Below are 144,179 nucleotides of genomic sequence, written 5' to 3' on the forward strand. Positions count from 1 at the left end.
AGGAAAACTTTAGAAGTACTGTACAACATATCTGAGAAGTGGTGTTCATCAGATGTGTATACTAAAAACTCTAGGAAACTTTTAGATTACGCATATTTTTTTCTGATTTAAGTTATATAAATTTAAATGATATATTTTTCCAATTAGTAGGGAAGCAAATGCAATTCCAATAATAACATATGTAAAAAATTATCCCGGATTTCGTTCGTGCGCCGACAGATTATACCGACCTTCTTGTAAATCGTCATGATATTATTAATATGAGAGATATTTATCTAAGAATACACTGTTTAAAGGAACATTTAATAGATGATAGTCATACCAAATTTTGTTTGTATTCATTGAAGGTTTACAAGGATATAAATATTGTCTTCGACTTTTTGTGGGTCGGGTGGGGTGGAGTGGGAACAATGGATTCAGTGTGAAAATAATGGTTTAATAATTTGTGTGAAAGACGTCAATATTCGACTGACAGACTGTATTTGAAAACAAGGTCATTGTATCGTCCATAAATTAGTGAAACCTTGACTTTAAACGAGATTATTGATATCCTTGTACCAGCAACTTATTTGTCAGTAGCCTGCATCGTTTTGGAAATTGTTCGTACGTAGAACAAAGTCGACTTAATTTTATTTAGCATTGCGATTATCTCGTGGTTATTATATCTACCTTATTGTCGCTCTTTTGCGGGAAAGTCGAGGAAGCTCTAATGCTATCAAGACTTAGTTTGCCGAAAGTACAATATATTGCCAAATGTTGCACTCTAGATAGTAGGTCTTCTAATTCGGAATGTTAAGAGATTTTATTAACTCCAAAAGAAAGAAATAGTTGAATTTAAATAGAAGAGTCGGCTAAGCAGAAATTATCAACAAAATATATATAACATAAGAGAAGTAGCTCCTCTGTTAGCGTGGTTCACGAATGTTTGGCAAGATACATGTTTTCTCATCAGCTCTTCTTTCTTATATATGCTTAAAGACTCTAAAGTGATAGATCTCGCGGTGTTTTCAACCGTGAGCATATTGTCCCCTGCTAACGAACTTTTCCTACTTCCACGGCAAAAGAGTTATTAATTGGCTTGACTGAAAAGATTGAAGTATTTTTGTAAAAAAAAATTCCATGTGATCAGTGTACAAATGTGTATTCCTTAAGTGGCTCAAGAACCAGGAAATATTTTACTTCGGTCTTTTTATTTAATGATAAAGTCAGCTTTGTCAACCTTGAGAATGTGTATAAGAGCTATTTCCGTCACTACCCAATTACAGAATACGACGGAAACACGTGGCATTCTTCTCAGATGTGAAAGAGTTTAAAGGAATGTCAACATTGACGATAATATTTATAATATTATTATAATATGTTATAATTTTAAATTGCATTCTACCCTGCAATCAGTAGTCTCCCACAGAGGTTGTGAAGAAATCATCAAACCAGCGAATAATCCTTTACTATCTTCCTATGCTTATCCATTTCACATTTAAAATGAATTAAAAACTTCAAAATGGGATATATAGTGGTGGATTTTCCATGTATAGTGATGGAGGTTTCCATTCATATGCTACGCTTGCGGGGCCGGTACTTATCTCTTATCCGAAACTCCTCCTATACCACAGAATAAAATTTAGTTAGTCTTTCACAGAATCTTTATTACATGGTGCCATTGTGCTCTTCCTATTTTCTGTTCCGATTCGACAGATATTTGAGGTTTCCCAAAGCAAAATATGGAATTTGCCATTATGTATACTCATACGGGAGCAGGGGTATCGTTTTGTGAGCTCAGTGCTCACGGTATACCTTTGGTTTTTCTTTTGAAATACACATTTTTAAGTTAAAACATCCGACATTTTGTTCAAAATCTGAAAAGATAATGAAATTCTATCGAAACTACATAACCTTGAACGCCTTCTGCTTGGTTGGTTTACGGACTTTAACAAATGCTTTAAAAGCGTATATAACTGGCTCCAGGATCATATGAAACAGACTTAAGTCAATTTGTTTTCAATCATCTGCAAGATGTTAATTCATTGTCAACTTGATCTGTAAATTTGCAGAGTTTTTTTTTTTTTTTTTTTATAATTTTTTTCTATGGGCTGTTTGATTTCTACAACATTTCGGCACAACATAAAGATGGTTCATAGTCCCTGGGCCTGGACCCAAAACTAAATTCACTTCGAAACTTCTTTTCAAAACATCCATGCGTGTGTATTTGTAATGGAAGTACTGAACGCCTATCATTACTAAATAAACTCATTTCCCCATACAAATTAACTAAGTGAGATCGACCAATTTTTACACTGTTCGAGTTTAAATAATCTTTATATCTTAGCACTTTGGGTACTTATTATTTTTTTCAAAATCTCTATCAAATTTTGCTTCGCAAGATATGTTTGAATTGTTAGCATTTCAACTATAATTTAGATTTATTTTGGAAAGTCATTATCATTAAAGCAAAACAATATATGAGTGAATAGATACATGGAGAAATATCCAACATTAATGACAATTTTGTGACTTCATGATAATTTTCCCCAAGATATCAAATATTTCGTATACAAATGTATATCTGTTAGAAGGTTAACCAATTTCTATTGATTCATTTCAACTCCATAAAGAAATTTAAGAACATGTTTTTAATATTTACTTCAAGAATAAAAGTAAAAACTCCCATTTCTTGTTTGGGGCAATTTTGAATTAAAGTCGGTCCGAGAGAGAGAGAGAGAGAGAGAGAGAGAGAGAGAGAGAGAAATGTTCATGGTAAGAGTATCAACTCTCATTACATTAAAGAATTTTTGTTATCTCCCTTGTGATGCTCCACGGCCTTTTGATCGGATAATATAAATCAGGAATTGTACGTTCTCGGAGATACAGAAAATAATTCAAAAACAGTAAGTAACAAATTAAAGATAAAACTTTTGTAGACGACAGCATTGTAAAGTTCTAAAATTCATTGTACCAAATAAAAAAAACCTAACCTCTATACTCTGGGAAAATGTACCAACTTATTTCAAACATTCTTTCGACTTTAACAGCCAAAGATGTATCAAAAACAAAACCAAAAAAAAACAAACAAACACCCCCCCCCCCAAAAAAAAAAACCCAAACAAACAAACAAACAAACAAAACAAAACAACAACATAAAAAAAGAACAAAAAACAAAAACACAACAAAACAAAAAATATCAAAAACCTGATAGGCTTATTTTCGAGAAGTAAATTTTTAAAATTCATTTTAATTATTGTCTCGATGTAACAAGGTCAATGTCTCGTTATACCTCCGGTATCTACTGAGGTTAGTGTAACTAGTTGGTATCTCTAAAGATTTATAGTGTCTCGTTAACACGATTCATTATCTCGTTATAATGAGTATAAGTATCTCGTTATAAAAAGTTAATAATCTTGTTAAAGGAAGTTACTTATCCCATTAAGGAGTTATTTATCTCGCTTTATGAGTTAGTATTTCGTTATAATGAGTAAGTATCTCATTATAATGAGCTTTATAGAAAGTTTAAAATCACAATTTTTTCCAAAGTCAGTAACATCAAAACGTATGACTTTTCTACACTTTATACCACTATTTCACATGATAAGTTAAAAACTATGCTTTTGATATCATATATACATTATACAACTGCTTCTTCAATAAAATTGGAACTCGGAAATTTTCATATTTTGTGATTGGTCTTCTGCAAAATTACTTTGTTAAAATTTAAATCACTCTGATTCTATCATTTTAAGCGTAATTACTAGATGAGGTTGATATTAAAAGGACTCCGGAGTTCCTAATTGACAACATCTATGTCATCTTTAGAGACCAGGTCTTCCAACAAACTGTTTGGATGAGGGAGCGAATTAGGCCCCTTTTTTAGCAGAACTGTTTTTATATTTCCAGTGGTGTATATTCCTTACTGCTGATGTGTTATGATATGAAGACCACTTAACAGAATTGAGAACTTTTAACTATTTTTACTCTGCTTAGAAAATATGGAAACTTCCTTCTGAATAATCGAAATACGATCAATACGTTTACATGTAACTTCCTACTAACCAAAATATATTTCCAGTTATCAATTTCACTACCTGCTCTAATCCTGTTGCTGTCGATGGTTTTGAAATTGTCTGATAAGACTTAATATAACACTTGAATTACGGCTTAAAAAGCAAAACTGTACATTTTTACATGGGATAGGTATAAAAGTGCGGATTGCTAAGAATGCTTTTTTCGGCATTTGCAACAAAATAATATTAATAGGCAGATTTATTATCAACTCCCCTTTCCCATTTTTTAAACTAAATTTTTATCCTTGACAAAATGATGTGTAGGCTACAGCCTTTTTGCCTAGTATATGGAATATACGCCACTGATTTCTATGAAGCAGAATTCATTTAAAAAAAAAATCTACACGAGAAGGAAAAAGAAAAACACTTGCTGTGGCCTTCAGTTCAGCATTTAGATATATCGACGACGTTTTATCAATTAACAATAATTACTTCCATATATATGTCGACTCTATATATCCCAGTGAACTCGAAATAAAAGACACTGGTCATAAAGTCTGCCACATCTGTTTCAAATTTGGATGTTTTACTGACTATAGACAATAAGGGCCAACTAACAACTATCAACTAAACTGTATGACAAACGAGATGACTTCAGCTTTTCCATCGTCAAATTTCCTATTTATATTGTAATAACCTGCATATGGTGTTTCTGTCTCCCAGCTTTTTCGATACTTAAGAGCATGTGCTGAGTACCGATCAATTTTTACACTGAGCAGGTTGGCGACAATAAGTTGGTGGTACAGGGATTTCAACAACCTCGTTTAAAGTCAACATTTCGTCAATTCTAGGGTAATAATCTTTATTCAGGAATAGGCATTATACAATGTACATGAACACTGAGGTGTGAGTATTATATTACACATTTAAAACTTTTAAATAGACATGATTTAAGAAATGAATTTTAAAACAAATTAAATAACAAATCTTATTTGCATATAAATCAAATAAATATATTATATATATGCCTAAACCCAAGGATAGCCCATGAAAGCCAGTATGGCTTATTTCCAATGGGGTCCTTTTACATGTAACAAAATTGCTGGCGTATGACACATATAATAACTTAATATAAACAATAAATAATATACTTACTATTAACAAGATGGCTTAAAAATTCCAATCATACTTAATATGCAAAAGCATTTTAAACACAAGTTCTTAATTGTATAAGAAGAAAGAACAGTTGGGTTATAAATCTAATAGTAAAAAAAGTCCTCTTTAGACATTTTCTTTAGTTTTTTTTTGACCTCTTTTATGAATTTTGATTTATTGGTAACTTTTTTTTTAATCTGATCAGGTAGAGAATTCCAATCTTTAATTCCACTGTAAAAAAAAGTTTCACTTTCCAATTTTTTAACCCTTGGCACAAAAAAATTAAATTTCTTGGCCTTGTACAATTTTTAGAAAAATTTCGTTTAAAATTGCTGTACATATAATTTGGACCTTTATTATGAAATATTAATATGTTAAAGACATGGTTGAGGCGTAACGTTAACTGACAAACTCTACTTCTGATATTCAAAAAAACCCCAATTTTTCAAATTCATTAACACTGACTCTTGATCTAGGTGAAACATCAAGAATAATTCTAGCTTCTGTGCAACCTGAAGTCTATTTCTTAATTTTTCAGACAGTCCTTCATACCAACAAGTGATAGCATAATCAATGTGACATTGAATTAAAGCAGTACACAAAGATTTTCTTGATTGCATTGACAAACATGATTTTTGCCGATATAAAAATTTGAGTCGTTGGTTTGTTTTACTGATAATAGTTTCTACAATTTTTTCACCAGATAGTAAGTTATCTAAAAAAAAAACTCCTAAATATTTAACACAATTTTTACATTCAATTTTTATTCCATCACATACTACTGAAAAGGTGTATGGTCTTTATAATGACCTTCTTAGCAAATATAACCTATCATTGGGTCGTATTTTTCCAGATATATTTCATACCAATTGTTAGGCCTTTGTTTGACTAAATATGACTACGGAATACGCTGTCTACTTGATCAATACATAAAGCTCGCGACGGATGTGACCTATCGACAGGGGATGCTTACTCCTCCTAGGCACCTGATCCCACCTCTGGAATTTCCAGAGGTTCGTGTTTTACACCCTGTTCACAGATTTGTACAGCTGTTCTATTGTTTATTTTTTTTTGTTTTTGAAATCGGTTACTGTTCGTTATCTTCAGCTATTTCATTGATAATCTCGTTAAAACAAGTTATTTATCCCATTAAAGCATTTTTTTTTATTCCTTTATAACGAGGTTAGTATTTCTTTATAACGAATAAATATCTCCTTATAACGATTTATCGTCTCTTTAAAATCAGTTTCTCTGTTAAAGCAAGTTATTTATCTCGTTTATAAGTAGTTCTCTCATTTATTTTAAAGATTCGTTATAACGATTTTATTGCTTTATTTGAGCAATTCCGTTATAAGAAAATACAAACGTACATGTAGTTATTTCGTTATAAAGGGTTAAATATCTCTTATAAAGAGTTAATTATCTCCTTATATCTCATTATATAAACATTCTAACGAGTTACTTAAAAATGAGCCTTTCCGATTTCTGCGAAGAAAATTCACTGTGACAGTGCATATTGTCGTCGGTGACAATATGCAGCTACATGTAACCTCACTGCACATTTTGTCGTCCATCGGCACATATTATCGCCGGCTGAAAAATTAATAAAAGATGAACATATTATTGACGGCGACAATATGTGCCTACCCTCACTGTACATATTGTCGCCCCAAAGATAGGGTTGCTAAATTTAAGGATTCTTTTTCATAGCTTTGTGAATGTAATCGGTGTGTGAATCACACAGACTTGGCTTGCAAGTATATTTCAGCAATAGGCTTGATTTTCACTTTGTACGTATATTGATATGCGTCAGTTTACACAAAAATGGGAATAAATTATATTTTCAGTTTTACCAGAGATTGTATGTTCATAAGGAAAAATTAATGCAATAAGATGTTAAAATACAAGTTGTTCAGTGAAGAAACTGAATAATGCAATTCTTTAAAAATACCAAGAATCTCTTTCATTCGACCCCAGTATAAAAACAATCTTCAAACAGCACTGGACAAAAAGAAGCAAATGTTTGCAGCATACATCGTCGCCGACCACAATATGTGCCAATGTAAGGTATATTTTGTCGCCCATTCTGCAGGGAGAAACTAGAGGTACTGTGAGCACTTAGCCCATAAAATGATATCCCCGCTCCTATATGAAGTGTCCATATTTTTGTAAGGGAAACCCCAAACACCCCTCCGAGCAGAACATAAGATAGGAGGTGCATAAAAGCACTGTACATGCAATATTCTGTGAAAATCTCATTTTATTCAGTAAATATGGGCGGAGTTGCGGATGGTGATGTTCATGCATGTTTTGCTATTCCAAAAGCCAAATAACGAAAAATAAGAGGTGCATAATTAATGGCACTATGTACATGTAATATAGATTCTGTGAAAGTATCATGAAATGGTATACAGTTGTATAGGAGGAGTTTCGGAAAAGAGAGGGATATCCCAACGTTAAAGAAAGAATTGGGGTGTCCAGGTTTTGCTATGGGAAACCCAAAATATCTCTCCGATCGAAAGTAATACTGGGGGTGCACAGTGACAAAATGTAACAAAGATTCTGTGAAAGTCTCATTAAATTTTATTCAGTAGGATAGGAGGAGTTGCGGATAAGAGATACATGGGTACCCCCAATGTTATAGAAAGAATGACAGTGTCGATGTTAAATGCTATTCAAAATCTCAAATATATGTCTAATCGAAACGTGAAATAGGAGATGCATAATAAGACTATGTTATAAAGATTCTATGAAAGCTTCAGTAAATTTTTATTCTGTGGTATAGGAGGAGTTTCCGATAAGAGATGGTACTCTGAAGTGTTACGGAGTACGGAAGGTGTCACCATATATCTCCCGCTTTTCAAGCCGAGATATAAAAAGGACTCATCTCGGCACATATTGTCACCGGTCTCAATATGTGCCGATGGACGACCATACGCGCAGTGAGGATAGGTACTGGACAATATGTACTGAGCGTCAAAATATACCGTCATAATCCAAAATTAGTGAACACGTGCATGTACCATAAGACAAGCTTGTTATAACTTAATTTGTTAGATAACACACATATATAGAAAATTTAACACGGTCCTGGTATTGATAAGTACATCTTTTTTTCCGAACAAAAATCAATTGTAAAGAATTTCAAACGGGTATTTAAATGGGCAGATGACACGTCGACCGGTAAATGATTTAAATATAACAATGGATTATCGCGCGTCCGAGGACATTGTCGTCTTTACATCTGTAAATAACATGTATAACCAGTTGAGATTCTTGATCTATGACCACCGTCCTAAATTAACCCCGTTTAGTGCACTGTCTTAAAATTACTTCATTAAACTAAGGACAGAGTAACTAATTACAGGTAAAAATATTGCGTCAAGTTATCTGTGAGTCATTGCATGTATAGTTCATGTTTTAAACCAATGTGAATTCACGGCACGTGCGTGTAATGCTTGCTTTTCGCTGGAGGTTGTGTGTAAACTGAAACAAATTACTTTTAGCGAAAAACAGAGATGTCTACAAGCTTCAGGAACTTATGATAACAACTACTGGCTCCTGGAGAGGGGGAATGCAGCATTTTATTTACTTCTGATCAAACTGTGGAGGAAATGTGGGTTAGTTTGGAATGGTCTCGTGTTGTAGCGTCATCATGTGTTTGACATGGTTCATTTCAGAGATACAGGTAAATGCATGCCTCGTTCGTGATATTCAAATATGCTTCTTCATTAAAAATCATAATGGGTCACTAATTTTGTAACGTGTGTACTTTCACTTTTGATTCAATTGCCATTGTTGATTTAATACATACAATACACCTGTACTATTTATGACAAACATTGAAGGAGGAAGTATGTAATATAGGAAATACTAGCACGTTTATAAAGCATTGTTTTGCAGGTAGAAATGTAAAAATGCACACCTGTTAGGCAGTTTTTCGATATTTCTGATGCGGTAGCTTTATCGGATTATTAGGTGGTATGACTACAAATTATATCTTAGTTGGTTAAGATCTGACACGATCCATAAAATTTTACCGAGGAACTATTAAGAAAGAACCGTCACAGGATGTGAACATTTACACTGCCATTAGAAATCAAATAATAAATACTCAAAAAAGCGATAAAAGTACACGGGATGGGCTATAAAAGGCGGGGAATGCCTGGTCTCCATTAGACACATGGTCTCGAGCTATTGAGTCAATTAGAATGAAAAAAAAAATATTATGTATATTTATTTCTCTAAAGGTCCATTAAGAATATATTCGTATATTTATATAAAATACTTCAGTCCAGGCGAAGAAAGTCACACAATCATTAGCACTTACTGTAAGGATTTATCCCAAATATTTTACTTAAATCTGATAATAAAATTACATTTTCTGAGTCATTTCATGAACTGAATCTATGGCAAACAAATTTCTATACACTGCTATCCGATCTGTTTTTCTTTGCTTGAATCAAATTCTAAATATAACCCTGAAGGTACTATCAAATCCAGGAGGCAGGCAGGATTAGACCTAATCTATAAACACCAATATTATTTTAAGAAACGGAAAACATTTTCCTTTAATCCATTTAATGGAGTCTTAAAAGACAGGCGTAGGATTTCAGCCAAGCTGTATTGGCAGCAATTGGTGGGAAACTCCCATCGTATGGAGTGCATATAAATTGGATGTCGACCTAAGTCGTTAATTAACTGAATTCGTGTTCTTACAATCATTAAGCTAATTACCCCCCAGATATATGGTTCAAAGATGAAGTTTTTTTTTTTTTTTTTTTTTTTTTTTTTCGTTTTATTACCACCTTGATCGCTCCAGATGTTACAGTACTGTTGCAGTGTTTGCACGATGTTGCAGTATTGTTTATTTCATGTTTGTTTTATAGATATTATGTAATCATCATCTGTTATTTAACAGGTGTTATATACATGTTTCTATATCCTTAGCTGCATTATACATGTTATACACACAAGCGATGTCAGGATTTTGGGGGGTAACACGTCCATGAATTTCATCAGAGTTACAGTGACATATATATGAAAGCTTTTATTGCAATCCTGTACGTACGTGTAGCAACTTCTGCCGATTGAAGAAGTTTTGATGTTATATGCAGACTATTTTTAGTTTCTACGAGATGTGTATATGACAGCAGGAGATAGAATACGGGCACCTGTTCCTGTAAAATACACTTCAGCGTAAGAAACAGGGGATTAGACATTGATTTTTGATATGATTGGGTAACCCAAAAGTTCGTTTAGAAGGTAGACTACGCATATATAAATGTAACTGTGGGGTTTCTGCTTGATTAATAACAAATTAAATACACATAGAATGGATGCATCTTACGATAACAACACAGAAAACCATCTCTGATGAAAAAAATCTGGCATCCTTGATGTCTATTTATTCGTGAGGAATTCTCATAAGAACGTTTGTTTTACGCACTTTTTGTCATTTATTTTATAGAAAAGTGGCTTTGCATATCAGAGTTGGAAGCAAGTCAATAAATTAGCTTATCAGTGGTAAATCTCATTCTTTCAAAGAATGTTATTTACTTTTTGTGATTTAAAAAAAACAAGCAAATTCAAAGAATTGTAGTCCCCCGCTTTCGGTATCTTAGTGGATGGGATGCCATTATTTATGGCATATTGTGTGAAATATGTATACCCTATCATACGTTATTCCAAAGTAATCAACAAAGTTAAAATTTTTTGAAAATTACATGTAGGTCAAACATGAAGGAAATTATAGCAAGCTCGGAGACATCTTGTTACAGGCAATGCACATGTCAAATATGAAAGCCCTATCTCTTCTCTATCAAAAGTTATAGGGAAAGATATAAAAGTAGGTCAAGATCACGGGGTCAAAAATCATAGTGTACACATGTGAAATATGAAAGTCCTATCTCTTTTCATTCAAAAGTTATGACCAAGGTTAAAGTTTTTGAAAAGTAGGTCAAAACATGAAGGTCAAGGTCACAGGGTCAAAAATCAGTATATTTAAAAAGGTCTTGTCACAGGTAATAATATGAAAGTCATATCTCTTCTCATTCAAAAAGCTATGACCAAAGTTTTAAAGTTTTTGAAAAGTAGGTCAAACTTCAAGGTCACGGGGTTAAAAATCATAGTGTATTTAGAAAGGTCAAGGTCACGGGGTCAAAAATCATAGTGTATTTAGAAAGGTCTTGTCACAGGTAATACACATGTGTAACATGAAAGCCCTACCTTTTCTCTTTCAATAGTTGTGGCTAATTTAAAGTAATATTAAAATTTGTGAAAAGTAAGTCAAACTTCAAGGTCAAGGTCACGGGGTCAAAAATCATTGTATATTTGAAAAGGTCTTGTCACAAGTAATGCACATGTGAAATATGAACGTCCTATCTCTTCGCATTCAAAAGTTATGACCAAGGTGAAAGTTTTGTGACAGACTGACAGACGAATGAGATTTAATGTCCCCTCGCTTTCGCGAAAGCGGGGGACAAAAATCATATACTTTGTTTTTAGGTCTATTATTATTATTATTTAATTATTATTATTCTGATTATTTTCACCATTATTAATTTACTGTTTAAGTGGCATCTGTGGTCACATAATTATGCATTTATACTTGTCTAATAGGGTTTTTCAGTGCTGAACATTTATTGAGGTGATTCATAAAGCTGAACACGATTCGTAAATGGTAGAAAATTATCTCATTCCGCCATATTAGTCTTTTTAAGACTGTCCTTCTTCAGCCCTTATATTCTTCCTATATCTTCGAAGCGACGTCCATCACCTTTCTATCTCTTTTATCTTGGAAATTATTTTGTGTTTTATTACCAAAGATGAAGTCATTTTAATTTCTCTATTTTTCAGGTAACCAAATTGGTAAACCTAAGACAGAAAGTCGAGTATTATGAATATTCCTGCACAACGGGACAGTACAGTCCGAAAGAATTTCTTGATCTCGCACCCTGTCCCCCTCCTGGAAAGACCCATCTAATATGTGATATACCGGCAAATATCACGTGCCAAGAAAGGACGCATATATTACAAAACTGTATAATATATTTAACAGAAGCTGCAATAACCCGAACATTTATCACGTGCAATCAATCTTCAAAAGTGCAATGTGTAGAATTCGTAAATTTATGCAAGAACGTTTCGAAGTTCAACTGTGGAACTCCTCAGTCCATAAAACCGTCAACTACCACCGTCCCTCCTCATATCGTTACGTCCCCTGTAGGATCAATCAATAGATCTGACACTTCTATGAATAAATCTGATATCACTGTTAATGGTGGAAGACCGGAAGTTCCAGTTGTCATTGCCGGAAGTAGAAACTGGTGGCCTTTGCTAGCTTTACTAGTGATACCCATTGTAGTTATTTTGGTATGCTTCGTCTACTGCCGTAGAAAAAGGTAATTTTGATTTCAGAAGAGTGTAATTTTATTTGTTCCACAATTAAGTTATCGTGCTTATGAAGTTTTCGAGGGTTAAATATAAAAATGAAGCTAATCTATATTTTTATCACAATGATTCAAATACAGTAGTTATCTCTCAATTCTGAATACATGTATTAAGAAATCTAATAAAAGTATAAAAATTGAGAAAAAAGAGGAAACTTTTGCTTCCTGTATTTTACTGCATGCTCATGATATGCAAATGCAAAAATATTCATCCTAGGAATTGATTCTTCTACTAAAGTGGACTAAAATTGTAGTACGATTCTCGTAATATAAAATATAAAGTGGGTTCACTTGAGCCCAGCATATTACGTATAAAGAAATCTCTGTAATGTTTCTAAAGATTTAAAAAGGATTTATCAACAAAGTAATATCGAAATATTGTATTAGATATAATTATCGACAGTAAATCACTCTTGTAGCTTAGTTTTTGGTGTCAATAGATGGTTTTTCCATCGAGGTGATTTAAGCAGGAGTTATTTCCCCATGGCGGCCATATTGTAGGTCAACATCCCCAGATCCCTTCATTATTCAACCTATTCAACATTTGTTATATTGGGCACTGAGTTGAAGATAACACTGTTTTTCTTATGAATATACGTTTGTTATAGCTTCCTCTAATTCAAAATTTCAATACTGTAAATATTTTCTGGCATGCATGTTTAAAATTGGTTGTTCAATGAGGAAAATTCACTACTTTGACCTACAAGATGATGGCCAAGGGGAATAACTCCGAGGCAAAATACGTCATAGGAAAACTATCCATAGAGAGTTTAATGCATTTTCGAACAACATGACTTATGTGAGCATTTTGGCCAATAGACATCATCCGTCTCTAATCATATATGTTGATGAATCCTGCCCACAACTGCTTACAAAATAATATTTTGTTTTTCTTTTTTTTCAATCTGTGTAGATCTCAGAAAGATAGTCCTGTCCATTATCAACAGGTACCGAAAAGATCACCGGAGGTAAATATTTTAAAAGACAATAGGGTTAAAAAGAGGGATTCTTTCATCGGTCAAGGAGACAAGTTTAAAAAGGTTCCATACATTGACGGGGTTGTCAATGGGTCAGACGGTGACTCATCTACAAAAGACGATTCCGGCCAAGAAATCATCGAAATGATCACAGACGTCTCAGAAATTGCATAAAAGTATTATATTTAAATTTTATTTTATTTTCACACTAGGCATATATAGAGGCAGCAAACAAATGTATAGTTTTTAAAATATTGTATATATGTATGAAGTAGTTTGGAGGAAAGGTTGGGTGCTTTACATTGAAAATGACCAAACCAAAATACGCATTTTTAAGTGTTGATATATTTTTAGATTGAATTCAACTCTCGACCTCACTGTCAATGTTTGTGATTTTAATATCATTGAAATAGTCAGAAATACGCAAGGATATGATGAAAGTTAAAACACATCGTTTTTTTTCTTAATAAAGAAATTTTTGTTAATTTTCTAGTTTTTTTGTTTTTACCTTCTTATTATTTTTTTCAGTTAAAAAAAGTCACTGCGTAGAAAGTGAAAAAACCCACAACTTTTCATCCCCTTTAGATCTCCCTTTTTGCTTTTCGTCTATGCATTATATACTTATGACCATGTGCAACATATTCATGCATGCAATTCTTCCTTCTGTATAGTTTTCAAAGAATCACTGTCATATACCTTTTGGATAGACCCCTCCTGTCTTAAATAGCATATGAACTTCATAGAAAACTTTCCTGGATGTGTGCCTGTAGTACCAATTCCATATGAATTAACTTAGAGCATTATCACATTTCTGATCATCCTCGCCAGCCAGGGGTCCTGAGTCAACACGTTGCCGTTGGACCAACGGCAACGTGTTGACTCAGGACCCCTGGCTGGCGAGGATGATTTCTGATGTGATCTTCTTTTTGTGTAAATGTAAATAACAAATGAATGTTCCTCTTAATATCCGTGTGTATTCAGAAGCATACTTTTCCTGTTTACAAACACTAATTTGTATGGCCTATCTATGTGTAAAATATTGTATTATCTCAAACGAAATGCTTATATTTTTTTTTATTTTTTATTTATTTATTTATTTTTTTTTTTTTGCATGGGTGTCTTGAATGTTTATGTGTGAAAAAAGGAGCAGTGTGTCTAGTTGATTATACAGTTTTTATAATTTAAGACAATGAAACACCGTGAACCATAAAGCACCTGACCTCCTCCTTCACGTTTTTTTTTTATTGAACTATATATACATGTATAACGTTAAAGTTTAAAAAATAAATTCTTGCCTTTTGTTTGATCATTTATTTATTATGGAATTAGTTTCAAACCAGGCCGTGGGAAGCATCTGATCTTTGGTTGGAGGCATCCACAACCGAACAGAAATTCCTTGACAAATAAAAAAAATTCGTCACATAATAGTAACAATATTGACGGGACGCAACCGCATTTTTTTTTTGTCATGTTCTAAATTTTGAATTTACCGGGTGGTAGTAAATACAAAATTTAGAACAACGCGTCATGTTCTAAATTTTGTATTTACTCCCACCCGGTAAATTAATTCAAAATTCAGAACATCACATTTCTATTGATATCATTTAGTGTAAATTGGTATTAATTTTCTTTTGTGTTGTATAATTATTGGGATACGCCCCCTTTTTTTCATTAGAAGAAATTAAAGTGGTGTTTTACCAAAAACATATAAGTCACGATTGTACATTTACAGGATTCTAAAAGTAAATCGACATGACGTGCATATTTTGATTGCTATAATATGTTTATTGTTCTATTGGGACAGAGCGAAGAAATCCTTTTATGTTGCACATCTTGCAATGTTAGTTTGATATTCTTTGAAAATCCGTCCGATTGCTGGATCTCTGCAGGATCTGATAATGGTTAATACAGTCATATTTTTTACTTACATGTAACCTCCCCCCCCCCCCTCTGGTTGTGTCACTTTATCACAAGAATTTAGTGCAGGGTACGTGAAACAGATGAAACTTTCTTTCAAATGTCACCTCACCATAAGTCCAGTTATACGTGTAACGTGTTTTGTAAGCTGAAAACCATACAAAAAAAAATTAAAATAAAATAAAATAAATAAATAAATAATAAAATTTAAAAAATGGATCAAAGTAATTGGTTCCTCTCATTATAGTATTATACACGATCACTACACAAGCAGCATGGTCAAAACATATAAATTTCATGTAGTTCACATATTTTATTTATCACTTTTACTATAATCTACTTAAATATAATTTGAATGAATGCTTGATCTACCTGTGGTCTTGGAACAATTTTCTTTCCTTTACTAAACCTTTTATAAATAAAAAGAAGTACATATTGATAAATTTTCCATTGAGAGGTGTGCAGAGTTGATATATTTCACCCGAAAATGCGTGATTACTTCATACTTCATGAGATCTACTGTGATGAAATTGACTTTAACAGTATAAGTTATAGTTAGAGTACGAGTTTCCTACTGTATCGGAGATACAGGGCGGGGCTTAAGGCGAGAGCGATAGCTCGAGCCGGGCCCCGCCCTGTATCTCCGATACAGTAGGAAACGATCTAAATGACTTATGACATGACCTTTCTTATGACCTCGCTAATTTACATGTGTTTTTGGGTATATATCTCTCAACCAATCAGATGATTTTGCAGAAAGTTGATTTAGAACCCAATTTATAGCAATCGCAACTGAAATGCCGAGTGAGGTGGACGTGCAGGTATCTATCAATTTAAATAATTATAATTATGAGATGCATTATATAACATTTTTTCCCAAAATTTAATTTATATTTGATTCCTTTCTATTTAGATCTTGCTGACTTTTTTTTAAATGTAAGCTACGAATTTAGTGCAAAACATTTTGATACATAAGAATCATAAATGGGAATTATTTGAAGCAAAAATGTTTCTGGGAGCACTGTCGGGGAGGTTGTATTCTTAGAGAAATGTCCGACAATGTCATCGACCGGTCCATACATGCTCCAAATTGAAATAAACAAATGTAAGAAAGGGGGCATATTACCTTCATGTTTGAAAAAAGAATGTAGAGGAACCAAACTGAAAGGTAGATCCAGCACTCACTCACGCGCGTCGGTATCCCCCCCTTTCGAATTTTTTCTTTTTATTTTTTTGGCTTTCGTAAATTACGTTTGCTAAACTTGTATACACTTTTAATTTATCAACACGAAACGATCACGCACATATAGTGTCAGGCCTGATTATGAATCTACCCCCCCCCCCCACGAAATCCCCGATTTTCCAGTTAGGACATTTTTTTTCCGAAGAAAACCATTTGTGTACTGCCCCCACTCTCTCCTTTCTAAAATCTTTGAATCCGCCACTGGTAACTTTACGTTGTAAAATTCTATTCTTAATTCATCTCAAATTTTGAATAAGTACTAACAGCGCTATCTTACGATTTGATTGATTCTTATGTCTATATCATTTAAGATACGGATTCAGTTTTCCGTCATCGCTAAAAATAAATCATACTGTATCGTTGATATTTTGCAGATACAGTACAGATTCTGCTCATTTGCATAAGAAACGCCTACTAAAAGTGTTCTGTATCGCAGTTATTGTACGGCTGACTTCAAAGGAAAACTCGCCGGGTCATGTCACAATGTGAAGATAAAAGATACTCATTGCTCGAGGCTACATATGTACCTGGTTACGATAAATGAACCCATATTTCCGTCAGTAATCATACATGTACATTGTACTGAGGTTAGCATTATATAAAAAGACCATGTGACGTATCTTATTTGTTTATCTTGTGCAAGCTGTACACGTACTAAAATGCTGACTCGAACATTCTGTGTCAGTGTGTATAACGGAGTTGCCTGTCCATTAAAAACCCCACACTTTTAATGAATGAAAAAATATATAAATTAATTAATAGGTATATACATAAATATATATTCATATACAGGAAAATAATTTTGGAAATAACACCTATGTATTTCGAAAAACACTTGCATAACAACAGTCAACACCTTGTGGATGTCATAACGGAACAACGTGTGGTAGTTTATTTTAAGACATGACAGATCATGTGCTAGAAAATTCTACACCAATAAAACCACGAATTGAGATCACATGATCATTCCCTATAAATAAAGAATGTCCCGGATGTCAGACAGAACATAACGAAGGGCGAATAGAGAACAGAGTAAACTCGTGACAATATATATGTACATTTTATCTAACAAAGGTAAGAGGAACTTTTGTTTTAATATTTAGTAAAGGTTTTTGGTATTGGGCTATTGAAAGGTTGTTCTTGTGCTAATTTTACTGAAAAGAATGGTGAGGTTGAAACATTAATTTCCTGATTTGTTCGTAGCCGCCATTTTGAAATCACAAAGGATTTTACAAACAAAATGTTTTTTTCTTGTTTATTAATAATTTGGGATAGTTTTATCTTTTAATAGGAATTTAGACCGAATTGATTTGAGAAAAATAATATATAAAAATCATGTTGAATCCTCAAGTGAAATGTTTATCGATGATGAGTGACGTAAGACTAACCAAAATAAAATATGTATGTGATAAAATTTCATAAAAACGAACAAAAATCTTCTATATACAGTAAATGTAAAATGACCTTTATTCGTCGTTGTTTTTATACGGGACGTATGACTTGGTCAAGTTGGGGGGGGGGGGGTACTGAAAAGTTAAATTGCTTCAAACTTTGTCACTTGATTACGTGTTATAATATAGCCATTCATTACACTTTCAGAAACATGCAGATCTTTGTGAAAACCTTAACTGGGAAAACCATTACTCTTGAGGTGGAGCCATCAGATACAATTGAAAATGTCAAGGCCAAAATTCAGGACAAAGAAGGAATCCCCCCAGACCAGCAGAGATTGATCTTCGCTGGAAAACAGCTGGAAGATGGCCGCACACTGTCTGACTACAATATTCAGAAAGAGTCGACTCTCCACTTGGTTCTGCGTCTTAGAGGAGGTATGCAAATCTTTGTCAAGACCCTCACTGGGAAAACCATCACTCTAGAGGTTGAACCATCAGACACTATTGAAAATGTCAAGGCCAAAATTCAGGACAAAGAAGGAATCCCCCCAGACCAGCAGAGATTGATCTTCGCTGGAAAACAGCTGGAAGATGGCCGCACACTGTCCGACTACAATATTCAGAAAGAGTCGACTCTTCACTTGGTACTACGTCTTAGAGGAGGTATGCAAATCTTTGTCAAGACCCTCACAGGAAAAACCATCACATTGGAGGTAGAACCATCAGACACTATTGAAAATGTCAAGGCCAAAATTCAGGACAAAGAAGGAATCCCCCCAGACCAGCAGAGATTGATCTTCGCTGGAAAACAGCTGGAAGATGGCCGCACACTGTCCGACTACAATATTCAGAAAGAGTCGACTCTTCACTTGGTACTACGTCTTAGAGGAGGTATGCAAATCTTTGTCAAGACCCTCACAGGAAAAACCATCACATTGGAGGTAGAACCATCAGACACTATTGAAAATGTCAAGGCCAAAATTCAGGACAAAGAAGGAATCCCCCCAGACCAGCAGAGATTGATCTTCGCTGGAAAACAGCTGGAAGATGGTCGCACACTGTCCGACTACAATATTCAGAAAGAGTCGACTCTTCACTTGGTTCTGCGTCTTAGAGGAGGTATGCAAATCTTTGTCAAGACCCTCACAGGAAAAACCATCACATTGGAGGTAGAACCATCAGACACTATTGAAAATGTCAAGGCCAAAATTCAGGACAAAGAAGGAATCCCCCCAGACCAGCAGAGATTGATCTTCGCTGGAAAACAGCTGGAAGATGGCCGCACACTGTCCGACTACAATATTCAGAAAGAGTCGACTCTTCACTTGGTACTACGTCTTAGAGGAGGTATGCAAATCTTTGTCAAGACCCTCACAGGAAAAACCATCACATTGGAGGTAGAACCATCAGACACTATTGAAAATGTCAAGGCCAAAATTCAGGACAAAGAAGGAATCCCCCCAGACCAGCAGAGATTGATCTTCGCTGGAAAACAGCTGGAAGATGGCCGCACACTGTCCGACTACAATATTCAGAAAGAGTCGACTCTTCACTTGGTACTACGTCTTAGAGGAGGTATGCAAATCTTTGTCAAGACCCTCACAGGAAAAACCATCACATTGGAGGTAGAACCATCAGACACTATTGAAAATGTCAAGGCCAAAATTCAGGACAAAGAAGGAATCCCCCCAGACCAGCAGAGATTGATCTTCGCTGGAAAACAGCTGGAAGATGGCCGCACACTGTCCGACTACAATATTCAGAAAGAGTCGACTCTTCACTTGGTACTACGTCTTAGAGGAGGTATGCAAATCTTTGTCAAGACCCTCACAGGAAAAACCATCACATTGGAGGTAGAACCATCAGACACTATTGAAAATGTCAAGGCCAAAATTCAGGATAAAGAAGGAATCCCCCCAGACCAGCAGAGATTGATCTTCGCTGGAAAACAGCTGGAAGATGGCCGCACACTGTCCGACTACAATATTCAGAAAGAGTCCACTCTTCACCTGGTTTTGCGTTTGAGAGGTGGATTTTGAACTTTGAGTATTTAAACGTAAAATTATTGTTGTATTTTGCGGAACATTTTAAGAAAAAAGATTGAGAAGATTGAGAACTATTTTTACCAATATTTAATGCAATCTCAAAATTTTTACAGGTATTAAAATTTTTCAACATAAATTTGAGTTTTAATTATAATGGCAAATAAAGGTTTATGCAAAGAATATTTATTTTTAACAGAGAATTTCAACTCGAAAGAAAACTGAATTTACAAGGAAGTTTGAATAAGTAGACTGCTAATTATCTGATGTCAAGAAATCGGAGAAAAAAAATTGTGAAACTCGGATGCAATGGGTTCTGCTTTTGTAATCTCAAGTTGTAAAGAAAATGCATGTGTATTGTCAAGTGATGTCCTGATTAGGCTAATCTATTGAATCAATAACCTAATCAAAATTACCCAGGATTATAGATTGAGTATAATTTTCATGGTCGATTACTGCCGTAATAAAAATGTTACAATCATGTAGTTTAGTTAAAAGCAAATTATTCCTCTATGATGTCTTTATTCATTCTATTTTGAATGTAACTAAATCCTTACTAATAATAGCTCAACTGGTCAGAGACCAGGAGTTTGTGCAATAGTAAGGTGCCCATCTGCCTGTTTGTCTGTAAACAATATTTAGTTCACCTGAGGCTAAAAGATCTAATAAAAAAAAGAGCAATCAAAGTTTTACATAGAAACACTTACGCAAAATCTTCTTTCACAGGAACAGTTAAGTCATGGTTAATAATCATATGGAAGCATCTTCATGTAGTAGAAATTCAAGTTTGTTCAAATCGTGACCCTAAGGGGTAGGGTATTGGGAGGGTCCACAATGGGCAATAGGAATACATATGAAAAATACTTTAAAAATCTTTTTAAGAACAGGAAAACCTTAATTAGTTATATCTATATGGAAGCATCCTCAGGTAGTGTAGATTCAAGTTTATTCAAATCATGACCCCCACGAGTAGGGTAAGGCTACAATCGGTAATCAAAGTTTTACAAATGAATGTATGCGATGGGAAGAAGAATCTGCTGAAGGACAAGAAGGACCATATTTACCCAGGTGAGCGTTGTGGCCCATGGGCCTCTTGTTCAAAATGCTTCTCCCCCTACAGTTTTAGTCCAGTTTCAATATAACTTGGTACATAAGTAGACTACACTGAGATACACAATTCTATCGGTTTTTGATTTCAATGATGTTGCCATGGATACTAAAATGATTTTCTGTGAAATCCTTTCAAAATGCTACTACTCCCACAGTTTTGGTCCGATTTCAATATAACTTGGTACACCCAAAAAGCAAGAGGACATTGGCCCAACAATGTTGGTTATGTTGGGTCAATGTTGGCAATTTACGTTGGCCCAATGTCCTTTTTCTCATCGGCGCGCCGTTGGCCCAACATGTTTGTTGGTACAACAATGTTTGTTTGTATGTCAACGTTGGTACAACGTTATTCCAACATGCATATCAATGCCAACTCAATATTTTGTAACGTTGGTCCAACGTTGGACCTCAGTTCAAAATGTAATTTCGTTGGTCCAACGATGGTCCAACACTGTTTGTTGAAATGTTAACGTTGGTAAAACGTTATCCCAACATACCAATGCCAACTCAATATTTTGTATCGTTGGCCCAACGCTGGACTTCAGTTCAAAACATAATTTTTACGTTGGTTCAGTGTTGGTACAACGCAGTTTGTTGAAATGTCAACGTTGGCACAATTATTCCTGAATACCAATGTCTTACAAAATCAAATCCTGTGACTTTTTTATTTCCAAGATTATACGACACAATTAATTTCACCAAGTTTAGCCAAATAAATTTTTCCTGCTAAACATGTATCACAATATATATTCTTTGTCACTTTCATTAATAAAGTATCCCGTGGAATGTAACTAACAGTAGGAAGAGGTAGAAAGTTCAGTGCATGAGTCCTCAAGTTCAAAATTGTAGATTTTTGGACGGTCACATTTGAATTATTCATTCCTCTTTTCTGTCGTTTCTCTGTTCATAGAATCCATGTCTCACACACTTATTAATCAGTCCTTTACATATGAAGATTTTGTCACATCAATGGTATCAAGACATAGAAGGTTTTTCCATTCCGCCAATTCCTATAAAAGTTCAGTACGTCATCAAGAAGAAGGTTCGGTTTTAGCTTTATTGTGCCCTAAAAATTCAATGTTTTCAAAAAGTTTTGAAACTGGCTTAAGTATTAGTTGAATATATGACAGTGATAAATCAGGAAAGAATATGGCATGAAGGAGTACCATTCTGGAAATATGACGACATTAATTTGATGCATTTCTCTATTTTAAACATAAAAAGCCTCAAAATGACCCATTTCAAGGGTTATTTTCCTTAAGAAAATAGTGTCCGCAGCCGTCGCCCACTTTAATTTTCGGATATGTTGTGTAAAATTATTTGAAAAATCACATATCTCAAAATATTTGTGGGCGATGCCTGTGGACAATATTATCTGAAGGAAAATTCCATTGAAAATTGGTGTCTTCTGCAACTTTTTAAGAAAATACGGGAAAATGCACAAGTTTATGACGTCACAATTAGCATTTAGAAGGTCATATAAGAAAAATGATTTGTATGATCTTTCTGCATGGAATCTGAATGATGCAGAACGCATGAGTTTTAATTTTTTATCTCACTTTCATTTTTATGAAAAACACAGGGCAAGATCTGTATTGAAACCGTACCTTGTTCTTTAAATATATTTTTCAAATGTTTAATCATTACTGATTATATCAAAGCTTGCAGGTTATTATAATTTTGAAACACATAATTATATGCACACGTAGACTACACTAAGATACATATACATAATATTTTGAATATCATTTTGTGATTTCAAGGAACGGTATTGTCATGGTTACTTAAATAGAAACTTAAATTCGTTCAAAATGCTACTCCTAATAGCCTAGAGTTTTTGTCCAGTGGCAATTAGAATTGACTCAGAAAGAGACTAAACTAAGGATCACTATAATTTTATTTATTGCTGTTGCCATAGTTTCGAGTTCTAGTTTTACCTTTCTCTACCCTTGTTAATTAAAGCTATATACACATGCATATGGCTTATCTGAGCTAAAAAAAAATAATAAAAATACGAAATTAAGTGTAGATAAACATGATATATGTTATTTACATTCAAATTAAAATTTTCTTAAATAACTTCATGTTTCCATAGTTAGATTGACGTTAAATTGTGTCTATTATTTAAATGCGGAGTCGGTAAATAAATCGGTTATTGTTTTAAATTTCTAATATCTTTGAAACGCAATTGATTTAAATTGTGTAATTTACAGGAAAGTCCTATCTTTATATAAAATAATAAAACAAATAGAAAGATCTTTTTAATTTTAATTAGTCTGAACTTATAAAAAATACGCCATATATGACTTTAAGTAAAAACCATTAGAACTACAGTTTTCATCAGAGACTTCTAGTTTAAAAGATGAAATCAATGTACAAAATACTAGTACATCAAGATTGAATTTTAAAAAAAGTTTCAATTGCCCATCACTATTATGTCCACCACACACAATTGTGTGCGTAAGGGGGGGGGGGGTATTGCCTACCACACAATTGTTTTTTTTTTTTTTTGGTTGTTGAGGGGTTGGTTGGGGTTGGTTGGGGTGGTGTTTATTGTCTACCTCTAACCACACATAATTGCGGGGGATTTGGTTATAAGTGCTCATGTCATCATCAATAGAACTATTCAGTAATTTCTGATTTAAACCGTTGCATACATTTTAGTCATTTCATATTGATTTGATATAATTCAAGCGGTTTCATTCTAAAGCAGTGTAAAGGATTGTGATATGTGAAATTTTCTATTGTTTATAAATGAAAAGTGTAGAAACACTTCGCACGAAGTGTGCATGATATGAGTTTACTGATGTGCTCAAATTTTGAAACCAATTAATATCATTTAAACAAGATTACACGGTCAGAGTTGGATGTCTATATATAATACAGCTGCTTTTAAATGGAGAAAGTTTGATGAAGTCTATTCTTCGTTCTAAGGTTGCTTTGGATTTGACATGACATACATGTACTGGAAAAAAACCCAACAAAAAACAAAAACGTGGGTCATAGGTTCGAGCGAACTTTTCTGATCAGAGTGCAGTATGGCATTCATTCGTCTCTTGTCATTTGTGTTGTGTTTTCTGTGAATTCTTTTAACTATTTACATTTTCAATGTCTTTTCTAGAATCAATTTGCCAATTTCAACAAAACTTGTCAAAAAGTATCCTCGGGCAAAGGGGACTATTCACATATAGGACCATGCTCTCTTTCAAGAAAATATATGATAAATTTAGAAATAGTGTACATGTGTTAATTAAATTTTTCAAAAGACCTCTGTATACAAGAAATGTGAATGCTTCTGTATATATAAAGTGTAGATTAAATTTAATCATTGAAATGAAGGATGGGGTCACAGAAGGGATCAAAGTTTTACATTTTTAATATATTTTAATCATATATAGGAGGCATGATTGATGGTTATATGATAACTTCATCAGGTAGCCCAGATTCAAATTTGTTCGAATTGTGGTGAGACGGCGCCCCAATAAAAGATCAAAGTGTTACATGGATAAACATGTATGTAGGGAAAGAAAAATCAAGAACTGACCATTGATGAGTAATATTAATTAATTTCCAATCAACCTCAGATTCAATTTTGATCACATAATGAATCATGACCCTGAGGGGTAGGATGGGGACGCAGTACGAGATCCATTAGGGTAATGTGGGAAACATTATATGGAATCACGGTTTTTCATCAAAATATGTAGGAAAAATCTTTTCGAAAACAATTAAGCAAAAATCTCAAGATAGAGCTAATTCAATTGCACAAGGTTAAAGTTTGGTCACAGTTAAAGGATCACCGATTTACAGGTTACATATTGGGAGAAAACTCTTTTGAATTCCTTTTTTCAAAAAGAGCAATTTAGTTATGAAACATACTTAAAAATATGCCATCAATCACATTGTATTCAGTGCAGATTCGAAATCATTCAATTTATGGCCCCTAGGGCTACAATATTCAAAATTTTACATAAGAGTATCAGGATGACCCTAGATCATATTGATGTGCAAACAATCTCACATCCAAAGTCGGGCACATAGCATTTTTCTCGGGGGGGGGGGGGGGGCAAAAAAATAATTGAAAACTTACATGAAAAATCTTTGACAAGCCAAAAAAAAAAATCATTTCGCAAAATACGAGAATCCTATTTCGTGGTGTTGCTGGTGGGAGGGTGGGTGACTGTGTCGGTTCTATATACTTTTTCCTTTTTTTCTATCAAAAAAAAATTACCAGAGGAGAATTTCACCATGCTACTACTGAAATGGAGGAGGGGCAACTAATCTCTTAATGAACATTTCATATTTAATCAACAGTAAAAAAAATATGGTTAAAACAATGTGGCGGGCCCTTCCCCCCGATACTACGTGCCTGCAAGTTTGTTCAAATTACGGACACTTGCGTTACGTAGGGTTCGACTTAACTGAATTGGGGATCGAATTAAAAGAACAGAGGGAAAAATTTTTAATTAAAAAATCTTCTCCAGAATATTTAAGCCACACATACATGTATAGTCACATTAATATTCCGAATCCCTGTCGGGGACGTAGCATTATTTCTCAAAGTTCTGGTGTTGAAAGGGGAAAAAGGGGGTTGGGTTGAGAAAAATAAAGAACAAAAACCACCCTATATACCTGGACAAGCAAGAAAGAAAGCGAAAACTGACCAGTCCAAAGTTGATAAACCTATTATTTGTATTTGTATGTGTATTTTTTTTGGGGGGGGGGTGTCTTCTTTCTTGATTTTCGAAAATTTAAAAAAACACACACACACACACAAACACACACACATACAAAATACGGAATTCCATATACGACAGCCAGCTACTTACTGCCAACTGCTAACTGCTTACTGCTAACTACTTACTGCCAACTGCTCACTGCTTACCGCCAACTGCCTCATATATATTTTAATGAATTTTCATATTTATGTAGATATTTATGTGAATTTTCAAGAATTTTCAAAGAACATTACTTATTTGGGGAAACAAAGATATGTAAGTTTTTAATTTGGTAAAACTTATGTATTTTTTTTTACGGGGGGGGGGGGGTGTTTAAAGACTAAAAACAGGAAAATAGTCATTTTATTACCAATTTCAAATGAAAGGAGATAACACATTAAAAATATATGTACTTTATCAATGTGATATGTTGAATTTTACATAAGTTAAACATACGGAGAGATTTAAGTGGCATTTATCCATTTCCATGAGTATTTGAAAATTCAATAATGTTTTCAGCCTGATTTCAATTGATAAATGTTTCTAACCCCTTGTTGTAAATAAAAGGAGTTGTAAATAAGAGCAATTAACTTTTAGACACTGTTTTTTTTTTTAAATTATCAATCCATTACTAATAAACTTTTCTTTTCATTCAAAAAAGTTTTAATGGCCAAATTACCAATTATATTGAATTAAATAGATGTAAAATGTAGGCGGGAATCGAGAATTAGCGTGCGTAGTTCTTACAATAATAACAAAAAAATGGCGGATTTAGGAATTTTTAAACTATAAAGGCGATGAAGGAGTAAATCGGAAAAAGGGGTTTTTCCTTTTAAAAACAAAACATCTAATTACCTCATTTCCTTGCAGGCAATTAATTCGATACCTTTTTTTGACGCGGGGAGTGGGGGGGGGGGGTTCTTACGTGGGGGAGGGGTGTCACATACGACAAAAGAACAAACTTTTAGTAGAGTCTTTAGTAAATTTGTTGGTATATATATTTATTCTAGAAATACATGTATAACTGAAAATTATGATAACTTTTGCCCAGTGTAAAATATCTTGGAATATCTTTCAGTATTTCTTTTTACCCAATGAAAAGTACCTGTATTTGGGAATTTTTATGTGTGCCTTATTTAAATCGTTTTAATGGCTAATGTTAGATCTGTTGAAACATTCGTGGTGGTGAAGGTGGGTGGATGGGGAGGGCGTCCCGAATAATTTTTCAATATTTATTATACAGTAGTGCTACCTCAATAAGGACGCCTATGACCTTTTTGAATTCCTCGTCAAAGCATTTAGGTTGTGTTGTGCCCCCCCCCCCCCCCCTCCGGCAATGAATGAAAATGCTTCATCGCCTAAGATAAACTCTTTTCAAATAAGGTAAAATGCCTTGTATTATGACTTTTTATTAGTATTTCTCATGTAAATGCATATACCAACAAATATTACCGAAGACCCTACTAAAAGTTTACCACCTCACATTTTTTTCTGACGTATATAAGCCCTGTTTTCTTATTAAAGACTGAATATCTCCCCCGTCAAAAAAACTATTGAATTATTTGCCTGCAAGGAAATGTGGGAATTGGATGTTATGTATTTAAGAAGAACTGTTCTTTCCTCCTATTTATTCCTTCTTTGCCTTCTCCGTTTAAAAATTCCTGAATCCACAAATTTTTGTTATTATTGTCATCTATCATAGGGTTTATTCAATTACACATGCGTATTATAAAAATATTAAAGATAACAAAACAGGCAGTATCATCTATGAGCAGTGGCAGTTGGGAGTAAGCAGTGACAGTTGGCAGTGAGCAGTTGGCAATAACTTAGCAGTGAGCACTTTGACAGTTGGCAGTAAGCTGTGAGCAGTTGGCAGTAAGTAGTTGGCTGTCGTATATGGAATTCCATACGCAAAACCAAAACCAAAAAATAATTAAAATAAGAATAAAAAATAAAAATACCCCCCCCCCCCCAAAACCCAACAAAAAACCTATGGAATTCCATATATGACAGCCAACTGCTCACTGGTTACTGCCAACTGTTCACTGCTTACTGCCAACTGCTCACTGCTTGCTACCAGCTAGGTTTGTGAAACCTCTTAATTGGAAAACTTGGAAAGTCAAACATTTTTTGACAACTTCATAACTAATGTTTGCAGGGGTGTAACTAATAGTAGGGACATCAACAGAATTTAGCCACTGTTAAATACAAAAATCTGCTTTAGTTAAGGAGATTCAAATTTGGAGGGATGAACAAACCTGCTGATTTTTATTGCACAAGTAATAACATCTGTGCAAGAACGAATAAATTCTCTTGATCGAAGATGTTCCCTTGTAGGGGAAAAATCGTACAAAAATTAATGAATAAATTTAATGAAATGTTGCCTTTGTATTCCACCGTAGAATTTGATCTAAATTATTATTGTAGTGAATTACATAAATTTGAACAGAATTATAAAACTTTTATTTAAAAAAAATTAACTAGTATGCAAAAACACATCACTGACACTGACATAATACACAGATTCATGAGTCTGAATATCTATTGATATGCCGGAAGTGTGCACGTATTAACGTGCAAGGTGAATACTAGGCCTAGACAATCCATGAATGAACTTTAATAGGAAAGTGGGGCACTTCTGAATGATAAGAATAAAGACAAAGTACAGGTAAAATATATCTGTAGATGTACTATGTTCTTTTTGTTTTATGTTTAATCATATACTAGTATATACCTCGCATACAATATATTTTAGAAATTTTCATGGCATTGTATGGAGACCTAGCCGACACAGACAATGTTTTAAAGTGACAACATGTCCCAGGTAAAAATAACCGTGGACCCAAAGGAAGCTCTAGTTGATGAAAGAGTTCACATTCAGGTGGAAGGTCTACCTCCAAATAAACCCGTTACTATCAAAGCCACGTTTCAGGAGGAAGGCCTGAGATTCTGTTCCTATGGATGCTTTATCTCAACAGAGGGAGGTCACGTGATGGTGGAGAGGCAGGCTCCGGTACAAGGAACGTACACAGGTTCGTAACACTATAATACGGGATGCTTCTATGTTGTCTATGATTTAAAATTTGAATGATGATAGAAAAGAATCTGTATATACTTCCCTGTAGGTTTCTGATTAAGCAGTTTTTTAAAAAATAAATTTTAATCCATAAAATACACATTGAAAAAGTGCACTACGACGTCAAAATGTGCTAATTAAGACTCTTTAATAAAAACATCTTTGAATTTGATCCGCTTTACAATTTAGATTTTAAATATAAACCATTACAACATGCATTATATTGCATATTTTCATAGGTGTAGAGCCAATGGGCTTATTTTGGAGTATGAAGCCCGAACCTTCCCAGAGACAACAAATAAGATTCCAAAAGGGAAATGTCACAACACCCATAATTGTGACACTTGCTGTGTTTGAAGGAAACCTGTGCTGGGATGAGCTCTTTGATCCGCCCAATAAACCCTTAGCCATATCGAAAGTTTACAGATGGTACAAACACAAGACTGTTCGAAGAGAAAAAGTGAGGGAAGGAAATATAAGGGGTGTGCTTTTCACTCCTTCAGGTATCTAATGTGATTTATTAGGATTTTTAAAAAATTAAATACACACATGCATACACTGAAACACATGTATTTTTCCCCCTCTGTACCACGCCCCGTTGATCCAATAATACCAATTCTTCCTATGAATAATAATCTGAAAATTTTTAGAATTCGCTTAAAGAAGAAAAACTGGAATGAGTTTGCATTAATCATTACAGGGCCCGGACCGTTTCCCGGTGTAATTGACCTGTTCGGTAACGGAGGAAGTCTTTTTGAACACAGAGCAGCTCTGCTGGCTTCTAGGGGATTCTGTGTTCTTTCCTTGGCCTTTTTTGCTTATGAAGATTTACCTAAGTTCCTGACCGATGTCACATTAGATTATTTCATAGTAAGCTATACAACTGAAAGTATTACACATTTTTGAGAATGCTTTGAAGGGGCATTAGTTGTAAAAGTGATGGCAACCAATTTTTCTCAAAATCTCCCAATTGCTTAGGAATATTATTAATGACCAATGAAAATACCTAGTTTGAACAAAAACAAGAGAAACCGTATTGTAATACTTTGTAATACTACGTTAAATAACCGCTTTTAGTGTAACTAAAAATACAAAGAACAATTATTTACTTGAAAGACAATAATCAATCAAACAACCAAAAATAACAAATATGAGGTTTAAAAGTTTTTGAAATCATTAAATACTATTGTCATTAAAGAAATATATAAGCTGGAGCAATTTTCTAATAATTAAATTGTTGAGAAAATTTATATAAAAATCATAATTATATTATTTTTCAAAGAGAGTAATTCAAAATCTTTTATTATATTCCTGGTAAATTTAGGAGAGCGCTGAATGGTTCAGTAGATTACCGGAAGTGATATCATCAGGTGTAGGGGTCATATCACTGTCAAAAAGCGGAGAATATGCTCTAGAAATGGCTCGTCATTCCTCTAAGGTACTGAAATGTTACTGCAGGGAAAAGAATGATGTCTAAAACTATCATTAATTCTGCTTATTCATTACATTTTCTTTGATATGAAAATTTATCTGGTAAAGTTACAGATTAAAAATATTTTTTATCTTATAGGTGAAAGCAGTAGTTCTTGTAAACGCTGTTTCCTTTTACTCAGACGTGCCTCTGAAATACAGCAAGGGCGACATACAATGTAGCGAGTATGCGGATTTTAGTTTTCTCATGCAGTTTTCTAAAAAGTTCACGCTTAAAATTTGATACATATATGAACTATATTAATGTAGGATAAAAATGTTCTTTTTTTCCAGATTTTTATTCAATGAAATTAAAAGAACACCCAATGGAATAGATACAATAGGATGTAATCAGCCTTCTGACGATTTCTACATCAAGGTAAGATCAATGGCTGAAGTCATGATTTGGGCCTTGCCGTACAAATACTAGTATTTTCTGGCTCTAACTTCACCCATAGAGTGCTTTTGGGTAGAGTGTGTAGTGACCGTGAGAACCAATTTTCTTGATCAAAATTCAATGTAAAAAATCTCTGTGTAAAATCTTTGGAGCATATATTCTCTTCCCTTGTTCCTATATGGCTCATATTTCACCCATAGCGTGCCTTTTGGTTGGGGTTTGCAGTGACGTTGAACCAAGATTCCAAGTTAGAAGTTAAGGTCAAAGCAAATATCTGTGTGAAATCCTTGTTATGAACATGCATGTTTATATTTTCTTTCACTTTTGCCCGTACTTCACCTATTGCGTGCTTGTTGGTAGAAGGTATGCAGTGACTTTTTACCAATGTTTTTGTATCAAGGTCAAGGTAAAATAGTACCATTGTGTAAAATCCTTGCCTAGAGATCTGCATTTTCTCTTGGCTCTGTCTGATTCATACTTTACTCATAGGTACTTGTGAGTTAAAGTAAAGCAGTATCCTTGTACAAGTTTCTAGGTCATAATAAATCTCAGAGTGAAATCCTTGTCATTAATGTATTTTCTCTCCTTTTGTTCCCATCTAGCTCATACCTCATCCAAAGAGTGCCCATGGGTGTATATGGGAGTAAAACTTCAACCTTTACAAGTCTTTTCAATAGGACTGATGTTCTTTACTAAAAATGGAACCCTTTGAGATGGTCACCATCTCAATGATATCTAATTAGTATTATGTTTTCCTGTACAAATGAAGATTTAATCAGATTCTAGATATTTCATTTATCACCACAGGTATGGACCAGTCCTGCCTCTGTGCTTTGCATTGTGGGAGAAGATGATCATATTCTAAATCCAAAACTTACTGAGAGATTTATTGAACTTGTACCAAAAGAACACAAACATCGATTCCAGATGATTAAGTATCCTGGGGCGGGGCACCTGATAGAACCGCCTTATGTACCACACTGTAGATCCTCCCGACATAATATATTTGGTAAGATGACGTCACAAAGAATCAGCAAAGATTTTAACTATTAATAATGTAAAAGATTAAACTAGTACTATATTTATCTTAGCTGTAAATATAAATGGTCAATGTATGATACGATGTAGTTTTTTTTTCGAATGCAAGTGCATGAATGTTTCTTTTATAAGTTATTACAAGATTTCAGTGCGGATAAACAATTGTTTGCTTAAATTGAACATAAAAATGATTTATGTCATAAATCTTTGAATAAATTAGCAAATTTTGGAGTTTACAGGATATAACGGGATGAAGGATAAAATCTAATTAAAAAGGACGCATTTTAAAAATTCTTTTTTTAAAATTAATTCTTCATTATCTATAGTCTGTTGTGAAGTTGTCTTCTCTCACGAAATGAAGGAACTAGAATCGAAAGAATTGGTGGATATTGTTCCTATTTTGAAAAATGCCTTTCTTAAAAAAAATACATTATCTAATTTTCTCTGCCCAATAATGTCATAATAATTTCATTATGGTACATTTAAAATCAGTTTTGGATTGACTTTTATGTTCGAAATCTTTTTATGAATTTTAAAAGTAATTTGGATTCTCCAATACATACATGAACATATGCTTGTAGATTCATGCATGTGTATGAATCATTTTCTGTTATCTACAGATAAGTTTTTTAACCGAGTATCTTAACAAATGAATTGCAACATAAATTCTATGGTTACAAAAGTAGTGTCAAAACTGCTATAAAATCTTTTAAAAAATGGAAAGTTTTCAACAAGATTTTATGTACTTATACCTTTATCTTTTTTTAATCCTTTCCTATAATTTCATTCAGATATATGCAAAACTTTTTAAAATATTAAACACTTCTCTTCTATCACCAAAGTGCAAGAATGCTACCGAGGTGGTTTTGACTTTACCTTTCGGAATTCATTTTCAGGTCATCCAGAAATCTTGTAAATGGTTTTTACGCAATGTCAAGAATTGCTACTAACAAAAAATGATACTTTTAATTCGCTTTCAGCTTACACTTCTAGTAGAGTTCTGATGATAAACATGTAGTGTTATATATGAAAATAAATGGTTTTTACTCACCAATAATGTTGTAACAGAAATAAATATTATTCCAAAGCTATTCATACATTGACCGGCCATTATATTCGGGAATATCATTGATTTCTGCCTTGTCCCGTTGTAGCAGAAAAATACCTTCTACAAAGATTTTTCTCGAAAAAAAAATTGTAAAAATCTTCCCACAGCTCTTCGAAATTTCACAGGATCGTTCTATTACATCACATTTAGACGTAACATTTTTGTTGTCAACCTCTGTTTAGAGAATGAATACGGATATCCATTGAAATAAGGGTCTTATAAGGTGTCCGAATTAATGAAATTTTAGTTTACGGCAATTTCAATAGAAAAAAAATTGAAAATTTTATCAGTGAATTAAAAGATTTGATTTGTCATACACTGAGTACTTTTAAACAACTACTTGTAGCCGAAAGATAATGAAAATTTTCCAAATTTTAAGTTTCTAATTAACCATCTTCCGTGTCCTGCAGACGTGTCCCGATATGTAAATGGCGTCATGTCAAATATATATATTTTAGTTAATAGCTTATTAATTTATTTCGAATTCAAGAGGAAAATTTTTTTAAAATTCATATCAGTGCAAAGTACTTAAAAATTACTTTCCGTACATGTAGCTTTCAACCAATCTTGAAGTGAATAAGAAAATTAATTACAAAAAAATCAAAATGTGTTGCTTGCTAAAATGACGTCTGACGTTCTTACAATGCACGGCTCAAGGTTGTACGTCAGTGTGTATTTCCTATTAATTTATTTACATATATTTGTACCCTTCAAACTTAGCATGTTATTTTGGATCAATATTGATTAATACGCCTGAGCCTCTCTTTCCTTACACTGCATTTTCTGTTGATTTTTTAAAAAAATGATCATTATGAAAAAATTATATTATACAAATAAAGTTATATATTTTTTTTTTTTACATCTATGCAAATGTAGGGTTTTCATAGCGTGACCTCACATGGAATAGAAAACACAATGAAGGAAAAATTAGAAACAATTCGTCTCAATGAACTGCTTTTCTGAAAAAAGGTATATTTACCCAAGGTTCTATCTCCACAAATTATCATTTCTTTAACAAGATTAATTATTCTCTAAATACATATCTTAGACATCGAGAATCAAAAACTCTGACGTTACAACGTTGAGTAGCAATTCCTGACGTTGCATCTTTATTTTACGACACTCCCAACTTTGCTCGAGCGTCTAGTTTTGAGCTATTTAAAAATATTTTAACTTATTATCATTCATTTAGATATAGCGTAGAGGCGGATTCAAGAGGAAGTGGAGTGAAAAGCTCATCGTCCAAGCAATTTCAAGATCTAGTAAATGGAAGGTGCCTACAGATTTCTCAAATTTGAGTAATGAATTCCCTTAATGATGCTTTATAACTTTAGCTTGGTCAGATAAGGTGTTTCGGGGCATAATTTGTAGGTAAGCAAGAAGAAAAATCATATTTTAAACTGTCATTTTCAATGAAAAACTAAGAAAAACAGTCATGAATACAAGAGTTTTTCCATATCAGACAAAAGAAATGTATCCAGATTGCCTACAGTCTCTCAGAAAACGGTAATTTGTATGTTCTTGGCCTCTTCTTTAATATGATATTAAATTGAATATAGTATCGGGATTACTTTTCACATGATTTCAAACTGAATTCCATGAAAATACTTGATTTTGTACATAAATCTATTAGAGCCGTAAAGTACGGGAAAAAGAAAGTTGAAATTGATTATGACGTCATAATGGATCTAGCACCAAAAAGTAGTCTAAAGCATTTACTAGATCTTGACCTTAAGGTCAAGATCTAGTAAATGAGTTTAGACATTATTTTTGGTGCTAGATTCATTATGACGTCATAATTGATTTAAACTTAATTTTTCCCGTACTTTACGGCTTCAATAGAATTATGTAGAAAATAAAGCACTTTCATGGAATTCAATTTGAAATCATGTCAAATGTAACCCCGATACCCTTATTCCGTTTAATATCATTTTAAAGTAGAGACCAAGAAGATATGAAAAACGTTTTCTGAGAGACTGTAGGCAATACTGATACATTTCCTTTGTCTGAGATGGGAAAAACTCCGATATTCATACCAGACTTTCTTCATTTTTCATTGAAAATGGACAGTTTATAACATGTTTTTCCGATGAGTTTACCCCAAAATTATGTCCGGATACACATTATTTTGCCAAGCTATTTTCGTAAAGGATCATTAAAAGAATGTGTATCTCAAATTTAAGAAATCTGTGGGCACCTTTCATTCACTAGATCTTGACCTTAAGAAGGTTAATTATTTCCCTTCTTGTCAGTGTTTTGAACGTCAAGTCTGCCGTTAAGTCGGGTTATCAACCTTTTCAATATTTCAACCGATCGAGGAAGAAGAAGTGGACGATTAGTCAACCCTTAATGCACATACTCTTGAATCTGAATTTACCTAAGATCTCCGTTAAAGGAATAAGTATAGAAATAAAATTTGGATAAGGTTGAAAAAAATTAATGCTTCAACTCATAGCAAGACACTTTTTAGCAAAATGGTAGTCAAGATTATCTAATAGAGGCATGTGAAAAGAAATTAAGTGCTGAAAAGTGACGCCATATTGACGTTGTTAACATTTTTGCCGTGAGGCGAAAGACAAAAGCTAACTTTGTATTCATCTTAATATTTTTAAAAGTACTATTCATAACTGATTCATAAGTGAAAACTCATTTTAAGCAAAAGTCGAAATAGAAAGGGGTATTAGTATGTAAAATGGTGTTGATAACATTCGATTATTAAAGATTTTAAAGCATAACTGATTCATAAGTGAAAACTCATTTTAAGCAAAAGTCAAAATAGAAATGGGTATTAGTATGTAAAATGGTGATGATAACATTCGATTATTTAAGATTTTAAAGCATAACTGATTCATAAGTGAAAACTCATTTTAAGCAAAAGTCAAAATAGAAATGGGTGTTAGTATGTAAAATGGTGTTGATAACATTCAATTATTAAAGATTTTACAAGCATGCGCAGTTACTGTAGTGACATTTTTTTGGATCAAGGGATCTCGTATATGCTTTGTGTGACTGTGTAAATAATTCAGTGTGCTGTTTCTGAAATTCATTGACTTTTCACCTCACCTCGATGAAGTCGAGATGAGCTTATGCGACAACCTGGTGTTGGCGTCCCGGTTAGAGTATTAAGGAGGCTGGGGGGTCAACAAATTAACCATCAGATATAACTTATTAGTCCCCTACCGGTGAAACCGGAGGGGACTATAGGTTTCCTCTGAGTCTGTCCGTCTGTCTGTCCCTCCGTCTGTCTGTCTGTCAGTCTGTCCCACTTGGTTTTCCGCACTTTTTTCCTAAACGCTTGCAGATATTGAGCTGATTTTTGGTATGTGAGTGTATCTTGATGAGTTACAGATCAAGTTTGCATTTCGTTCCGCTTCATTGATTTTTGACGGAATTACGGCCTTTTCAATTTTTACGGGTTTTCCGCAATTTTCTTCTAAACGCTTGTAGATATTGAGCTGATTTTTAGCATGTGGCCTAACCTTGATTAGTTATAGATCAAGTTTGCATTTCGTCCCGCTTCATTAATTTTTGACGGAATTATGGCATTTTCAATTATTAACGGGAACCAGATTACACTTGCCGGTAGGGGACTAGTATTGCTAATGCAATACTCTCAGAATGCTTGTTAGTCCCCTACCGGTGAAACCGGAGGGGACTATAGGTTTTTTTTTAGATATGATATCTTAAGCTGTCAACTATCATTTGGCAAAGAAAAAATTCATACATTTTAGTTTTAAAATTTGATCATTTTTGTATATCTTTATATGGAGCTCTTCTTCTAAAGGAGATCAATATAGTCTAAAAATGGCCACGACCACCCAGCCCTCTTAAGAGCAGGTCTCATTCCCAAGTGATATTAAGCCTTACCTGGACCAAACGTGCATTGATCATGCATCATGTGATGTACATGTGCACTGTCTGACTCGCTTCAGATGCAGGATCTGACCTTCATTTCCCGTATGAGAGACCAAATGAACTTTTTTAGCAAGTTAGTGTTTAAGAAGCAGATTTCATTCTTAGTAATTATAAGACCCATGGTGACTAAATTTACGTACATGGGTGATACATCAGACTGGCTTTGAATGCTGGATCAGACGTATATATTCCAGATGAGTGAACAGGTTAAGGCCAATGGATCATGTTCATTCCCAAGTAACTGTAACCCCGTCTAGACTAAACTTGCATGGATGATGCATCCATGGATGTTCTCTTCCAGACAGACCGGATACCTGATCCGACCATATATGTTCTTGATGAGTAACCAGGTTAGAGTATATGGAACAGGTTTATCTATCCTCAAGTAACGATAAACCCTATGGCGACCAAACTCACATTGATGATGCATCTAGGGATGAAATGTATCAGACTGGCTTCGCATGCTTGATTTAACATACATTTTCCAGATGAGTGAACAGGTTTATTTTTTTTAGCATCATCTTTCTCAAAGAAATGTTAGCCCTACCTGGACCAAAGTAGCATGGTTGATGCACCTATTGATGAACTCTTCCAAACTTGCTTGAGATTCTGGATCGAACTTACTTATTACGTATGATGAACGGGTCCTACTTGGACCAAAACTTCCATGATGCATCAAGGGATGCGCATTAACAAACTTGGTTTGGATGCGGAATCAGACCTAATTTTATGGATGAGTAAACATATTAATGATTTTGGAGCAGTTTCTTTATCAAATAACTGTAAGCCCTACCTAGACCAAACATGCACACTAATTATTGATGCACACTTCAGACTGCGTTGGACCCTGGATCTAACCTTTATTTTCCAGGTGAATGAACAGGTTAAAGTTTTTGAGCTGGTCCATTCCTAATTAAGAATAAGTCCTATGGTGACTAAACATGCATTGATGATGCTTGTTACTAGGGATGCACACTACATTATTGCTTTGGAAGTTGGATCTGATCTACATTTACAGGGTGTTTAAACAGTTAAATTTTTGGAGAAGGTTCATTTGCAATGACTATAGATCTGACATGGAATAAACCTGTATAGATGTTGTACTGGTATCTAGGGATGCACACTATCAGAACATTTGTTTGATGTGATACTTTGCCTTACTTATAGATGGCATTCGTCGACATGGAATTTTTAATCTATGATCATCTATCTTTTTTTCCTCCAGATGAGTACTTATGGTGGGGCGGGGAAACAAAAAGTCATAGCTACGCACAAGAAGATTCGTGGTGGCAGATCTTGCAGTTCTTCTCTACTCAACTTAAGGGGAAGAAGGACCTTTAGCTGAAAAATTACTTGTCATTCAATTTTTTTAATATTTTGTATATTTCTTATTAAGTATGTCCCACATATCTTAAAGCAGTTATATCATTAGGTTTCTTACCTTATTTTAGAGATATTGATTGACAAATATTAAGCCCTACAGCATCTAAGTGGAGTTTTAATCCTCCATGTTTCCGGGCTCATTACTCTGTCCATAATTGGATTTTTAAAGCATATATAAAAAATAAGTAAGTGAACATGTATCTTTTAAAATATTTCAGAGTATGAATTGGGTTTAAAATTCGAAAAGGCAAGTTTCATCTATCACACTGCATCTGGATAGGGAAAATAACGAACTTTTTAAGACAACTTAAACAACAAAAAACGTAATTTACAAAAAATCCTATCATTCAATATTTTTAAATTTACGTTGAAATGCAAGTCCTTCAAATTATTGATTAACTGTAAAAATTTCGAATGGTGAAGCTGACCTCAATATTTCACAGGACATCGTTAAAGACGACATAAGCAGGACAAAAACTTGTCATGTTTACATTTCTCGAGTACGGGAAAAACCAACTATGACGTCACACGTAAGCTAAATAAGCGAAATAAGATATACCTACATAAGATTTCCGTCATCAGCCATGCAAAAATAATTTTTGTGTTCCCCGTTTCTCAAAATACTTCATCATATACTGATTATGACCTGTTTTTACATAATAATACTGCCCTTGTATTCACCGAGTATGATCTTGCCAGATCGTGTATGACGTCACCGACTTGTTGGACGCGCAGTTTAAAGAAACAGAGGAGTGGATCAATCTTTTTTCTTAATTTGTTAATGTTTACAAGAATGTTAAACTTTATATTTTTTTAATATAAGATGGTAATTAAAGAAAAAAAAATGTCAAAAATTTATACAAGAACTGATGCTTTATAAGTTTTGCACTTATATAAATGGAGACTATGACGTAGTTTAACAAAGTCATGTGACCATGTGTCCTTCATCCCCTTAAATCCGAAACCGACGATCAATATACATGTAGTAGTAAATTATAATTAATGCTCTATGATGTTTTCTTTTGTATTTTGGTATGACATTTTTAGGTCACCTGAGTCACTCAGGTGACCTATTGCTATCCGTTTTCGTCCGTCGGCGTGCGTCGTGCGTCGTCCGTTAACTTTTGAACATTTTTAACTTCTCCTCCAGAACCGCTTAACCAATTTCAACCAAATTTGGTATATAGCATCTATGGGTGAAGGGGAACAAAAATTGTGAATTTCATGGTCCCTGCCCCCCTGGGGCCTGAGGAGTGGGGCTAAAACCACGAAAATTAATGCAATCTTTAAAAAAATTCTTCTTTACTCCTGGACATCAAGAAGTCAAACTGTTGGCATGATTGTAATAAGCATTGAACCCTCTACCAAAATTGTGAAATTCGTGGCCCCAGGGTCAGGGGTTCTGGTGCTAGGGTGGGGCTATATAGATCATATAGTGAAAGTGCATTATTTCTTTGAAAATCTTCTCTGCTCCTGGGTATCAAATAAACAAATTAAGTACATAGGTATGAAGGGCAAGAGTGCCTCTTCCAAAATTGTGAATTTCATGGCCCCAGGGTCAGGTGTTCTGGTGTTAGGGCGGTGCTCTATTGATTGTATAGTGAAAATGCATTAATTCTTTGAAAATCTTCTTCTCTGCTCCTGGGTATTAAATAAACTAACCAAGTATATAGTTATGATGAGCAAGAGTGCCTCTTCCAAAATTGTGAATTTCATGGCCCCAGGGTCAGGAGTTCTGGTGTTAGGGTGGGGCTCTATTGATTATATAGTGAAAATACATTAATTCTTTGAAAATCTTCTTTTCTGCTTCTGGGTATTAAATAAACTAACTAAGAACATAGATATGATTAGCATGGCTGCCTTTTCAGAAATTGTGAATTTCATGGCCCCAGGGTCAGGGGTTCAGGTGTTAGAGTGGGGCTCTATTGATTATTTGCATTAATTCTTTGAAAATCTTCTTCTCTGTTCCTGGGTATTAAATAAACTAACTTAGTGCATAGTTATGATGAGCATGGTTGCCTCTTCCAAAATTGTGAATTTCATGGCCCCTGGGTCGGGGTGTTGGTGTCAGGGTGGGGCTCAATTGATATATATAGTGAAAATGCATTATTTCTTGGAAAATCTTCTCTCTCCTGGATATTAAATAAACTAAGTACATAGTTATGATGAGCATGGCTGCCTCCTCAGAAATTGTGAATTTCGTGGCCCCTGGGTGAAGGGTTCTGCTGTTAGGGCGGGGCTCTATTGATTATATAGGGAAAATGCATAAATTCTTTCAAAATCTTCTTCTCTGCTCCTGGGTATTATTCAAATAAAGAAAGTGCATGGTTATGATAAGGAAGAATGCCTCTTCCAAAATTGTGAAAATCATGGCCTCTGGGTCAGGGTTCTGGTGAAAGGGGGGGGGGCTCTATTGATTTTATAGTGAAAATGCATAATTTCTTTCAAAATATTTTTTCTACTACTGGTAATAAAGCAAAGTTCTTCTTCCAGAATTGTGAGTTCATGGCTCCTGGGTAAGATGTTCTGGTGTAAGGGGGGGGGGGGCTTTATTTATTTAATTATATAGTGAACATGCATTTCTTTGAAAATATTCTATGCTTCTGGGCATATTCGAGGCAAACAGAGTAAAAGTTTTAGTATGCAAGGGTATTTTTATCAGAGACTAATGTGAGAAGTAGTAATTTAGGATTAAAAATAGACATTTTGTTAATAGTCTGCATGGTAATAGTGTTAAATGGGGGACAGATAGATGCTATACCAATTATTCTGTTGATGCTTATCATACTATTTTTCTTACTTTTGGGCAACATTTAAAGCTTCATTTATCAGTTTATGGATCCTCTAAATTGTTGTATTGTACTCGGGTGACCATCAAGGCCATTGGGCCTCTTGTTTAATTTCTTAAAATGAAAGTACTTAGAAAAACAACGCAATTATACTGATCATGAAAATATAAAGGAAATGTCGACAAAATATGAAGACATTCTGTTATAAATATTTTAATCTTTGGTCTTTTTGTGCATTTAATAATAATTTTAACTGACAAATATTGTTAGACAGCTTATAAGCATTATTCCGTGTAAGTACAGTCAAACCTCGTTATCTCGAACTCAATGGAACCGAGAAAAATCTTTAACCTGACGATTCGAGATATCCAGGGTAAAATATTTAAAGAAGGGATTTGGGACTTCCAAACCAATTCGATATATCCATGGTATTCGAGATATCAATGTTCGAGATACCGACTGTGTATTGTTTTAGTGCATGTTCATTGCTTTAAAATTTTTCATCGGAAAACATTTTACCGTACCCCTACCTCTGCATTATAGAAATTAAAAATAACATTATAAATATTAATAATAATAATTTGAAAAAGTTGAATTATCCTAACAGAGTAATGGAAGATAAATTGATAGCCATTCTGAATTGATAAAAAAACTAGAAATATGTCCATAGGACATGAATGCCCCGCCGAGGGTATATTAGTAATGCAACATTTTAACACAAATTGAGAAAAGTGAGGTCAAGGTCAAAGGAAAGGTCAAGGTGAAAATATTGATGCAGTTGAATAGCTTACATTAGTATGTATCAGCATATGAATTTTGACACAAATTTAAGAAAAGTGAGGTCAAGGTCAAATGAAAGGTCAAGGTAAAAAAAATTGTTTATGCAGTTGAAAGGTTACATCGGTATGTATTAGCACATGAAGTTTGATAAAAATATTATGAATGGTTTTAAAACTAAGCTAAACACTAATTAAAGAAAAGTGAGGTCAAGGTCAAAGGAAAGGTCAAAGTCAAAAAATATTGATGCAGTTGAATAGCTTTTATCAGTATGTATCAGCATATAAAGTTTGACACTAAAGTTTAACACTAAAGTGAGGTCAAGGTCAAAGGAAAGGTCAAGCTCAAAAAATGTTGATGCAGTTGAATAGCTCTCATCAGTATGTATCAGCATATGAAGTTTGATAACACTATCTTGAATGGTATCTTTAAAACTGAGCTAAAAACTTATTTAAGAAAAGTGAGGTCAAGGTCAAAGGAAAAGTCAAGGTAAAAAATATTGATGCAGTTGAATAGCTCTCATCAGTATGTAACAGCATATGAAGTTTGTAAAAAATATCTTGAATGGTTTCATTAAAACTGAGGTAAACACTAATTTAAGAAAAGTGAGGTCAAGGTCAAAAAAGGTCAAGGTCAAAAAATGTTGATGTAGTTGAATAGCTCTCATCAGTATGTATCAGCATATGAAGTTTGATAACACTATCTTGAATGGTATCTTTAAAACTGAGCTAAAAACTTATTTAAGAAAAATGAGGTCAAGGTCAAAGGAAAGGTCAAGGTCAAAAAATGTTGATGCAGTTGCATAGCTCTCATCAATATCTATCAGCATATGAAGTTTGATAAAAATATCTTGGATAGTTTCTTTGAAACTGAGCTTTGAACAGAGCTAAACGCAAAGTGTGACGGAAGGACAGAAGGACGGAAGACGGACATGACAAACACTATATGCCCCGGCTATATTCATGGCGGGGCATAAAATTAATCCTGGCATATTGAATATGCCGGTATACAATAGGAACCCCCCCCCCCCCCCGCCGGTAAAAAATGGATATAAGTATGAATATGCAGGAGGATTTTAAAATCAGAAAATATTCAGCACAATATATTTCAATTTTGTTGATGATAGAAGAACACTGTTTCAAAACTGTTCACTGTTCAAAATGTGCATATCTTAGAATACATTCAATTACATTTTTATGATAAACCTACCCCCCCCCCCCCGAGAGAGAGAGAGAGAGAGAGAGAGAGAGAGAGAGAGAGAGAGAGAGAGAGAGAGAGAGAGAATAAAAAAGGCGAACGGAAACAAAACCATTTAATGTTTTCCAGAAAGTACAGAACCTTCGGTATCCGGGAAAAGGGTGGATCCATCCTTCTTTCGAACAGGAAAAAAGAACAACAACAACAAAAACAAAAAACAAACAAACAAACAAAAACAACCCACACTTATAGCAGATAATCAAAATGGTTTTTAAGCATATCACTGAAAAGGGAGTCATAAAACTATCTCTTGATCTCTTTAAGATATTATAATTAAGAAATCAATTTTTTGAGAATTCATGAGGACATGAACTATGACGGTTCAAGTCGGCATATTTCATGAAGCGCGTTAGCAGGTGTGAAGCGTTGTACTTCATGTACCTCATGAATTCTCAAAAATTAAATTCATATCTTATATTTACATTATTTTTCTGATGACTTGCCAGATTTTTTGTCATTCAACTATCATTTTTGAAAAAAAAGTTTGCACTTCTTTTTGACTTCAATCACATCACAATAGAAATATTTTAACTCATCCCACGGTAGTTCATGAGAACATGAACTTCTAATTTGGAAAGAATCTAAAGGAAAAAAATATTTGGAAATGTAAATAAATACTAATAAAAGGGTGTAAATGGGATGGCATTGGGGATATGAACTGCCTAAACAATTATCTGATGGACCCCTCCCTACCCTCAGTGGAGAATGCGGGATTTTTGAAAAGGGGCGCCCGACCAGTTGTGGGTTGGGATGCGAGCTCAGGGGCCACACCAAAATCAAAGTACTAAAAGTATTCATGAGAGTTGAAAATTGTATACAAGGAGTAGGGGTCTAGTGACGAAATGTTTTCATGCTTTTAAATACAAATCAATTAGAGATTTGATAGAGATACAACATCAAACATAAGAAATAATTTCAAAAGCATTTGAATCACGAGGCCCATGGGTCAAAATGCTCACCTGAGTAACTTATATCTTTAACTCTGCTGTTTTTATTCAGATTTTCCAAAAAAAAAAAAAAAAAAAAAAAAAAAAAAAAAAAAAAAACACCTCTTGATATTCCCATGAAAAAATGTGTCAGCATGAATTAATAAGGCAATATTTTAACTCCGAGGGGTCTTTAAATCCACAAAACATGGATATGCTTTAATATCAATATGATTAACAATGCCTTGTAGTTATGAAGAGTTTTTTTTCCAGTTCACATGCATTCAACTTTAATCTAAGCTGTAGCCAATTCTAACCTAGGATTCCTAATTTAAAAAAAAAAACCAAGCTGAATCCTCAAAACTTCGAAATGTCTGGGTTCTACTGCAGTAAGTTTTCTAAAAACAAAAGTAAATTAGGAAATCATTTTGAAAGGATATATGAATGGGTACAACATTCACTAACATGCTGATACAGCTTATCCTCATTTCTTTAAAATAAAATCTATATCAGCTGGGCTTCATTCTTTTTTCACTTCCCTTACATTGACATACTTGCATTTGAAACACACTAACTTCCTCTTCTCCCTTCTGAAAATGTAAAATTGATGCAAAAAATGTAATTGTTTGTAGAATTTTTTTTACTTAATATTCCATTGAACATATCTTTTTTTAATCTCCCTAACTCACTGGGTGTTTTTTATCCCACATTTTATCCTACATTTTATCTCAAGAAATTAAGTATAAATGGATGCACAGCTCCAGTTTTTTCCAAGCACGAACGAATAAACTCTCTTGTTCGCAGAAATTCCCATACTAAAATATTAACTGTAATGAAGGGGAAACTTCAGGGTACTGTACAACAGTATATTCGAGAAGTGGTGTAAATCAGATGTGGATATTAAAAAATTTCAAGAAATTAATTTTTAGAAAATTTGAAAATTACAAAATTTTACTAAAATCAATAACATCAAAACGTACGTCTTTTCAACACTTTATACAACCATTTCCCACGATAAATTTAAGTCCAGTCATCTTGATATCATAGAAAGGTGCTTTTTCAATAAAAAATGGAACTCGTAAATATACTTACCTTGTTATTGGTCACTGCAAAATTATTTTGTTCAAAAACATTCTCATTGTACACACAAGGACTCTGATGTTGATATTATAAAGATGCTTGAGTTTCTGATTGACAATATCTATCTGTAATTCCAATCTTAATTTTATCTATTGATTCCCTGTGTTTTGATTGGACGAGAACAAATTCAAGAAAAAGTTTACACATCGATAAATTCTCAATCAGAACTACTTTATTGACCTAGCTTTTATTGTAAAAAAAAAAATCAAACAAATTGTTAGGCCTACTTCTATTCTGTGTTTTAGCTAAACAATTACAGACACTTGAAATTAAAACAAAACTAACGACATACAGGACTGACAGACGGGAATATTATGTTTATGTTACCGTCAGATCACGATTGTGAAGTCATATTGTCGACGTTCATAATAGGCCTACAAAACAAATCAGATCAGTTCTCGGTAGCGCTGTGATAGGAAAGAGAAACGTACCTTAGACTCTTGCCTTATTAGCATCAAATTCATTTTTCTACATCCTATATTCTGTCCCGTCTTTGAACAAACCAGAGCAAATCAGGGTTGTCGTCGGTCTGCTACTTTCGTTTTAGAGCGTCTGTCGTTATATTGTCAACATGGCCTATATGCATGGTCAAGGACGAATTCTTTTGAAGTCTACTCGTATTTACGATATTTGTTGACTTAAACAATATTCTAAGAGTTTTTATAAGCTTATTTTATTAAATGTTTTGACAATTAAAGTTGAATTTATCGACGTTCATCTCGATTGCGACATAAAGTATTCCTACGCTGTACATAACAGATTGTATGGAGGCTTCAAAGAGAAATAATTTTAAAACTTCGTAATTGGAATTATAAGAATTAAACGTTCTTTTTTTCAGAATTTATCGATGTGTAAACTCATGCCTTTGTACTCACAAACTTCACATAAAAGTGCTGCTTCGCACTTTTATTCAGTTTGTGAGTACAAAGGCATGAGTTTACACATCGATAAATTCTGAAAAAAGAACGTTTAATCCTATAATGTAGTCTTTGGAAAGCAGGTCGTCAACAATTTGTTGGAATTTCCATGGGTACCAATTACACCCCGTTATTAGTAGGCCTATTTTTGTATTCATATGAAGCAGAGTAAAATCTTAAGGAGGCTTTTTATACCCATTTCATATTTCATGACAGCATCACTTATTCCATTTATTTCAAATATTCCATGCAAATAGATATTTCTTTTTTCTGATGTTGTTTAATGTTCTATTTCAAGATTATTTTATCAATAGATCAGTCCAGTGATGGATATCTTCTTCCGGCATGTAAAGAAAATGACAACACTTCATAACTAATATTCAATATCATCTTTATAAAATTAATTTCCTCCAAACAACAAGCAATATACACTTTTCCCTGCATTTGGGTGTTTATGTCTCCCTGTTGATTCGATACCAAGAGCATACTCTAGGTGCGATCAAGTTTTAAAACGAGGCAAGCTATTTACCAACAAATTGATGAAACAGGGATATCAAAAGCCTCTTTTGAAGTCATCATTTCAAGTTCTATGGTCGATACAATGACCTTATCAGCAGATACAATCTATTATTAGGTCAAATGCTGAGTGACGTTTTTCATACTAATTGTTAGGCTATTATTTAAACACTGCAATTTCTTCGGATTTTTCCGCTTACCCGATCCTGACAAGGAGCATACGGCGGTCATGATCGGTCGACAGGGGATGCTTTCTCCTCCATCGCACCTGATCCTCCCTCTGATGTTCTTAGAGGTCCGTGTTTGCTCTACTCCCGATTTGTATTCTTTAAATGGACTCTGAGCTTGGATACTGTTCGTTATCTCCATATTTCATCTAGATTATTGTTGTAGTTAATTACATAGATTTGAAAGGAATTTTCAAACTTTTATTTAAAATTACATGCAATTATAGACCGCTAAAAACAGATTCATGATATCTATTGATACGCCGGAAGTGTGCATGTAAATGCACGGAGAGTACATGTTTAAGACAATCAATGAATAAACTTAAATTGAAAAGTGGGGCAATTTTTTTATGATAAGAATAAAGACAAAGTACAGATTAAATATATCTGTAGATGTACGTGTATTATCGTAATATTGTTTAATTATATACTTGTATAACGCATCCTGTATAATATACATGTATCTTCTTTTGGAATTTTCCTAGCCTTGTGTACGGAGACCTAGCCGTTACAGACAAAGGTTTAAAGTAACAACATGTCTGGAGTAAAAATAATTGTGGACCCAATGGAAGCTCTAGTTGATGAGAGAGTTCATATTGAAGTGGAGGGTCTACCCCAAAATAAACCCGTTACTATTAAAGCCTCATTTCAGGAGGAAGGCCAGAGATTCTGTTCCTATGGATGCTTGACCTCAACAGAGGGAGGTCACGTGATGGTGGAGAAGCGGGCTCCGGTACAAGGAACGTACACAGGTTCGTAGCACTTTAATACGGAATGTTCCAATGATGATACCATAAGGAATGTAGATAATTTAAAAGTTGAATGCTAATAGAAAATAATATGCATATACTTTTTGACAAGTTTTTGATTACGCATTTTTAAAAAAAAAAAAAAATTAATCCATAATATACGTATTGAAAATGTATTAGAGGTATACTACGATCTCAAAATTAAGACTTTTTGATAAAAGCGTCTTAGACTTTGATCCGCTTTTCAATTATATTTTTTATTTATTAAACCACTGCAATAGGACTGCATTTATATAGGTGTAGAGCCTATGGGGTTATTTTGGAGTATGAAGCCGGAACCTTCCCAGAGACAACAAATAAGATTCCTGAAGAGAAATGTCACAACACCCATAATTGTGACACTTGTTGTACTTGAAGGACACCTGTGCTGGGATGAGCTCTTTGATCCGCCCACTAAAAACCTTTAGCCATATCGAAAGTTTACAGATGGTACAAACACAAGAGTGTTCGAAGAGAAAGAGTGAGGGAAGGAAATATAAGGGGTGTGCTTTTCACTCCTTCAGGTATCTCATGTGATTTATTATGTTTTTTTACACACATTCATAAACTGAAACCATGTATTTTTTCTGTACCATGATCAATTGATGCAATAATATCAAGTCGTCCTCTTAATGAAAACTTGAAAAATTCCAGAGTTCGTTTAAAGAAGAAAAACTGAAATGATATTTCTTTAATCATAACAGGGTCTGGACCGTTTCCCGGTGTAATTGACCTGTTCAGTAGCGGAGGAAGTCTGTTTGAACACAGAGGAGCTCTGCTGGCTTCTAGGGGATTCTGTGTTCTCTCTTTGGCATTCTTCGCTTACGATGATTTACCTAAATTCCTGACCGATGTCACTTTAGATTATTTCATAGTAAGCTATACAGCTGAAAGTATTATTAATTTTTGGGAATGCTTTGAAGGGGCATCAGTTGTAATAGTGATGGCAACCAAGTTTCTCTCATTTGCGTAGGAATATTATGATAATACTCCTTTCAAATAATGACCAATGAAAATATTTAGTTCGTACAAAAACAAGAGAAACCGTATTGTAATGCATTTTAACACTTTGTTAAATAATCGCTTTAAGTGTAAAATAAAATACAAGGAGCATTTATTTACTTGCAAGCCAATAATCATCCAAACAACAAAAAGAAGAAAGTTGAGGCTAAAAGGTGTTTGAAGTCATTAAATACTGTTTACATTAAAGAAATATATAAGCTGGAACAACTTTCAAAGAATCAAATTGTTGAAAAAAGACAGGCAATGCCGTATGATTATTATTTAGAGACAGTGATTTATATTCCTTTTAAATTTAGGAGAGTGCAGAATGGTTCAGTAGATTACCGGTAGTGATGTCATTAGGTGTAGGGGTCCTATCACTGTCAAAAGCGGAGAATACGCTCTAGAAAATAATGGTTCGACATTCCTCTAAGGTACTGAAATGTTACTGCGGGATTACATGTTGGGAAAATAAAAAATGTCTAAAACTGTTCGATTTCAATAGAATTCATGAAACTTTTAGATGTGGTGCATTGGTTATCATTAATCCTGCTGAGTATTTTCATTAGATTTTCTTTGAAAGGTAAATTGTAAATGGTAAAGTTATAGATATGAATATTTTTCATCGTACAGGTGAAAGCAGTAGTCCTTGTGAACGCTGTTCCCTTCTGCTCAGACGTGCCTCTGAAATACAGCAAAGGCGACATACAATGCACCGAGTATGCAGATTTCTGCTTAAACTTATCTCAAGGATTTCCTCATGCAGTTTTCTAAAAAATTTCCTTCGTTACAAATTTGATACATTTATGAACTATATTAAGGCAAGATAAAAATTTTTTTCTTCAGATTTTTATTAAAGGAAGTTAAGTTCACACCCTATGGAATGGATACAACAGGATGTCTGAAGCCTTCTGACGATATCTACAGCAAGGTAAGATCAATGACTAGGTTCATGATTTGGGACTCACTCTGTAGTGCCCTTAATATAGTGATAAGTGTGTCATTGGTGTAGCTGTCCGTCCGTTTTCACTTGTTAGGATTATACCCCCCACCCCCACCCCCGGTTGCCATTCAAGGTCATAATAAATCTCTGTATAAAATCCTTGACCAGGTCAATTTCTCTCTCCTTGGTCCTATGTGACTCTTCCATAGAGTGTCCTTTGGATAAGAATGTACACTGACCTTGAACCAAGATTCTAGATCAAAGGTCAAGATCAAATCAGATTTCTTCGGAGTTCCTTGGTCCAGTCTGGCTCTTAGTTCAGTTATATATTGCTTATAAGTAGAGAGTGTACAGTGACTTTGATCCAATTTTCTTGTCTGGAACAAATATTCTTTTCACTTGTTCCTATCTGGCTTATACCTCAGTCATACAGTGCCTTTGATCTCTGAGTGAAAAAAAAAATTCTCTCCATTTGGTCCCATCTGGCTCATACCTCACCAAAAGAGTGCCCTTAAGTGTATGAGAAAGTAAAAGGTAAACTATTTTGCGAGTCCTTTTCATTAGACCTAAAGTTCTTTACTTAAAATGGGACCCTTTGAGATGGTCACCATCTCAGTAATATCTAGGTAGTATTATTTTTACCTGTATAACTAAAGATGAAATCAGATTCTAGATATATGATTTATCACCACAGGTATGGACCACACCTGCCTCCGTGCTGTGCATTGTGGGAGAAGATGACCGTGCTCTAAATCCAAAACTTACTGAGAGATTTATGGAACTTGTACCAAAAGAACACAAACATCGATTCCAGATGATTAAGTATCCTGGGGTAGGGCACCTAATAGAACCTCCTCACATACCACACTGTGGATCCTCCCGACACAATCTCTTTGGTAAGATGACATCACAGAGACTCAACAAATAACATTATACATTTATTGCATGATCGTGAGGGAAATATGAATATTTATTCAGCCCGAGGGGAATATGATATTTCTTGGCTGAATAAATCATGTTTCCCGAACATTCATGCAATAAATTGTTTATTATATCGAAACAAGCAAAAACTTTAAAAATAAACATAAACTTTCACATTCGGCACCGCTCTCAATTCGCTCTCAATTTAAATTTAATATATTACTGAAAGAATTTAGAGAAGTTGTGACGTGAACCAGGCTACTACTCTCTGGAGTTTTCGTTCAACAAACGATAACTATTGCGGAAAAATGCACTAGGTCTCCGAAGAGGTTGAATATGATGAAAAGCATGACGACGACAGGGAAATATGAAGTTATATGGCCCTGTCACGTGATAATCTAGAACCAATCAGATAACGCTTTGTATAGAATAATTATAATTAGGTATAATAATCACTATTAAAAATGTAAAAGATTAAACAATATATTTATCTTAGCATATTTTCTAAACATATATGTTCACTGTGTGAAACAATGTATTTTTTTTCGAATGCAAGTGCATTGACATTCGTTTTTGTAATTTATCACAAGATTTCAGTGCATCAGTGCAGATTAACAACTCTTGGCTTAATAATTCATGTCACAAATTATTGAAAAAATGGCAAGTTTTGGAGTTTACAGGATATAATAAGATACTTTTGTTAAGGATCTACCTCACTGAATTAAGGATGAAATTTAATTAAAAGGGAAGCAATTAATTTTTTTTTAAAATTAATTCTTCATTATCTATAGTTTGTTGTGAAGTTGTCTTCTCTTACGAATTGAAGGCACTAGAATCGAAAGAATTGGCGGATGTTGTTCCTATTTTGAAATAAAATGCATTAAAAAAATTTCATTAACTAATTTTCTCTGCCCAACAATGTCATAATAATTTCATTAGGGCACATTTAAAATAAGTTTTGGATTGACTTATATGTACGACATCTTTTTATGAATTTAAAAATAATCTGGAATCACCAGTACATACACATGAACATATGTGTGTAGATTCATGTACATGTATATTAATCATTTTCTGCCATCTACAGATAAGTTTTTTAGGCGAATATCTTAACAAATAAATTGAAATAAGATAAAATGTAACAACATAACAAATTCGAGGGTTACAAAAGTAAATTTTTAGCCTTTTTTGTCCCTTCGAGAATGTTTCACTCGAAATTGAACATCGCTAATTGCCGGAAAAGACTGCTTACGTCGATTGAACAATTATGGTATCTTATTTCTGCAAGACACGATTATGACATGTAATCTCTGCATGTTTATACATGTAATTTCCCATCAAATTCCATCCACTCTGTTTGTCCATATGACCATTACAGGTTTCTTTTAGGTACGATTGATTTTAACTGCGGGGTGGGTGTTAATAGCCGGGGTCAGATATTTTCGCATGCTTCTCGTGTCAGATTAATTTTTTGAATTTGTTGCTATTAAATTAATGCTGTGTTTCTAACTGTAATTTGGCGATCTTTCTTTACAGATTGCTCAACTAACACTACTGTAATGATTTTCCCCTTAGATTCCAAAAAATCCCCTGACGTTCCCCTGTCTGTCCCTGACATTTTCCTGTCTCCCCCTGACTTTCTCCTATGATCCCCTGTCGTTGTCCCTGACTACCCTGTCTACTCCCTGACGTCCCCTGACTTTGCCCCTGTTACCACTGTCTAACCCCTGATGTCCCCTGACATTCCCTGACGTCCCTGTCAACTCCCTGATGTCCCCCTGACTAAGTCCCTGACCACCCTGCCAACCCCCTGTCGTCCCCTGACATTCATTTTGACCAGGAAAAAGGGTTAAAATATATTTTGTTGCTATTTACTTGCGAGAAAATCGATACCTTACTCCTAGCAATTTTCAAGTTTTGTGAAAATGTAGATTTAATCATCATCGAATCTTTCAAAATATTATTTTATTGATTGTTACTAGCTTTTCAGAGAAATCTTAATAAGGATAAATGCCGTTACTTAAAAAAAAAAATAAATTACTAATTTATTGCGTCTTGTGTAGCACGAATGGCATGTAAATATATATATATTTATTTATTTATCTGTGTATTTATTTACTTGTTTGTTTATTGATTTTATTTATTCATGTATCTGTTTATTTATTAATTTGTCTGCTTATTTATCTATTCTTTTTTCTCCATTTATATATTTATTTTTTTATCCAACCTATCTATTTAATTTATTTATTTGTTTTATTTAATTATCAATAAACAAATGGATTTATTAAAAAAATTTATTTATTTATTTTATTTTATTCAATTATTTTAATTTATTGATTAATTAAATTTAATTCATTTTGTGTAGTTCTTCATATACAGTGTCCGGGTAAAACAAATTTGCTTCAAACTATTTTGTAAGCATATTCAAATTACTTTTAATTCTTTTAATTTCATGATGGGTATCAAAATCATTGTCTCCTTACGCACAATCTGAATCTGGAATTTATTTTATAGATCCCTTTTACTTTGGTAAAATGAAAATTTCCTCAAAAACTTGTCACGATTGTGAAAGAAATAACACCTGCAGAGTGGATACGGTCGTGCTGCCACAGAATAAACAGTGTATAGTGGTCAGTCAAAAGAACAATAGGTGTCTGATCTGTGTACCCAGAGTCACTGGTCAACTATCAACAGCTCAGAATTACTCTCACAGCCATGACAGTTTTTGAGGAACATTTTTAATTTTTTTTTTACCAAAGTAAAAGAAGCAATAAAACAAATTCCGAATTCAGATTGTGTGTAATAAGACAATTATTTTGATACCCATCATGAAATTAAAAGAATTAAAAGAAATGTAAAAATGCTTAAAAGATACTTTGAAGCATATTTTGTTTTACCTTACGACTGTTTATGCGAAACTCACAAATTAATTGAATAAAATAGAATTAATTAAAATAAAATAAAATGAATTAAAAACTAAATAAATATATAATATTTATCAATTAATTAATAATTCAATAAGGAAAATATATCTAAAAAGAAATATATGAACAGATTTAATTAATAAATTAGTCAATAAATAAATAAAACAAATAAATAAATACATGTGGATATATAGATAAACATATAAATAGATATAAATATAATTACTTTCCATTCATAACAAGACACAATAAATTTGTAATTCATTCTTTTCAAAGTAACTGGCATTTATTCTCCTTAAAATTTATCTAAAAGCTACATGTAGTAAACTAAAACAATCAAATACAATCATATTAAGAAATAAATTACTCAAGATATTCAAACAGATAACAATTGACTAAATATATATTTTCACAAAACTTAAGAATTGCCAAGAGTAACGTATTTCTCACAAGTAAATAGCAACAAAACATATTTTAACGCTTTTTCCTGGTCAAAATGAATGTCAGGGGACGACAGGGGGTTGGCAGGGTGGTCAGGGACTTAGTCAGGGGACATCAGGGAGTTGACGGGGACGTCAGGGAATGTCAGGGGACATCAGGGGTTAGACAGTGGTAACAGGGGCAAAGTCAGGGGACGTCAGGGAGTAGACAGGGTAGTCAGGGACAACGACAGGGGATCATAGGAGAAAGTCAGGGGGAGACAGGAAAATGCCAGGGACAGACAGGGGAACGTCAGGGGATTTTTTGGAATCTAAGGGGAAAATCATTACAGTAGTGTAAGGACACATCTCTTACCAAGCTTGCTTTCACTGGGCACCAGAACAAACCATGTCTTTTTGTCTTCATAAATCGTGTACAAATTATTATATGCTACTGAAAAGGAATTTCTAAGATAAACGTTAAACTTTAAAGCCGTTCGTTGCTCAAGTAAGACTGAGGCAACCATTTTTGTCACGTCATCTACTCATTGAGTCATTTTTATATTGTGACGTCTAAACGTGGAGCAAATATCTGCTATTTATAGAACATGTTTATGACTAAATGTGTGCCAAATTTCATTTTGATCTGAACTGTGGTTTTGTAAATAACGAGATAGTTCACGAACATTTTGATCACCCCTCGTAGTTCCCTAAAATATAAAAAAATGTGCACGTATAAATTTAAGAACATAAAATATCACAATCATGTATCCAAAACAAAAAACAAAAAACTTTGATTTACCGTAGTAAAAACTTTGATACTGCATTAAACTATAGTTAACTTTGGTAAACTATAGTTTTTTTTTGTTAGAAACTACATGTACTAGTATCAGTGTTTTTCATATAGCGACCCTTGATACAAACAATATATACAGTGTTTCATAGTTAACGTTATTTAGATACATTAATTTTTTCCCTACAATAGAGATAACAATAATTTTAAGTACAAAAATTACAGGGGAAACAAGAAATCTATGAGCCAGTGCTCTCTAGTGATACCCCACCCGCACAGACAGACGGACAAGATTTGTACCAAAATGAATATCACTGTATAACATGCAACCAAAGAGTGTATTAAATTTTCAAGGATCTGCGATGAGTTGTTGTAGAGAAAACTGCAGCGAAAAAAATGTTTCGGACAGACAGACAGACACAAACACTTACCCCCGCACAATATATATATATATATATATATATATATATATATATATATATATATATATATATATATATATATATATATATATATATATATATATATATGAATTATGAATTTATGCTCCTCAATAATATATACTCAATGGGATGCAAGCAAAAAAAAAAAAAACCATACCACGTATATTGTATATACTAGTATTGAGAAGTGGCGTTAAGGAGGGGAAGGTACTTTGCTCCTCCTCCAATATACATTTGAATGAAAAAAAATCAGGAGACTCTAGGCCTTCACCGACCCTCCCCAACATCTGATTAACGCATATCGCATCTCATTTCTAAAGGTTTAATTATAAAATATATAGTGAAAAAGTAGGGGGTCAGATTTCTATGGGGGTCATTTTTCAACGTGTGTGGAGTCGTAGAAATACCGGCCTGGAAGGGTTTTCTACGGTCGAGAAATGACCCTACTTGCCGTAGAAAATTGACCGGGGGGTCATTTTTCTACGGAGAAATTTGACCCCCCGGTCAATATTCTACGGGGGTCACTTTTCGTCGTTACACCGGAAAGATCCATGAAGGTAGATTAGAAAAGCTATGTATACATTACAACTTTAGAAATAACAGTCTTGGTTTTATAAGACCCGAGTTACTGTTATTTTTTGTTCATTTACGTGCAGGTTAGACAACAAAACACGAAACTTTAGATCATATGTATTTTCAGATGATAAACACTAAATTGACATGTCTTTCCGAAATATACTGTTCAAAAGTTATGGCCAAAGTCAAAATTTTCCAAAAGTAGGTCAAACTCCAAGGTCAAGTTCAAAGCGTCAAAGTTGTTGATATCCAAAGGAAGGTCTTGTCACAAGGATTACATATGTGAAGTACAAAAGCCCTAGCCCTAGCACTAACCGTTCAAAAATTATGGCCAAGGTTAAAGTTTTTCAAAAGTAGGTCAAACTCTTAGGTCAAGGTCAAAGGGTCAAAGTTGTTGATATCCAAAGGAAGATCTTGTCACATGGAATACACATGTGAAGTATAAAACCCCAAGCACCAACTGTTTAAAAGTTATGGCCAAGGTTAAAGTTTTCAAAAGTAGGTCAAACTTCTAGGTCAAGGTCAAAGGGTCAAAGTGATTAATATCCAAAGGAAGGTCTTGTCACAAGAAATAGAAACCCCAAGCACCAACTGTTCAAAAGTTATGGCCAAGGTTATAGTTTTTCAAAGTAGGTCAAACTCCAAGGTCAAGGTCAAAAGGTTACAGTGGTTGGTATCCAAAGGAAGGTCTTGTCACAAGGAATACACATGTGAAGTTTGAAACCCCAATCACTAACTGTTCAAAAGTTATGACCAAGGTTAAAGTCTCGTAAAATTTTGCAAAAGCGGGTCAAACTCTAAGGTTAAAGTCAAAAGGTCAAATATGATGGTACCCAAAGAAAGCTTTTGTCACAAGGAATACACATGTGAAATATGAAAGTCATAGCTCCAATAGCACCAACTGTTCAAAAGTTATGGCCAAGGTTATAGTTTTTCAAAGTAGGTCAAACTCCAAGGTCAAGGTCAAAAGGTTACAGTGGTTGGTATCCAAAGGAAGGTCTTGTCACAAGGAATACACATGTGAAGTTTGAAACCCCAATCACTAACTGTTCAAAAGTTATGACCAAGGTTAAAGTCTCGTAAAATTTTGCAAAAGTGGGTCAAACTCCAAGGTTAAAGTCAAAAGGTCAAATATGATGGTACCCAAAGAAAGCTTTTGTCACAAGGAATACACATGTGAAATATGAAAGTCATAGCTCCAATCAATCAAAAGATATGGGCAAGGTTAAAGTTTTTGCGGACAAACAGACAGACAGACGGACGGACAGGGCAAAAACTATAACCCCCGAATCTTCGATACGGGGCCATGAAAAGACTTGATCCATTCATTGTTCATCGCTACAGTAGACTCATTTTCCACAAATTATGCTTGATTGTTAACTTATAAACAAACAAATTATCAATGAATCAATAAGTTATTCAATAAAATGTTTTAAAGATGACACATCTAACAATATAATATTTATCATTATTTTTGTTAAAGAATATATGACTTGTCCATGAACTCTGAAAATTGAGAAATATATTATCAGAGATCCTCGCCTTGCAGTCGCCCTCATTCATGCACACCGCTTGTGTAAAAAGTGTAAATCCTTATAGAGGATTTCTATCATTTTTTAAAAACTTTTTATTTTAAAAAATATATAGAATTTAACATTATTGTTTCTTTTTCTTTTAATTTTTACATTAAAAAAGTTGGAGGACATTTCAGATTTGAATCGGGATCGGCATTTTTGGTTTCTAAAATGAAAGTAGAGTTCGTCGGACAACAGAGAGTATCATAGTTTGGTTTAAGTTTTGAGAAAAGTATATGTTTTGGGATTAAAAAAAACATGCCAAAGCTACAGTTTATTTGCGGAGTATTTTGTTGAAAAAAGTATGATCTGCAGAATACATTACGAAGTATGTATTGAATGTAATTCTCTTCGCACAGGCGTTGCTTTTATTAAAAGCATTGCCGGAAGGATAGGTGGCGCTGCGCAACGTGAAAGTTGGGATTTCGCGGGAAAGTGTCCCAACGCATACTACCCTTGAATTACGGCTTTTGACTTGTTCCCTGTAGATTCTGCTGTTTTCTTTGGTTGGTAATTTTAGAGTAGTGACCTTTACCTTTATGTAATGACAAAAAACCAGGGGAAATCTCACAATAGTACGGTAATTATCGTCGTTTAAAATCTTAGATTTGCATTTTTACAATCTTATCAATTTATTACAGTGCTTTAACACATTTGAGTTAATCAACAAATACCTCTGAATATAATTGGCACCTTTTTTAATGTCATTATTGGCCGTAATATATTGAAAACACTGTGAAATATTCAGGTACCTTCAAACCGGAAGTGACCTGTTTAGGGAAATTCGAACTGTAAACAACGTGATGACAAACACGAGTACTGACTCGAAGTCAGTCTACGATGTAATTATTTCTTTTAAATTCTAAAGAAGATTTTATAGACAAATACTGCAAACTTGGAGAGTCAAAATTAGAATTTTTAAAGCTATGTATGGCGTATCTGAGCTAAAAAAAAAAAAAAAAAAAGATACTTGTACGAGATTGAGTGTACTACACTCACTGTGTAGATATAAATAACGTTCAAATAAAAAAATTCACCGATTTTGAACTTGAATATCCTCACGTTTATAGTTAAATGTCTGTTTTTTAAATGTAGAGTCGGTAAATAAATCGGTTATTGTGTTAAATTCTTGATATCTGTTGAAAAGCGATATTGATTTAAATCTAAATTACAGAAAAGTTCTATATTTATACAATTTAATAAAATACATATTAGGATTTTTTAAATTTTATTTATATGCACTTATAAAAAATATTCAACACATGACTTTATATATATTATTAAATAAATAAATTTCATAAAGATGTTTGAAAGTTTTGCATTTATAAATATACTGTTCCCCTTTGTATGTTATGCATATGCTTTTACCATTCAAGAAGAACAGATTTTTTAAACCAATTTTGATGGTGATGGTTCTTCAGTATTTTTTTTTCCCCTACTTTGTTAATTTGATTCAAGTTGAAAATCCTGTTACAGGATTTTCAACTTCATGAACTTGAATTCAAATTAACATAGTAGGAAAAAATCAGTGTTTCATACCCAGACCAGAAATATTCGTACTAGTAATATTAATAGGTGACATGTTTTCAATGTCACAATCACTGAAAATTGAAAGAATATCATTTTATAGATGACTTGTATATAATTAAAATATTGAATTCCATCAATTTATCATTTATAAAACAAGTTACATGTATAATTATTGATGTCAGTAGTAAATGAAATTTATGCAAATTGAATATTTGGAAAATTAATTAATTAGTAATATAAATAAAATATAATATGCATGAATTTCATTTACTTCCCACATCAATAATTATAAATTTTTTTTAAATGAATGAAATATGGATGGCATCTCAATATTTTACTTAATTAAAGCTGAACACGACTCGTAAATAGGTATACGCCATTTTCGATATTTTATCTACGGTACATCAACACCAGGGTATACTCTTCGCATTCGTTACACCTGACTGCTTTATTGTCACGGATATCGGCGTGGAATGGCGACCCGTGTTCGTGCTGGTTATTGTCATCTCTCTCGAGAGATGACACATTAAGTTTGTAACCCCGGATATGAAGCCCCAGTGTAAGCTGCCATTGATAAGCTGGTGGTCTGGCAAATGACACGATTTCTAAATATAGAGATGTAAACAATCTGTCAAACAGGCCATCTTAAAAAAGAAAAACTACACATAAATCATAGAGAATCACAGAGACAATATCGCTTGGGTTGTGGTGGGTCTTCAAAATGCATGCAGTTATCTAATCATGGTCAGCGCGTGTGTATCAGAATACACTAAACATGGCATCGATTAGAACGGCCAAGGCGTGGATCAAAGTATTTACAGAAAAACAAAGTGGCGGGTCTTCAAATAGCATGCAGTTATCTAGGCTGTTACGTAAATGATGGCCAGTGCGTGTGTATCAAAGTACACTTTACATGGCATCGATTAGATCAGCCAAGGCGTGGATCTTAGAATTTACAGAAAAACAAAATCAAAGTAAATACTCGCATTAAAAGTTTAAATACGACTGATGTGAATTGATGTAGAAAATTTTACCTTTATGTGTATCTTAGTCATTCAATAACCTGATGCCATTTTAAAAATATATATATATTTAAAACAAATAGTTAATGTTAAAACTACAGGCACTGGAAGAAAGATTATATAATCATTGTAAATTTTTACGCATGTCTGCACTATTCTTTATTTTTTGTTCTATAAAAAATAAATGTCAGAAATACAATATTGTTACCTTTGTATAAAAGACGCAATTTCTTTACCCGACTCGTATTTTGAGAATTTATAATTAAAGCATCTGCAATCATTTTCTTTGTGTAATTTTAAATTGCATTGTTAGTTAGTGGCAAAATTCCTATCAAATCACTTCTCTTATTCTTGAAATATTATTATATAAAATGATTGTTTCCTTAAACAGCCTAAATATCAGGGTTGGTAAATTGGTACTCTTTCAGATAATTTGTAAATGCCTAATTTTAGCTTATACCAGTGTAAATTTTATTACTAACCTATATTTAAATGCATGTGAGGGTTATTTCTTTGGATAAACCATATATTTAAAAGTGGAAAATCTTTCGAAATCAATTGAGGGTCAGTGTCGTATAGTGAGACTTCCCCATAGTGAGATTTCCCCGGAAGACTGGCTATATAGTGAGATATACCCCGGGAAGAACTGGTTATATAGTGAGACTTCCCCCCGGAAGATCGACTGGCAATAGAGTGAGGAAGTCTCACTATATAGCCAGTCTCTCCCCCTTTCATAGCGAGACTTCCCCTCAAATGTAGTTTCCGGAATATTTTATTTCATTGTAAAACAATATTTTTCAGGATATGAATAAAAGTTCTCCGTTAATTAATAATTAAAACATCTTAATAGCCTTTTAACAGTTTGTTAGCCAAAAATAATTATGGGATGACATGTACATGTATATTGATGTGAGATAACTGAATGAAACGTTATTGTTACAAGTATACATCTTTCCTTACTATATTGTATTTATTGCATTCCCCATCAAGGTTAACATAAGCAAATTCCATGAGTCCACGCTCGAGTAATGATCTATTAAATGTTAAATGTATTTCTTTTGATAAGAATCATTTTGGAAAAATTCAATTATTTACTGTGCACGATAAATTTTTAATGCGCACTTCTATATTTATTCATACATGTATCTATTTTATAAGATCATTATCAAAATGCAAATATATATACATCGTCGATGTAAGTAAAATACTACTGAACATGGAAGGGGGAAGCCTCACTATGGTCGTTTAAGGGGGAAGACTCACTATATAGTAATTCTCCCCCCCCCCCCCCCACCGGGGAGTCTTACCGCTATATATAGCCATATTTCCGGGGGGAAGTCTCACTATGGGGGTGGGAGTCTCACTATATGACACCGGACTAATTCAAGTTAGCGCTTTAAACTTCTTGGCTGTTGTCCGAGTAAGCTGCTGTGATGTAAAGTCAATAGGAACGCTAAGGTTTTACCCATCCTCTTGTATAACAATTGTTTACAAATTTTACGAATACTGCTCAGTGGTTACATTTTTTAAACACATATACAAAAAATATTTGAAATTACTGTTGCAAATGTTTACTGAAAGGCAGCTTGCCTCTACCTTCCCCACATTTTTTTGTTGCAGCATATTCATACATGCATAGAGGGCCCTGAGGAAGACTAGTGCTTTGCACTAATCGGGTTACCCTCTTTAAATAAAGTATTATTATTATTAGGGTCTTCCGTCTTCAGCGGAAGACCCTTCTATTATTCTTGGGTTTCTTTTTAGGGTCTTCCGTCTTCAGCGGAAGACCCTTCTATTATTCTTAGGTTTCTTTTTTACCTTTATTATTATTATTATTAGGGTCTTCCGTCTTCAGCGGAAGACCCTTCTATTATTCTTAGGTTTCTTTTTTACCTTTATTATTATTATTATTATTATTATTATTATTCTTTTTTCTCCTTACAAAATTTGTGCAGAGGATTTCTCGGAGATGGCTCGTTCGATTTCATTCAAATTTTCAAGGTAGATGCGTTGACATCTGAAGTTAATTCCGGCAAGTCCGTGAAGGGATATTTACTTCCGGTCTAGAGTTATCGCCCTTTTATTAAAATTCAGAGCACCTCCTTGTCTGCGATGGAACTCAAAAACGGCTTAAGCTAGAGCGCTGAAATTTTCAGTGATGATAGAGGACATCTTGCCATATTGCACCTGGGTTTAGATATTTTCCGGAAGTGCCTAGTATGGAAGCTCGGTAGGGGTCGAAATTTAGGACACGAATCATGAGTGAATTTTTGAGACATTTTGTATCATATCTTTTAAAGTATAATTATTTTGTTAAAACATGTTGAACAATATTTGTGCAGTATAAAAAGATCTGTAATATGATACCAAGAAAAAAGGGCTGACTCATCACATTAGGGGCCAATAGGGGCCGAAAGTCTTTAATCGATAACTCTTAAACAAGCAATATTTTTGTATACATTACTGAAGAAAAAATTATTTATCTTAACAAACTACAACTATATATTATGATTTTTACGTCATATGTTACATAAATAAGGGCCACAAGGGGCCAGAATGCTTAATCTTTGAAGCTTTATATCTCGAAAAGGGAAAACATTTTGAAAAGCAATATTGAACAAAAGTTGTTTAGAATGATGATCTCAACAATGTGCATCCTTTGAATTTTTCCTAAACAGCCCCTATAAGGACTTAAAGGGACGGCCCCTAAATATTTCAAGTCTACATATCTCAAAAACGAAACGAAACTTCTGAATAGTTGTTGAACAAAAAGTCTTCAGAATTACAAGACCTTCAAGTGATCTCAAGAAAAAGGGGCTGACCCCTCAAATTAGGGGCTCAGAGGGGCCAAAAGTCTTTCATCTATAACTCCTTAACGTTAAATATTTTGATATTAATTATTGAAGCAAAAATTTTCATTTTCACAATCTGCAACTTTATATCTTAAAATTTTCTTCAAATATTACGTAATTAGGGGCCAGAAGGGGCCAGAATGCTTAATCTTTGAAGCTTTATATCTCGAAAAGGGGAAACATTTTGAAAAGCAATATTGAACAAAAGTTGTTTAGAATGATGATCTCAACAATGTGCATCCTTTGAATTTTTCCTAAACAGCCCCTATAAGGACTTAAAGGGACGGCCCCTAAATATTTCAAGTCTACATATCTCAAAAACGAAACGAAACTTTTGAATAGTTGTTGAACAAAAAGTCTTCAGAATTACAAGACCTTTCAAGTGATATCAAGAAAAAGGGGCTGACCCCTCAAATTAGGGGCTTAGAGGGGCCAAAAGTCTTTCATCTATAACTCCTTAACGTTAAATATTTTGTTATTAATTATTGAAGCAAAAATGTTCATCTTCACAATCTGCAACTATATCTCTTAAAATTTTCTTCAAATATTACGTCATTAGGGGCCATAAGGGGCCAGAATGCTTAATCTTTGACGCTTTATATCTCGAAAAGGGGAAACATTTTGAAAAGCAATATTGAACAAAAGTTGTTTAGTATGATGATCTGAACAATGTGCATCCTTTGAATTTTTCCTAATCAGCCCCTATAAGGACTTAAAGGGACGGCCCCTAAATATTTCAAGTCTACATATCTCAAAAACGAAACGAAACTTCTGAATAGTTGTTGAACAAAAAGTCTTCAGAATTACAAGACCTTTCAAGTGATATCAAGAAAAAGGGGCTGACCCCTCAAATAAGGGGCTTAGAGGGGCCAAAAGTCTTTCATCTATAACTCCTTAACGTTAAATATTTTGATATTGAATATTGAAGCAAAAATGTTCATCTTCACAATCTGCAACTATATATCTTAAAATTTTCTTCAAATATTACGTCATTAGGGGCCATAAGGGGCCAGAATGCTTAATCTTTGACGCTTTATATCTCGAAAAGGGGAAACATTTTGAAAAGCAATATTGAACAAAAGTTGTTTAGAATGATGATCTGAACAATGTGCATCCTTTGTATTTTCCCCAAACAGCCCCTATCAGGACTTAAAGGGATGGCCCCTAAATATTTCAAGTCTACATATCTCGAAAACTGAATAGTTGTTGAACGAAAATTCTTCAGAATTACAAGACCTTTCATGTGATATCAAGACCCCTCGAATTAGGGGCTCAGAGGGGCTAAAAGTCTTTCATCTATAACCCTTTTACAGTAATGTTCATCTTCACGATGTGCTACTATAAATATTTTAAAATCTTCATCAAATATTACGTTTTCTGGTGCCATAATGATCAAAATTTTGTTAAAATCACTGAAGCAAATTGTACGTTTTCACTATTTATACATTTATGAACGAAAATCTCAGTCAAATTCGTATCTCATCTTATCAAAAATCGGACGGAAGACCCACTCGTTGCTCGCAACGAGATCGCATCTAGTTAGGGTCTTCCGTCTCCAACGGAAGACCCTTCTATTATTGTATTGTTTCTTTTTCACTTTTATTATTATTATTATTATTATTATTCCACTTTTTCTTTACAATTTTTGTGCAGAAGATATCTCGCAAACGGTTCGATCGATTTTCATGAAATTTTCAGGGGTAATGCCTTTTGATCTGAAGATGATCCTTTTTTGTTCAAATCCTTAAAATTCACTTCCGGTCGGAAGTTATCGCCCTTTAATCGATTTTCAGATAACCATTTTGTCGACACAAAAACTAAAATACGGCAAAAGCTAGAGCGCTGAAATTTTCAGCGATTATAGACGACATGTTGAAGTTTTGCACCTGGGTTTTCAAATTTTCCGGAAGTACCTAGTATGGAAGCTCGGTAGGGGTCGAAATTTAGGACATGAATCAGGAGCGAATTTTCGAGACATTTTTTATCATATCTCTAAAACTATAGAGATTTTCTAAAAACATATTGAATAGAAATTGTGTAGAATTACAAGGTCTTTTATATGATATCAAAGAAAAAGGGCTGACTCATCACATTAGGGGCCGAGAGGGGCCAAAAGTCTTTCGTCAATAGCTCTTCAACGATCAAAATTTTGTAATGCATTACTGAAGCAAAAATGTTTAACTCATTAATTTACAACTATATATTATAATATTCACATCATATGTTACATAATTAGGGGCCATTAGGGGCCAGAATGCAAAATCTTTGACGCTTTATATTTCAAAAGTGGGAAATATTTTGATAAGCAATATTGAACAAAAGATGTTCAAAATAATGTTCTAAACAATATGCAACCTTTTATTTTTTGCTTAACGTCCCCAATAAGGAGTTAAAGGGCCGGCCCCTAAATACTTCTTTTGCTAATATCTCGGAAACGAAAAAGAATTTCTGAATAGTTGTTGAACAAAAAGTGTTCAAAATCATAAGAGCTTTAAAGTGGTATGAAGAGAAAGGGGCTGGCCCCTCAAAATAAGGGCCGAGAGGGATCGAAAGTCTTTAATCAATAACTCGTTAACGATCAATATTTTGTAATGCATTACTGAAGCAAAAATGTTAATATTAACGATTTACAACTACATATTATGATATTCACATTATATGTTACATAATTAGGGGTCATAAGGGGCCAAAATGCAAAATCTTTAACGCTATATATCTCGAAAGTGTGAAATATTTTGATATGCAATACTGAACAAAAGATGTTCAAAATAATGTTCTAAACAATATGCAACCTTTTATTTTTTGCTTAACGTCCCCAATAAGGAGTTAAAGGGCCGGCCCCTAAATACTTCTTTTGCTAATATATCGGAAACGAAAAAGAATTTCTGAATAGTTGTTGAACAAAAAATGTTCAAAATCATAAGAGCTTTAAAGTGATATGAAGAAAAAGGGACTGGCCCCTCAAAATAGGGGCTGAGAGGGGCCGATAGTCTTTGATGAATAACTCTTTAATGCTCAACATTTTGTAATTCATTACTGAAGCAAACATGTTTATCTCAACAATTTACAACTATATATTATAATATTCACATCATATGTTACATAATTAGGGGCCACAAGGGGCCAGAATGACAAATCTTTGGCACTCTTTATCCCGAAATTGGGAAATATTTTGATAAGCAGTGTTGAATAAAAGATGTTCAAAATAAGGTTTTAAACAATATGTAACCTTTTTATTTTTGCTAAATGCCCCCATTAAGGAGTTGAAGGGCCAGCCCCTAAATATTTCTTTTGCATATATCTTGGAAGCGAAAAAGAATTTCAGAATAGTTGTTGAACAAAAATGTTCAAAATCATGAGAGCTATAGGAAGATACCAAGAAAAAAGGACTGGCCCCTCAGAATAGGGGCCAGGACGGGCCGAAAGTCTTTAATCTATAACTTTTTAATGATCAATATTTTAATACACACTACTGAAGCAAAATTTTCGTCTTAATTTATTTTTATCATTATATTTGAGCAAAAATCTCTGTCAAATTCTGATCTCAACTTATCAAAAATCGGACGGAAGGCCCACTCGTTGCTCGCAACGAGATCGCATCTAGTTATTATTATTATTCTTTTTTCTCCTTACAAAATTTGTGCAGACGATTTCTCGGAGATGGCTCGTTCGATTTTATTCAAATTTTCAAAGTAGATGCATTGACATCTGAAGTTAATTCTGACAAGTCTGTTAAGGGATATTTACTTCCGGTCGAGAGTTATCGCCCTTTTATTAAAATTCAGAGGACCTCCTTGTCTGCGATGGAACTCAAAAACGGCTTAAGCTAGAGCGCTGAAATTTTCAGTGATGATAGAGGACATGTTGCCATTTTGCACCTGGGTTTTGATATTTTCCGGAAGTGCCTAGTATGGAAGCTCGGTAGGGGTCGAAATTTAGGACACGAATCATGAGTGAATTTTTGAAACATTTTATATCATATCTTTTAAAGTATAATTATTTTGTAAAAACATATTGAACAATATTTGTGCAGAATGACAAGATCTTTAACATGATATCAAGAAAAAAGGGCTGACTCGTCATATGAGGGGCCGAGAGGGGCCAAAAGTCTTTGATCGATAACTCTTTAACGATCAATATTTTGGTATACATTACTGAAGCAAAAATGTTTATCTTAACAATTTACAACCATATATTATGATATATACATCATATGTTACATAATTAAGGGCCATAAAGGGCCAGAATGCCAAATCTTTGGCACTCTATATTTCGAAAGTGGGAAATATTTTGATAAGCAATATTGAACAAAAGATGTTCAAAATAATGTTCTAAACAATATGCAACCTTTCAATTTTTGCTAAACTTCCCCATTAAGGAGTTGAAGGGCTGGCCCCTAAATATATCTTTTGCATATAGCTCGGAAACGAAAAAGAATTTCTGAATAGTTGTTGAACAAAAAGTGTTCATAATCATGAGAGCTTTAAAGTGATATGAAGGAAAAGGGGCTGGCCCCCCAAAATAGGGGCTGAGCGGGGCCGAAATTCTTTGAATAATAACTCTTTAACGATCAATATTTTGTAATGCATTACTGAAGCAAAAATGTTTATCTCAACAATTAACAACTGTATATTATGATATTCACATCATATGTTACATAATTAGGGGCCATAAAGGGCCAGAATGCAAAATCTTTGACGCTTTATATCTCAAAAGTAGGAAATATTTTGATAAGCAATATTGAACAAAAGATGTTCAAAATAATGTTCTAAACAATATGCAACCTTTCATATTCTGCTAAACGTCCCCATTTAGGAGTTGAAGGGCCGGTCCCTAAATACTTCCTTTGCAAATATCTCAGAAACGAAGAAAAATTTCTGAGTAGTTGTTGAACAAAGAATGTTCAAAATCAGGAGAGCGTTAAAGTGATATGAAGAAAAAGGGGCTGGCCCCTCAAAATAGGGGCTGAGAGGGGCCGAAAGTCTTTGAACAATAACTCTTTAACGATCAATATTTTGTAATGCATTACTGAAGCAAAAATGTTCATCTCAACAAATTACAACTATATATTATGATATTCACATAATATGTTACATAATTAGGGGCCATAAGGGGCCAGAATGCTAAATCTTTGACGCTTTATATCTCAAAAGTGGGAAATATTTTGATAAGCAATATTGAACAAAAGATGTTCAAAATAATGTTCTAAACAATATGCAACCTTTCATTTTTTGCTAAACGTCCCCATTTAGGAGTTGAAGGGCCGGCCCCTAAATACTTCCTTTGCAAATATCTCAGAAACGAAAAAGAATTTCTGAGTAGTTGCTGAACAAAAAGTGTTCAAAATCAGGAGAGCTTTAAAGTGATATGAAGGAAAAGGGTCTGACCCATTAAATAAGGGGCTGAGAGGGGTCGAAAGTATACAATCAATAACTCTTTAATGATCAATATTTTGTAATATATTACTGAAGCGAAATAGTACATCTTCATACACTTTATCTAAATAACATGATGTTGATATCATATATTACGCAGTAAGGGGTCTTTAGGGGGCCGGATTGCATAATCTATGGCGCAATATATCTCGAAAAGGAAGAATATTTTTATAAACAGTATTGAACAAAAGACGATCAAAATAATATTCTGAACAATATGCACTCTTTCCTTTTCTGCTAGACATCCCCATTTAGGACTTGAAGGGCTGGCCTTTAATATTTCTTTTGCATGCATCCCGAAAACAAAAAAGAATTTCTGACTAGTTGTTGAACAAAAAGTTTTCAAAATCATGAGAGCTTTAAAATGATATCAAGAAAAAGGGGCTGATCTCTCACATTAGGGGCCAAGAAGGGGCGAAAGTCTTTAATCTATATTCCTTTAATGATCAATATTTTGTAAAACATTATTAAAGTAAAATTGTTCGTCTTAACAATTTATTTATATCATTATATTTGAACGAAAATCTCAGTCAAATTCTTATCTCATCTTATCAAAAATCGGACGGAAGACCCACTCGTTGCTCGCAACGAGATCTCATCTAGTTTACCTTTATTAGGGTCTTCCGTCTTCTGCGGAAGACCCTTCTATTATTCTATTGTTGATTTTTCACTTTTCTTTTTATTATTATTATTCTTTTTTTTTTCCTTACCGATTTTGTGCAGAAGACTTCTCGGAGATCGCTCGATCGATTTGCTTCAAATTTTCAGGGATAATGCGTTGCTATCTGAAGTTTATAACGGCATTTCAGTTTTTGAAAAATCACTTCCGGTCAGAAGTTATCGCCCTTTGATCGATTTTTAGATAGACCTTGTGTCTGCACAAAAACTCAAGAACGACAAATGCTAGAGTGTTGAAACTTTCAGTGGTGATAGAGGACATGTTCTAGATGTGCACCTTGGTTTTCAAATTTTCCGGAAGTGCGAAGTATGGAGGCTCGGTAGGGGTCGAAATTTAGGACGAAATTTTTGAGTGAATTTTAAAGACATTTCTTATAATAACATTTTAAATAAAAGTATTTTGTTAAAATATATTGAACAAAAAGTCTTTAAAATCACAAGACCTTTCATTTGATATCAAGAAAAAGGGGCTGACTCCTCAAATTAGGGGCTCAGAAGGGCCAAAAGTCTTTTAATATATAACTCTTTAATGATCAATATTTTGTTATAAATTACTGAAGCAAAAATGTTCATCTTAACATTCTGCAACTATATATTATAAAATTTGGATCATATGTTACGTAATAAGGGGCCATAAGGGGCCAGAATGCTAAATCTTTGACACTTTGTATCTCGAAAAGGAGAAATATTTTGATAGGCAATATTGAACAAAAGATGTTCAGAATAATGTTCTAAACAATATACACCCTTTTAATTTTTGCAAGACATCCCCATTAAGGAGTTGGAGGGCTGTCCCCTAAATATTGTTATTCTATATATCTCTTAAACGAAAGGAAATTTCTGAATAGTTGTTGAACAAAAAGTCTTCAAAATCACAAGACCTTTTATTTGATATCAAGAAAAAGGGGCTGACCCCTCAAATTAGGGGCTCAGAAGGGCCAAAATTCTTTTATCTATAACTCTTAAATGATCAATATTTTGTTATAAATTACTGAAGCAAAAATGTTCATCTTAACATTCTGCAACTATATATTATAAAATTTTGATCATATATTACATAATAAGGGGCCAGAAGGGGCAGAATGCTAAATCTTTGACACTTTGTATCTTGAAAAGGAGAAATATTTTGATAAGCGATATTGAACAAAAGATGTTCAGAATAATGTTCTAAACAATATACACCCTTTTAATTTTTGCAAGACATCCCCATTAAGGAGTTGGAGGGCTGGCCCCTAAATATTGTTATTCTATATATCTCTTAAACGAAAGGAAATTCCTGAACAGTTGTTGAATAAAAAGTCTTTAAAATCACAAGACCTTTCATTTGATATCAAGAAAGAGGGGCTGACCCCTTAAATTAGGGGCTCGGAAGGGCCAAAAATCTTTTATCTATAACTCTTAAATGATGAATATTTTGTTATAAATTACTGAAGCAAAATGTTCATCTTAACATTCTGCGACAATTTATATTATAAAATTTTGATCATATGTTACGTGATAAGGGGCCCTAACGGGCCAGAATGCTAAATCTTTGACACTTTGTATCTTGAAAAGGAGAAATATTTTGATAAGCAATATTGAACAAAAGATGTTCAGAATAATGTTCTAAACTATATACACCCTTTTATTTTTTGCAAGACATCCCCATTAAGGACTTGGAGGGCTGGCCCCTAAATATTGTTGTTCTATATATCTCTTAACCGAAAGGAAATTTCTGAATAGTTCTTGAACAAAAAATTTCAAAATCACAAGACCTTTCATTTGATGTCAAGAAAAAGGGGCTGACCCCTCATATTAGGGGCTCAGAAGGGCCAAAAGTCTTTTATCTATAATTTTTTAATGATTAATATTTTGCTATAAATTACTGAAGCAAAAAAGTTCATATTAATAATGCGGCTATATATTGTAAAGCTTTGATCATATGTTACGTAATAAGGGTCCTTAATGGGCCAGAATGCTAAATCTTTGACACTTTATATCTCGAAAAGGGGAAATATTTTGATAAGCAATATTGAACAAAAGATGATCAGAATAATGTTTAAAACAATATGCATCCTTTCACTTTTATAGACAAGTATCTCGTTCAAGATCTTGACTAATCTCATCAAAAATCAGACGGAAGACCCACTCGTTGCTCGCAACGAGAACCATCTAGTTATTATTCTTTTTTCTTCTTACAAAATTTGTGCAGACGATTTCTCGGAGATGGGTCGTTCGATTTCATTCAAATTTTCATGGTAGATGCGTTGATATCTGAAGTTAATTCCGGCAATTTCGTTAAGTGATATTTACTTCCGGTCGGAAGTTATCGCCCTTTTATCAAAATTTAGAGGACCTCCTTGTCTGCGATGGAACTCAAAAACGGCTTAGGCAAGAGTGCTGAAATTTTCAGTGATGATAGAGGACATGTTGCCATGTTGCACCTGGGTTTGGATATTTTCCGGAAGTGCCTAGTATGGAAGCTCGGTAGGGGTCAAAATTTAGGACACGAATCATGAGTGAATTTTTGAGACATTTTGTATCATATCTTTTAAAGTATAATTATTTTGTAAAAACATACTGAACAATATTTGTGCAGAATGACAAGATCTTTAATATGATATCAAGAAAAAGGGCTGGCTTATCATATTAGGGGCCGAGAGGGGCCAAAAGTATTAAATCAATAACTCCTTAACGATCAATATTTTGGTATAAATTAATGAAGCAAAAAAGTTTATCATAACAATTTACAACTATATATTATAATATTTATGTCATATGTTACATAATTAGGGGCCAAAAGGGGTCAGAATGCCAAATCTTTGGCACTCTATATCTCGAAAGTTGGAAATATTTTGATAAGCAATATTGAATAAAAGATGTTCAAAATAATGTTCTAAACAATATTTAATCTTTTGATTTTCGCTAAACGTCCCCATTAAGGAGTTGAAGGGCTGGCCCCTAAATATATCTTTTGCAAATATCTCAGAAACGAAAAAGAATTTCTGAATAGTTGTTGAACAAAACGTGTTCAAAATCATGACAGCTTTAAAGTGGTATGAAGAAAAAGGGACTGGCCCCTAAAAATAGGGGCTGAGAGGGGCCAAAAGTCTTTAATCAGTAACTCTTTAACGATCAATATATTGCAATTCATTACTGAAGCAAAAATGTTTATTTCAACAATTTCCAACTATATATTATGATAATCACATCACATGTTACATAATTAGGGGCTACAAGGGGCCAGAAGGCCAAATCTTTGGCACTCTATATCTCGAAAGTGGGGAATATTTTGATAAGCAATATTGGATAAAAGACGTTCAAAATAATGATGTGATCAATATATAACCTTTTGATTTTTGCTAAACGTCCCCATTAAGGAGTTGGAGGGCTGGCCCCTAAACATTGTTATTCTATATATCTCTTAAACGAAAGGAAATTTCTGAATAGTTGTTGAACAAAAAGTCTTCAAAATCACAAGACCTTTCATTTGATATCAAGTAAAAGGGGCTGACCCCTCAAATTAGGGGCTCAGAAGGGCCAAAAGTCTTTCATCTATAACTTTTTAATGATTAATATTTTGTTTTAAATTTTTGAAGCAAAAATGTTTATCTTAACATTCTGCAACTATATATTATAAACTTTTGATCATATGTTACGTAATAAGGGCCATAAGGGGCCAGAATACTAAATCTTTGACACATTATATCTCGAAAAGGGGAAATATTTTGATAAGCAATATTGAACAAAAGATGTTCAGAATAATGTTCTTAACAATATACACCCTTTTAATTTTTGCAAGACATCCCCATTAAGGACTTGGAGGGCTGTCCCCTAAATATTGTTATTCTATATATCTCTTAAACGAAAGGAAATTTCTGAATAGTTGTTGAACAAAAAGTCTTCAAAATCACAAGACCTTTCATTGATATCAAGAGAAAGGGGCTGAACCCTCACATTAGGGGCTCAGAAGGGCCAAAAGTCATTCATCTATAACTCTTTAATGATTAATATTTTGTTATAAATTATTGAAGCTAAAATGTTTATCTTAACATTCTGCAACTATATATTATAAAATTTTGATCAAATGTTACGTAATAAGGGGCCATAAGGGGCCAGAATGCTAAATCTTTGACACTTTATATCTCGAGAAGGGGAAATATTTTGATAAGTAATATTGAACAAAAGATGCTCAGAATAATGTTTTAAACAATATGCATCCTTTCACTTTCTACAGACGAATATCTCAGTCAAGATCTTGACTAATCTTATCCAAAATCAAACGGAAGACCCACTCGTTGCTCGCAACGAGAACCATCTAGTTATTAATATTATTATTATTATACCCCCCCCCCCCAATGTGTTTTCGAGAGAGTCGAAAAGTTTAAATCTTCCCTCCCATCCACGAAATAAGAATTTCGAGTTTGAACACCCCCTTTTTTTCGTAGTGAAAGATTATTCAGGTAAGTTGTAATTTTTTTTTCTGACTACCCCCCCCCCTTTTTTTTGAAAAAAAGTTCTTCTGCTTGTAATCGCTGAGGAAAAAAATGTTACATTCCACTGTTTAATCTGTGCCCCCCCCCTTTTGAAAAAAAGTTCTTCTGCTTGTAATCGCTGAGGAAAAAAATGTTACATTCCACTGTTTAATCTGTGCCCCCCCCTTTTGAAAAAAAGTTCTTCTGCTTGTAATCGCTGAGGAAAAAATGTTACATTCCACTGTTTATTCTGTGCCCCCCCCCTTTTGAAAAAAAGTTCTTCTGCTTGTAATCGCTGAGGAAAAAATGTTACATTCCACTGTTTATTCTGTGCCCCCCCCCTTTTGAAAAAAAGTTCTTCTGCTTGTAATCGCTGAGGAAAAAATGTTACATTCCACTGTTTATTCTGTGCCCCCCCCCCTTTGAAAAAAAGTTCTTCTGCTTGTAATCGCTGAGGAAAAAAATGTTACATTCCACTGTTTATTCTGTGCCCCCCCCTTTTGAAAAAAAGTTCTTCTGCTTGTAATCGCTGAGGAAAAAATGTTACATTCCACTGTTTATTCTGTGCCCCCCCCCCCCTTTGAAAAAAAGTTCTTCTGCTTGTAATCGCTGAGGAAAAAAATGTTACATTCCACTGTTTATTCTGTGCCCCCCCCCTTTTGAAAAAAAGTTCTTCTGCTTGTAATCGCTGAGGAAAAAATGTTACATTCCACTGTTTATTCTGTGCCCCCCCCCCTTTTGAAAATAGTTCTTCTGTCTGTAATAGCAGAAGAGAAAATGTTAAATTCCACTGTTTAATCTGTGACATTAATGAAGCCAAAGAGATGACATTTCAGGCTTTCTGGAAAGCCAAACTTGTCTTGCATTACCTTTGTTTACATATTATTGTAGTAATGTGTGTCTGTGTTTGTATACTGCATTGACCTGTACAACTATAATTGTAAGTTTCTTTTGTATCTTACTTTCCTGCATTAGACGAGGTATTACAGTTATTTTTGTCGCTACATTTTGTCGCGTGCTGTATAGCATATGTCCGTCTACACCGGTGTCGACTGATTATACTGAACAGTGTCCAAGTCAGGCCCTTTATATAGGGGTCCTCAGATATAGTGAGAATCCGAACAAAAATGGCGGACACATTGCTTTTACGAATCATGTTCAGCTTTAAATATATAAAGTAACTATGTTGTTATACAAGTTTTCTTTCAATTTTCATTGATTGTCACATTGAAAACGGGTCACATTGCTCATTTTCAAAGGACATTCTGGATATTAAATTATTATTTGGTAAATGGTTACTGCCTTATTTAAAAGAAAGAATGTATAAAAACACATTAATGAAAAAAAATTACCAGAAATCAAATATCTTTCAAGTTTCAAAGCTGGGACAACTTTCTTTGATAAACGGGAAAAAAATGCTTCTTTTACTGCTGAGGGGGTTATCCTAAGAATGTGTCTAACAAATACCCATTTTAGAATATTTTATTAATTTTTTTTAAGAAAAGCAATGCTTTATCATTAAACTACAAAATACAATAGCAGAAAACTCTACAAGTATATTTTTAAATTTTGGTCTGGCATTGCTCGGGGCGGGTTTTAAGAGGCCTCTCGCAAATATGTTGACGGTGCCACCACTGGGGGAAGCGCGGTTGTTTAGAATTTATTACAGGATACTAATTTACTTTTTAACACAAAGTTTTATTTTACGTATGTCATACGGTATGAGACATTTGAAATGGCTAAACACGGGTTTGAATAATATATGTAGGTTGATATTATGAAGAAAAAGTTTTGATTTCGTTATCCTTGATCATAACAGGGACCTATATGTACTAAGTATAGTATATAGGTCCCTGATCATAATGACAATTTTAAAGATTTTTCTGATTTACACAGAGTGAAAATTGAAAAAAGTAAACAATAATGTTCAAGAGATGAGAGATCTCAAAGAGTTGTGATTCTCTTTAAAGTACAATATTATACATCCCTGATTATGTAGCTAGAGCATTCTATCTTTAAAATGATATAATCCTATTGATCTGCTTTATCACTGTGTTGTGTAACAGGAAAGGAGAAAGTGTATGGCTGGACCAGGAATCGAACCCGGGACCCCTGCATCACTAGTCAGGTGCTCTACCGATTGAGCTACGCAGGCCGATATCCACGGCCCAAACCATTACATTCCTCCCTCCTTAAATTGTCTTCGCCCTCGAAGGCACAATCCAATTTCTTATTAGCCCTGGCAGGACTTTCACCTGCAAGTCCAGGGGTGGTCAATGGCACCAAAAATTATGTAACCGGAAGTAGAGCTCTTTAATAGATAAATCAACAAAGTTAATAGCCAACTTGGCTTAAAGCAGTAAACTATCTCCAGTTATGATTGTCAACCCAGGTAAGGGGATATCTGAACTATGATCAACGCTAAATGAAAACACAGTTGTAAGTTTTATAAATTTAATAAAGTGAGAATTAATCTTTGTAAATGATAACAAATAATAAAAACATGTAATAATCAAAATTTAACAGAGAATAAAGTCTTTCAAAATTGCACAGGAATAAATAGTTTTATCAAAAATATAATTTAATTTGGCAAGTGAATAACAATAATCTCAATAAATAAATAAGAAGTTTGTGAAAAATTTAATAGGAAAAATGGGAGGAATGTGGAAACCCTTTGAAAAAAATGAAAGATGCTTAGATAAAAATATCTATGTCCCTACTGAGCCTTAATACTTATGAAAATAAAATGGGCAAAAATATACACAACTGAAAATGCCAATGAGCTGGAAAATGTGAGGAAAATGAGCTACATCACCCAATATGAACTCTACTAATCAACTCTCTAGAGTTGAACTTAAAATAATAATGCTAAATCTGGACTCAAAAAATATCTAACCCAGAAAATAAACAACACCAAAAATAAATAATAAATATGGTTCTAGAAATTATACCTGTTATCTAGAAATCCCTAGACCAGGCTGGACTTGGAAAGGGGAAAATAAATTTACTCTAGTAAACCTACATCCTAACTGTTTCCTAACAAAAACCTAGAACTTGTGAAAAACGTAAAACTAAACTACCTAAGACCTAGAGTACTGTTAAACCATGAGGTTTTCTTAGCACTCTAAGGTACTAATCAAATAGTGCTCATAAACCATGAGGTTTTCTTAGCACAGTAAAGAGGAACCAACCATGAGGTTCTGTTCCCCAACCCAAGTGAAGAAAACTACACGAACACGGCTTTAAATACCCTAGCTATAGGCCCAAAAATAAAAGCCAATGAATATCAAAGATCCTTTACATGTAGCTAACTTAACCAATCAGAACACAGCTACCAAAAGTACTATGGAAAGACTCCCAACATGGATGACACTTCCTGTTTAAAAAGTAAAACATGTGGAATGTCAACACATGTCCTAACTTGTAACAGGCAAATAATAAAGGGTTTTTACATAAGTAACAACTGAAAACATAAGGTAAATAGAATTATCAGACTGAAATACCAGCAAATACTTGCAAAAAATAATTTACGAAACCAGGGCTATGAAATAAAAATCTAAACCACTACAGTTGCATGTGTGTCCAACATACGGTTATATATTATTCTGAATGAAATGTGAAGATAAACAGTAAAGTTTGCTCAAATCACAGTCCATGGGCTGAGAATAGAACTCCAGCAGATATGGTAGAGGGTTAAAGTTTTACAACAGAGTATATAGAGAAAAAACATTTTTAAAAGTATTCTCAAGGGTTAGGGCACATTTGGTCATATTAAAATTTGCAAGTACCCATACTGTGCAGATTCAGATTTTTTCATGCAGATCATGTCCCAGACAATAAAACAGCTGTTAATGATATACCTTGTATTTGTTAAGATTTGATGATGATGTTTTTATAAATATTTCAGAATTGCTTTCCAGTGTGACAACAGTGCAGAGAATAAGTTGCTTTTCCACATCAACTGTCCATATGAATGATGTCAAAATATCAGTTATTCCACGCGACGCTTTAGTAGATGAGCGTGTTCACATCAAAGTGGATGGTTTACCTAAGAATGGACCTGTCACCATTGAGGCCTCGCTACAAGAGGGCAACAGTAGATTTGCAGCGTATGGGTGTTATACAGCAACAGAACAGGGCCAAGTGACAGTGGAGGATCAAGCTTCAGTACAAGGAACGTATACAGGTCTGTGTCAAAATACATAATTAGGCAAATTTGCTTATGTAAAAACCTTGTTAACACAGAGCACAAATAAGAGTCATCAAAGTTCTTTCACATGAATTTTACATATCAAAAGCAGATAAGTAAAATTTGTGAGAAATTTTTAATGCAAGTTTCACATAAAATTGTAATGTGAGTTTCATGTGAAACTTTTTATACAAAATTTATTTGTGGCACATTTAATTTTGCTGTGTTGGTAAAATTTTTGCAAGGTGAGTCCTGGGGACACAATTATTAAAGAAATAAAATTCTTTGAAAAGTTGATAGAACTTCGTTTTCATGACATAAAACACAGGTTTGGAGCCTATGGGGTTATTTTGGAGTATGAAACCTGAACCGTCTACAAGACAAAATATTACACTTCTGAAAAAGGATGTCACTTCCCCCATTGTTGTGACATTGTCAGTTATTGAGGGTCACCACTCCTGGGAAACCTTGTTTGATCCACCCCCAAAACCTCTAGCTACATTAGATGTATATAGATGGTACAAAGGCAAGAATGTTAGAAGAGAGAGAGTTAGTGATGGGAACATCAGGGGTGCACTCTTCATACCTCCTGGTAAGTTTCAATACATATCAAAATCATTTTTACACAGATTTTAAATGTCCATGATAAGGCACCTAAAGAAGTTAAATTTATAATTGTTGTGATCAGTGCTTTGTACATTTCTTCTCCTTTTAACAATATCAGTATTTGACTTCAATGAAATTAATTTTGGATTTTATGGATAAAAGAGATATTTTCCTCTCTAGGACCAGGGCCATTTCCTGGGGTAATTGACATCTCTGGTAGTGGAGGGGGACTTTTTGATCACCGTGCAGCATTGTTAGCCTCCAGAGGGTACTGTGTCTTTGCTCTGCCTTTTTTTGCATATGAAGATTTACCAGAAACTATGCCAGATGTTTCATTGGACTATCTTATTGTAAGCATTCACTGGACTATCTCATTATAAACATTAACTGGACTATCTCATTGTAAGCATTTAATGGACTATCTCATTGTAAGCATTCAATGGACTATCTCATTTTATTATACCTCTACTAATTTTCCCCTATATAAATCATTGGATCATTACATGTAGATGTGACTAATTCCTAGAAATCGTTATGAATGGACTAATCCCCGTGCGTTAGTCAAGTGAGCTAATCCCTGCTTTGAAAGCTAATTCCCGGTTTTTTTGTATTCCTCTAGATTTTACTTTTACATTGGTATGATATGTGAATGGACTAATCCCCGTGTGTTAGTTCAGTGAGCTAATCCCTTCTATGAAATCAGGCTTTCTGAATTCTCTAAATTTTATGATTGTATCAGTATAATAAAACAGAAAAAGTGAAAACTCTTATTGCTCTACAAATAAAGTATTATATCTATAGTATGAAATGTGTCAATAATACTCTTTCTTTGAATGGGTTGATGTCCTCCATTAAAGTACTTTATGACACTAATAAAGTAATAGCAAAGAAAAATAATGAACAAGAAAAATTTGATGAGGTTTGGGAGTCATGGAAGAATTTATTTAATTGAATCAGTTTCTCTCTCTCTCTCTCTCTCTCTCTCTCTCTCTCTCTCTCTCTCTCTCTCTCTCATGTTTTTGTAAAATAATGAAAAATACAATAAATCATTAAAAAAAAAGTTAGAAGTATATCATTGCGGGAGTTAGCAAGATTCCAGTTCCCCTCGACCAGAATCTTGCTAACTCCCTCAATGATATACTTTAACTGTATAATATTCACTGGACTATCTCATTATAAGTGTAATGGTTCGGGCCATGGATATCAGCCTGGGTAGCTCAGTCGGTAGAGCACCTGACTGGTGATGCAGGGGTCCCGGGTTCAATTCCAGGTCCAGCCATACATTTTCTCCTTTCCTGTTACAGATTTGGTGCCGTTGACAACCCCTTGACTTGCAGGTGAAAGTCCTGCCAGGGGCAAATAAGAACTTTGGTTGTGTTTTTGAGAGCGAAGACAATTTAAGGAATGTAATGGTTCGGGCCATGGATATCGACCTGGGTAGCTCAGTCAGTAGAGCATCTGACTAGTGATGCAGGGGTCCCCGGTTCGATTCCCGGTCCAGCTATACATTTTCTCCTTTCCTGTTACATAAGCATTCGCTGGACTATCTCATTACAAGCATTTACTGGACTATCTCATTGTAAGCATTCACTGGACTATCTCATTGTAAGCATTCACTGGACTATCTCATTGCAAGCATTCATTGGACTTTCTACTAACTTGACATATCAATATTGATGTTTGAGATATCAAAGTTCAACTATAATTATTTTGTGTATATTGGTGTTAAATTCCATATCTGATAGAATTTTGACACCTAAATGAAACATATGTTCCTGAAGGTTTACATACATGCTTATAAGTCAGTCAAATTTGTTAAAATTTTTTATGTCTTAAAGGAGAGTGTGGAGTGGTTTGCTGGGCTACCAGAAGTGAGGCATGATGGGATTGGTATAATAGGACTATCAAAGGGAGGCATGTATGCCATGGAGCTCTGTAGACATGTGCCACAGGTAAGTAATTTGTTAGAAGATTTGAGGATGTCTATTTTACTTTTTTATTCCCCTTCAAAGAAGTGAGGTCGCCCGCTGGCGCAGTGGTTAGAGCGTTTGCTGTAGAGTTGCAATGTGTAAGGAGTTGATCCTTATGTTGCTTGCTCGAATCCCTCTGCAGGATATGAAGGACCGATCCTTGAGATGAGACCATATAAACCGAGGTCCTGTGTCGCAGTAGGTGCTGGCATGAAAAAGAACCCTCAGAGCTCAATGACCCTGAGTACCGAGTATAGGCCAAAATTTGCAGCCCTTTATATGCAAGTGGTGGTGTCTCCATAAGGGTGAAAAATTACCGAAAGAGATGTTAAACAACAAACAAAAACAAGCAAAAATCAAAGAAATGAGTAAATTACTATGAACCATTCAGTCACATGATCAGTTGGATATTAAAGCTTTACTTTCCACCCAATTTTTTGAGAATTCTTTGCTTAATTGTTATTAAACTAAATAAATGTTTAAACCATACATATAAAGTGAATATTTACATGTGGAGGCTATAGATCAAGATTTTGAAAGACAAAAACTATACACCTAGGTGTAAGACACACAGTCCTGTAATTCACAAGATGATGAATGCAGAGCTTGGATATTTTTGTGAATACTATATGAGGGAGGGGGTTCATCAAGATTACTTTGTAATTGTTGTAAACTCTCCCCACTTGGAAAAAAATCACCTTAATTAGTTTCATATCAATATATGGAGGTATTTTGCTAATTCTAGAGCGTCAGATCAGTTATTTTCTCCCATATTACTTTTATGCCATCATCATTCCCTCAACACAATTTACATGTATATTTGGGTACATTGCCATCACATTTGAAGATCAGACTAGTGGGAGGGGTAATACATGTTTATCACACTTCAGACAAATTTGTAGTGGAATTTTTTGATACATCGGGCAAGGATGTATTAAGAATTGGGGGTGAGGTTTTGTTCTATGAGTATCTGAATTAAACAAATGGAAGCAAGCAAAGGGTTCATCTGAAATCTTTTTTTCATATCTTGAACTGTGAGGATGTAATTCTATAAATGATATTCAATGATATTTTAAATTTTATCTATTTCAAATGTTAATTACCTCGAAACAAATCTTGTAAAGGTCTTACGTTTGATCATTTCATTACACGGTTTTTTGTGACATACCGGTAATAAAAAGTCATATATTTGGGTACATTGCCATCATTTACATATGTATGTATTTAATAGATTCTATATGTAATCCTTTTTTATCAATTTTGGTCATTCTTTTCTTCAGATCAAAGCTGTAGTTCTGGTAAATGGAGTAACATTTTATTGTGATGCTCCTCTCAAGTACAGCAAAGGAAACATAAAAAACTTAGAGTAAGTCAAAAACAATTTATAAGAGAAGCAAATTACATATATGAGAGCAATACCACAATTTATACTGCAAATTCATATTCCAAAACTCACCCCCCCCCCCTCTTCATGGTAAGCAAAGGGCAAATTAAAAGCTGTTTTCACACTACCTGGAAGAAGTATCTTTAAACAGTTAAAGAAATCACAGAAAAGCAGTACTAGTATGTTGCTAGTGGAAAAAAGGGATTTTTTCTCTCAGAAAGCAGTGTTGATTTGCAAAAAAATGGAACAGTTATGATAACATACCTGACAATGTCACTTGAATGTACCTTATATCTCTGACAAACTATTTTCTTTTGTCAGACCATATTATGGTATGGGTTTTTACATTTGTCCATCTGTCTGTCTGTTCATCTATTATTTTTTATTGTGTCCATGTAATATATTTCACATCGTGAGACAATCAAAAATTGTTAGTGAATGTCTCTTGCGAGGGGGGTTTAGGTGTGTCATAATCCAAAAGAAGGTCACCTTGACCTTGATTTGAAATATATGGCTAATATGTATTCCAGCAGTGCATTTTATTTACATTTATTTTCAACTCATAAAGAGAAAATATCTTTAATTGACTTTAATGAATTTTCAGAAATGCTTGATAATTTTTGTGAACATTTGATAATGTTATTGTTCATTTGTTTGTTTCCTTGCAGATTTCAGTTTGATCAAATGAAGGCCACACCAGAAGGAATTGACATTTCAAATTGTTATCATCCCACAGATGAATTCTTCATCAAAGTAAGTAATTGCACTTAACACCTCAAGGAAGTTTTTATGTTTATATAATAGTGTTGTGCTTTGCATGCATAATGCCTAAATAGTAGTCAGGGTTTGACACATGGTGCATGCAAAGCACAACACTATTGTTATTATTATGCTGACTGTTGTGTAAAAACGACAATATTTTCTCCATTTCCAATGATGTCACGTTGTGTACATGTACGTCATAATCTTTTTTTCTTAATTTTGAGTGTTCATGCAGTAAGGTATAATGTACAGAGAGTTTCATGCAATTTTAGTTGAGTGAAGGTAAAAATGTTGCAATAAACTATTCAAGAAAAATTGTTTTTGTTTATTTTTTTTTTAAGTATCAAATATTTGAAACTAAGTTTATATATATTAAAATACACAGTACAGATAACAGTGTCCATGGCTAAATCGGTAGCACGTCGGACTGACAATCTCGGGGTCGTGAGTTCGATCCCCAGTGTGGGCGCTGTCGGATTTTCTTCAGAAAAAGAAGCCGTCCACTATTTATATAATAGTGTTGTACATTGCATGCACTATTCCTAAATAGTAGTCAGGGTTTGACACATAGTGCACGAGCCGGAGGCGAGTGCACTATGTGTCAAACCCTGACTACTATTTAGGCATAGTGCATGCAAAGTTCAGCACTATTGATATTATTATGCTGACTGTTGTATAAAAACGACAATATTTTCTACATTTCCAATGTTTCATCACCTCTTACATTCATGTTAGTACACCCCTATTATGACGTCATGTTGTGTTACATGTACGTCATAAATTTTTTTCTTTAATTTTGAATGTTCCATGCATTAGGTATACGTACAAATAGTTTCAGAGAATTTTAGCTGAGTGAAGGGGAAAAAATTGCAAGAAACTATTTTAGAAAAATTATTTTGTTTAATTTTTTCTTTAAGTGTAAAATATTTTAAACTAAGTTTATATATATTATAATACAGTGCTTTAGATACATGTAACGGCGTCTGTGGCGTAATAGGTAGCGCGTCGGACTGACAATTTCTGGGTCGTGAGTTCGAGCCCCGGCGTGGGCACTGTCGGATTTTCTTCAGAAAAAGAAGCCGTATGCTTACGATATATAAATCCTTAGAACACTATGCGAAAATAGTTGGGCATTGATAATTTAGAGACAAACTGACAGGAAGCATAATAATTCAGCATTGTATGCTTACGCTATATAAATCCTAGAACTCTATGCCAAAATAGTTGGGTATTGATTATATAGAGACAAACTGACAGGAAGCATAATAATACATTATATTATCTTTTGAAATTTATTTTAATGTGATCATTAATGCAATTGCATTTAGACATTCTTTCATGTTTCCTTCCTATTGTTTAGTAAATATTCTTGAAAACTAAATTTTGTGAAAGTTGTTTTTGTCTTAAAGTTAATATTGTTCGAAGTTAATTTTTCTATGCATGGACAGACAGGCAATGCAACTTCTAAATATACAAGTGTACTGTAAATGTACCTATTTTAGCGGTAATAATATTTTAGCACCTCTCATTCTACTGCCTGTCCGCTAATTGAAATACACACCAATATATGATTAAAAAAGGTATATTAAAAAACCTTGGCTCCAAATGCCCTAATTCATAATTCTGTAAATCAGTTGATGAAGATTGTGCTAAATTTTTATTGTGCTAAATGTATGTTTACGGTATTTCTTCCGAACATCTGTTTATTTCAATGTAAGGAGGTCAATATTGACTACATAAACTGTCTATTATTTAATTCCCATCATTTGCTGAATGAAAAATCGTTTATATTTACTAAAAAGAATGCATGCTCAATATAACTATGACTAAAAAGAGGAGTTAAATGGGTTTTTTCCCCTGTCCACTTCTTGCGCCCTTAGAGCATACAGTGACACTCATTTCACAAATACTGGTGGAAGTAAATGAATTTAAGTAACCATAGATTTATTCAAATATTGAAATATTTTTATCAAGTAAAAATTTCCCAGATAAACATGGATACAGAGATTTTTCATTGTTCTGTAGGGATGGGAGAGTGAAGCTGCAGTTTTGTTTATTATGGGAGAGGACGATGGATGTCTGAAGTACTCCACAGTTGAACATTTTATGGAATTGGTGCCAAAGGAACATAAACATCGGTTTCAGGTTATAAGGTACCCCAAAACTGGGCACCTTATTGAGCCACCATATTCACCTCACTGCAGGCACTCCTACCATAAAATATTCCATGAGTTCCTAACAAAGCAGATTGTAGAATATAAACATAAAGGAGCATTTTACAGGAGGAATTTCCTTCAGATTCAAATCTGAAGTGGTTTTTTTTCTTGAAATTTTTAAATTCGATTCTTAACTTTATAATTTTATGTAGGAAAAATTTGCAATATATATGTTACAAAGAGTTTATTCGATAGGGGTTATTTTTGGCGGAAGTTAAAAGAATTTGCAAACTCACAAATTAAATGCACCAATGTATTTTCATAGTTTTAATAGTCAGGTAGACTTGGAAATAATTGATGAATAAAAATGAGACAAAATACCTTAATAATTGATGGATAAAAATTAGACAAAAATAACTTACAATTGTACATTAACCATTATTATACGAAAACCAAATGAGGCTAATGGTCAGAGTGTGTATTCTGTGAATATAATATTCTGTGTGGTATTTGAAAAGCTCTTGTTATGTACCAGAATAGTGATGGTGTAGATGGCCCTGGCATTATTACTAGATTATGTATTTTGATGACACCTGATCACCCTCTATCTTTTTTTATTTGAGTTTAAATTTATTTTTTATAATTTTATTATTATTATTTACCATTCCATGGATCCTTATCAGAGTTATATTACTAGCATACTCAGGTGACTGTTAAGGCCCTTGGGCCTCTTGTTTTTTTTAATAATATATTTTTTTGAACAAATAAATAACATTTACCATACTTTGTTGATATTTTTTTTTTTAGAATTTGAATTTCTATGGGGAGGAGAAACAAAGGCTCACAGCTACGCTCAGGAAGATTCCTGGGGGAGGATCCTGGAATTCTTCTCCAGCAAACTCCGATCTAATAAACAAATGTCTGACTACCATCTAAACATACTCAGTAAATTATAACAAACAATGTGTAATGGTTGTGATACTTAAGAATGAGAATTATTTAAAGGTGCTTGGACACAGATTTGAAGTTAATATTTTCTCAAATTTTCTGTATCATTTCATGACTTCTATGTTGCTATAGCATTTCAAATTAAAATATAATAAAAATCTTATTTCATCTCGTAGTTATTGAAACTTCAAATTTCTGATCGCGTTTGATTGACACATCCTTGCACTTTCACAAATGTTAATTTTATTCTTAATACTTAAGAAAAGTGGCAATTTTGTTGTGTATTAATGAAAAATATTAAAACTATAATCCAGAAAATTCAGAGTAGGAATGTTCGAAAGCAAAACCCACTCACAGTATTGTCAGTCCGTGCTCAGTGGTGTGTGCAGACTTTAACAATTGAACACACCCGGTGAATCGTAAACATTAACAATAACAGAGCTCGTGCCCTGTTTACAAAAACAGTCTACGTTTCACGGGTGTATTCAATTTGTTAAACTGTACACAACACTGAGCACGGGCTGACGATATTAGTGAGGGGGTTTGATTTCGCACATTTCTACTCTGAATTTTCTGGATTATAGATGTAATGTTTTTCATTAATACACAACAAAATCACTTCTTTTCTTAAATGTTAAGGATAAAGATAAAATTTGTAAAAGTGCAAGGATGTGTTAATCAAACGCGTCCAGGAATTCGTAGTTCCAATAATTTCTAGATAAAATAAGTTTTTAATTATATTTTCGTATGAAATGCTATTGCAATATATAAGTCGTGATATTATACAGAAAATTTGAGAAAACTTTAACTTCAAATCTGTGTCTAAGCATCTTTAAAGTATTATATAGGAGATATAATATTATTGAAATGGTTTTAAGTTTACGCTAGTTATATTACATGTAATTCACGACAGGGAGATTTAAATAAAATATTATTTCTTGTTGGATGGAATTAATCATTACAACTAGGGATTAATTATGCATGTATTCATGTACTTGTTTTTATGATGTGCCATATATTGTGATTTAAATAAAGATCTAGGAATTGAATTTGCGAGATATTTTGCCGTAAGGTTTGGTTTGATGTCGTGATAAAATATTCAGACTCTGAAAAATTCAGATTCCCAAACAGTATTATTGAATTATTCTTTGAAAATTTATCCAAAATCTAATTAGAGTAATTTTATTAATTTTACTTTTTTTCATGAGAAAAATGAATTTTATTTACATAATTCTCTTCCGAAGATTGTTAGCTAATGTGGATGTGTTTTATTTGTATACTTGTGAATTTTTTTTGAATTATTAAAAATAAATGGTAAGACAAACTTTGTTATCTCAAAATTGATGAAACCATGAAAACTTTACCCTGGGCTCAATATATAGAGGGTAAAATACACTGAGAAATGGTGTTTAGGACTTCTAAACTACTTTGACATATCCATGTTATTTGAGATATTGAAGTTCAAGATATAGAAGTTCAACTTTATATACATGTACTTATAATAAACATATGTAGGAACCATACTTTCCTGTGGGAGTGTAACAAAATACGTGTATATCATAATACGTTTGGCTTGAATTCGATTACCTGTATGGCAGTCCAGAAAATTTTATCTCTTAATTTATAAGCAATTTTATTTTTGGAAAAAGATTAACTAAATGATGTGAATTCTAATTGAAAATCCATACCCAAAAAAGAAGATTTTTGTTTAATTGATACTTGAAACCCAAAAAGCTATTCATGTCTCTGTAGGTTGAAGAATACTTCAATCCTGAAGATATTACAGTGATGTTAGAATTAAAAAAAAAACAAACTTTTTTTAGGGAACAAGAACAAGAATGAAAAAAATGATACGTATCATGATACACAAGTCAACATACCAATATATCATGATACGTTTTTATGTATTGATACTCGTTCCTACTTTCATGACCTACATGTAGAAGTTCTACTGGTTGTAGATACATTTATTTATTAGTAAAGTCCTTCATTCAGGTTAACTTTGTTCAGGTGAAGAGCCACACCTTGTAACGGGAGATGATTAAGTGAAGATTTACTTAAATTTTACTTTAAATTTTTTATATATGACCAAATTAGCCAAATCCTAGGGTTCAACCTAGAGGAGCCTTTAATTACAAAATCTGTATCTGTATGTTGTAGAATTCAGTTATGGCTTTTTTACAAAATTTTGGAGAGATGAAAATAATTTAAACGTTGTTTGCAAAATGTCAATAAGTAATGAAGAAAAAAAAAATTAGTAGATTCTCCAAAGCTCTGAGTGTGGATTCGAAGTTCATTGTAAGTACAAAGATGTAACATGCTCGAGTTACTGTGTCGTTTACATGTACAAAGATGCAAAGGAAATTGAGAATAAAGAAAAATGAGAAATGTTAATGTCCTCTAGAAATATTGACATTATTTTCATAGTCAAAATTTATTAGAAAAAAATAATAAATAAAAGATTGATTGATAAGTTATATGGGTGAAATAAATGAAAGAAAGAAGTTTTTTTGTAAAGTCTGTTCTATGCTGCATGAAGTATTCATATGCATAAACATATCCTAAGATTGTGAATGCATTGGTGTGTGCACTTTTATTGATTGTAATGGTTAACTGATATTTTTCCTTTTTTACCAAATGTTTTAGCCTAGAGAGAATTTAGGAATCGAATTGACAATAATGTTTATTCACAGTTCATTAAACATATTATTCTGTTCTATAGAAAATCATTCACATGTCTCTAAAAATTCATAAAGAAGTGAATATATATCTTTCTTAATTATATTTTTAATAATAAAAAACAAAATTAGTTAACATACAAACACGTTTACCGCCTTCTTTGCCATAAAATATTTACGCCTTTAATATAACAATTACTGACTCAAAAAATAAATAGATCCGGAATTCCGCTTCTCCGTTCTGACATTCCCAATTCGAAGATAAAATTGAACACGATAACATAACATAACATAACACGATAACATATACAGGAAAACCCCCCAACATTTTCTCTCTTTATGGAGTCGATGCTTTTCTCATTAATAATTGATATTGTTTGTTATTTTTTTCAAATGATATTTTTTATCATGGTTTCTGTCAATTAAAATCAGCTTATTGAATACTTCCCTATAGTTTCACCGAGAAGGTTACAACATTTAAAAATAACAAGCAAACATTTTTAAAATAAAATATTTAAACGAATTATCAACCAAAAATGTATCCATTGGTTATATTGGTAGACTTTTGGAATATTTTTTTTAAAGCGTCGGCTTTTATTGAATTTAATTCAATGAAAAGAGTATTTTATTCTCCCACCCCTTGGCTTTTTTGTGAAAATACGAGAGGCAAGTCACAAGCCCCCCTTGTACAAAAGAACTCAAGATTAAGAACAAGAATTTTAGCTTTTTCTGACATCTTGCCTACCTAGTATTTTTTTAATTAAAATCATATTGTATAAACAAGTTTCTTAATTGTTAAAAAAAATAAGTAAAAAAAAAAAAAAAAAAACAATTATTCGCTACAATACATTTTGATCTCAGTCCTGAGTTCTTCTTTAAAACGGGGCCCGGGTTATCTCCGTCTTTGTATCAGTTCTGTTTTTTTTATCTGGATTTTTTAAATCCGATCTTGTAGAGAAGGCTATCCACCACCCCGGAAAACTGGCTCTAGAGTAGGATTTCACCCATTGAAAAATGACTAGCATTTTCCCTACGGAAATCCCACACCAGATTCAATTTTTCGGGGAGAAGTCCTACTCTGTGTAATGGTTAAATGGAGTGCGATTTCTCCCGAGCCAATTTCCCCCCAATAAAATAACTTGGCTGTACTAATATATGAGAGGGAGGGGCAACATATTGTTACAAGTGTCTCTTCTTCAAAATGGCGACCAGTTCCTATGAAAATTGAAAATTTTGAATCTCTTTTTTTCTCTGTAACCGTTCAACCAATTCTTTTGAAGCATTAAAATCTTTTCTTTTTTTTTGATCAGGTCAAAATTTAAATGGTTTCTAAAAAAAAAAAAATATTGGTACAATATAGTCGGTTGGACAAATTTTTAACTGTATCCATGTAAACAAAAACTACAACAAAAAAAATAATTTTATTTTTAATGGATTTTTTTTTATTGTATATCAAACTACACGTACATAATGTAAGTGTCTCTCCAAGATTCTGGTGTTTAAATATCCAAAATAGCTGCAGTTGCCATGGAACTAAAATTGGTCATTTATTTGAAAAAATTGAAATTTTGCAAAAGAGAGTATTTGCTCTCTAAAACTGTTCAGTCTTAAATAAACGTGTTTATGTCTATATTTGGATATCATTTATCTTTAAAATAAAGACACTTCTATTTTTCAATAAAAGTTTTAAAGAATTTTAACGTTTCTGAGGGCTACTTCAAAATAAAGTGGGAGAGCGTTGTTCCTAAGCAAATGTAAACATCAAATTAAGCCTACAAAATAATTAAAAATTAATTAGTCTAAAGAAGTTAATAGGATTACACGGGTTTTCAGGATAACCATGAATTCAAATTTGATAAAATAAGCCACGCCTCCATATTGATCCGTCTTTAACAGTGTTCTTTGAGTATCGATGATAAATTACACCCAAAAGAGATTAACTTGCATTTAACTTCTTGTGTCTGGTTTGATAATACCATTTTCGAAAGGATCGAAATAAAAGCGACATGTTCTCAGTTTTCTCACACACCTTTATAAAATCAACATTTTTTTGTATATTTATCATACATTGTCCCTGTGTCCCTGATCACAGTAACACATTTCTTCAAAGCTAATTATTATCGGATGTGGACAATAAAATCAGCTATGTTGGGGTTCTTAGACATCTCCATGCTGATTCTAGATCCATGTGTGCGATAGAGTGTTCAGGCAACTGCAAGTGTTTCGGATACAGCATGAAAGACAACCGGTGTCGACTGCATTACCAAATCCATTGCCTTGACAATTTTCCTACAAAATCCGAAGAAAGATGGCAATATTTTTGTGAAAGTGGTAAGGAATGTATTCTCTGATAATCAATTCTCTGTACTAATTCTCTGAAATCAATTTAGCAATGCAGATCTGATCAATAAAATCCGAGACTTTCTGTTTATATCTTAATTTGAAATATACCTAACTTTACAAATATATCAACCTTCTTACTCATATATCCTAAAAAAATTTAAGAAACTCGACCTATTCCATTGGAATGTAATATCCTTACTACTAAATATGCGTAATAAATACCCCTCCCCCTTTCCTTGGATGTGTTGGCAAACTAATCTGCTCTACATAGAGCAAATTTGGATGGACGCTCTGTGACAAATAAATCACTTGAAGTTATCTAACTATTTTCATTGACATTTTAAATATGTAAAGTACTTAATTCACATTCTCTTTGCTGCATTATGCTCAATAAAGAAGGGAACTATGAACAGATGCATGGTTTAAACTATTCATTAAATGATTCTAAGATGAAAATGTGCATACTTTTAGATAAGGATATGCATATCTATATGAATTTTTAAATCATCGAACCACTAGGTTGTTGTGGTGGAGCATCAGTTATTCACTACTTGGATGGATACGTTCCATTGGAACCAAATTTCAGTATCGTGAATACAACAGAGAGTTATGTCGGGGAAACAGTCAACTATATTTGTGCACCAAGAACACTAAGTATAGGTCGGAATCAGATATCGTGTTTAGAGACCGAAAAATGGGAAACCGCAATGTGTGAAGTTATATATTTATCTTTGATTTTGTCATATGTATTGCAATTGAATTAAATTTTAAAATTAAAAAAATAGGAATAGGTACTTAGTATTATTTTAAATTTAGAGTGTACAGGAGCGGATGATCCAAAACAAATCAAATATAGAGGCAAGAGGAACGTAACTATGACAGGGAAAACGTGTCAGCGATGGGACGCCAAAAGTCCCCATATTCCTGTTTTTTTTTTTATATTTTTCCTGGTAATGATGTGAGTAGTTCTTTGGTAATAATGTGAGTGGTTTTTTGCATGTGTTTGGCAATATATTAATTTGATTTTTTTTTAAACGTCTACTCTTTGAATACATCATTATTCAATAAAATGAAGACGAAATAAATTTTTACAATAAGTTAGCGACCATGTTGAGATGGCTGAAAATTACAAATCTTTTTAGGGATCGAAATTTAACTTGGAACATGGCTGCACCTGTTTAAGATTTTGTGAAAGATAAGAAAATACATTGTTAATTAAGATTATTGATGGTGTGGAGCAAAATTGATCTTACATTTCAATAAATAAAAATAAATAACTAGATCAAACTCGTAATTAATTCAATAATTAATCGTTAAATATTTTTCATCATAGGAGAACTTCTGTCGGAACCCTAGTAATCATTACGGTCTGTGGTGTTACACGACTGATCCTAACACCAGATGGGAGAATTGTAACGTACCGAGATGTTAAATACCTATATTGACTTCTGAGGAATCCCTAACCTCATTCATAGCATTCTCTCATGAATTTATTTTTCATTACTTGACTTTTGGTAGTATTTTCTGACAAATTGAAAAGCTGTTGCTTCTTGGAGAGGGTTTCAAATTTGTTGGAAAAAATATCTCAATAAAAAATAAATGTTTTTTGTCTTGTCTTGCATCAGATTTTTTCTCATTCAGTTTTTGTAAATGTTACACTAAAAGTGTTAAGTTGCTTAAACGTGTATTTGAACATTAAAAGAAAAAAATGAAACAAAGGTTGATTTTAGGATGTTTAAGTCTTAAAAGAAAATTTTGTGAACAAACATAAAGTATGTGAGAATATATTGTAATTACTGCAGGAATCTTACACTTTGACTTTCTTAATACAAGTGGTGTTAGTTTTCTTAGTATTCGAATTTTCCTAATGGAGATTTCAATTTCTTGTCCCATGCAATTTTCTTTTTGTGGTTATAATTTTCCTTTAAACATGTGTTACGAAATGTGCCTTTAATTTCTTTTTTTTTTTTATATATATATATATATATTTCAACAATAAAATGACGGTTGCAGCCATTTCAGAAAAAATACGTTACCCACTCACACCTAACCGGCGCGAGCGAGTTGTGTAATTTTCTGCAGTCGTTAATCCGAAAGATATTTTTCCATATCTATCGTTCTGTAAAAACTTTGATCATATATTATGGCCTCGTCCTACCCTTGGGGGTCATGATCTGAACAAACTTGAATCTAGACTACCTGGGGATTCTCCAATACAAATATGACTACATGTTTTGCCTATTGTGGCCCCCCACGGGTCATAATTTGAACAAACTTGAATCTACCCTATGTCAGAAAGCTTTCAAACAAGTTTAATATTTTCTGGCCAAGTGGTCGCAATGCATCTATATGAAAAATAGAGGTTTTGCACGAATCTGGCCCCTTAACACCCACTAATATACCTGTTTTAAATGCTACATAATTACATTATTATATTTTGTATCAGATATTTACTTTTCCCAGGGTATATATATCTGTATTATTTGTATGAAAAATTTTAATTTTCCGTATTCAATTAATTACTTACGTTATGTCAGGACGTCATAAATAACTTTGCTGTTGCGTAACTTAATTTTAGCGCTTTTTTGTTTTTGACCTCACAGTAAAACACCCGTTATCGCCTGTGGCTCTGTATATACACTAATTAGTGACCAGTCACTCAGTTGTTCTCACCTATTGTGGTCCTTAATTTTTGGATGGCTTCAATGATTGTGTTCAGTGAAAATCGATGGTCTATTATCTTCAAATCATTTTAAAATTATTTAGTTAATATACGGCAGCGAAATCGGATATGCATAGAAATGCCGCTACCCACTGCAAAAGTGAAGAAATATTGAGAAATAACTAAAGATTCAAAAAAAATGTGGAAAGTCAGTATGCGTTGTAAGTTTAGTGTATACGGGTATGAAATATTAGACTAGCGATCCCAACTACGGTCGGTCCTTCTCTTTCGCTAGTCTAAACATCACAAACATGCGTAACAGATCGTCTTCCTTTTGGTGAAATAGATCCTAAACAAGAACTGTAAACCATTTGTAATTTTTGATGTATTAATTGTGTCTTTTGTGATTGATAGATTCATTTAGTACCAAAAATCGTTTACATTTATAAACGTGATAAAAACAGCTTTGGGGGTTTAACAGAGGTTAACGGGGCTCAAGAAAATTGATACACTTGTATTTACATTTCTTACCGAGTACCCGGGTACTCGATCGGAAAAACGTCCGAGTAACCGATTATCAAAAATTGACCGATCTGACGTCCCTAGTAGCAATATATTATTTTTTCCTGCATATAGGGTTTATTTTGTCAGTGGATTCGATAATCAGGAGCATGTTTTCGTACGAACAATATCTAAAACGAGGCAGACTGCTGACGAATAAGTTATTGACACAATGATATCAACAATTTCGTTTAAAAGCCAACATTTCGCAAATTCTGTGGTCAATGCAATGATCTTGTTAGCAAATATATTATATTGTTAGCTCGAATGTAAATTGTTAGTTCATAATTTTCTTACTGAATTGTGAACACATTTCCGTTTATCCGATTTAAACAAAGGATACGTGGCTGAGGCGACCAATAGAAAGATGATGCCTACTTCCCCACGACACCTGATCTCACCTCGGATGTTTTCCGAGGTCCTTGTTTGCTCGGTTCACAATTTATATTGTTTAATTGGACTTTGAGCATGAATACTGTTTGTTATTTTCACATTTCAGTTGATAAAAGTTTATTTCAATTACCCACAATGCGGATTTAACTCAGTCAACATTCCGTACTGTCGAGTACCAACAATTGCAAATTAACCAAAGGTTGATGAGTCATTTCGATGAATTCGCCCAAAGTGGGGATTAAGGGATGCAACGTAGATTTAGATTCATACAGGAATTAAAGTTAAATCAAATAAATTAATTACATCATTTATACATGTATATTTATTTAACAATAAAATAATACATGTACATGAAACGGAAAATATAACGATCATAATAAGAGTAATACTTTGTATGAAAATTGTGGTGATTAAAAAAAATAGCAACCGGTATGATTTCCTTGTGGAAGTAACAGTTCTTGAACACGTTAGAGGAAGCCTTTCCCAACTGTACTAATTGTATAAAGCAGTTAAAAAAAAAATCAAAATCGTGCACTATCAGGTTGTAGAATAATTAATTTTACCCTAGTCTCGAAAAAACTTTACTCAATCGTAAATAAATAGTTCAGAAACTTTACCCTAATCTGCAGCAAAACTTTGACGTGCATTTTCTTTTTATTTACGCTAAAGTTGAATACAATCTCCATACGAGCATGTAAAACTGAAGCTGCCCGACAAATTTGTGCAAAATAAAGTATAACTTTAAGCCAGAAATCACCAATATTTGTACGAGAAAATTTGAAGCGTTTTTGCCTATCGCCATCTTGGACTGGGGTAACGCACTTTACCCTAGTCCGTTTCTACACAGTGAATTATATATGTTTAAGTCCATTGGGCCCTGATTTGGTAATAAATCCTATTCAATTCTTATCCTATTCTATTAAAAAACTGATTCTTATCCTATTCTATTAAAAAACTGATACAAGAAACTATATTCTTTTAATTTTGTTTATAATATATATATATATATATATATATATATATATATATATATATATATATATATATATATATATATATATATATATATATATATATATATATATATATATCTATATATCTATATATATATATATATATATATATATATATATATATATATATATATATATATATATATATATATATATATATATATATATATATATCGTTAGAAATAAGGTTAATGAAAATCTTAAAAATAATGTATTCTCTCTCAGACATTTTGTTTATATATCCCATTGTGTATTTAATGTGTACATTTTACCCTAGTCTCGAAAAAACTTTACTCAATCGTAAATAAATAGTTCAGAAACTTTACCCTAATCTGCAGCAAAACTTTGACGTGCATTTTCTTTTTATTTACGCTAAAGTTGAATACAAAAACAATTGTGATACCATGAGAAGAGTTCATGTTCAAGTGGAGGGTCCACTTCCAAATAAACCAGTTACTATTAAAGTCTCATTTCAGAAGGAAGGCCTGAGATTCTGTTTCTGTTCCTATGGATTCTGATTCTGTTCCTATGGATGCTTTATCCCAAACAGGATGGTCACGTAAAGGTAGAGAGGCAAGCTCCGGTACAGGGAAAGTTCACTGGTAAGAAAATATGCTGATTGCAGGATGTTCCTTACAATGCCTGATGCCATAAGAATTTTAAATGAATAAATATACTAGTAGGAAAGAATTTATTTCATATTCTGTATTTTTTTTGATAATGAAAATTTGTATGAATTTTGATTGATGAAATACTGGTAGTGCATGCTTCAAAGTGTCTATAAAAGACACAAATGGGACTATGCAAAGTTCTACGCCGTCAAAATAATCTTAGACGTAACGGATATAACCATAGATCCTTGAATCCGCATAGGGTTCCGATCTTCTCTCCAATGTCATTCATAACCTTAGTTATCCAACCACTACATATTTTATAGGTGTTGAATCCCTGGGGCTATTCTGGAGTATGAGGCCCGAATATTTTCAGGGGAAAAATATTAGACTAATAAAGAGGGACTTGACAATGCCCATTGCTGTGAAACTTGCTGTGTTTGAAAGGCATCTCTCGTAGGATGAGCTCTTTTATCAACCCACTAAGTCCTTAGCCATATCGAAAGTTTACAGATGGTACAATACAAGAGTGTTCGAAGAGAAAAAGTGAGAGAAGGAAATATTAGGGGGTGTGCTTTTCACTCCTTCAGGTATCACATGTGTTTATATTGTATTTGATTTTTATTTTATACACAAACGCAAACACTGAAGTACATGTACATGCCTCTTCTGATTTATTTAAAGGGAAAATGATGCATTGTTGCAACCACTGTTGAAATAATTATTTCAATAGCGGTTGAAAGTGTATTTTAAAACCAGGTTGCAACCACTTTTGAAATAATGTTCACTATTGAAATAATAATTTCAATAGATAGTGGTTGAAAGTCATTTAAAAAAAGAACACAGGTTGCAGCCACTGTTGAAATAAAGTTCATTTTTGAAACATTGACTTCAATAGAGGTTTTAAATGTATTTCAAAACCTAAACCAGGTTGCAACCACTATTGATATAACGTTCACTACTGAAATAAAGATTTCAATAGTGGTTGAATTAAAGATTTCAACAGTGGTTGAAATAAAGATTTCAATAGTGATTGATATGTAATTTTGTATTTTCCTTTCTTTACCTTTAATACGCGGACTCTTTGATTTAATTGACGTACCTAAAATTCAAACAAAGTACGCAAACGTTAATCTGGCCGACTCGGCGTTAACCAACAGACAATCAATATATTCAAGTTTTAAGTAATTTTGTCATATAAAGTTTTTCTTTGCTATTGATTTGGGAAAGTAAAAAATTATAAATATAGATAGTTGTAAAAATTAGAATATCTACATTAAAAAGAAGAAAGAAGACTGATATCAATGTGTACAAACTTTCTTATAAAAATATGGTTATTCTTAATGAAAAGGATCAAGAAAAGAACTAAATTCTCGCTTATATTCATGGGCTTGCCTACATTACAAATATGGCTATTAAATCCAACGTTTCTACTCGTCAAGACATTAAAAAACAAAACTTCCAGGGAAGTTAGTATGAGCATTATTACAATAGTGGGTGCTGTTTTAATAGTGGTCACATTTATAAAAACCCCCATTGAAATAATGTCCGCTATTGAAATAACGTTATTTCAATAGTGCTTGCAACCTTTGTTTGGTTTTGAAATGCATTTAAAACCTCTATTGAAATCATTATTTAAAAAATAAGCATTATTTCAAAAGTGGTTGTAAGTTGCAACCTGGTTTAATTTTTGAAATGCATTTAAAACCTCTATTGAAATCATTGTTTCAAAAGTGAACGCAATTTCAATAGTTGTAGCAACCTGTGTTTTGTTTTGACTCTCAACCACAATTGAAATAATTATTTCAATAGTGAACGTTATTTCAATAGTGGTTGCAACCTGTGTTTGGTTTTGAAATGCACTCTCAACCACTATTGAAATAATTATTTCAATTGTGGTCGTTATTTCATTAGTTTTTGCGTAATTGAAAGGTTTTGTTTTAAGTTTTTTCTGTACCATACACCGTTTCTTCAATTTTATACAGTCGTAATATTTAATAACCTTATTTGAAAATTCGCTTAGAAAAAAAAATCCTGAAAGAGCAAGGGACATTTAGGGCCTTTTTTGGGCCCTGTAAATTTTTTAAAAATCGAAACTGCTCAGTTTTGGTTGACAATGCAGTATTCATCACTTGGACCCTTGGTGACCACGTTTCTACTGAACATGACGTAATTTTCTCTCTAGTCAATGCATAATGACGTCATGAAATGCGTCATTTTTTCCATATCCTGTAAATTCCTTTAAAAATGGCCAAAAGTTGAAGTATGTTTTCAATATTTCATATAGAGCACAACCTCTGATCCAAAATATGCAATAACATAATGAAAGATCTGTTTCTGAAGATCATAAAACATATGTTAATTTTTGATCGAGGGCTGTGCTTATATTTTAATTCTTTGCTAAAGTTAGTCAAATACGCCTGTTTTACGCAAAATTCAAAAACACTGCATTTTCACTAACCTGCTTTCCAATACCTGGATTCTCAAAAAGAAATTTTTGCTGTAGGAAATGAGAGCACTATTTTATTTTGATATATGAAATGGGACTGAGGGTGATAGTCAATTAATTGATATATACATGTAAGGACAGGGCCATTTTATGCATAAAGTGAACCTGGCTCTTTTAAATTGTATGCTTCATTACAGGACCTGGACCGTTTCTCGGTGTAATTGACCTGTTTGGTAGTGGAGGAAACGTTTTAGAACACAGAGGGACACTTCTGGCTTCTTGTAGATTCTGTGTTCTCTCCTTGGCCTATTTCGGTTATGAAAATTTGCCTAAATTCATGATCGACGTCACATTAGTTAATTTTATAGCAAGCATGTGTTTAAAGACGTCAATGGAAAATAACAACTAAAGTATATGACAAACGGGATGAATTGAGCTTTCCCACTGGTTTTACCTATTTATCTAAGTAATATTCCACCATCGCCTGCATATATTGTTTATTCGGTACGAAAGAACATGTTCTGAGCGACCTATTAAGTTGATGCTAAAAGGCTTTCAACTATCCTGTCTAAAATCAACATTTTGCAAATTCTACGGCCGTTTTAATGACCTTGTTTCGAATCACCTAAGTCGATAAAAAATAGGTAGCAACTGTTCCTTCGCCAAGTGCTCGGCAGTTTGAAGTGAAAGTTGCGGGTCCTTCGGATGAGACCGTAAAATCCGAGGCCCCGTGTCACGGTAGGCGTTGGCACGATAAAGAACCCTCACTGCTCAATGGCCCTGAGTGCCGTGTCTAAATTTGAAGCCCATTACCGGTATATGGTGTCGTCTCTATATGAGTAAAAAATTCTCAAACGGGACGTAAAACAACATACAATCAATCAATCATTAATTAACGTAGCTGACAAGTTGAGATTGCAATGAATAGTGATAAAAACATCTCTCAATCATTTTTCTAAAAATATTCTGCAAAATACGACAATAATTTTAAGTTAAAATATAATATTCAAAGATTAAAATCCACCTATTAGAGGTGGATTTCCAGACACATTCATATATATATATATATAAATATATATATATATATATATATATATATATATATATATATATATATATATATATATATATATATATATATATATATATATATAGTATCATCTGTCCTTACCATCAAGATTTTGTGTAAAGTGTTATTTTCACATTTAGATACAATAGGGTGTTTTAATTCTCTGCATGAAAAATTAGAAGTATGTGTACAAAGTTAACGATTCAGGTATATTCATTACTTACCGACTAAACATATTATTGCAAAAAGCACAAATGTTGAGATTCCATTTTCATTTTGCTCGATTATCAAAATTCAAAGGAAAATTTGAAGTTTACTACACGTTATAGGTGTACAGGCAATATTTGCTTATAGAAATCGATTTATCATGTATACGTATTTGCAGGTATCATTTGTCTGTAAATTTCAATAACCCCTTTTTTATTGAGGTATTTATGCTAAACGGAAGACCTCCTACAGATTTTGTTTCCTCCTGAATATTTATGCCCCCGTAATAGGAGATTCGGGGGCATATAGTTTTTTGCCCTGTCTGTCCGTCTTTCTGTCTGTCTGTTTGTTCGCAAAAACTTTAATCTTGCCCATAACTTTTGATTTGTTGGAGCTATGGCTTTCATATTTCACATGTGTATTCCTTGTGACAAGACCTTTCTTTGGGTACCATAAAATTTGACCTTTTGACCTTGACCTTGGAGTTTGACCCACAATTTTTTCAGACTTTAACCTTGGCCATAACTTTTGAATAATTGGTGCTAGAGCTTTCAAACTTCACAGGTGAATTACCTTGTGAAAAAACCTTCTTTCAGATACCAACAACTTTGACCCTTTGACCTTGATCTTGGAGTTTGACCTACTTTTGAAAGAACGTTAACCTTGATCATTACTTTTTAACGGGTGATGCTAGGGCTTTCATACTTCATACGTGTAATTTTTTTCACAAAACCTTCCTTTGGATTCCAACAACTTTGACCCTTTGACCTTGATCTTGGAATTTGTCCTACTTTTGCAAAACTTTAACCTTAGCCATAACTTTTTGGGGCTAGGGCTTTCATACTTCACGTATGTAATCATTGTCACAAGACCTTCCTTTGGATACCAACAACTTTTACCCTTTGACCTTGACCTTAGAGTTTGACTTACTTTTGCTTAACTTTACGTTTGGCCATTACGTGGTGCTAGGGCTTTTACACTTCACTTATGTAATCGTTGTGACAAGACCTTCCTTTAAATACCAATAACTTTGACCCTTTGACCTTGACGTGTGACCTACTTTTGCAAAAATTTAACCTTGGCCATAACTATTGAATGGTTGGTACTAGGGCATTTATACTTCACATATGTAATCGTTGAGACAAGACAAGACCTTCCTTTGGATACCAACAACTTTGACCCTTTCAACTTGGAGTTTGACATACTTTTGAAAGACTTTAACTTTGGCCATAACTTTTGAACTGCTGGTGCCAGGGCTTTCATATTCCACATGTGTATTTCTTGTTAGAAGGCCTTTCCTTGGGCACCATTAATTTTGACCATTTGAACTTGACCTTGATGTTTGACTTACTTTTGAAAAACGTTTATCTTTTCCATATCTATTCAATGGTTGCTGCTAGTGTTTTTATTTTTCAAAGGTATATTCCTCGAGACAAGACCTTACGCTAGGTACCAACATATTTGATTTGCGTTTGAGAAAGTTTAACCTTTGATATGAGTAGCCATACGGGGTCATCAGTGTTTCACAAACACATCTTGTTTTTCCTTTTCTTGCGCGGCTTGATTTTTAAGACCAGCTACATGTATATATATCTACATAAATGTAAAATCACTGCTACTAAAAATGCAAATTGAGAAATTATTGGTTTCGTAACAGGCACTACCACTGGCATCTGTGAATTATCAAGTTAAGTTTATATTAATTTTTAATAACAAAATGAAAATCAATTTTACACAGCAAATTGACTAAATAATTATAAACGATTGAGTTGCTTTCATACCGGGGAAGTGATCGACCTCAAAACAATGACGAAGTAGATGAGCTTATGCTATACCCCCGCCGTCGTGTCGGCGTCCCTGTTCAAGTTTTAGGAGCAAGTCCATTCTTAAGTTCAGTAACCCTCTCTGGGCAAAACTTGCATGGATGTTACATCTAGTGTCTCATGGACACTACGAGACTTGCTTGGATGCTGTATCTGACCTATATTTTCTGGATGAGAGACTAGGTAAAAGGTTTTGGAGCAGGTATATTCCAGAGTAAATATAAGCCCTACCTGGACCATACTTTCATGGATGATGCATCTAGGGATGAACACGACAAGACTTGCTTCGGATGCTGGATCTGACCTACGTTTTACAGATGAGTAAACAGTTTAAAGTTTTTGGAGCAGGGTCATTCCGAAGTATAACTGTAAGCCCTACCTTGACTAAACTTTCATGGATGATGCATCTAGGAATGGACACTACAAGACTTACTTCTAATGCTGGATCTGACCTAAATTTTACAGATGAGTGATTAGGTTAAAGTTTTTGGAACAGGTCCATTCCAATGTAAGTATGAGCCCTACCTGGACTACACATTCATGAGTGATGCATCTAAGGGCTGAACTGTGATTACTCAACCTGCTTCGGATGCTGGATCTGACCTTTGTTTTCCAGATGAGTGAATTTTAGTCATACTTTAACCAACATGGATGATGTATCTTAGGGTAGTAATCCCTCCCCCACCTTTCCGAAACAAGATATCTCTCAATTTTTAAAACTCAATAAAAAAAGTTTTCTATTTTTTTTCCCCAAATTATTTGTTAGTAATTATAATCATCTTTTCACATTCAATTCCTTTATTTATTTTTTTAAATTTCATTAATGATAAAATGTTAATTGTTTGTTTGTTTGTTGTTTACATAACGTCCCTCTCGAGGAATTTTTCACTCATATGGAGACGTCACCACTTACCGGTGGAGAGCTGCAAATTTATATCTATACTAGGCACTTAGGACCATTGAGCAGCAAGGAATCTTTTTTCGTACCAACACCTACATCATGCGACAAGGGACCTCGGTTTATACGGTTTCTGCGTCCTGCACTGGATTTGAAACCCGTTACGTAAGGATCAGCCTGAACGTTTTATTTTACTCAACGCTCTAACCACTGCGCAACGCGGGAGACTCATCGAATTCCTCTCAATGTCAGGGGTCCAGAGTCAGCACGTTGCCCTAGGATCCCAGGCCAATTTCATTCAATAGTTCATGGGCTGACTGTAGCGACGTCTTTCGGGAAAATTACAAATCTTGATTGTTTTTCTTATCTCTCAACCAAACACATTAAGCCATTCTATGATAAACAACTTGTAACACCTGCATTTGAGGTGTTAACTGAATCCTTTTTGTTTACATTTTCCAACTATTTATAAAAGTTTTGATTTGATCGGTGCTTCTCAGTTAGAGAAGCAAGCCCTAAAATTGGCCAAGTCCATCGGCAACGGCCCCCGGCATTGCGAGGATGCGGGCGACTATAAAATTAATGATCTACTTTTATGCCCCCGTATCGAAGATTCCGTGGTATAGAGTCTTTGTCCTGTCCGTCCGTATGTCTAACTGTCTGATTGTCAGCAAAAACTTTAACATTGCCCATAACTATTGATTGGTGGAAGCTATGGCTTTCATATTTCACATGTGTATTCCATGTGACAAAACCTTTCTTCGGGTACCATCATATTTGATCTTTTGACCTTGGAGTTTGACCGAGTTTGCAAAATGTTATCGAACTTTAACCTTGGCCGTAACTTTTGAACAATTAGTGCTAGGGCTTTCATACTTCACATATGTAATTCCAGTGACAAGAACTTCCTTTGGATACCAACAACTTGACCCTTTGACCTTGACCTAGGAGTTTGACCTACTTTTGAAAAACTTTAACCTTGGCCATAACTTCTGAACGGTTGGTGTAGGGCTTTCATTCTTCAAATATGTAATCCTTGTGACAAGACCTTGGTTTGGATACCAACAACTTTGACCCTTTGACCTTGGAGTTTGACCTACTTTTGGAAATATTAACCTTGGCCATAACTTTTGAACAGTTGGTGCTAGGACTTTCATATTAAAAATGTTTATTCCTTGTGACAAGACCTTCCTTTGTATACCAACAATTTTAATCTATTGACATTGTCCTTGGAGTTTGACCTACTTTTGTAAAACTATAACCTTCGCCATAACCTTTGAACGATTGGTTCTACGACTTTCAAATTTCATATGTGTATTTCTTGTGAGGAGGCCTCTCCTTGGGCACCATTAATTTTGACCATTTTGACCTTGATCTTGATGTTTGACTTTTTTTGAAAAACTCTAACCATTTCCATATCTATTCAATGGTTGCTGTTAGGGCTTTCATATTTCACGGGTATATTCCTTGTGACAAGACCTTACTTTGGGTACCAACATATTTGATTTGCATTTGAGAAAGTTTAAACTTTGCTATAAGTTACCATTCGTGGTCTTTTGAACAACTAGTGCTAGGGCTTTCCTACTTCACATATGTAATCCTTGTGATAAGACCTTCCTTTGGGTACCAACAACTTTGACCCTTTGAACTTGACTCTACTTTTGAAAAAAAAAACCCCATAACTTTGACCATAACTTCTGAACGGTTGGTGAAAGGGCTTTCATTCTTCACATATGTAATCCTTGTGACAAGGCCTTGCCTTGGATACCAACAACTGTAACCCTTTGACCTTGGAGTTTGACCTACTTTTGGAAAATGAAAATTTTAACCTTGACCATAACATTTGAACTGGTGGTGTTAAGGCTTTCGTATTAAAAATGTCTATTCCTTGTGACAAGACCTTTCTTTGTATACCAACAATTGTAATCTATTGACCTTGACCTTGGAGTTTGACCTACTTTTGTAAAACTTTAACCTTCGCCATAACCTTTGAACGATTGGTTCTACGACTTTCAAATTTCACATGTGTATTTCTTGTGAGGAGGCCTCTCCTTGGGCACCATTAATTTTGACCATTTTGACCTTGATCTTGATGTTTGACTTTTTTTGAAAAACTCTAACCATTTCCATATCTATTCAATGGTTGCTGTTAGGGCTTTCATATTTCACGGGTATATTCCTTGTGACAAGACCTTACTTTGGGTACCAACATATTTGATTTGCATTTGATGAAGTTAAAACTTTGCTTTAAGTTGCTATACGGGGGCATCAGTGTGTCACAAACATGCACATCTTGTTTCAGTCATGCTGAATGAGGAAAAAACCATACATAATTCGAATTTTCTCCAAAGTTCACGACATATATATTTTGCATTCATTTTCTTGTCATTTAAACGTTTATTTAGGAAAAAACTACTCGATCCATTCATTTTTTATCGCTATGTACAATATATAGACTCATTTTCCACAAATTATGCTTGATTGTTAACTTTAAAACAAACAAATTATCAATGAATCAATAAGTTATTCGATAAAATGTTTTAAATATGACACATCTAGAATATAATATTTATGATTATTTTTGTTAAACAACATATAACTTGTCCACGGAAAATTGAGAAATATATTATCAGAGATCCTCGCCTTGCTGTCACCCTCATTCATGCACACCGCTTATGCACAGGTGCTTGAGGACAGAACCTCCCCCCCCCCCCCCCGATATAGACCCCGGGGTCTTTTCGACTTTTTTCTCATAAATTATCTTTCAATGACATATTTGTGATATACTCTAAACCAACAATTCGAAAAATTACCTAAAACAAACATTTTATAAAATCTACCCCACTCTCTATATATAAATCAACAAGCTGGGATATCCACCAGTCTAAATGTCTTTGATCACACAATTAAACCTATATTACTTTATGGCACAGAAATATGGGGAATATTAATGTTAATAATTCAAAAATAAAGCAATCTGATGATGTATTGATGCAACTATGCTACATGTGTACAAAAACTTTATAGGTGAAAATTTACACATCAAATTCTGTAAAAATATATTAGGTTTGAATAGGAAAAGTATGAACCATGCTTCTCTTTCAGAACTGCGTAGATATCCTTTACATTATGATATTGTCAATAGATTACTTAAAAACTGCTACAGACTAGAAAGTTTACATCAGATTTTCCTTTATTAAAAGATGCATTCAGATGTAGTAAGGAACTTCATCTCGCCAAAAGAACAACTTGGTATTCCTCAATAGAAAAATTACTAAGAATTCTTGATATTCCAAACATTATGTCATATACTAAGAGTAAATTTGTAACTTCATTAAAACAATCCCAGATAAAAAAAATACTCTATGGATTGGCAGTACTTAAATGAAACACTAAAAGAGGGTAAACTTGTCACTTATTTATTTCTGAAGAACAATTTTAGACTAGAAAAATATCTAATTTTATTAAAACCTGAATACAGAAAGCCAATTTGTAGATTACGTGTATCAGCACACAGGCTCTTTATAGAATTAGGCAGATATAATAACACACCTAGAACAGAAAAAATATGTAAAAATTGTATGCTTAATCATATTGAAGATGAAGAACATTTCCTTATTCACTGTAGCAAATTCACAAAGGAAAGAGAAGACCTATTTAACTTAATCTCATCCAAAGTAAAACATTTTACAAAACTGCCTGATAAACAAAAATTATTCTGGATTCTAAACTGTGAGGAATTAGATATTTTGAATTCTCTCGGAAGATTCTTACAAAAAGCATTACCATAAGTCAAGTCTGAGGCATGTGAACTGTTTTATGATAAATTATGCAAAAAATGTGTACTTTAATATGTGTATGATATAAATATGTAAATTTGCATATATATGATGTATGATATTATTTGTGCAGAATTTATGTACATGTATATGTATAAAAACTATCTGGTTTATTCCTTTTTTTTTATGTCTTTCTCCTATCAATCATGCAACTCTTTCTCTCTTGTGTGTATGTATATTGTATTACATGTATATGACTATATATAAATGTTAATTTACAATGTACTTTCTTTTTGCCCCATGAGGGCCCTTAATTGGTAAATAAACTAATTGAATTGAATTGAATTGAATTGAACTGAATATCTATAGGGTAGGGTAGTAATTTTTATAAAATGTTTCTTTAAGCCAATTATAATTCAAAGTATTGTATGCACTTAAATTAAAAAAAATCTTATCTTATATTTTTTTAAGCATAAAATAAAACATAGATGACCTGACAGCAATTGCAGAGACCAGACTCAGACCATGTCTATACTAAAAACCTGACTGACCATCACATCTATACTTAAGACCTGTCTGATCATATCTACTAAAGACCTGACCGATCATATCTACTTAAGACCTGACCGACCATATATACATATAAACTAACATTGTTCAAAGACATAAATACATTAAGTAAAACAAATAGGGTAGGGTACCGACCAAATAAAATAAATAAATAAATGGAAAAAATAAGGAAAAAATAACCATTAAAGAAATCTTGATTAATGATACATGTAATATATACTATCTTTGATATTCTTAATTTTGTGCACTTTTGTAGGTAAATTACAGTCAGAAGTGCACAAAGTTAGAAATATCAAAGTTTCGTGTATCTTCTAATTAAAATAATATATATCTACGGTACCAGTATTTATTTAACCTTTCCAATATATTTATTATCTTGTTTTTTGCATGTATAACATGATTTGAAAATTATCTCAATTTGTTATGACAATCATGCATATACAGATCTAGTAATCATCGTGTTTGTATAACAAGGAGAGGATCTATTAAGTTGAAAAAAAAAAACTTGTACCCAATCCTTTTGTACGGACGGAAGCCCGTTGAGGCCAATTCAGAGAAAGAAATATTTTTTATTGCGTTTAAACGCAATAATTATTGCGTTTAATCGCAAAACATTGCGTTTAATCGCAATAATCATTGCGTTTAAACGCAAAAGATTGCATATAATCGCAATGTATATTGCGTTTAAACGCAAAACACTTTGCGTTTAATCGCAAAAGATTGCGATTAAACGCAATCTTTTGCGTTTAAACGCAATACTTTTGCGATTAAACGCAATAATTTTTGCGTTTAATCGCAATGATATTTTTGCGTTTAAGCGCAATACTTTTGCGATTAAACGCAATACTTTTGCGTTTAATCGCAATAATTTTTGCGTTCAAACGCAATAATCTTTGCGTTCAAAGGCAATGATCTTTGTGTTTAAAGGCAGTCACTTGTATCAAACCTTGCAGAGTACAATGGACCCACGCATACTTATATCTTTTATTTCTTTCTCTTTCTACTTATTAGGAAATTGTGTGTTGTCTTTATAGAATCAGATTTCTCCGAGCAAACACTCTCTGAAAGGTAAATCACTAATAAGAATTTATAGAGGAGAAAAAAAATGTTGGGTTGTAAAAACAAAGGAATCCTAAGAACGAGACATGTCTTAAGCTTATTCTCTACATTTTTAATGAAGTTTCGGTCAGTTGTTCTGCTAAAAAAAAAACCTGTCCCATACGTTGCAGTCACAAGTTTAAATCATGTATAAAGGGATTTTTGGAAAGGACTGAGGAAATGTTAGAATTACGTACAACATGATGAAGTATTTAGACTTCAATGTACATTCATAACCCTTCCTATGGTTGCATACAGTAAACACAAGAACATATGTGATGGATTTATATGAGATCAAAATCAAAATCAAATGAAAACAGATTGATCGATGTGTACTACATGCATCAAATTGACAAGTGCTATTAATACCACTGAAACTTTCTCTATAAGTTGTGATACACTTAAGCAATTGATCATAGACTTCATTAAGAGTTTTGGATTCTAATACATTTAAGACATTCAGGTTGTTAGGATGCCATTGTTTTATTACAATTTTCAAAAACTGGAAAATTTTGCAAAAAGACACAGAACAAATCGGATCTTCTTAAAGTTGAAGTGTCGGGTCCTAGTACATGTAACTATAAGCTTTGACTAATTCATGTTTGATTTTGAAACTACAGTATCATTGTCTTTAAATGCAAAACAAATCCTTATAAGGAAGGATTATTGCGTTTAAACGCAAAGATTATTGCGTTTAATCGCAAAATTATTGCGTTTAATCGCAATACTATTGCGTTTAATCGCAATACTATTGCGTTTAATCGCAAAAGTATTGCGTTTAATCGCAAAAATTATTGCGTTTAAACGCAAAAAATATTGCGTTTAAACGCAAAAATATTATTGCGTTTAAACGCAAAAAGTATTGCGTTTAATCGCAAATGTATTGCGATTAAACGCAAAAGATTGCGTTTAATCGCAATCTTTTGCGTTTAAACGCAAAGTGTTTTGCGTTTAAACGCAATATACATTGCGATTAATCGCAATCTTTTGCGTTTAAATGCAATAATTATTGCGATTAAACGCAATGTTTTGCGTTTAAACGCAATAATTATTGCGTTTAAACGCAATAAAAAATATTTCTTTCTCTGAACTGGCCTCAACGGGCTTCCTTTTGTATGTAATATACAATAAAATATGTTCAAAATCAAATCATTTCAATAATATTTAATTTGTGCTTGTAATATCATCATTTCAACCTGTTTGGGTTTTTTAAAAATCAATTTTGGATACAGCAAAGTGTATAAATATTTACAAAATTAGTTACTTTTAACGAAGGAGTACGTGTGCAAAATTATCAAATGAATTTTAAAAAAGAATGCTTCTTTAAATCAAATTTATAAACTGTATATCAAATAGTGAAATGGATAATTGTTGATCTGCTTAATTACTCTGCTTATCTATTGTCACATGTACAGTGATAGAAGTGTCAAGAGGGGCACTGGTCACCCATTGTTTGTTTAACAATTACCTACCTATATCCCTTCAAGGGAGCTTGTGTATTACTAGTGGACTATATCATTATATACTCCACTTACTGATTCAAATTCGGGTTAATCATATTTAATAAACTTAATTGTTTAAGACCCTATAAGAAGAAAAAGTCTTGTGAATATAAAGACTGAGGATAATAATCACTTTTATCCTTGTATGCAGAAATTATTTTTGAAGATAGATGTTTTATGACGAATGCATGCTGCTAATAATTAGTAATGTTAAAATTGGCATCAATAGTTATGGGAAGATGAATCCATAGTTTTCGTAGCAAAATAAATTTTAAGTGATAGAGAAATGTTTTTAATGAGTGCACTGTTATTCATATATAATTTATGAGAAAAAAGTCGAACAGGCCCGGGGTCTATATCGGTGGGGGGGGGGGGGGGTCCTGTCCTCAAGCACCTGTGCGCTTATGTAAAAAGTGTAAATCCCTATAGAGGATTTCTCTCTCTCTCTTTTTTTTCAAAAAATTATTGACATTATTGTTTCTTTTTCTTTTAATTTTTACATAAAAAAAGTTTTGGAGGACATAAATAATTTCAGATTTGAATCGGGATCGGCATTTTTGTTTTAAAATGAAAGTAGAGTTCGTCGGACAACAGATAAGTTGGTTAAAGTTTTGAGAAAAGTATATGTTTTGGGATTTAAAAAAATGCCTAAGCTACAGTTTATTTGCGGAGCATTTTGTTGAAAAAGCATGGTACTGCAGAATACATTACGAAGTATGTATTAAATGTAATTCTCTTCACACAGGCGTTGCTTCGCAAATATGTTGACAGTGCCACAGGTACTTGGGTCTTGGTTTATAAATATGTATGTACCTTATTGATATGTAAAAAAAAAGTACTTTTTTACGTATCAATAAGGTACATACATATTTATAAACCAAGACCCAAGTACCTGTGGACAGTGCCACCACTGGGGGAAGCGCGTTGTTTAAAATTATTACAGGATACTAATTTACTTTTTAACACGAAGTTTTATTTTACGTACATGTATGTCATACGGTGTGAGACATTTGAAACGGCTAAACATGGGTTTGAATAATATATGTACATATATGTTGATATGAAGAAAAGTTTTTATTTCGTTATCCTTGATCATATTGATAATTTTAAAGATTTTTTTGATTTACACAGTGTGAGAATTGAAAAAAGTAAACAATAATGTTCAAGAGATGGGAGATCTCAAAGAGTTGTGATTCTCTTTAAAGAACAATATTATACATCCCTGATTTATAGCTACTAAGAGCATTGTATCCTTACCTATTGATCTGCTTAATCACTGTGTTGCATGCATGTCCAACATACGGTTATATATTATTCTGAATGAAATGTGAAGATAAACAGTAAAGTTTGCTCAAATCACAGTCAATGGGCTGAGAATAGAACTCAGTAGTGGGTTAAAGTTTTACAACAGAGTATATAAAGAAAAAAATATTTTTAAAAGTATTCTCAAGGGTTAGGGCACATTGGTCATATTAAAATTTGCAAGTACATATACCCATACTGTGCAGATTCAAATTTTTTCATGCAAATCATGCCCCAGGCAATAAAACTGCTGTTCATTCTACCTATTACGATTTGATGATTTTTTTTTTATAAATATTTCAGAGTTACTTTCCAGTGTGACAACAGTACAGAGAATTAGTTGCTTTTCTACATCAGCTTTCCATATGAATGGTGTCAAAATATCAGTTATCCCACATGACGCTTTAGTAGATGAGCATGTTCACATCAAGGTGGATGGTTTACCTAAGAACGAACCTGTCACCATTAAGGCCTCGCTACAAGAGGGCAACAATAGATTTGCATCATATGGGTGTTATACAGCAACAGAACAGGGCCATGTTACAGTGGAGGAACAAACGTCAGTACAAGGAACATATACAGGTCTGTGTCACAATACATAATTAGGCGAATTTGCGTATGTAAAAACCTTGTTAACACAGAGCACAAAATAAGCATGATAAGAGTCATCAAAGCTCTTTCACATAAATTTTACATATCAAAAGCAGATAAGTAAAATTTGTGCAAAATTTTTAATGCAAGTTTCATATAAATGTTGTCAGGTGAATTTGATGTGAAACTCTTCACACAAAATTTATTTGTGGCACATTTTGCTGTGTTTGTAAAATTTTTGCAAGGTGAGTCCTGGGGACATAGTTATTAAAGAAATAAGAATCTATGCAAAGTTGATAGAACTTCATTTTCATGACATAAAACACAGGTTTGGAGCCAATGGGGTTATTTTGGAGCATGAAGCCTGAACCCTCTATGAAACAGAATATTAGACTTCTTAAAAAGGATGTGACCTCTCCCATTGTCGTAACATTGTCAGTTATTGAAGGTCACCACTCCTGGGAAACTTTGTTTGATCCACCCCCAAATCCTCTAGCTACATTAGATGTATATAGATGGTACAAAGACAAGAATGTTAGAAGAGAGAGAGTTAGTGAGGGCAACATCAGAGGTGCACTCTTTATCCCCCCTGGTAAGTTTCAGTACATATCAGTATCATGTTTACAGAGATTTTCAATATCTGACTGTCTGTGATTAGACAATAAAAAAGTTAAATTTATAATCTTTGTGAACAATGCTTTGTACATTTCTTCTCCTTTTAACAATATCAGTATTTGACTTAAATGAAATTGATTTTGAATTTTATGGATAAAAGAGATATTTTCCTCTCTAGGACCAGGACCATTTCCTGGGGTAATTGACATGTTTGGTAGTGGAGGGGGACTCTTTGATCACCGTGCAGCATTGTTAGCCTCCAGAGGGTACTATGTCTTTGCTCTGCCTTTTTTTGCGTATGAAGATTTACCAGAAACTATGCCAGATGTTTCATTGGACTATCTTATTGTAAGCATTCACTGGACTATCTCATTATAAACATTAACTGGACTATCTCATTAAAAGTATTTACTGGAGTATCTCATTGTAAGCATTCATTGGACTATCTCATTGTAAGTATTCACTGGACTATCTCATTGTAAGCATTCATTGGACTATCTCTTTGTAAACATTCATTGGACTATCTCTTTGTAAGCACTCATTGGACTATCTCTTTGTAAGCATTCATTGGACTATCTCATTGTAAGCATTCATTGGACTATCTCATTGTAAGCATTCATTGGACTATCTCTTTGTAAGCATTCATTGGACTATCTCTTTGTAAGCATTCATTGGACTATCTCATTGTAAGCATTCATTGGACTGTCTCTTTGTAAGCATTCATTGGACTATCTCTTTGTAAGCATTCATTGGACTATCTCATTGTAAGCATTCATTGGACTATCTCTTTGTAAGCATTCATTGGACTATCTCATTGTAAGCATTCTAATTTCTCATTAAAACAGCAAGATAAAGGAAACTTATTCAGTCAAACTTTACTATCTTGAACTTAATTGGGCCAAGGAAACTTTTGAGGATTTAAAATATTGTTGCTAAAATGTATTAAGAAAAATGGTAGGGGATTCCAGTATATCTTGACATATTGATATTGATGTTTGAGATATCGAAGTTCAACTGTATTTATTTTGTGTACATTGAAGTTAAATTCCATGTCTGATAAAATTTTGTTACTTAAATGTAACATATTTTCCTGAATGTATAGATTTATTACATACATGCATACAAGTCAGTCAATTTTGTTTAAAAATTTTGTGTCTTAAAGGAGAGTGTGGAATGGTTTGCTGGACTACCACAAGTGAGGCATGATGGGATTGGTATAATAGGACTTTCTAAGGGAGGCATGTATGCCATGGAGCTCTGTAGACATGTGCCACAGGTAAGTTATTCGTTGGTAAATTTAAGGATGTCTAGTTTACTTTTTTATTCCCTACAAAGAAGTGAGGTCGTCTGTGTGGTGCAGTGGTTAGAGCATTTGCTTTAGAGTTGTGGAGTAATGAGTTGATCCTTACGTCGCGGGTTTGAATCCTTCTGTCGGACATGGAGACCGATCCTTCAGATGAGACCATATAAACTCAGGTCTTGTGCCGCAGTAGATGCTGGCATGAAAAAGAACCCTCACTGCTAAATGACCCTGAGTGCCGAGTATAGGTCAAAATTTGCAGCCCTACACCGGCAAGTGGTGGTGTCTCCATAAGAGTGAAAAATTCTTGAGAGGGATGTTAAACAACAAACAAACAAAAATCAAAGAAATAGTAATTTACTATGAACCATTCAGTCACATGATCATTTGGATATTAAAGCTGTACTTTCCACCCAATTTTTAGCTCACCTCGACGAAGTCGAGATGAGCTTATGCTATACCCCCGGCGTCGGCGTTAGCTTCGACGTCCCGGTTTAAGTTTTAGGAGCAAGTCCATTCCCAAGTAACTATAAGCCCTACCTGGACCAAACTTACATGGATGATGCATCTAGGGATGTACACTTCCACACTTGCTTCGGATGCTGGATCTCACCTAGATTTTCCAGTTGAGTGACTAGGTTAAAGTTTTTGGAGCAGGTCCATTCCTAAGTAACTATAAACCCTACCTTGACCAAACTTGCATGGATGATGCATCTAGGGATGGACACTACCACACTTGCTTCGGATGCTGGATCTGACCTAGATTTTACAGATGAGTGACCAGGTTAAAGTTTTTGGAGCAGGTCCATTCCCAAGTAACTATAAGCCCTACCTGGACCAAACTTGCATGGATGACAGTTCTAGGGATGGACACTACCACACTTGCTTTGGATGCTGGATCTGACCTAGATTTTACAGATGAGTGACCAGGTTAAAGTTTTTGGAGCAGGTCCATACCCAAGTAACTACTGGCCCTACCTGGACCAAACTTGCATGGATAATGCATCTAGGGATGGACACTACCACACTTGCTTCAGATGCTGGATCTGACCTAGATTTTCCAGATGAGTGACCAGGTTAAAGTTTTTGGAGCAGGTCCATACCCAAGTAACTATTGGCCCTACCTGGACCAAACTTGCATGGATAATACATCTAGGGATGGACACTACCACACTTCCTTTGGATGCTGGATTTGACCTAGATTTTCCACATGAGTGAATTTTAGCCATATTTTAACCAAATTAGCATGGATGATGTAGCTAGGCTTGGTCACTTCCAGACTTGCATTGGATTCTGAATCTGACCTACATTTTCTAGTTCAGTGACCAGGATAATTTTTTTGGAGTAGCTATATAACATTATGGTCTGTTATGATTAAACTTGCATAGATGGTGCATCTAAGGATGAAAACTTCCAGACTTACTTTGGATGTTGGAACTGACCAAAATTTTCTTGATTAATAAACAGGATAAACTTTTTTTTGAACAGGTCTATTTCCAAGTAACTATAAGTCGTACTTAAACCAAACTTGCATGGACATTGATCTTTGATGTAAACTAAATAAAAAAAATGATGTAAAATTTGCCTTACTTAAAGATAACATTCATCGAGGTGAGCTTCGTAATCCTTGATTACCTATGTTTTTGAGAATTGTTTGCTAAATTGTAATCAAACTAAATAAATTTTATACCATACATGTAAAGTGGATATTTACATGTACATGTGGAGGCTATAGACCAAGATTTTGAAAGACAAAAACTACACTTGGGTGTAAGACACACAGTCCTGTACTTCACAAGATGATGAATGCAGAGCTTGGATATTTTTGTGAATACTATATGGGGGAGGGGGTTCATCAAGATTACTTTGTAATTGTTGTAAACTCTCCCCACTTGGAAAAAAAAACACTTTAAATAGTTTCAAATCAATATACGGAGGTATTTTGCTAATTCTAGTAGTAACAATACTACCTAGAGCATCAGATCAGTCATTTTCTCCCATACTGGTATTACTTTTATGCCATTATCATTCCCTCAACACAATTTACATGTATATTTGGGTACATTGCCATCAAATTTGAAGATCAGACTATGGGGGGGGGGGGGGGGGAGGGGGTACATGGTCATAACACTTCAGACAAATTTGTAGTGAAATTTTTTAATACTCCGCTCTAGCAAAGGTGTATTAAAAATTGGGGGTGAGGTTCTGTTCTATGAGTATCTGAATTACACAAATGGAAGCAAGCAAAGGGTTCATCTGAAATCTATTTTTCATATCTTGAACTGTGAGGATGTAATTCTATATATGATATTCACATGATATTTGGAATTATATCTATTTCAAATGTTTATTACCTTGAAACAAATCTTGTAAAGGTCTTCAGTTGGATAAATTTTTTACACGGTTACTTTGTGACATATAATAGTCATAGTCGTATTTGCATATACATTTACATATGTGCACCATACCTGTATGTAATCCTTTTTTATCAATTTTGGTCATTCTTTTCTTCAGATCAAAGCTGTAGTTCTGGTAAATGGAGTAACATTTTATTCTGATGCTCCTCTCAAGTACAGCAAAGGAGACATACAAAACTTAGAGTAAGTCAAAAACAATTTATAAGAGAAGCAAATTACATATATGAGACCAATACCACAATTTATACTGTAATTTCAAATTCCAACCCCAGCCCCCTTTTTCATGGTAAGCAAAGGGCAAATTAAAAGCTGTTTTCACACTACCTGGAAGGAGTACCTTTAAACACTTAAAGAAATCACAGAAAAGCAGTATGTTGCTAGTGGAAAAAAGGGTTTTTTTTTCTCTCAGAAAGCAGTGTTGATTTGCAGAAAAATGGAACAGTGATGATAACATACCTGACAATGTCACTTAAAAGTATCTTATATCTCTGACAAACTATTTTCTTTTGACAGACCATATTATGGTATGGGTTTTTACATTTGTCCATCTGTCTGTCTGTTCATCTGTTATTTTTTATTGTGTCCATGTGATATATTTCACATCGTGAGACAATCAAAAATTGTCAGTGAATGTCCCTTGAGAGGGGGGTTTAGGTGTGTCATAATCCAAAAGAAGGTCACTTTGACCTTGATTTGAAATTTACGGCTGTATAGTCAAATTGCACTCTGACAGGCATACCATGTATTCCAGCAGTGCATTTTATTTACATTTATTTTCAAATCATAAAGAGAAACTATCTTTAATATGACTTTAATGAATTTTCAGAAATGCTTGATCATTTTTGTGAACATTTGATAATGTTATTGTTCATTTGTTTGTTTCCTTGCAGATTTCAGTTTGATCAAATGAAGGCCACACCAGAAGGAATTGACATTTCAAATTGTTATCATCCCACAGATGAATTCTTCATCAAAGTAAGTCATTGCACTTAACACCTCAGGAAAGTTATTATATTTATATAATAGTGTTGTGCTTTGCATGCATTATGCCTAAATAGTAGTCAGGGTTTGACACATGGTGCATGCAAAGCACAACACTATTGTTATTATTATGCTGACTGTTGTATAAAAACGACAATATTTTCTCCATTTTCAATGTTTCATTACCTCTTATGTTCACTACTTCCTATTATGATGTCACGTTGTGTACATGTACGTCATAATCTTTTTTTCTTAATTTTGAGGGTTCATGCAATAAGGTATAATGTACAGAGAGTTTCATGCAATTTTAGTTGAGTGAAGGTAAAAATGTTGCAAGAAACTATTTAAGAAAATTGTTTATTTTTTTTCTTTAAGTATCAAATATTTGAAACTAAGTTTATATATATTAAAATACAAATTGGTAGCACGTCGGACTGACAATCTCGGGGTCGTGAGTTCAATCCCCGGTGTGGTCGCTGTCGGATTTTCTTCAGAAAAAGAAGTCGTGCACTATTTCGGCATAGTATGCTTACGCTATATAAATCCTTAGAACACTATGCAAAAATAGTTGGGTATTGATTATATAGAGACAAACTGACAGGAAGCATAATAATACATATGTACATTATATTATCCTTTGAAATTTATTCTAAATTTATTTTAATGTGATCATTAATGCTACTGCATTTAGACATTCTTTCATGTTTCCTTCGTATTGTTTAGTAAATATTCTTGAAAACTAAATTTTGTGAAATTGTTTTTGTCTTAAAGGTAATATTGTTTGAAGTTAATTTTTCTATGCATGGACAGACAGGCAATGCAACTCCTAAATACACAAGTGTACTGTAAATGTACCTATTTTAGCGGAAATAATAATATTTTAGCACCTCTCATGCTACTACCTGTCTGCTAATTTAAATACACACCAATATATGATTAAAAAAGTTTATTTAAAAACCTTGGCTCCAAATGCCCTAATTTATAATCCACTAAATCAATTGATGAAGATTGTGCTAAATTTTTATGGTGCTAAATGTATGTTTACAGTATTTCTTCCAAACATCTGTTTATTTCAATGTAAGGAGGTCAATATTGACTACAAAAACTGTCTATTCACATCATTTGCTGAATAAAATATCGTTTATATTTACTAAGTAGAATGCATGCTCAATATAACTATGTCTAAAAAGAAGAGTTGAATGGGTTTTTCCCCTATCCACTTCTTGCGCCCTTAGAGCATACAGTGACATTTCACAAATACTGGTGGAAGTAAATGAATTTATTAAGAACAAATTAAATTGGTATCTTAAATTCAAGCAGAATAAAAACATCCAAATTTGGCAATAAGAGATGCACCATACAGAGATTTTTCATTGTTCTGTAGGGATGGGAGAGTGAAGCTGCATTTTTGTTTATTGTGGGAGATGACGATGGATGTCTGAAGTACTCCACAGTTGAACATTTTATGGAATTGGTGCCAACGGAACATAAACATCGGTTCCAGGTTATAAGGTACCCCGAAACTGGGCACCTTATTGAGCCACCATATTCACCTCACTGCAGGCACTCCTACCATAAAGTATTCCGTAAGTCCCTAACAAAACAGATTGTAGAATATAAACATAAAGGAGCATTTTACAGGAAGAATTTCCTTCAGATTCGAATTTGAAGTGGATTTTTTCCTAGAAATTTTTAAGTTTGATTCTTAACTTTTATATTTTTATGTGGTAAAAATTTGCAGTTTCTGTGTTACAAAGAGTTTATAGGATAGGGGTTATTTTTGGCGGAAGTTAAAAGAATTTGCAAACTCACAGATTAAATGCACCGATGTACTTTCATAGTTATTAATAGTCAGGTAGACTTGTAAATAATGGATGGATAAAAATGAGACAAAAGTACCTTACATTTGTACATTATCCATTATTATACAAAGACCAAAAGAAGCTTTTAATGGTCAGAGTGTGTATTCTGTGAGTACAATGTGCTGTTTTGTATTTGAAAGCACTTGTTATGTACCAGGATGGTGATGATTTAGATAACACTGGCATTACTTCTAGATTAAATATTTTGTTGACACCTATCACCCTGTATTTCGTTTTTTGAGTTTAAATTTAATTTGCGTATTTTATTATTATTTAACATTCCTTACATCCTTTACAGGGTTGTATTACTAGCATACTCAGGTGACTGTTAAGGCTCTTGGGTCTCTCTTTTTTTTAATGATATGTATTTTTGAACAAATAATTAATGTTTGCCATACTTTGTTGATAATTCTTTTTTCAGAATTTGAATTTCTATGGGGAGGAGAAACAAAAGCTCACAGCTACGCTCAGGAAGATTCCTGGGGGAGGATCCTGGAATTCTTCTCCAACCAACTCTGATCTAATAAACAGAAATGTCTGACAACCACCTAAACACAATCAGTAAATTATAACAAACAATGTGCAATGCACATGGTTGTGATACTTAAGAATGAGAATTATTTAAAGTATTATATAGGAGATTTTATTGAAATGGTTTTAAGTTTACACTAGTGATATTACAGGGAGATTTAAATAAAATATTATTTCTTGTTGGATGGAATTCATCATTACAACAAAGGATTAATTATGCATGTATTCATGCACTTGTTTTTTATGATGTGCCATATACTGTGATTTAAATAAAGATCTAGGAATTGAATTTGTGAGATATTTCGCCGTAAGGTTTGTTGTGATGTCGTGATAAAATATTAGACTCTGAAAAATTCAGATACCAAAACAGTATTTTTGAATTATTCTTTGAAAATTTATCCAAAATCTAACTAGAGTAATTTTATTTATTTTACTTTTTTTCATGAGAAAAATGAATTTTATTAACAAAATTTTCTTACGAAGTTTGTTAGCTAATGTGGATGAATTCTATTTGTATACTTACGAAATTTTTAAAATTATTATTAATAAATGGTACAGCCAAACTTCGTTATCTCGAAATTGATGGAACCATGAAAACTTTACAGTGAAAAATGGTGTTTAGGACTTCCAAATTACTTTGACATATCCGTGTTATTTGAGATGTTGAAGTTCAAGATATAGAAGTTCAACTGTTTATACATGTACTTAAACACATGTAGGAACCATACTTTCATGTAGGAGTGTAACAAAATGTGGGTATATCATGATGCGTTTGGCTTGAATTCGATTACTTGTATGGCAGTCCAGAAAATTTTATCTCTTAATTTATAAGCAATTTTATTTTTGGAAAAGATTAACTAAATGATGTGAATTCTAATTCAAAATCCATACCCAAAAACAGAAGATTTTTGTTTAATTGATACTCGAAACCCTAGAAGCTATTCATGTGTTTGTAGGTTGAAGAGTACTTTCATCCTGATGATATTACAGTGCTGTTAGAATTTTTCAAAAGAACATTTTTTAGGGAGCAAAATGAAAAAATGATACATATCATGATACACGAGTCGACATACCAATATATCATGATACGTTTTTATGTATTGATACTCGTTCCTACTTTCATGACGTAGTTGTTCTACTGGTTGTAGATACATTTATTTATTAGTAAAGTCTATCATTCAGGTTAACTTTGTTCAGGTGAAGAGCCACACCTTCTTTGAAGGGGGGATTATTAAGTGAAGATTTACTTAAATTTAATGTATTTTTTATATATGACCAAATTAGCCAAATCCTAGGGCTCAACCTAGAGGAGCCATTAATTACAAAATTTTGGAGGAATGAAATAATAAAAAAGTTGTTTGCAAATTGTCAATAAGTAGTGAAGAAAAAAAAATTAATAGCTTCTCCACAGCCCTGAGTGTGGATTCGAAGTTCATTGTTTGTAAGTACAAAGATGTTACATGCTTGAGTTATTGACAATATTGTGTCGTTTACAAAGATGCAAAGGAAATTGAGAATAAAGAAAAATGAGAAATGTTTATGTCCTCTAGAAATATTGACAAAATTATTTTCATAGTCAAAATTTATTAGAAAAAAATAAGCAATAAATAAAAGATTAATTGATTAGTTATTGTTTAATATCATGCCGGCAGTATTTCAGCCGTATATGGGTGAAATAAATGAAAGAAAGAAGTTTTGTGTAAAGTGTTCTATGCTGCATGAAGTATTTATATGCGTAAACGTATCCTAAGATTGTGAATGCATTGATGTGTGCACTTTTATTGATTGTAATGGTTAACTGATATTTTTCCTTTTTCTTACCAAATGTTTTAGCCTAGAGAGAATTAAGGAATCGAATTGACAAAAATGTTATTCACAGTTCATTAAATATATTATTCTGTTCTATAGAAGATCATTCACATGTCTCTAAAAATTCACAAAGGAGTGAATATATACATGCATCTTTCTTGATTATATTTTTAATAATGAAAAACAAAATTAGTTAACATACAAACACCTTCATCGCCTTCTTTGCCATAAAATATTTACGCCTTTTAATTAATATAACAATTAATGACTCAAAATATAAATAGATCCGGAATTCCGCTTCTCCGTTCTGATAGTCCCAATTAGTAGATAAAATTGAACACGAAAACATATGTATACAGGAACCCCCCCCCCCCCCAAACATTTTCTCTCTTTATGGAATCGATGCTTTTCTCATTAATAATTGATACTGTTTGTTGCAGTGTATTTTTTAAAATGATATTTTTTTTTTAATCTTTTTATCATGGTTTCTGTCAATTAAAATCAGCTTATTGAATACTTCTCTATAGTTTCACCGAGAAGGTTGCAACATTTAAAAAATAATTAGCAAACATTTTTTAAATAAAATATTTAAACGAATTATCAACCAAAAATGTATCCATTGGTTATACTGGTAGACTTTTGAAATATTTTTTAAAGCGTCAGCTTTTATTGAATTTTATTCATTGAAAAGAGTATTTTATTCTCCCACCCCTTGGGTTTTTTTTGGTGAAAATTCGAGAGGCAATTCACAAGTCCCCCTTGTACAAAAGAACTCAAGACTAAGAACAAGAATTTTGGCTTTTTCTGACATCTTGCCTACCTAGTATTTTTTAATTAAAATTATACTGTATAAACAAGTTTCTTAATTGTTAAAAAATAAGTAAAAAAAAATTATTCGCTACATTATATTTTGATCTCAGTCGTGAGTTCTTTTTTAAAACGGGACCCAGGTTATCTCCGTCTTTGTATCTGTTTTTTTTCTTTGGATTTTTTTTTTAAATCCGATCTTGTAGAGTAGGCTATCCCCACCCCAGAAAACCTCTTTTCTATGTAACCGTTCAACCAATTCTTTTGAAGCATTAAAATCTTATTTTTTTTTATCAGGTCAAAATTTAAATGGTTAAAAAATAAAAAAAAAAAAAAAAAAAAAAAAAAACAGATAAAAGAAATTTATTTTTAATGAATTTTTTTTAAAAATTTGTATATCAAACTTCATGTACATAATATTGAAGTGCAAGATTCTGGTGTTTAAAGATCCAAAATTGCTGCAGTTGCAATGCATGGAACTTAAATTGGTCATTTATATAAAAAAAGTTTAAATTTTGCAAAAGAGAGTATTTGCTCTCTAAAACTGTTCAGTCTTAAATAAACGTGTTTATGTCTATATTTAAATATCATTTATCTTTCAAATAAAGACACTTCTACTTTTCAATAAAAGTTTTAAAGAATTTTAACGTTTCTGAGGGCTACTCCAAAATACAGTGGAAGAGTGTTATTCCTAAGCAAATGTACATCAAATTAAACCTACAAAATAATTAAAAATTAATTAGTTTAAAGAAGTTAATAGGATTACACGGGTTCTCAGGATAACCATGAATTCAAATTTGATAAAATAAGCCACGCCTCCGTACTGTTCCGTCTTTAACAGTGTTCTTTGAGTATCGATGATAATTACACCAAAAGGAGATTAACTTCCATTTAACTTCTTGTGTCTGGTTTAAATTGATAATTCCATTTTCGAAAGGATCGAAATAAAAGCGACATGTTCTCAGTTTTCTCCCACAACTTTATAAAATCGACATTTTTTGTATTTTTATCATACATTATCCCTGTGTCCCTGATCACAGAAACACATTTCTTCAATTAAAGGTATATTGGATATGGACAATAAAATCAGCTATGTTGGGTTTCTTAGACATCTCCATGCTGATTCTAGATCCATATGCGTGAGAGAGTTTTCAGGCAACTGCAAGTGTTTCGGATACAACATGAAAGACAACCGGTGTCGACTGCATTACCAAATCTATTGCCTTGACAATTTTCCTACAAAATCCGAAGAAGGATGGCAATATTTTTGTGAAAGTGGTAAGGAATGTATTCTCTGATAATCAATTCTCTGTACTAATTCTCTGAAATCAATTTAGCAATACAGATCTGATCAATAAGACTTTCTGTTTATACCTTAATTTGAAATATACCTAACTTTACAAATATTTCAACCTTCTTACTCATATATCCTGAAAAAAATTTAAGAAACGCGACCTATTCCATTGGAATGTAATATCTTTACTACCAAATATGTGTAATAAATACCCCTCCCCTTTCCCTGGATGTGTTGGCAAACTAATCTGTTCTACATGGAGCAAGTTTGGATGCTTTGTGACAAATAAATCACTTGAAGTTATCTAACTATTTTCATTGACATTTTAAATATGTAAAGTACTTAATTCACATTCTCTTTGCTGCATTATGCTCAATAAAGAAGGGAACTATGATCAGATGCATGGTTTAAACTATTCATTAAATGATTCTAAGATGTAAATGTGCATACTTTTAAATAAGGATATGCATATCTATATGAATTTTTTAAATCATCGAACCACTAGGTTGTTGTGGTGGAGCATCAATTATTCACTACTTGGATGGATACGTTCCATTGGAACCAAATTTCAGTATCGTGAATACAACAGAGAGTTATGTCGGGGAATCAGTCAACTATACTTGTGCACCAAGAACACTAAGTATAGGTCGGAATCAGATATCGTGTTTAGAGACCGAAAAATGGGAAACCGCAATGTGTGAAGGTATATATTTACCTTTGATTTTGTCATATGTATTGCAATTGAATTAAATTTTAAAATTAAAAATTTAAAAATAGGAATAGGTACTTAGTATTATTTTAAATTTAGAGTGTACAGGAGCGGATGATCCAAAACAAATCAAATATAGAGGCAAGAGGAACGTAACTATGACAGGGAAAACGTGTCAGCGATGGGACGCCAAAAGTCCCCATATTCCTTTTCTTTTATATCTTTCCTGGTAATGATGTGAGTAGTTCTTTGGTAATAATGTGAGTAGTTTTTTGCATGTGTTTGGCAATATATTAATTTGATTTTTTTAAACGTCCACTCTTTGAATATATCATTATTCAATAAAATGAAGACGTACTAAATTTTTACAATAAGTTAGTGACCATGGTGAGATGGCTGAAAATTACAAATCTTTTTAGGGATCGAAATTTAACTTGGGACATGGCCGCACCTGTTTAAGATTTTGTGAAAGATAAGAAAATACATTGTTAATTAAGATTATTGATGGTGTGGAGCAAATTTGATCTTACATTTCAATAAATAAAAATAAATAACTAGATCAAACTCGTAATTAATTCAATGATTAATCGATAGATATTTTTCATCATAGGAGAACTTCTGTTGGAACCCTAGTAACCATTACGGTCTGTGGTGTTACACGACTGATCCTAACACCAGATGGGAGAATTGTAACGTACCGAGATGTTAAATACCTATATTGACTTTTGAGGAATCCCTAACCTCATTCATAGCATTCTCTAATGAATTTATTTTTCATTACTTGACTTTTGAAAGTATTTTCTGACAAATTGAAAAGCTGTTGCTTCTTGGAGAGGGTTTCAAATTTGTTGGAAAAAATATCTCAATAAAAAATAAATGTTTTTTGTCTTGTCTTGCATAAGATTTTTTCTCATTCAGTTTTTGTAAATGTTACACTAAAAATGATAAGTTGCTTAAACGTGTATTTGTACATTAATAGAAAAAAATGAAACAAAGGTTGATTTTAGGATGTTTAAGTCATAAAAGAAAATTTTTTGAACAAACATAGAGTATGTGAGAATATATTGTAATTACTGCAGGAATCTTGCACTTTGACTTTCTTAATACAAGTAGTGTTAGTTTTCTTAGTATTCGAATTTTCCTAATGGAGATTTCAATTTCTTGTCCCATGCAATTTTCCTTTTGTGGTTATAATTTTCCTTTAAACATGTGTTAGGAAATGTGCCTTTAATTTCCTTTTTTTTATATTTCAACAATAAAATGACGGTTGCAGCCATTTCAGAAAAAATACGTTACCCACTCACACATAACCGGCGCGAGCGAGTTGTGTAATTTTTCTGCAGTCGTTAATCCGGAAGATATTTTTCTATATCTATTGTTCTGTAAAAACTTTGATCATATGTTATGGCCTCGTCCTACCCTTGGGGGTCATGATCTGAACAAACTTGAATCTAGACTACCTGTGGTTTCTCCAATACAAATATGACTACTTGTTTTGCCTATTGTGGCCCCCACGGGTCATAATTTGAACAAACTTGAATCTACTCTATGCCAGGAAGCTTTCAAACAAGTTTAATATTTTCTGGCCAAGTGGTTGCAATGCATCTATATGAAAAATAGAGGTTTTGCACGAATCTGGCCCCTTAACACCCACTAATATACCTGTTTTAAATGCTACATAATTACATTATTATATTTTGTATCAGATATTTACTTTTCCCAGGGTATATATATATCTGTATTATTTGTATGAAAAATTTTAATTTTCCGTATTAAATTGATTACTTCCGTTATGCCAGGACATCATAAATAACTTTGCTGATGCGTAACTTAATTTTAGCGCTTTTTTGTTTTTGATGTCACAGTAAGAATGTTGATTTTGTGTGTGTGTGTGTGTATATATATATATATATATATATATATATATATATATATATATATATATATATATATATATATATATATATATATATATATATATATATATATATATATATATATATATATATATCTACATTTGAAACTTAAAAATACCATCAATGGACTGAATGGAATAGTTGATTTTCATTATATGTTTATTCTGTCTGTTTCTTTATCTGTAATTGTGTACAAAACGGACTAGGGTAAAGTGCGTTACCCTAGTCCAAGATGGCGACAGACAAATACACTTCGATTATTTTGCACTTAGTTTACGCATTATACAGGCTTACATAATGCAATGGATGGTTTTATTTAATTTATTTTAAACAGAATAACATAGCTATTGCAAAAAATTTTGCATGATCTGTGCTGGTTAAAGCCAAATTACGGGTAGAAAATTTGAACAAGATTAGGGTAACGCAAGTTTATGACTAGGGTAAAGATTTTTTGATCTATTTGAGTGATTAGGGTAAAGCATGTGTAAAAATGTCATTTTGCTTGTTTCAGGGTTTAAAAATGTTATTTCAGCAAACTCAAAACGCACTCTGCCAGTAAATTCATAATTCATTGCACCAAATACTATTTAATTGAAAAATTCTCAGTGCGCTGACAATTTCTGGAAGAGCACAGTGGCCTAAATTTGTTCAAATCAGTTTAGGTTTCTGTTTAAAAAACAAATCGAGTCTTGAAAACAGTGTTCTGTTGATTTAGATACGGCGAAAAACTTCAAATATCTACAGATCAATTTAAGTATCATCAATGACATGTGAAAAAAAAAACAAAACAGAAATCATACCTTAAATCCAATCTAAACAAGTAATACAAATTATGAGCAGAGCAAACATGGACCTCTTAAAAGTGAAAACAGAGGGTGGATAAGGTGCCATTGAGAAATGAACATACCCTAGCTGTCCACAGGTAAAAACTGCCGTGTACTCTTTGTCATGATCAGGTAAATGAAAAAAAATGGCCTAAAAATTCAAATGAAAAAAGTCAGTAAACATTCGACTTAACGACAGATTGTGTTAATTTTGCAAACAAGGTCATTGTATCAAACATGGAATTTGCGAAATGTCGACTTTAAACGAGATGGTTGATATTTTGTGTCATCAACTAATGTGTATACTCTCTCTCTCTCTCTTACTTTTTTGTATTTAGATTTGCATATTATACAGAAAATGTTATTTTACTAGCACTTTTACGCCTTATCCTAGAAAAACGAGCAAAATAAACTTTGTTGTTCCTATTGATAAAACTTTGGTAAAGCATTTGTCCAAGAGTAAGATAAATGCAGATTAACCTGGGCTTAGATTAAGAAAATTTGTGTTAGTTTTTTCATAAAAATTGCACTTAAGTACTTGATATTCAAGCATTCAATAAATTATTCTTAGAAAATCAGAACACTTAAGTTCAATCTTTCAAAAACGCATAGAATGTCTTTCCGAACAAAAACTGCGCTCTTTTGTGTTGGAGGTGTTTAGTTCGACTACTACATTACATCGTATTTGTCAAAATCATTTTGTAAATAGATTCTTAAGAGTAGCTATTTCCTCATCACAGAGAGCTATGTCCTCATCACTGCAGATTTGTCAATACATCTACATGTATATGTTTCATTTTGTTTACGGATTTATGAGATTTATCAATGTTTGATCTCTTCACAATTTACATTATTATACTTTAAGGTCAGACGACACGTTCCTCAAAAATATATAATTTTTCCCAAGAATGTGCCATTGAAGTATTATTTCTTTAACAAAAAAAATTGAGGTACCTTACCATGCATTTGTGCAAGATACCAAAGGGTGGTGTTTCCTATATATTCTATTTGATTTTTTTAATTGCCAATGTCACAATTTTTAGTGTATTTATTTTAAAGACATATTAAAACAACTCGGATATCACAAGAGAATGGCAATTATGAATAATTTTTATATAATGCCAAGAGATACAAAACAGATATTCGAGGGACCTGTCATCAGACCTTAAAAAAATCCGACACTTGTTTCCATGTTTGCGATCTAGTGTAGAAAAGTCTCTTGCTGTGACCTCAGATATTAGATATATTGACGTTTTCTCAATAAACATTCAAACATTGATTTACTATATCCCATTAAACTCAATAAAAGACACCACATATTCTGACACAACATATTTGGATGTTTTACTCAAGAAAGACATTGATGGTAAACTAAAACCTAAGTTTAAAAATTTATGATAAACGTAATGAACCCAACTCTTTTTTCATCAACTTCCCTTATTATGTAGCAATATATTATTTTTTCCTGCATATAGGGTTTATTTTGTCAGTGGATTCGATAATCAGGAGCATGTTTTCGTACGAACAATATCTAAAACGAGGCAGACTGCTGACGAATAAGTTGATGACACAATGATATCAACAATTTCGTTTAAAAGCCAACATTTCGCAAATTCTGTGGTCAATGCAATGATCTTGTTAGCAAATATATTATATTGTTAGCTCGAATGTAAATTGTTAGTTCATAATTTTCTTACTGAATTGTGAACACATTTCCGTTTATCCGATTTAAACAAAGGATACGTGGCTGAGGTGACCAATAGAAAGATGAATGCCTACTTCCCCACGACACCTGATCTCACCTCGGATGTTTTCCGAGGTCCTTGTTTGCTCGGTTCACAATTTGTATTGTTTAATTGGACTTTGAGCATGAATACTGTTTGTTATTTTCACATTTCAGTTGATAAAAGTTTATTTCAAATTACCCGCAAAGCGGATTTAACACAGTCAACATTCCGTACTGTCGAGTACCAACAATTGCAAGTTAACCAAAGGTTGATGAGTCATTTCGATGATTTCGCCCAAAGTGGGGATTAAGGGATGCAACGTAGATTTAGATTCATACAGGAATTAAAGTTAAATTAAATAAATTAATTACATCATTTATACATGTATATTTATTTAACAATAAAATAATATATGTACATGAAACGGAAAATATAACGATCATAATAAGAGTAATATTTTGTATAAAAATTGTGGTGATTAAAAAAATAGCAACCGGTATGATTTCCTTGTGGAAGTAACATTTCTTGAACACGCTAGAGAAAGCCTTTCCCAACTGTACTAATTGTATAAAGCAGTTAAAAAAATCAAAATCGTGCACTATCAGGTTGTAGAATAATTAACTTTACCCTAGGCTCGTAAAAAACTTTACTTTAATCGTAAACTAGTGCTAATTGTAACGGGAACCGTTACAGATGTTCCCCAAACGGCTACCCAATCCCTTATGATGCCCCATTCCCTACAAGCTTCAATAAATTAGACAATACTTTTGTACATGTAATATAGATGGACACTTTATTCTTAAGGGTATTTCATTGGAAAACTACTCCGATATAGCCATATGGGTATTAGCCAATCAAATTTCAGCGCATGTGCTTGCACATGTTTTCTACATTTTTCACAATAATTTTCTTATAGTGTGTCACAATATATACATTTGTGTTAAATATTAAAGAATTTCATTGAAAAATAAGAAAGATGTAACCCTTTAAGTATTAGCCAATCAGAATTCAGCATACGCGCATGCATGGCCTTGCATTCAATTTTGATAGTATCATAATGTAGGAGCTCTATGTGCCTATCCATGTCGTAAATTTCATCCTGTTTTGTTGAAAACCAAGGGAGTTATGAACATTCAAAGTTTCAACCAATCAGATTGCAGCACACCTGCATGCGCGTGTTTTCAAGAAATTTCCTATATAACATGTTGTAGCACCTTATAATATATACTTATATTCTAAATTTCAAAGTATTTTGTCAAAAAACAAGGAAATTATTGAGATTTTTGTATCAGCCAATCAGAGAAGAGCGCACGTGCATGTGCGTGAGTTCACGCTAATTTGACCGTGTTATCTTGTCTAGATTACTAATATATCTTTATATTTTGAATTTCAAAGCAATTCATCAAGAAATATAAAAGTTACGGCTTCATGAAGTATATCAGTCATTTCACTCATTGCACGCGCGCGCACGTGCATGCATGTGCGCGCAAAATGACCTTCGTTCCGAACACCTACACAACATGCCTATTAACCCTAAAAAGGTTTCATGTCAATCGGATGAGTGGTTCTATGAGAACACTCCCGGACAAAAAAGTACCGGAGAAGAAAGTAGAAAAAAAGAATAATAATAATAATAATAATAATAATAAGAAACAGAGTAAAAACAATATGTTCCCAAACTTCGTTTGGGGAACATAATAAATAGTTCAGAAACTTTACCCTAATCTGCAGCAAAACTTTGACGTGCATTTTCTTTTTAATAACGCTGAAGTTGAATCCAATCTCCATACGAGCAGGTAAAACTGAAGCTGCCCGACAAATTCGTGCAAAATAAAGTATAACTTTAAGCCAGAAATCACCAATATTTGTACGAGAAAATTTGAAGCGTTTTTGCCTATCGCCATCTTGGACTAAGGTAACGCACTTTACCCTAGTCCGTTTCTACACAGTGAATTATATATGTTTATGTCCATTGGGCCCCGATTTGGTAATAAATCCTATTCAATTCTTATCCTATTCTATTCTATTCAGCAAGGGATAGTTTTGCAGAAAGATCTATTGATTGCATACATGTATATAAGGCAGTGTTAGATCAATCTTATTAGTAGTAATTCAAAATTAATCATATCTTTAAAAAACTGATACAAGAAACTATATTCTTTTTGTTTTGTTTATTTTATATATATATATATATATATATATATATATATATATATATATATATATATATATATATATATATATATATATATATATATATATATATATATATATATATATATATATATATATAAGGAATAACTGTCTAATTTTTTGGATTCATGACGTGATCAATCGAGTGTTTATGCATAACATTATCACGCAAGCCAATCGATTGATCATCGTCATGAATCCAAAAAATCTGACAGTTATTCCTTATATTTACATGCTCCTGATTCTGCAAATTCCCGTGCTAATAGCCCCGCTTCTGTCTCTATTTGTCCCGCCACGCACGTGATTTTTTTTTACCGCGCCTATCGATGAACCAGTAGATTTATGTAGAAATAAAGTATTTTTACAATTTGTAATTTTATCTCGGACAAAGACATTGGAAATGTAAATATATATATATATATATATATATATATATATATATATATATATATATATATATATATATATATATATATATATATATATATATATATATATATATATATATAACCAAATCTTACAAAGTGACACAGACAACTTTGAGATATCTCGTAAAATGCTTAAAAATCCAAAATAACTACTAATCCTTTAAAAGATTTGTTCATTTACTTTTCTGTAAAAACATATTTTATCAAATAAAAAGGAAAATTGATGCTGCTGACGCTGTCCCTGACTTTCTTGTATTATCAGAAAACTACTTACGAACATTAACATTTGGAATGTATCAAATAAAGCAAGCGTCTTCATATTCTCGCGAACATTTAGATGAGGAGGGGTTTAATACGAAATACTAAATTTCGAATTACTAAAGCAATGACAAACATTTATCAAGAAAAAAATCAAATCAAGTAATGTCTCATCAAAATCATGCTATTTGTGGGTACAGTATGATGCATCAGACCCTATCAAATATTGGTAATGTCAGTGTAAGTCTTGAGCACGGCCAGTTGGCAGATATAACACTGATGCATCAGTACTGTGGTACATATATACAGGAGCTCAGAGACACGCAGACAAAATGCTTCAGAGTCAAATTATGCCCGATAGCGTTCTGGACAGTGCAAAAGACATTGACACTGATGATTCGTCATCCAGAAGCGAAGATTCTGACGTTTAGTTATGAATTTTTAAAGATTAATTTCTTACATATAGAGCGTAGCTAGTCCTATCATAATTCAACCGCACGTTTGCTAGAGCACTCGGAAAATTATATGTTGTAAAATAAGCTATAGTTATAGTTATAGTTAATTAAGTAAAGTTAACACTTTGATACTTTGATTTACTATGAAACTTTAATCTGGAACTTTTTTGAGATTTCAAAGCTTAAAATCTCTTAAATTCGATAATAGTGATCTAAAATTTGGAAATAAAATGTGAATATACAAATAACAGTTCCATTTAATATAAAATATATGCATGTATGAATTGAAGAACAAAAAATATAACAATCCGAAATCCATAGTAAAAATACTTTGATTTACTATAGTAAAAATACTTTGATTTCCTATAGTAAACTATAATATTTTTTGTTAGGATTAAATTCTAGAAATACACATAAATGCAATAAGCTCAAATGAATAAATTATCTCGTTAGAAATAAGGTTACTGTAAAATCTTAAAAATAGTGTATTCTCTGTCAGACATTTTGTTTACAGATCCCATTGTGTATTTAATGTGTACATTTCAATTCAACGTATTTGCAGTAAATCATTAATAAACAGCAGTAATAATTATTTTAACTCAAGTTCTATGCACAAACGAATGAATTCTCTAGTTCTTTATTCGTATGAATAAAAAAAATCATACGTCTAAGAAAGAAGGAATTTATGAATTTGGCACTCGAGATCCGCTTCAGAATTTGATCAAATAATTACAATCAATAAACAAAATCATAAAACTTTATTTTACAAAATAGAAAAAAAATGATTAAATAAATAGATAAATGAATGAATAAATAAATAAAATCAACAGATTTTAATGCACAATTTGTAAGTGCACATGTCATGAGTGTTATACGACCCATGTCTGGCCTTTAATAAAAAAAAAAGTGGGACACGTTTTGAATGATTAAAACAGATTAAAGATATCAAGATTCGCCTCAGAATTTGATAAAATTATTCTAAAAAACCCCCATAAAAATCCAAAATCGTAAAACTTCATTTTACAAAAAAATTAATGCGCAATTTGTAAGTGCATGCGAGATGAGTGTTACAACCCAGGCATGTCTTTTATATAAAAAGTGGGACACATTTTGAATGAATAAAATAAAGACAAAGTACAGGTTAAACATAGATGTAGATGTAGTATCACCATGCTGTTTTATTCTATAAGCATGCACTCCGTATATATTCATTCGTGTATACAAAAAAAAAAAAAAAAAAAAAAAAAAAACCTTGATCGACGCTCCGCCTCTCGCCTTCTTATTCAAGTAATACATTCTTAATCAAGTAATACATTCCCCCCCCCCCCCCCCAAAAAAAAAAAAAAAAAAAAAAAAAACAAATCAAAAAAAAAAAAAAAAAAAAAAAAAACAAAAAAAAAACAAAAAAAAAACAAAAAAAAAAAAACAAAAAAAAAAACACAACAAACGTTTACAGTGTCTGGGGTAAAAACAATTGTGATACCATGGGAAGAGTTCATGTTCAAGTGAAGGGTCCACTTCCAAATAAACCAGTTACTATTAAAGTCTCATTTCAAAGGAAGGCCTGAGATTCTGTTTCTGTTTCTATGGATTCTGATTCTGTTCCTATGGATGCTTTATCCCAACACAGGATGGTCACGTGAAGGTGGAGAGGCAAGTTCCGGTACAGGGAAAGTTCACTGGTAAGAAAATATGCTGATTGCAGGATGTTCCTTATAATGCCTGATGCCATAAGAATTTTAAATGAATAAATATACTAGTAGGAAAGAATTTATATTCTGTAATTTGTTTGATAATGAAAATTTGTATGAATTTTGATTGATGAATACTGGTAGTGTATGCTTCAAAGTGTCTATAAAGACACAAATGGGACTATGCAAAGTTCTACGCCGTCAAAATAATCTTAGACGTAACGTATATAACCATAGATCCTTGTATCCGCATAGGGTTCCGATCATCTCTCCAATGTCATTCATAACCTTAGTTATCAAACCACTACATGTTTTTATAGGTGTTGAACCCTTGGGCTATTCTGGAGAATGATGCCCGAATATTTTCAGGGGCAAAATATTAGACTAATAAAGAGGGACTTGACAATGCCCATTGCTGTGAAGCTTGCTGTGTTTGAAGGGCATCTCTCCTGGGATGAGCTCTTTGATCAACCCACTAAGCCCTTAGCCATATCGAAAGTTTACAGATGGTACAAATACAAGAGTGTTCGAAGAGAAAAAGTGAGAGAAGGAAATATTAGGGGGTGTGCTTTTCACTCCTTCAGGTATCACATGTGTTTATATTGTATTTGATTTTTATTTTATACACAAACGCAAACACTGTAGTTTTGCAACCGCTATGGAAATAAGGACCACTATTGAAATAATTATTTCGACAGTGGTTGAGAATGCATTTTAAAACCAGGTTGCAACCACTAATGAAATAACGTTCACTATTGAAGTAAAGATTTCAATAGTGGTTAAAAGTCAGTTCAAAAAAGAGCACAGGTTTCAGGTACTTTTGAAATAAAGTTTATTTTTGAAACAATGATTTCAATAGAGGTTTTAAATGTATTTCAAAACCTAAACCAGGTTGCAACCACTAATGAAATAAACTTCACTATTGAAATAAAGATTTCAATAGTGGTTGAAATAAAGATTTCAATATTGATTGTAATGTAATTTTGTGTTTCCTTTCTTTGCCTTTAATACTTACTTAATTAAAAAATTGAAAAAAAAAATCAGCGGGTTCTGCATCTGTAATCAAGCTGTCAAAGTTGTAAAGGAAGTGTATGTCTTCCACAGGTGGGGGTGGGGGTGGGGGAGGGATAGGGTGGGGGTTGAATACCCATGTCATCAGCTATAGAACTATTCAGAAATATTGACTACCCTTTAATTACCCACTTGATAATTTCATATTGATTTGATCAATCAAGAGGTTTCATTCTAAAACACTGGTAAGGATAATAAAGTGTAAAATTCTTATGATGTCTATAGCTAAAAAGTGTAGAAATAATCCAAAATTTTTTTGCTGCACACCGAGACTAAGGTTTACCGATGTGCTTAAACCAATATAATTTAAAATTACAAGATCCGAGTCTGAAGTCTACAATACATACACAGCTGCTTTACAACGGAGAATTCATTTAGAAGCTTATATTTTGGTCAAATGTTGCTGTGGGTGTGACATGACATACAAGTATTTTTATTAGCATTAATCCAAATAATGAGGGGGGTTGCAACGCCCACCATGTTTGACTGGCAAATATTTATTGTCTTCATATTTTTTTTGTATATGAGTATCCTATTTTCTTTATTTTGTGGACATATTACATATTCTTAATTTAAGCTAAATTATGCCCCTTCCAATACCTGGTTCATAGTTTGATCAAAGTGTGTCTGGCATCCATGTGTTGTATGTTTTCTGTTAACTTTTCATATTTTTAATGTCTTTTCTAAAACCACTTTGCCATTTTCAACGAAACTTGTCAAAAAGCATCCTCAAGGGAAGGGGACTCAGATTTTATCAATAAATGACCACGCTCTCTTTAAAGGGATATTTATTAAGAAATGCATGTAGTAAAAATGTGGTGTCCTCACTAAAATTGTTCTAAAAATGTGAATGATTTATTTATAAATAGTAGATTTAGATTTGTTCATTCATGGCCCGGGGGAACGTGGGGTCACAAAAAGGGTTCAGTATTTACATTTTAATATTATATTAATTATATATATAGGGGAAAATCTTCCTTCCCTCAAGAGCCGTAGTGCCATTATTATTTATATCTATGATAATATGAAAGCTTCATCAAGTAGACCAGATTCAAGTTTGATGGAATCATCCCCTCTAAAAACGATATCGAATAGTTACAGGGAAATGTATAGGTATATATAGGTGTCATGTTCTAAATTTTGATTTAACCGGATGGGAGTAATACAAAATTTAGAATATGACTTAGGGAAAGAAAAATATAGACCAACTGGCCAATGATTAGTTATATTAATATCTAAACATACTCAGATTCAATTTGGATCAAATCATGACGCTGAAGGGTAGTGTGCATAGGGCAACAGTAAGAGATCCCTTGAGGAAAGGTGGGCAACGTTATAGGGGATCACAGTTTTTCATTTAAGTATTTAGAAAAAAAATCTTTTTAAAGAACTGCAGCCATACAATATACATTATTATTATGAAAAAATATCAAGATAGAGCTGATTCAGTCGCACACGATTTTAGTTTAGTCGCAATCAATGAAATTGAAAATAAAATAAATAAATATTTAAGTAAATAAAGTTATAACAAAAACATTACCAGAAAAGAATTTGACTATGCTAAGACAAAAAGGGGGAAGGGGCGGTCAGCCTTCCAATGAACATCTAATATTAGAATAGCAGTAAAAAATTATGTTTTTGAACAAAGGGGGACCAGGCCCTCTCCCCTTCCCGCGACACTATGTGACTGAAGTTTGTTCAAATTATGAACACTTGACACTTGGATTTCGATGGGCCTATCCTGAATTGGGGAGCGAATGTTTATAATAAAGAATAGAGGGGGGGGGGACATTTTAATCAAACTATCTTCTCCAGAACAGCAAAGCAATTAGACATACATTGAAAACCCCGACGTTGCATCATTTCTCAAAGTGGTAGTGTTGGGAGGATGGGTGGGGGTGGTGGTAGGGCAACAGAGAAGAAAAATAACACAGAAAACCTTTTACAAGAGAGAAAGAAAGAGAACAAAAACTGGCCTGCCCAAACTCGATAAAACTAATATATGTGTGTGTGTCGGGGGGGGGGGGTGGAGGGGGGTTGGATGGGGGTTTATCTCTTAATTTTTGACAAAATATAGAAAATGTATATACTTAGTAGAAAAAATAAAAATATATGGGAAATGATTTGAGTTTTATTTTGTCACAGAATACATGTACTTGTGGATAAAAGGGTAGATTTTTTTTTTGAAAAATTTTGCCATTGCAAGTGCATTTAATTTATTATATTTCTTGTTTGGAAAACTCAGGTCTAATAATTTTTGCCAACTTCATAACTAAGGCTTACAGGGATGTAAGTCTCAGGCCACAATAACATCCGGGCCATTGATAAAACTGCTTTAAAATACAAGAAAATTTCTAAAGGAGGCTTATTACACCCAAAGTTTATATCATATTTCATGACGGCACCACTTATTCTGTATATTTCAAATATCCATGCAAATGACGATTATGAAATCATAGATATTTCTTATTTTTTTCTGATGTTGGATAAATGTTCTATTTGAAGATTTTTATCAATAGATCAGTCCAGTGATGGATATCTTCTTCCGACATGTAAAGAAAATGTAAAACTTCAAAATTGATATTCAATATTATCTTTTTTAGAAAAAAATATTTTCCTTCATGGCACCTGATCCCACCTCGGATGTTTTAGAGGTCCGTATTTGTTCTGCTCCAAAATTTGTATTGTTTAATGGACTTTTGAGCTTGAATACTGTTCGTTATCTCCATATATTTCACTCCAAACAACAACCAATGTGCCCTTCTTCTTAATCCGTGTACGAATAATTTGGAAAATCAGTTATAAATAGACAATAAATGTACGAAATACATGTCATTAATTCCCTCATTCTCTGATTACAATGTTAAGAAAGAGTCCACTAATCAGATCACTGATCATCTTAATTGAGTCCCTTTTTAAAAAGTATGAAAATTTCGAGGAGTGATAAAACCTCTTCAGTTTTAATGCAGAAGTAAATAACTTCTTTGCACGAACGATTAAACTTGATCTCAGGGGTTCCCTTATTTGTAGGGACAAAAAATTATTCGTACAGAAATAAATGTTTTTAATGAAATGTGACCTTTGAATTCCACTGTAGAATTTGATCTACCATATCTATACTGGATTCCAAAACTACATATAAATCATTACAATCAAAGATCCATAGCGGGTTCCAGTAAATATTCTACCAAGTCTCTTTCTTTACTCCTCACTAAAATATTTACAGCAGAGAAGGAGAAACTTCAGGAGTACTGTACAACAGTATATTTGAGAAGCGGTGTAAATCAGATGTGGATACTTCAAAACTCTAAGGAGCTTTTAGAAAATTGAAAAATCCCAAAATTTTACCAAAATCAGTAACATCAAAACGTACGACTTTTTAACACTTTATACAACCATTCCCCACAATTAATTAAAATCTAGGCATTTAATATCACAGACAGCTGCTTTTTCAATGAATATTGGAACTCGTTAATTTACTTACATTGTCATCGGTCATTTGAAAAATTATTTTGTTAAAAACTTTCTGACTGTACACACAAGTACTCTGAAGTTGATACTAAAAAGATGCTTGAGTTTCTGATTGACAAGATCATTGTAGTTTTTTGAGATCAGGCCTTCAACAAGGTCTTCTGTTGGAATTCCCATGGGTACCAATTGCGCCCCGTTATTTGCAGACCTATTTTTGTATTAATATGAAGCAGAATTTATTCAAACACTTCTACATGAGAAGATGAAAACGCTTGTTGTTGCATTCATCTCGACATTTAGATATATCGACGACGTATTATCAATTAAAAATAGTTACTTCCATTCATATGACGATTCGATATATCCCAGTGAATTTGAAATAAAAGACACAACAGAGTCTGACACATCTGTTTCATATTTGCATATTTTACTGGAAAAAGACATCAATGTTAACCTAACAACAAAACTTGATGATAAACATACTTTGATGACTTCAACTTTTCAACTTAACATACCTATGTAGCAATATACCCTTAACATCACCTGCATGTGGGATTTATGTCTCCCAGTAGATTCGATACGCAAGAGCATGCTCTACGTACGATCATTTTAAAACGAGGCAAACTATTAACCAACAAGTTGATGAAACAAGGATGTCAACAGTCTCGTTTGAGGTCATCATTTCGCAAGTTCTATGGTCGATACAATGACCTTATCAGCAAATACAATGTATCATTAGGTCAAATGCTGACTGAGGTTTTTCATACTAATTGTTGAGCAATTATTTACACACTGAAATATCTACAGATTTTTACCCGATCTTGACAAGAAGCACACGACAGGTGTGACCGGTCGACAGGGGATGCTTACTCCTCCATGGCATCTGATACCGCCTCTGATGTTTTAGGAGGTCCGTGTTTGCTCTGCTCCAGATTTGTATTCTTTAAATGGACTATGAGCTTGAAAACTGTTCATTATCTCTATATTTCATCTAGATTATTGTTGTAGTGAAATACATAGATTTGAAAGAAATTTTCAAACTTATATTAAAATTACATGCAATTATAGACTGCTAAAAACAAATTCATGAGTCTGAATATGGATATGCTAGAAGTGTGCATGTAAATGCAGGGAGAGTACATGTATTAGACAATCCATGAATAAACTTAAATAAACAAATGGGGTAAATTTTAAATGATAAGAATAAAGACAAAGTACAGTTAAAATATATCTATAGATGTACGTGCACTATCATTATTTTGTTTACTCATATACTTGTATAACGGATCGTGTATAAGATACGTGTATCTAGTTTTGGAATTTTTGTAGCCTTGTGTACGGACACAACATGTCTGAAGTAAAAATAATTGTGGACCCAAAGGAAGCTCTAGTTGATGAAAGAGTTCATATTGAAGTAGAAGGTCTACCCCAAAATAAACCCATTACTATTAAAGCCTCATTTCAGGAGGAAGGCCAGAGATTCTGTTCCTATGGATGCTTTACCTCAACAGACGGAGGTCACGTGATGGTTGAGAGGCAGGCTGCAGTACAAGGAACGTACACAGGTTCGTAGCACTTGAATACGGAATGTTCCGATGATGATACCATAAGAAATATCTATAATTTAAAAAATTGAATGCTAAAAGAAAATGATATGAATATATTTTTCTGCAAGTTATTGTCTAAGGATTTTAAATAAATCAATGTTAATCCATAAAATATGTATTGAAAAAGTATTTGAGGTGTATTACGATCTCAAAATTAGGACTCTTAGATAAAATCGTCTTAAAATTTGATCCGCATTTTAATTATATATTTTTAATATAAACCATTGCAATATAATTGCAAATTTTCATAGGTGTAGAGCCTATGGGGTTATTTTGGAGTATGAAGCCCGAACCTTCCCAGAGACAACAAATAAGATTCCTGAAGAGAAATGTCACAACACCCATAATTGTGACATTTGCTGTACTTGAAGGACACCTGTGCTGGGTTGAGCTCTTTGATCCGCCCACTAAACCCTTAGCCATATCGAAAGTTTACAGATGGTACAAACACAAGAGTGTTCGAAGAGAAATAGTGAGGGAAGGAAATATAAGGGGTGTGCTTTTCACTCCTTCAGGTATCTCAAGTGATTTATTATGTGTTTTTTTTTTTATCAAATACACACGTGCTTATACTGAAACCATGTATTTTTTTCTGTACCATGCTCCAATAATACCAAGTCTACCTATCAATGATAACCTGAAAAATTCTAGAATTCACTTAAAAAAGAAAAACTGTAATGATATTTCATTAATCATTACAGGGCCCGGACCGTTTCCCGGTGTAATTGACCTGTTTGGTAGCGGAGGAAGTCTTTTTGAACACAGAGGAGCTCTGCTGGCTTCTAGAGGATTCTGTGTTCTCTCCTTGGCCTTCTACGCTTATGAAGATTTACCTAAATTCCTGACCGATGTCACTTTAGATTATTTCATAGTAAGCTATACAGCTGAAAGTATTATACATTTTTGAGAATGCTTTGAAGAGGCATTGGTTGTAAAATGATAGCAACCAATTTTTCTCAAAGTCTCTCATCTGCGTAGGGATATTATAATAATATTTCTACTCAATAATGACCAATGAAAATATTTAGTTCGTACAATACAAGTTGTAAGCCAATAATCATCCAAACGACAAAAACAAAGTTGAGGGTAAAAAGTGTTCGAAATCATTAAACACTGTTGTCATTAAAGAAATATATAAGCTGGAACAATTTTCAAAGAATTAAATTGTTGAAAAAAAAAGACAGACAATGCCGCTTTGATTGTTTCATTATTCAGAGAAATTTAAAATCCTTTCATCCTATTCCTGGTAAATTTAGGAGAGTGCTGGATGGTTCAGTAGATTACCGATAGTGATGTCATCAGGTGTAGGGATCATATCACTGTCAAAAAGCGGAGAATATGCTCTAGAAATGGTTCGACAATCCTCTAAGGTACTGAAATGTAACTGCAGGATTACATGTAGGGAGAAAAAAAAATCTGTTCCATTTCAAAACCATACATGAAACTTTTAGATGTGGTGCAATGATTATCATTAATCCTACTGAGTATTTTCATTAGATTTTCTTTGAAATGTAAATCTATTTGGTAAAGTAATAGATATGAATATTTTTCATCGTATAGGTGAAAGCAATAGTCCTTGTGAACGCTGTTCCCTTCTGCTCACACGTACCTCTGAAATACAGCAAGGGCGACATACAATGCACAGAGTATGCGGATTTCTACTTAAACTTATCATAAGGATTTTCTCATGCAGTTTTCTAAAAAATCCCTTCGTTACAAATATGATACATTTATAAAGTATATTAATGCAAGATTAAAATTTTCTTTTTTCCAGATATTTATCAAATGAAGTTAAGTTCACACCCAATGGAATGGATACAACAGGATGTCTGAAGCCATCTGACGATATCTACAGCAAGGTAAGATCAATGATTGGGTTCATGATTGGGATCTAACTCTGTAGTGCCCTATAGCAAAAAGTTCATTTCGTCTAGATGTGACTCGTTATCACTTGTTCGGATTATATTTTCTCCCCCTTGCCCTAATCTGGGCCATACAAGGTCATAATTAATCTCTGTATAAAATCCTTGTCCGGAGCATATTTTCTCTCCCCTTAGCCCTATCCTGCTCTCCCATAGAGTGTCCTTTGGTTAAGGATATGCACTGAGCATGACCCAAGTTTCTATATCATAGGTCAAGATCAAATAAAATCTCTTCGGAGATCCTTGCCGTACGCAAATTTACTTTCCCCTTGGTCCAGCCTGGCTCTTACTTCACTTATAGATTGCTTATAGATAGGGAGTGTACAGTGACTTTGATCCAGTTTTCTTGTCTGGAAGAAATATTCTCTTCACTTGTTCTTATCTGGCTCATACTTCACCCATACAGTTTCTTTGGGCAAGGAGTTTGCAGTGACCTTGAGCCAAGATTCTAGATCAGAGGTCAAGGTCAGAGCAGATCTCTGTGTGAAATCTTTGTCATGAACATATTTTCTTTCACCTTGGCCCTACTTCATCTATTGTGTGCTTGTTGGTAGAGAGTGAGCAGTGTCTTTTAACCAAATTTTTTATATCAAAGATCAAGTAAAATACTATTGTATAAAATCTTTGCTTAGAGATCTGCATTTACCCTTGACCCTGCCTGATTAATACTTTACCTATTTGTACTTGTGGGTTGAGGTTGAGCAGTATTCTTGATCAAGTTCCTAGGACATAACAGATCTCTGAGTGAAGTCTTTATATATTAAATTTTTTCTCTTTTTGGTCCCATCTAGCTCATACCTCACCCAAAGAGTGCCCATGGGTGTAAAGAAAATAAAGGTCAACTTTTTAAAAGTACTTTTCGTTAGGCCTAATGTTCTTTACTAAAAATGGAACCCTTTGAGATGGTCACCATCTCAGTAATATCTAGTTAGTATTATTTTTACCTGTATAATTATAGATGTAATCAGAATCTGGATATATGATTTATCACCACAGGTATGGACCACACGTGCCTCCGTGCTGTGCATTGTGGGAGAAGATGACCATATTCTAAATCCAAAACTTTCTGAGAGATTTATGGAACTTGTACCAAAAGAACACAAACATCGATTCCAGATGATTAAGTATCCTGGGGCGGGGCACCTGATAGAACCGCCTCATGTGCCGCACTGTAGATCCTCCCATCACAATGTGTTTGGTATTACACTTTTAATAATGTAAATGATTAAACTTATCTTAAATATAAATGTACTGTATAAAAGTTCATTGTAAGAAACGATATAGTTTTTTTTAGGTCACCTGAGTCACTCAGGTGGCCTATTGCTATCTGTTTTCATCCGTCGTCGTACATCATTCGTCGTCCGTCGTTCGTCTTCAATCTTTCGTAGACTTTTTAACATTTTTAGCTTCTTCTCTGCAAGCATTAAACTTATTTCAACCAATTTCGGCATATAGAATCAATGGGTGAAGGGGTGTAAAATTGTAAAATTCATGGCTCCTTCCTCCCTGAGGCCTGAGGGGTGGGGCTAAAACCACCAAAATTAATGCAATCTTTAAATATCTTCTTCTTTACTCCTGGACATCAACCAGTCAAACTGTTGGCATGATTGTTATAAGCATTGAGCATTCTACCAAAATAGTGAAATTCATGGCCCCTGGATCAGGGGTTTTGGTGTTAGGGCGGGGCTCTAATGGTTATATAGTGAAAATACGGTAATTCTTTGAAAATCTTCTCCTCTGCTCCCGGGTATTAAGCCAATGAACTTGGTACATAGTTATGATGAGGAAGAGTGCCTCTTCCAAAATTGTGAATTTCGTGGCCGCTTAATCGGGAGTTTAGGTGTTAGGGCGAAGCTCTAATGATTATATAATAAAAATGCATTAATTCTTTGAAATTTCTTTTCCTCTGCTCCTGGGTAATATGCAAATAAACTAAGTAAATAGTTATGATGAGTAAGAGAGCTTCTTTCAAAATTGTAAATTTCATGGTCTTTGGGTCAGGGGTTCCGGAGGGGGGGGGGTAATTATTATATACTGAAAATAAATTAATACTTTGAATATCTCACTCCTCTGCCCCTTGGAATTAAGCAAACAAACTAAATGCAATAATATCAATGTAAATGTATTAAATATGATTATAAGTAAATGTGTCTTTTTTTTTTTTTGCTCCTGGGTATCTAGGAGGCAAACAGAGTAACCAATTGAAATAAGCAAATGATAGTTACTCCCCTTTGCTAGATATTGTTAATCAAGAAATCCTTGTATATAATTTATTTTACAGGTTATTTGATTGAATGAGAATACGAGAAAGAATGCTATATATAGAAATAAGATAAAAATGAATGTTTGGTTTAAATGAGCAAAGCATGCTCAAAGTCAGATTCTTGCCTGGAAAGCAATATAAAAGATTGAAATAAATATCATTTATATATTTACTGTGTAATCGTACACAGTATGTTTATACTGTGGTGTTCTGTTTGAAAGTAGATGAGTTATTGTCACTGGTAGAGTCATGGTTGACAAGAGACTAGATAAAGTTTTTTTATACTTTATCAAAGTGAACAAAGAATCACAGAGAGCCAGGGTGACTTATTGGAATTAGTGACAAGTGGCAAATAATCACGCAGTATACCCAAGTCTGTGTGTACTGAATTGTTGCACTAGGCAAGTGACAAAAACATATCTGTATATATTGAAAACCTGTAGTATAAAAGTGACTCCCATCAAGCCACGAACCCCGTTTTCACTTAGATCCGACACTAATTTAGTGTTTCGGCGGTGTGATAACAGGCCAAGCAATAAATAAAGATTCTATACTAATTATAATTAGTTATATAAGTCCGCCATCATCAGGAACTTTAACCTGGTCACTCATCAAGAAAATACAGGTGTAAATCACACAGACTTGTCACGTAGGCATATTTTATGAAGCGCGCTAGCGCTTCATGAAAAATATGACTACGTGCAAGTCTGTGTGATTTACACACCAAAAATTCACACAAAACTTAAAAAAATCCCTTCGATTTAAATTTTACATGTTCAAAAGCACCAAAAATATAGTCAATGTTTAATATATTCGCTACCCTATATCGTTACATTTTTATTAACGTATCTGTAGCTCATTGTGACGTAACTTTAGCGCGAGTTTTTCCGTGCATATTTCTACGCGTGAGTATACACGAAAATGGCATTTAAATCAATTTCACAGTTGGCTTAGTAGAAAAACATAGCAAATGTAAATATATACCGGTGAATACAAATTATTTTTAAATTCAAAAAGATGTAGCACATAAAAGTCAACTCAAAACTGATGGTATGTATACCATAATGCAATTTTTATGACGTTGGGTAGAGAAAAAATAGGTAATAAAATAAAAAGTGCCTTTTCTTCAAAATAGGAACAAAATCCACTTTCTTCAAAATAGGAACAATATC

General features: G+C 33.3%; 6 protein-coding genes and 1 pseudogene across 6 annotated transcripts in view; all 7 read left to right on the forward strand.

Annotated features, from left to right (window-relative positions):
- Window positions 1-8,630: 8,630 nt before the first annotated feature.
- LOC133174078 (uncharacterized) lies at window positions 8,631-14,388 on the forward strand. The gene is made up of 3 exons (XM_061309122.1): window positions 8,631-8,838; window positions 12,009-12,553; window positions 13,515-14,388. The coding sequence occupies exons 1-3, from the start codon at window positions 8,782-8,784 to the stop codon at window positions 13,750-13,752; spliced, it is 840 nt and encodes a 279-aa protein (XP_061165106.1). The 5' UTR covers window positions 8,631-8,781; the 3' UTR covers window positions 13,753-14,388.
- Window positions 14,389-18,337: 3,949 nt separating this feature from the next.
- On the forward strand, window positions 18,338-20,313 carry LOC133174037 (polyubiquitin-C). Its single transcript, XM_061309082.1, has one exon. The coding sequence runs from the start codon at window positions 18,342-18,344 to the stop codon at window positions 20,169-20,171; it is 1,830 nt and encodes a 609-aa protein (XP_061165066.1). The 5' UTR covers window positions 18,338-18,341; the 3' UTR covers window positions 20,172-20,313.
- An 8,271-nt stretch (window positions 20,314-28,584) lies between these two features.
- Window positions 28,585-38,347, forward strand: LOC133178106 (acyl-coenzyme A amino acid N-acyltransferase 2-like). The gene is made up of 9 exons (XM_061312866.1): window positions 28,585-28,670; window positions 28,758-29,034; window positions 29,318-29,581; window positions 29,779-29,948; window positions 30,403-30,516; window positions 30,649-30,734; window positions 30,843-30,927; window positions 31,753-31,954; window positions 38,232-38,347. The coding sequence occupies exons 2-9, from the start codon at window positions 28,818-28,820 to the stop codon at window positions 38,345-38,347; spliced, it is 1,254 nt and encodes a 417-aa protein (XP_061168850.1). The 5' UTR covers window positions 28,585-28,670; window positions 28,758-28,817.
- Window positions 38,348-47,473: 9,126 nt separating this feature from the next.
- On the forward strand, window positions 47,474-50,599 carry LOC133178107 (acyl-coenzyme A amino acid N-acyltransferase 2-like; annotated as a pseudogene).
- Window positions 50,600-57,588: 6,989 nt separating this feature from the next.
- Window positions 57,589-84,513, forward strand: LOC133178108 (acyl-coenzyme A amino acid N-acyltransferase 2-like). The gene is made up of 8 exons (XM_061312867.1): window positions 57,589-57,649; window positions 77,200-77,478; window positions 77,810-78,073; window positions 78,268-78,437; window positions 79,926-80,039; window positions 81,338-81,423; window positions 82,110-82,194; window positions 84,229-84,513. Exons 2-8 carry the CDS (start codon window positions 77,262-77,264, stop codon window positions 84,511-84,513), a joined length of 1,221 nt encoding a protein of 406 aa, XP_061168851.1. The 5' UTR covers window positions 57,589-57,649; window positions 77,200-77,261.
- A 25,037-nt stretch (window positions 84,514-109,550) lies between these two features.
- Window positions 109,551-118,851, forward strand: LOC133174067 (acyl-coenzyme A thioesterase 1-like). The gene is made up of 9 exons (XM_061309112.1): window positions 109,551-109,677; window positions 110,569-110,847; window positions 111,185-111,448; window positions 111,650-111,819; window positions 112,634-112,747; window positions 115,286-115,371; window positions 116,079-116,163; window positions 117,554-117,755; window positions 118,453-118,851. Exons 1-9 carry the CDS (start codon window positions 109,653-109,655, stop codon window positions 118,548-118,550), a joined length of 1,323 nt encoding a protein of 440 aa, XP_061165096.1. The 5' UTR covers window positions 109,551-109,652; the 3' UTR covers window positions 118,551-118,851.
- Window positions 118,852-138,563: 19,712 nt separating this feature from the next.
- LOC133178109 (acyl-coenzyme A amino acid N-acyltransferase 1-like) overlaps window positions 138,564-144,179 on the forward strand; it is a 6,365-nt gene continuing 749 nt past the window's right edge. The window contains exons 1-7 of the mRNA XM_061312868.1: window positions 138,564-138,780; window positions 139,074-139,337; window positions 139,524-139,693; window positions 140,079-140,192; window positions 140,383-140,468; window positions 140,597-140,681; window positions 141,741-141,942. Of these exons, the coding sequence (XP_061168852.1) occupies window positions 138,564-138,780; window positions 139,074-139,337; window positions 139,524-139,693; window positions 140,079-140,192; window positions 140,383-140,468; window positions 140,597-140,681; window positions 141,741-141,942 (1,138 nt within the window). The remainder of the gene's footprint in view (window positions 138,781-139,073; window positions 139,338-139,523; window positions 139,694-140,078; window positions 140,193-140,382; window positions 140,469-140,596; window positions 140,682-141,740; window positions 141,943-144,179) is intronic.

Source organism: Saccostrea echinata, unplaced genomic scaffold (assembly GCF_033153115.1).
Source record: "Saccostrea echinata isolate AGI-Se365-2 ecotype Australia unplaced genomic scaffold, CSIRO_AGI_Sech_v1 ptg000002l, whole genome shotgun sequence".
Classification (NCBI taxonomy): Eukaryota; Metazoa; Mollusca; class Bivalvia; order Ostreida; family Ostreidae; genus Saccostrea; species Saccostrea echinata.

What these genes read in the sequence shown, in the direction of transcription:
- LOC133174078 (XM_061309122.1), top strand. Translation starts at nt 8,782, where the DNA reads ATGGTCTCGTGTTGTAGCGTCATCATGTGTTTGACATGGTTCATTTCA. An exon ending in GGTTCATTTCAGAGATACAG is followed by an intron (nt 8,839 to 12,008) that starts GTAAATGCATGC and finishes TCTATTTTTCAG; the next exon opens with GTAACCAAATTGGTAAACCT. An exon ending in GTCTACTGCCGTAGAAAAAG is followed by an intron (nt 12,554 to 13,514) that starts GTAATTTTGATT and finishes CAATCTGTGTAG; the next exon opens with ATCTCAGAAAGATAGTCCTG.
- LOC133174037 (XM_061309082.1), top strand. Translation starts at nt 18,342, where the DNA reads ATGCAGATCTTTGTGAAAACCTTAACTGGGAAAACCATTACTCTTGAG.
- LOC133178106 (XM_061312866.1), top strand. Translation starts at nt 28,818, where the DNA reads ATGTCCCAGGTAAAAATAACCGTGGACCCAAAGGAAGCTCTAGTTGAT. An exon ending in TCACATTAGATTATTTCATA is followed by an intron (nt 29,949 to 30,402) that starts GTAAGCTATACA and finishes TGGTAAATTTAG; the next exon opens with GAGAGCGCTGAATGGTTCAG. An exon ending in TGGCTCGTCATTCCTCTAAG is followed by an intron (nt 30,517 to 30,648) that starts GTACTGAAATGT and finishes TTTATCTTATAG; the next exon opens with GTGAAAGCAGTAGTTCTTGT.
- LOC133178108 (XM_061312867.1), top strand. Translation starts at nt 77,262, where the DNA reads ATGAATGATGTCAAAATATCAGTTATTCCACGCGACGCTTTAGTAGAT. An exon ending in AGTACAAGGAACGTATACAG is followed by an intron (nt 77,479 to 77,809) that starts GTCTGTGTCAAA and finishes CATAAAACACAG; the next exon opens with GTTTGGAGCCTATGGGGTTA. An exon ending in TCTGTAGACATGTGCCACAG is followed by an intron (nt 80,040 to 81,337) that starts GTAAGTAATTTG and finishes TCTTTTCTTCAG; the next exon opens with ATCAAAGCTGTAGTTCTGGT.
- LOC133174067 (XM_061309112.1), top strand. Translation starts at nt 109,653, where the DNA reads ATGGTACTGCAGAATACATTACGAA. An exon ending in GGAGACATACAAAACTTAGA is followed by an intron (nt 115,372 to 116,078) that starts GTAAGTCAAAAA and finishes GTTTCCTTGCAG; the next exon opens with ATTTCAGTTTGATCAAATGA. An exon ending in CTCCTACCATAAAGTATTCC is followed by an intron (nt 117,756 to 118,452) that starts GTAAGTCCCTAA and finishes TTCTTTTTTCAG; the next exon opens with AATTTGAATTTCTATGGGGA.